This window comes from Ammodytes marinus (genome assembly GCF_949987685.1).
Source record: "Ammodytes marinus genome assembly, chromosome: 6".
Lineage (NCBI taxonomy): Eukaryota > Metazoa > Chordata > Actinopteri > Uranoscopiformes > Ammodytidae > Ammodytes > Ammodytes marinus.
The window spans coordinates 21,289,669-21,424,716 of NC_137235.1; the positions used below are offsets into that span (position 1 = coordinate 21,289,669).

General features: G+C 39.8%; 2 protein-coding genes across 4 annotated transcripts; both read left to right on the plus strand.

Annotated features, from left to right (window-relative positions):
* Positions 1 to 8,255: 8,255 nt before the first annotated feature.
* LOC307251923 (glycine receptor subunit beta-like) lies at positions 8,256 to 33,183 on the plus strand (the record flags this gene model as incomplete). The annotated part of the gene is made up of 10 exons (XM_080029382.1): positions 8,256 to 8,377; positions 18,706 to 18,812; positions 23,555 to 23,622; positions 23,857 to 24,083; positions 24,904 to 24,986; positions 25,384 to 25,521; positions 28,133 to 28,285; positions 29,304 to 29,452; positions 30,462 to 30,617; positions 32,890 to 33,183. The coding sequence occupies 10 exons, from the start codon at positions 8,256 to 8,258 to the stop codon at positions 33,181 to 33,183; spliced, it is 1,497 nt and encodes a 498-aa protein (XP_079885508.1).
* A 14,176-nt stretch (positions 33,184 to 47,359) lies between these two features.
* On the plus strand, positions 47,360 to 109,068 carry LOC307251559 (glutamate receptor 2-like; the record flags this gene model as incomplete). Of its 3 annotated transcripts, none has more annotated exons than XM_080028928.1 (19): positions 47,360 to 47,429; positions 63,523 to 63,663; positions 65,013 to 65,252; positions 65,968 to 66,089; positions 66,535 to 66,609; positions 68,092 to 68,145; positions 69,629 to 69,787; positions 73,012 to 73,179; positions 73,972 to 74,076; positions 74,156 to 74,263; positions 75,413 to 75,476; positions 75,990 to 76,132; positions 79,331 to 79,546; positions 81,143 to 81,297; positions 82,868 to 83,066; positions 85,269 to 85,516; positions 90,517 to 90,631; positions 95,160 to 95,294; positions 108,934 to 109,068. In XM_080028928.1, the coding sequence occupies 19 exons, from the start codon at positions 47,360 to 47,362 to the stop codon at positions 109,066 to 109,068; spliced, it is 2,652 nt and encodes an 883-aa protein (XP_079885054.1). The 3 variants fall into 3 exon arrangements, with proteins under 3 accessions (XP_079885054.1, XP_079885053.1, XP_079885055.1); XM_080028927.1 differs by lacking the exon at positions 108,934 to 109,068 and adding an exon at positions 100,090 to 100,260; XM_080028929.1 differs by lacking the exon at positions 90,517 to 90,631 and adding an exon at positions 91,491 to 91,605 and having other exon boundaries at positions 47,363 to 47,429.
* Positions 109,069 to 135,048: the final 25,980 nt, after the last annotated feature.

Genomic DNA, 135,048 nt, shown 5'->3' on the forward strand with positions numbered 1-135,048 from the left:
AGCAGATGTTAGCAACAGTTATTAACTTATATTTGTGTTTGACCTTGTTTAAGAAATGGAGTGTGTAGCAATAAATAAATGGATTATGCAAGCTGTTATTGTTATTGTTAAATTCCATCAGTTCCACCAGCCACTGTACTCCTCCTAACATATATCTCACATGACCACACATGTTTTCCGTTGCCTAGATACAGGGGGTGGCTCACATTACCCGATGCCTCAGATTCCCCCGTTCTCCCCTATATATATATATATATATATAGGGGAGAATATATATATATATATATATATATATATATATATATATATATATATATATATATATATATATATATATATATATATATATATATATTTGTTTACTGATCTGTGCTATATATGTAATATATGTACGATTTCAATAATTTCTTTTTTTTTTAAGATATTTTTTGGCATTTTTATGCTTTATTGATAGTGCAGAGAGACAGAGGTGAAATGGGGCAGAGAGGGGAGTGACATGCAGAGAACGACCGCGGACGGGAATCGAACATGGGTCTGCTGCTGGGCCCGGCCCGGGGGGGACGCCCTACCAACTGAGCTAAGGGCGCCCCACGATTTCAACAATTTAAAATGATTTTTATTATCAAGGCAGCGAGCAGTGGTGCCTCACCTAGGATTGCGCAATCCAGTTTGCATGCCTTTTGCTTTTTCACTGTTTGTCATCAGTGTAATGTTTGTAGACACTTTTATTATATGTCCACACTTTACTTAAAATAGTTAATGTATTTCATGTATGTGTGATCTGACATAAAACCGCGCTGAAAAAACATGAAATGAGGCAGCCAGTACCTCTGCCTCACTGAAGGGTTTACAGGATGCTTCCGAAACCTTCTTTTATGCGAGTCAAGTGCACTACATCAGTTTGTTTATTTACAAAAAAACTTTTCTGACTGCAAAAATGGTAGATTCAATAACCAAGCACAGAAGTTTCTCAAAACTGGACTTTCAATCAAAAAGCGAAGTGATAAATGATGGAAGACCAATGCCAGAGCTAAATGGTTTGCTTCAAACAACGGGACAGAAGATAACTTGCTCTTTTAAAACAGAGTGGTACAGCCAAAAAAGTCAATGGAATTTCATACCGCAGCAGCCGTCCTGTAATACAACAACACTCCCTTTGGCAGTGATGGAATATAAAGGCGGAGACACACCGGGCTAATAATCGGGTGGCGGACATCGTCGGATAGCCTGGAGGGGGCGGGGACACAAATCTGTTTAGTGTGTTTGGTGCCGTAGATGTCGTCGGCCTTCTTTTCAACCGATTCAACGTGTTCAATCGGCGTCGGCAAGTCTTTCAGCCGGAGCAGTCTGATTGGTGGAGGGCTAGCGAATCAGTGAAGCCCGGAAGTGAGGATGGTAAACAAACCAGATTTAGATGCTTTAATTATATGCCGAAAATATAAACAGTCCATATAATACTATTAACAATAAATGAATGCACAGTATGTACATTCCAGAGTACATATCTGGACAAATTAGTAAGGAAACATTGAATAGACAGATTTCTGAACAGAGTTTTGTTCCTGTGTGTTACATTACCGGTACTGCAGCCAGACTACTATTCACAACAGTGCAGTTAGTATTTTGGCCTTTAGATGTCTGTAAACCAGAACTCCTACCTAGTGCTGCTTTACATCTTGAAATCTTCTTGAAAGGGAGAGCACATACTGTAGTTAAATTAACTGATATCAAAAAAAGAAACCACGATGGGTCAGTGTGCTCTCTGATGCACTCGATGCCCAGAACCAAGGGATTAGTGTAAAGATAGAAAAAATAAAAAGTATCCTTGACCATGGCTGAAGTGCAAACACATGGTCACATGCACAAAACATCCATTTTGGGTAAGCCAAACCTGTTCCGAATCTCGGGACCAGTTTGTGATGGAGGCCAACCCCCCCTGATGAAGTACCCCACACGTCATGATGTCTACCCCCTCTGTTCAATTGACTGAGAATATAAAGTGGGGAGTACGTGTGTGTGTGACCCCGGTGCAGCAGCCAAGCTGAGCTGAGCACACTCCCCCCTGAAGATTTATGTCGGCCGACGTCACCTTGCATGCTGATTCTGCAGCAGCGGGGCATTATGCTGAATTACTTTCCATGCAGTGAAAGATCCAGTGAGTGCATTTCTAGAGCTGCCCGCTGCACCCTGTTATCAGTGTGAAACACATTTGTCCCCATGCTGAAGAGAGGCAATTGTGAACAATGAAATTGATGAGATAGGGATTGCCACAACAGGATGTGTGAGGTTTTCCAATAGGGTAAACCAGAACTCACTGAGGGTTGATTGATTGATTGATTGATTATTTTAATGACCACACAGCCAGGCTAGTGGAATTTGTTGTCAGTACAGCTTGGTACAGGTTCCAACTTACAAAACATATAACACAGATATACATACAGACATACACACTACACAGTACATAAGGGCCATGCTTAATCCTCAGCGTTCAGAGGATGGAGGAATGACAGAGCACAGAGCTGTCTCTGCATGATATAGCACTCACTGCCCTGACAGCAACAGAACCGTTGCAACCATTACTCAAGCAGTAGTGTTCTCTTGTGCAGTCACTGGCCCAAAAATGTGGAAAAAAGGTGCACACAGCTTGTTTGCACCTGCCTTTCCTATGTGGTTCCTGGGGAGAGGTTTACCTTGAACTGGCTACTTCTGGAGTTTCTTTTAGCATTGATGCGCCAGCTGGGCAGCTTTGATAGATATCTGAGGTGGCAGTAGAGGGGTGATGGCAGCACCACACTGGAAGCATAAGTGCTTGGAAGTTCAGGCAATTTGGTTTTGGCGCCCCAATTATTAGATCTGACTGTTCACATCAGACCTTCCGTTCTGCGCAGCGCTGGCTTGCGCACTGCAACGATGGTTTCAGTGTGTTAGAAAAACATACAAATTGTTATTTCATGAGTATGTTACGAACACATGGTAAAGACCAGCCCTTACGCAGCACACTGGTGCTGAGAAATTCATTTTGCAGCGTTGCGTGGCGCTTGTGTCCAGTGTAGCCCTGGCATAATTGGAACAACAGCGGAACGGCAGTGTCTCGGCCTTGACCATTGGTCCAAGCATTGATCGGAGGAGCGCTTAGGAAACGCTGCAGGTTGGGACCAGGCCATTTGTCTGCTGTTTTTGCTGATGCGTTCTGCCTGAGGTTGTCCACAAATTGATTTGAAGCCCTTAAAAACCATCTAAAAGTCAAACGGTTGTCTGGTTTCTGGTGGAGATTGGGGATGGAAAGTTCATTCTCTGTAGAAGAGATGAATGTGGCACTTTGAGTTTCACCGATTATTTATTTTCACAGCGCAGTTACTTCTAAGAGTCGTGTTGTAATGTCTTGAGGTTACCGTCAATGGGACTCCTAACTATTTACCAGAAGAACCAGCGGTCAGGACCACCTTTAATAGCATGTTGAATAAAATACACTAATACAAACTCGATGTAGCTGCTGAGTGTCTATCTGTGGTGTTCTAAGTCGCATTTGCAAACATCACAATGCTTTCCAACAATCTCTCTGCTGCAAAAGGGGAATTTCATTTAAAAGCTACCAGCCACTGGTTGGTGTCCAGTGTTTTCAGAAGATAATACATCTATATAATTATTCAAGACACAATTTGGTTTACACTGGTCATCATTCATTAATTGTTTCATCGCAGTGTTCATTACATGTACATGTGTTTGAATTTCTTAATAATGTTGTATGTGTTTGCAGTGTTTAGTAGTACTTGTGCAATGCCCGTAGGTAGCAGGTATTAACTGATGCATGCGTAAATGTAACCCGTCTATGAAAGTGGTACACAGAAAACGGATGTAGCCTACACATAGGCAGTGTCACACTGTCATTTGAAGTCCACGTGATCGTAAATTGAACCCTGCAGTACATACAGGTATTTCTCACCCCAAACGGCTCAGCCCCGCTCGGCTTTTCGGTGGCATCCCAAATCAACGTGCCCATTTCTTACGTATCACGCCATGTGTTAAGTAACAATAGCCTTTATTTATTAACCCATTGATGACGGCTGCTGCGCGATGCCACATTGCCTCTCCTGCCTAATGCTGCATCGTGCAGCATTGTTACTTTATCTAATTTTCATGGCATGCGCAACATAGAATGCACTGTCATTGGTTCAAATACACATGAGGTGGGTTTTGTTGATTTTTTAAGACCATGTGACCACCAAAAAGTTGTGTGGTTTGCCGAAAATCACATCAATCAAAAAAAAATCAAAAAATAAATAAAACAAAATAATAAAAAAAAAATAAGCCGGCTGTGTCTGCGATAGTGTATTACAGAACAGTTAGTGGCGTTTGGTGCGCAGAATCAAGGTCCACTATAGGCTACTGATAGCCTGGAAATCCAGACCCTGATATCTTGAACGATAGATCAATAGTAATTTCCAACTCAAGGGGCGGCTCCTACTCGTGCATTTCAAATGCCACTGCACGCAGTTGGATAGCACTACAACCAATCAGAGCGATGCACAAGGCGACGTAAGCCCCTTTCGTTTAGCGAACAGCTGTTAAACTGTTAAATTAAACGTTTGCCGTTGTCAGTCGTCAAAACAGAACATTCCACTTACTTGCTAATGAAAGATTTGAGTGCCGTCTTCCAAATCGTTAAGGGTCGAGGCCAAAGCAGTCTCAAACTCACACAACATATCCGCAGCCATCTTTGATGTTTACTATCACGGCTTCGACGTCGCATGCACGTCACTGTCGTCATCCGGTTACGTCCTCCCTAGAGTACCATATAAGGGGCTCTGGCACACCCGCCAGATTTCTGGCTTTCTTGATAAGCTTCAACGGAGCGTGTCCAGACCAACACGCGCAGCAAATTTAATTTGCCAGCGCCTAGTGGCAGGTCTGGGAATGCCAGGCTAGGCTACTGACGAAAATCACACTAAATATTTTATATTATTTATTCTTTTTTTTCTCCCCCATCTAATTTTGACGATTTTTAGAAAAATTTGTTGGTGTGTAAGCGCTAAGGGAGCATGTTTAAATAAAACCTGTGAACCTTAACTTTTAAATGTATTTTATTTCATGTTTCTATGTGCTACACAGGCTTAGATATTAAGGTTTTGGTAGACTTGACAATTCGTACTATTTTTTCAGAAAACCCTCAGGCATTAAGGACATGCATCCTAGATTGCCATAGTCATCAATGGGTTAATAATAACTGCTCCACCAGACAGATCACCGTTTATGGTTTGACTTTCGCTTCAGGTCTAGTTTAGGCCTGTGAGACTCAGCTGAGCTGAGGCGCTGAATGTGTATATAAAATGATAATATCCATAATTTGTTAACCTGATTGTCCGCACCGCAAAAATATGAAAAAAAATGCGGAGGGGAACTGCAGGTCCCGCGGGCATCCGCTATTATGAAGACCATACGGGCAAGAAAAGAATGAAATAGACAAACAGAGAGAGAGAGAGAGAGAGAGAGAGAGAGAGAGAGAGAGTAAAGATACCTTTTTGTATACGCTACCTTCAGTGACTTTACACCGCAGCGCTCTAATGTCAGTCGTCTGGGAAGAGAACATGGAGTCTGTCTCAGCTTAATATCATGACTTTAAATGCACTAATTGACTTGCTTTAACAAAATCATTAGTTTATAATACATATGAACAATTTTATAATATCATTTCCATGAGGCTGTTCAGTCAGAAAGTGAGGGATCATAAATAAACACGCTGGTGTGCTCCGAGTTTGCCACCGGCTATCATACTACAGAGGACAGTAGCCTACATCTCCATGTTTCATTATACATCAGCATCTCATACAAAAAATGCCCACAACATCTATTTCCTTTATAATAAACAAGCGAGTAAAAAAAAGAAAAAAGAAAAAAAAAACTTGAAGGTGCTTGCGGACAGCAGGGCGGCTGCTCAGTAGCTCACTGTAAAGAGCAAATCTATAAAATAAAGCTCTCTCTTCTCCCTCTCCCTCTCCCTCTCTCTCTCTCTCTCTCTCTCTCTCTCTCTCTCTCTCTCTCTCTCTGTCTGTTCACCTCACTGCACAGCTGGAGATCAGAGTGGTGGTCTGCCGACAGTGGGAAAAAAGCGTCAACCTTCTATTTGAAGCAGCGTAGATCCTTTGTGTGTTTTTGCTGCAGCTGCAGGTAGAAGGTAACTCGCTAAATGCTGTATGTGTGTGTTTTTTTGGCGCTCCTGACTAACATGAAAGTGACGATTCAACGAAGGCCGAGATCGTGACGCTAACTCGATCGATAACCGACTTACAATCGAGATCGTGACACCCTGAAACTCAATTGGGAAGGTTTAATATCCTGTAAACCATTTTATTCTGCTGCTATTTCAACAAATCTATAATTTGCGAATTATGTGTCCACCTTTCTACATACTTTTGTATTCAATACAGAGAGAAATCAAACAAAAACACAAATGAACTAATTTGATCCATTCCAAAAAATTCAGAGGTGCAAAGCCACAAGGGGCAATGACCTGTGTAGCCTTTGAGCTCGACCAAATTATGTTCATTACTCATTTTTGGAGCATGCACGCTTGCACCGAGACATTTGACAAAAAATAAGTACAGTAGTTAAATGGTTCTGCATGAAGCAGAGTAGGAGAGAAAACAGCTGGCCGTGTGCCAAGAGGCAGGCAGGAGAGTGCACAGTTAAAAATAATCACTCTGCACAGAGGGAGTCAGAGAAAAACAAGACATCGTTTAGATAGAAAAGAATAGTCATAATCAAAAGAATAATACATTATCATTCAAGTCGAACATTCTCAGATAGAAGTGTATAGTATTATTGTTCTAACTGCATTCATAGAACTGTTTGTCTCAGATGCATTAATCAGGTCATGTGATTTGCTTCTGCGGTTACACTAGTAATAATGGGACCACAACAGAAACAGATGGACATTTAGTATTCAGGAATTCACAGTAAAGACACAATCACGATATAATAAAGCACAATGATCATATATACTGTACAAGTCAGCCATAAACTAGGTTCCCACTCAGTCTTGTTCCTATGTCAAGGGTTCAACAATCTAGTTTTTGGTCTTTTATTATTAAATTGACCCCCCCCCCCCTCAAGGGAAATTCTCCTTTTTCACTACATTATTATTTTTTACACGCACACATTGACCCATAACACACAGGACTTGTAGACATGCAGTTGTGGAGACTGCCACATTTCATACATTCATTGGGAACAAAGTGTATGCTGTCATGAGTCAACAAAGCTGTTGTTTTTTCAATTTTCAGCACATATACAAATATTTCCTCCAGAGAAGCAAAACAATGTTCTGGTTTTCTGAGTGGATAAGTGTAGGGATGCATTTTGATGATTTAAAGCAATACTATTTTTAGTAGTGGCACTGCTGAAAGAACGGGAGGAGAATGAAAAGTAACTCTGAGGGGTAAACATTTCAAGCCAGCACCTTAAGCTTCAATTTAATGTAGGAATGACTATTGAAAGATGCTTAGGTGATGAGCAATTCTCACCGGAGTAAAAAGTGTGCCTACTTACCCCGTTCTCCCCTACTGTATACATGGTGACGTAGGGCAAGCAATTGTGCCTGGGTCCAGATCTTAAGGAGCAGTGTGAGTACAGGCCAGCGGGGGACAATCATACTTTGGTTCTGTACAAGGCAACTTTGCCTAAAGTGAGTGCGCCCTTAGTCACCCAACTTTGAAATATTTATGACACTTATTAGGCCTATTTGTTGTTCCTCTGATAACAATAATTCACACCATATGCCTACACATTTTTTTTTTTAACTTTTCTTTCTTTCATTCAAAATGTAGTATATATTTGTCGGGAACATACTGTATATCGCTAGAATGACCGAGGCTGAAGGAGGAGAGCCATTTGAAAAATAGAAAAAGTTTAGCAGCAAAGAGTAGCCTAAAGGCAGAACCTCTTACCTGAGAGAGTGCATTATCTTGCTTCTTCTGGGTATGTAAGAGTGAGCAGCACATGTGCACTGCGCGCATTGTATATGTGTTGCGAGAAAGTGTTGTCAACTCGTACTAAGAAGTATTAGTAAGATTGGGATAATGCCTCTCAAATTACAATGTATTATAGCCTAATTGTGTTAAAATTTTAAAAGCATTTTTTCTAAAGAAACATCTGTATCCAGAAACAGATATTGTAACTCTGGACAATACATACAAAGAACACAATGTCAACAGTTTTCATAGGAAGTACTTTCTACAATTCACTGTGTTTCAGGCACCATGGCTTCTACACTGAGACCGCTGACCTTGCTGCTGCTGGTGCTGTGTTTTTGGCAACAGACCTCAGCCGGAGTCAAAAATAACAAGAAAGGAAAGAAAGGAAAACAAGTTGTGTGCCCATCGTAAGTATATATACCTTATTCTTCATCTTCATTCTTTCACCATACACTGCCACTACTGCCATGCCACACATGTGCGAGGATAATACATGTGCTGTACCTTGATTTTTGGGTACAAAACAAGCAAATGTATATTTTTTTTGTCAAGGACAATTAGAAGTGCTCTACAAAGGGCATTGAAGCTTAACGACTATTAACCAAAAACCTGGTAAAAAGAAAATCCCCATATTTATCACATTTATAAACCAACAATAGTGCTCCATTTTCTACTGCTTCATTTTCGGTGACGGATGTTTTACTGACCATTTTTATTGGTTTATTTGACTGTTAAAAAACAACCTTTCAATCCAAATGATTTGTGGTGTATTGCCTGTCACTGCATCGTCCTTTGTTGGGGTCTGGCCAGGGAAAATTGTTCCTTTCATCTTTTCTCATACACTGGCCCTCATTTATCAATCTTGCGTAGACCAGAAAAATGGGTGTACGTACATTTCCACGCAAATCTCGGCATTTATCAATATGGACGTGAGCGTAGGGTACGCTCAAATCCCACGCCAGCTCTCAGCTCGTGTACGCAAATTTGAAAACAGCTTGGACTCGCAGTGCAGGCTGTGACGGGTAGCCGATGACTTTGTTGGACAATTATTAGAAGATAATACAAATGCAGTGCAAATAAGACCGAAATAAAGATAGGCCTATTAATCACTTAAAAATGAGCAGCTTATGGTGTGCAACTGAGTAGGAGAGCTGATTCAATAGTGCGCACACCGGCCAAAAATCTTCCATAGGAGGGCTGCATGGGACTGCGAAAGGGCAGTTGTCTCCGTCTTGGAGCAGCTGGGGGGACACTGAGGCACGGGGGCTGCATTCATTCAAAATGTTAGCCTAAGTATTAAATATGTAGTAGACATACACTGCTCTTTATGATACAAAAAAATACATGGCACAACATTCAGCTTAACATTTTATTTATTTGACGCACTTTGTAGATGTTAGTTCCTCTTTTAATGTGTCATTAATGCTAAAGCGAGCGATTTATTTCCACCGTTAACCGACACGTTGTTCCTATCTGCTGGTGGAGCAGGACGGTGGGCGCTCTCACAGCTGATCGTTGCCGGGTCGGCTTGTGCAGCTGACGGCCGGGCTGACCACTCGTGCCAAGCGCATGCTGTCATACAGTAAACCGCTAAATGTGTTATTTTTAGTTTTTAAAACCCTTTTGAATAGTGCTATCTAAAAGGGCCAATACATTCTAATCATTCAAATCTCTGCAGACGTGTATTTATTTTATGGGGACCATTATCGGACAGTTGGTGCGTCTTTTTCTCCTCCACCACTTATATTATGCCCGCAGCCCCGCACCCCCATTTGGTTGCATTTCAGAACAGCAACACGCTTTTTTTAGTGGCGATGTTGAGTCAACACCAACGCTGTTGACCGCAGCAGTTATTTCCTTCCTAACTGCTGCCTTCTGTCGTTCTTTGATGCTGCTTGTAGGCTAATGCTCCGAAATGAAACTCTTTTTTTTCTACTTTCGCTGTTATTCTGTCAATTTCTACTTCAGGGAAGTGCCGTATTGCGCATATCCATGTCGTAAAACCTCTGGGCGAGGCCTCTAAACTGAGAAAATATAGGGGCGTGATACGCTAGTTTTCATCCGCCGCATTTATCAATAATGGCCTGGCGTACGCTGAGATTGGCGAGATACGCCTGTTTGATAAATCCCACGCGATACCTGGCGTAGGGAGGTATTTGCGCCAGAATCTGCACCAGTTTCCACGCAAAATTGATAAATGAGGGCCAATATGAATCAGAATAGGAGGTTAACAGTTGCACCAACTGACCAAACATCAAACATGTCAATACAATTTGGCTTTGCCTATCAGCATTACTACGTAGTTTGGAGTGTTAGTGTGAATGCCATTGTGGTATTTGATTTTCGATGCATCCATGCAGTTAGGGTTCCCTGTGCTTCGAGGGGCCAAACGGGGCAAAGAAAGACTCTATCTTATGTACAACAACATTATATCACAGTGTGTTCTTATTTACTATGTTTGAGTATGTTTGAGCTGGCACAGCTTTGTTCACAGATGGCTGCAGTTATTGTGGAAAAGAGGAGACATGAAAGAAGACTGAGATAACGTGTTTTTTCAGCTTGTGTTATGTTTAGATTCACTGAAACAAAAATAATCGAGACATATCTCCTTTCCAGCAATGCCATTTTGGAGCTTTTAGATGAGTTAAATGCTGATGTGGAGACACTCACAAGAAAGTGTCACTTAATACCGAACGTGCTAAAACTTCCTGCAACTCTGCATTTCCTCAAGTGTGGGTCGTTCCGGCGCACTTTAGCTATTTCTGCTGCCGTCTCCCACAGTAGTTTGTAAGGTGTAGCCTACTGTCCCAAGACAATCATGGTTGAGTGTCTCTTGATCAGCATTGAATTGGTTTTACTTGTACCTGTCAGTCAGGACTTATTTGGTTACAGCTCATAACTATGCCTCATCAAATACATCTATGTTTTGTGGGGTTCCACAAGGTTCTGTCCTGGGCCCACTGCTTTTGAATTGTATTGGTTTCCACTCAGGCAGAAAGTCAGCAATTCAAAATATACAGTATCTATTTTCATGGTTATACAGATGAAATTCAATTATACTTTTCATTTAAACCTCAAATTATCTCAAAACTGTCTGTTTTATTGAACTTTGGGTCACGTTTTTATCAGCCCGTAAATTGCTTAGTTTGCTCCTGCTGAGGAACACTAAACTCAGGCCCTGGTCTGGACCGGGCTAAACGTAAAGAATACATCTCCATGGTAACTTACGTGCCTCTGGTTTTGTGCAACCAAATTATGGATGAAGCAAGCCAGGATAACAGGAATATCCTGACTTAAAGGGATTGTTCAGTATTTTTTAAATGGGGTTGTATGAGGTACTTATGCATAGTTAGTGTGTAACGTTATGGCGATGGTAGACAGCGAAGTAATTTTAAGGAGCTTCTGTTCAAGATTCAATAATTAAGATGGTTAATTTGTCATATGCACAATAATTACAGCAGCAGTCATTGGCAATGACATTCTTAAGTCCCAGGCTCCTCTCAACAATGCAATATAGAAGAAGAAAATGTATGTTGCAGACAGGGCGCGAAGAAAAACGCTTTTTCGCCATTTGCATAAATGCCTTAAAAAATAAATATCTGTTCAATTGTACACTATATTTAGAACATTTCACTGCTGATTTGCGGACTGATAGGCTTCACAATGTACAATTGAATGGATATATATTTCTTAGGCATTTATATTTGTGGCAAAATTTATTTTTTCTTCTGGCCCTGTCTGCAACAGTACAGTGCTGACTTCTGCTGCTACAGCGAAATCTCCCCTAAACTCCTTATAGTGACTGCAGTGATTCCCATCTCCATAAGGTAATATAATTATGCATCAGTAGGGGAGAACGGGGTAATTTGTCACATGGGTTGGATGTCACATTCGTTATATCTCGCCACCAGAGCGCGCTAGCTCTGAAATGTTGATATAAAAAAGGTCCAGAATTGGGATCAGAGGTCACATACATAGACTTCCTTGGAGGAAGACAGCTGCATTTCAGGTGAGAGGATGTTTTGTGTTTTTCATGTCAAATTCAAAATATTTAGCTTCTCAGTATCTTTCTTCTAGGCTTTTACGCAATGGGTTTATAACAAAACACTTGTTACCCTCAGAAAGTGTGAAGGGTAAACTATAGTTTAGATTGTGGTTACCAAGCTAATTAGTTGTCAGATGGTTGTTGGCCTTGATGCTAGCAAGAAATTCAAGTTGGGGTTGGTCGTCAAATTTTTTGGGGGGTTGGTTGTCACATGTTATCTCAAGGCTGCAGCCAGAAAAGGAACCCAATAACAAAATAAATTGTCAAGCTGTATCCTCACTGACACCCCAGAGAAGGAAAGAATAGAGCAGGAAAAGGCAGCTAGCAAGCAAAAGAAAAAAGGGCAACAAAATCAAAACAACCCAGTGCATCCCAAACTAGACCAGCTGCCAAGGCTACAGAACATTATGTAGGCCTATTTGTCAACTTGACAATGCAATTAAACATTCAAATTTGGTTCTGCCTCCTTGCCTTCTTTTTAAGATTTTTCCCATTAAGATAACATTGTGACAAACAACCCCATAGTGTGTGACAACCGACCCCTTGATGGGGTTGGTTGTCACAATGTGTCAGAGTGTCTTTGATGGTAAATTACTTCTTCATTACAATAAGTTGGAAAAAAAGAGAGACACACATTTCTAGCCAACACCTTAAGCTTCAATTTAATGTAGGAATGGCTATTGACAGATGTTTTGGTGATGAGCAATTCTCACTAGAGTAAAAAGTGTGCCTACTTACCCCGTTCTCCCCTACCTCATACAACCCCACTTGAAAAATACTGAGCTGTCCCTTTAATGCGTTTTGTGCAATAGCCCCCAGGTCTCTCTTGAGAATAAAACACAGTGTAAATAAAATAAAAATGTAATCGCCTTAGTATCCCTCCTCACTCTAAAATGTAAACATCTCTATCCTTGCCTACTCCCATTAAACCCCTCCTCTCCATGCCAAAAAGAGACAGAGTGTTGAAGCCGAAAACTGCTGTCAATAACAAAAAACTGTCAACGTAAAAATAGACAAACACATGCTAAAAATATACTTCATCTCCAATAAGCCTCCTTGTTGTAATGCCAATGTTCCTTTTTTCTTAGTTAAGGTTTCCCTGGATACATTTTATTTACATTTTTCATCTAAGTCAAAACCCTGGCTCTCTATTGTTTGATTGGTGCAGCAGGTCACTTATTTGGAGACAGGACAGAAACAGTGACCAATTAGTCATTTTAATCAGCCTATTGAAAATACTGAGCCATTAGTCAGTTTGATTAGGGCGGCATGTAACTTTGGTCGGATGTCGTTAAACCTGGCCTGACAGCCCATTCTCCCATCTCTAAATGAAAGGGACAAGATCTCATTAATAAGGTCAGGGCAGGCTTTTGATTTCCTGCCTCTTAAGGCCATTACATCAGCAGCTGAGTCAGTACAAATGACAATCTTCCCTGGTTGTGTGTCCTCTGTTCTTTCAATGCACAACGAATTGCTGATAATGAACTGTTCCAAACAGAATTTGAAACAAAAAGCTTAAAAAATGGTTTCTGTTTCTTGCATCAGGAAAAGGACTAGCGATAACCGACACGGAGTGTCTGTTCTACTTCCCTTATTTAGTCACAGTTTCCTTGCCCACTGATTTTTCTTTTTTTTGGTCTTACCAGCAGATTCCAATGTTCCATGAACAAAAACAAGCTAGGACACTTGATTTATGACCACATTTTACAATTCACACATAAACAATGTCATAAAAATAGATTGTAAAGCCCCTCCTAGAAGGAGGATGCAATGTGAATTTTGTGTTGACCAAGCATAATCAAGGCTATTGCCTGATCTGTACTGTTTAGGCATGAGAGCTGATTGGAAAGGTTTAAAGGAGACTGTCCACAGGGGATAATCCTTTGATGCTTTATCCCCTCCTGCCATAATTGAAACAACAAAAAATGACTTTGCCAATTGGATCGTTAACAATCGTGGATCGTCCATCTGAGTTGGGTGTATGGAAAATAGCCATCAAATTATGAAATTAAATTCTTCTTAATCTCTCTTTTATTCATTATTTACTCATCATTTACATACAGCTATGCATATGGTTTAACCCCATGAACTGAGAATACTCTCTATGAATTGTTTCTGCGTCATTTAACCATTTAATCTCTCTGGTAGGAGCTGCTTCATACCACTAGATTTGTTATGTCTGAATGTATTGTTTTTACTGTTGCATGTAGGGAAATCATTAGGAGTTGCAAACCTATACTCGCAGTATAATTTATAATCATTAATTTTTTATTTGCTCTGTGCTGTCTTTCGGATTAAATGCTGTAGGTACGCGGGCGCTTTAAGAGTCTTATTTTTCTTCTCTTGCTCATCTGATGATTACACCCTCTGCACGCAATGGTTCAGGCCACCTTTTATGACTAATGTCAGTGTTTGGGCAGAAAACAGAATCCTCTTCTGTGCCCGAGCAGTGACCTATCGCAAGATTTACAAATTTTCTGACAGTCTCCCCTCAAAGGCATTTACTGTGTTGAAAGTAAAACATTCAAATGCAGTTGCAGAATGAAACAAGAGGGCTTTCAAAGCCTATCTGCACATCTTACCAATCTTCTCATGTTTGTGGAATTGTCATCAGACTGTCGGTTTTGAAACGTTAAAAACAGTGCGGCAATGGGTAGTTAACAGGGATCAATTTATTCATTCTCATCTACAAGGAGGTGCTTTGCCAAAGTATAATTGAAATATGATATTCCTCTCCTCTACAGTCCCAGGGTCTTTTACAGAGTCAGTGCTGACAGCAAACAATGATATGGTTAACTGGGTCATAGGCATTCACTTTATTAATGAGACTGTAGTTTGAGGGGTTTTTAAAGATATTCACAACGATTGATATTTGTTTAGCATAAGAACAGGAAGATCATTGAATTTTGGATGTGATCAGGGGTTGGTTGGTCTAGGGGGAGGGGCTTAACATAGGCCTCGGAAGGGGGTCAGCCGCAGGTGGCCCAGTCAGGTTACTGGAAAAACTTCTATTTGCATCTCTCATTATATTTTTGGTCTTTTTGTTTTTCTGTGGACGTCAAGGTTTTCTTTTCATCTTTGTTTTAGTAAATAAAAGCATTATAAAGTCATCTTGTTACATATTTCTGGTAAGTAAGCCAGTAGAAACAATTCCATTTCGATATGAAAAAAATAAATTGTGTTGCTCTATGAAGTGTATTCACCCATGAGTTAAACAGTTGTGGGACTGGAAGTTCTGGAACACTCCTAAATTGCACAAATCCATCAACTAAATTTAAATATTTAATAATCATGCCGATCCAGTCTCCCTGCAGTAATTGGGCCTCTAGGCTACGGCCTGTGAGTTATTCTGCCTCAGCTGGGGCTTCTGGGGGACTCGAGGACTGGGATATTTCTGCCCCAAATCCATCTTCCAAATGGTAAACCGTAATATGAACATTAATATTAATCTGTTGCCTAAAATTAAATTAGTTGTCTTACTGTTCCAGCATCGTTTTCTTGCCTTTCTTTTCATCAAATATTTTTATTCCTTTTTTTTTTTTTTTTTTAGGTTAGTACTAAGGAAATTCAAGTGTGTGAGAAATATACAGTATTTCAGTTGATTTTACAACATTTTAACACTATCCCTTTGCCAGTCAGTTTATTTCCCATCCCCCATTGGCAAATGACTCATTCTTGGTTTTTATGATTGCAACTGTACTGTTCTCCATTTTCTCATTAGAAATAAATGTGCTTTAATGAGGCGAAAAAATACGTCATCGATTACCAAGTATGGTGAACATTTTAACAGGTTAATCCATTTTAGCTGTCTATAAAGGCCAAGTCACTCATATTAATTTCACTTGCATACACAAGAACGGAAGCATGTTTTTACACTGAAAGTCTTTTTTCTTCTCATTCACAATCATAATGATTAATGAGTGATTCTCTGTTTTTGGCTATAAATGCGTACAAAAGGGGAATGGAGACGGTTAAACATCATTGATATTTTCAAATCATTTAAAATAGATAGTCCCGAGCTGTAAGAAGGCAAAGAGGCCATCTTTAAAAACAAAACACTGTCATTTGTGAGAACCAGACTTGCGGGCATTGGCGTGCTTTCTAAGACTCTCTAAGGGGCAGGGCTGAAAATGAAAAAGGGCACGTCCTCTATGGGCCCCTCAGGGGTCAAGAGGCTACAGTGCATGATGAATTATGACTTGAATTTTATTTTTATTTTTATACACACACACACACACACACACACACACACACACACACACACACACACACACACACACACACACACACACACAAAGGTAACTTGAGCTGCTCAAATGCCACACTGAAAAAGTTTTTGTTTTTCTGGTTTATATTTTCATATTTAAAGGTCACATATTATGCTAAATGCACTTTTTAAATGTGTTCTAACATATCCATGGGTCCACGGTGTGCCTAGAGACTGCCAAAATATAAAAAAAATAACAATCTCTCCTTTTCTCACTCTCCCCCTTTCTGAAACCCCCACCCCTCCCCCCCAATATACTCCGTTCAGAATTCTTGCAGTTTATGACGTCATAAACTGCACAGCCACATCCCCATATTTTCTTTATATGTCCATGCTTCCCCCCCACATTAGCAGTAGTCTATGATAACCCCACCCCCCCATTTCTTATTGGTCCACGGCCCCGAGATCCGATGGAAAATGTTCCGAGTGACAGCCATGTTGCTTTCCCCGCTAAGCGACAAGATACCCATAGTAGCCTACAGCCTGAATGTTACATACACCAACACAGAATGCTTTTGCTCATACTCCACTAATTTATCTTAACCACAGCAGTCTATGCCTCGTTTTTAATAACACAACGGATAGGAAGCTACTTGTGGGTTTTTTCAAACAGTGAAACTGAAAGAAATGTTTTTATTGGTATTTTTGCCTGACTGGTGTATAGCTATTTAGCTTTGGGACAAGCATTCAGCTTTTGCTCATAAAAACATAATTCTATTACCCACACCAGTCTGGAAATGCCTCATTTTTAACAGGACAAAGGATTGGAACTTAATAGTGTGGAAGTCAACTTTGAAGATATTTTTTTCACTGATTTGTGTGGTATTTTTAGCCGGTAGCTTCCGAGCTAGCTTCGAGACAAACATTCAGCTTTTGCTCATAAAAACATAATTCTATTACCCACACCAGTCTGGAAATGCCTCGTTTTTAACAGGACAAAGGAGATTTTAGTGGTATTTTTAGTTTATTTTATCGTCTGAGTCTTATTTTTAGCGTTAGCGCCCATGTAGCTTCGGTTGTAGCACCAAGTTTTGCTCATAACACGCTGTTTATATTCCCCACAGCAGTCTGAAAATGACTCGTTTTTAACATGACAAAGGATGGGAAGATATTCCTGTAGAAATCAAACTTTGAAGCTACTGTTTTCACTGGTTTTAATCATGTCAGGTCATGTCAAACTGTTCACAAAGTATGGCTTAGCTCCGGCCGGGTAAACAATGTGTTCGCAGTCACGCAGTGTCTCTCTAGTATCGCGAGAGCACGGCAGAGACGGTGGGAGAGCCCCATGGACATATAAAGAAAGCCCGGCAGAGAGGTGGGAGGGGCCAGCCAGATCGCACAAATATAGGTCATCCTGAGACCAGAGGACAATCAGGGTATAGAGGCTTGCTACAATAAATGATCTGAATGGGTTTTTCAGCAAACATCTAAAAAAATAAGTATTAGGAACTACTTAGACCATATAAAATTGACAGCAAAGTGCATAATATGTGAGCTTTAAGGATTTATCTTCTGTTTATAAGGAGAGTCACTAAGGCTGGGTATAGACACAAACAGGGACTAATATGAGAATATGTGGATGTCAGTGGCATGTCACATTTATTTTGAAAGCAAAATTTTTTAAAGTAAATGTCATGTCAATGGGGGATGGGAAAACACTGACTGGCATGTGTTGAAGATCCTCTTGTGCATGTGTGTGTGTTTTGGGCCTCTCTCTCTTTCTCTCTCTCTCTCTTTCTCTCTCTCTGTGCATAAAAACAAGAGTGTAAATGATAAATACCATCAACTAAGGATTGTTGTTCTTACTTAGAACTTTTTTATTCAATGTCTGGAATGTGAAATATCTGTGAGACATCTCGTTTTGAGTGTTGAAATTGCTGATGTGACTTCTAGAGTCCAAGGTAATACATTCAAGTCTCTCCTCTTGTTAGAGTATAGGCGTCAGAAAATGGACATAAGGTTAATATAAAACTCTGAAAAGCTGTGTTTCAATTCTTAATTATTTATTCAAACAGTTGTCAATGCTGACAAAATGCTGTTTTACCGAATATGGCCAAATGGAGACCTCTCCATAGTTGCATTTTTTCATTTTCATTTTTCAAAGTTCTGTTAAGGTTTTTATAATGTGAAAATGTCATCATCCCCCATCAATCGCTAAACCTGCTGTTTTATATTTCATTTATAAATATTAATTAAAATGCAACTTTTCACCCTTTGTTATACGTTTTATTGATAAAATAATTCAAATAATACGTTTGGTATACAAAATAAGCCCTTGTTATAGAAAGAGCTGTACTGTGTAAGTACAGCTTCATTTAGTATGACACATACTAAATTAAAACAGGCATTGTGAAAAACTTCCTTTGATTCCAGTGTTTTAAAATGTTGATATTATTTTATTTTCCTCCATTTCTATCCAACAGCCAGTTGACCCCAGAAGAATTGGCCCAAGTTCCACCTAACTCCACCTCCAATATCTTGAACCGTCTGATGGTCAGCTATGACCAAAGAATAAGGCCTAACTTTCAAGGTAATTAAACACTCTATTCAGGTAAGTGACAACAAACATTACATTTTTTCAAAAGATGAAAAACAAAAACATTCCCTTTAAATTTGCAGCATATATTTCTCATTATTTTATTACTTTTGGTTCAAATTAGCAGAATTTCACATTATAATTAGTATTTTCTGAAAAGGTCAGGTTTGTCTGACTCCACCTATTGCTGACCAACTTGCAAAATTACACTTTGCCTGAATCAAAACAATACTAATAAAGCTAAAACGGTACTGTAACCTCTGTTTTCTTACTGTTTAAGTTCAGCCTACTTTCTAACTGTTGACTTTCATAAATTAATATTAATAATACACATTTGTGTAACATCTTTCATACAAAAAATTCTGATCAAAATGCTTTACAAAAGGAAATTCCATATACCGACTGTATATTGCTTTGGACAAAATGACCTTCTAATTGAATAACTGTAAATATAAAATGTTCAACATATGCATGTCTCTAGACATCGGTTGTTGCAATTCCTTTCAACAACCATCACTGTTTCCCTGCATCTCTGACCCACACCAAGGGGTTGTCCGGGGGGCTTGGGCTGTACAACACAGACCTGAAACCCACATCAGAAATATTGTAAATCACAACAAGGCTTATCAACTAATCTTTCTTAACCCAGGTTTTAAGTTTGACACATTATTTGACTCAAAATGAACCCAACACGTGTTACTTACTTAAGTCAAGAGGAACAGGTTATAAGCTTTGAAGAATACAAATAGACATTACAGCAATAAAAGCAAAAGCAGCTAAAAGCAACGCTGCATATCAATATACTGTATCTGTTTTTCTTAAGGTACTTCTAGTGTGTAGCCTACCTCACGTGAAAACCACACATTGTAACACAGTCCAATAATGATGGATATGTGGGAATCAGTTTAGGTGAATTGGCCAATTCAAGCTGAAATTCATTTTAGTGATTGAACATTTTCTGTGATAAATACCAATACACTAATCAATTTCTAAGCCTTAGGCATTACACCTCCTTACAAAGGTGAAGTGTAGTGCAGCAATGTGCTTTCACCTGACATAAACCATTCCCAACTAGTTCATCTGAACAAACATGTACATGTTCACATCTCTCTCCCTTGACGTATGGTTTGTTTAGGTCTTAGGGTAGCTTTCTCTTAACACACTGCACCCTGCACCGCACACATTACTGATGTTACTGACTTACATGCATCACATTAACTTGAGTTACTTAACTTTTGTTAAATAAACTATTATTTATAAGCTAAACGTCATGTGTGGTCTCTTTGTCATTCCCTTGAGCCGGGATGTGACAAATGGACTGACAGCAACTACAACGTGCAAATAGCGCAGCCAACAGTTTTCTGTTTTCTGAATCAATAACTGAATGAATGCAGGTCCCCTTGGCAACAAACTGCAACATTTCACAATTTGCACTGCAGTAATTTTCAGACATGGTTCTGTTGACTAACTTAGGCTACACAGCATAATTGATCAAATATAACTATTTTTCCCAAGGTTAATAATCGCTCTTAGAGAATAGTATCAGGCCCACAAGACTTCCAAAGCAGTGGATTGGTTAGAGTGGTGCTTTTTAGACAATTTCAATCCCAAACTCTGAACACAACCTCATGGGAGCAGGTTAGGGGTGCAGCGTAAGTTACCATGGCTATCTAGCAAGTTTAAAACAGAGCCACATTTTTAACACTTGCAAACTCTGTAATTAGGCTCAAAGTACCTGGCTAACCCAATTCTTCATAGTACAGGCCTCTGGTAACCACTGAATGCTTACATCAGACCTCAGGCTAATGTCAGAGGGAAAGGCTTTATTAAACATGAGATCATATCTTCCAACAAAAACTATATTAAAACATCAAACAAATAAAAACATTTAAATCACATACGTACATTTCAAACAAACAGGCCGCTGTCAATGTAAAGTGACCGATCCACTACAATTTAGATTTAATAATGGACTTGGTATTATAATGTTCCCATTGGTTAAATTATCCATTATGACTCCTGTCAGAGCTACTGTACCTGTTGATTGTACAAAAGAAGAAAAAGGAAAGAAATCAAATGTTATTCAACCGTAGAGTTTTTGTTGGAGGGAAGAGTAAAAGAAGGGGAAGATGGGATGGAGGGAGGGAGGTGGACAGAAGATAAAGGGCACAAGAGGAGACAGAAAGAACACGAGGAGAGTGTTTGGTTGATTTACTCTGGAAAGCTTCAAGCCACAACCAGATGTCATCCCCACTTTCTCTCTCTCTCTCTCTCTCTCAGCTGCACGTGGCCATTGCCATAGCGATGGCTTGATTTACTTGTCTGCAATTGTTTTGCACTCTTAAGGGGAGAAGCTAAAAAGCGAATAGACAAAAAGCCAAATCGGATATATTTTCTTTGGTAAAAGACATCAATGTGTTTACAGAAAACAAAATGAGGCCTTCAAAGGGAATAACACAGTCCCTACAGTCGAACATGCTGGAGGTTCAAATATGTTTTGTGGTTGCTTTGCTGCCTCTGGCACAGGACTCCTTGACTGTGTGAATGAAATCATGAAATCGGGGGACTATCAAGGAATTTTGGAGCGCAGGTCATGGGTCCAGCAAGACAATGACCCAAAGCATACATAAAGAAGCACTCAGAAATTGTTTTAGAGAAAGTGATGGAGAGTTCAGAAGTGGCCAGCAATGAGTCCAGAACTGAATCCCATAGAACACCTGTGAGAAGATCTGAAAACAGCTGTTCGGAGAAGGCACCCTTCAAACCTGAGCGACCTGAAGCAGATGGCAAAGGAATAATGGTCCAAAATTCTAGTGGAGAGGTGTAGAACACATATTGATGGATACGGGAAGCCATTGTTTTCGGTAATTTTTTCTAAAGGTTGTGCAACCAATTATTAAGTTCAGGGTGCCAACACTTTTGTCCAGCACATTTTCTGAGTTTTGTGTAAAATTGTATCCGATTTGGCATTTTTGTATTTTCTTTTTTGGTGTTTTTCAGTTGTAAACAAATGTAATGCCAAAACAGTTGTTATTGCAATCATTTTCTGGGTGAGACAGTGCATTATCTGACAGAATTCCAGGGGTGCCAACACTTTTGTCCATGATTGTATGTTCAGATTACACTATTTTAGAAACTGTAGTGCAATGTAGGAATCACTGGAGTTTGGAATTAAGTTTATCTGCTCTGTGCGACCCCCCTCTTGACGAACAAAGTAACCTAACCACTGGTGAAACAGACTTTTTCAACCTTTTCAACATTGATGGACACTTAGGACCATATACTTTGAAGACATGGAAGAAGTGCCAACCATTTTGTTGTTGGCATAACTCAGCTCCCCCTTCCCACTCTAATTGAGTGTGATATGATACCTGATGATCGAGCAGAAATCCCGTCACCAGAAGTTGCTTATTACCACCCACATCTGAAGACAGTAGTGAGCAAAATTCAAGAAATCGATCCTGAAGCTGAAATTCTCCTCCTCCTTGGCAGAGACATTCTCCATGTCCACAAGGTCAGGGAACAGCATAATGGGCTCCACAATGACCATATGCTCAACGCCTTGACCTTGGGTGGGTCATTGTAGGAGAAGTGTGTCTTGGAGGGGCACATAAGCCAACCAGTATCTGCCAAATTAAGCAGGAACATTCAGGAAGAGCAGAATGTTCAGACAGAGGCCTACTGTGGACTCAGCTGAGATGCTTCTCAGTGCAGAGCCATTTGGCTGCCTGTAAAGCTAGCGTTAGTAGGCTAACGTGCTAGCGTTAGGGGATTACTGTCTACTTCAAAATACAGGTCATCTCACGTTTCACGTTACAATGGAGATAATGGCCACAGCTGGCTGTGACCTGTGACCATAGACCTATTGCCCGTGACTCGGCTTGGGCACACCAGGGCACACATGCACATTGGCACTATGCACCTTTGTCCGACATGCCTGCTATTATACTAGTAATAGTGGTTTGTGTCAGCTCCTTTTTTGAGAGGCCAATAATGAAAAGACCTGGGTCTCGATTAACCTTTCATGGAAAGATGCCACTCAAATTGTACCCCAAAATATTTAATCAATTTACATTGTAAAAAGTAACAGTAATAAGGTCCAATCTCGCTTTGACACGTATTACTTGATGTTAAGGAGTTGTATGGAGCCGGTGTAGTATTTTATACTGTGTCAGCCAGGTTTTTTTGCTGACTCATCAAGCCTATGTTAGGCAAAGAAGATAGCTGACTCTGCCTCTCTGGTCAACAACTGATTAAAATCTAACTTTGGTTAATGCTCTAGTTTCTTTTACAGGCTTAAAGAAGGTGTACTATGCTGTTTTATTGTGTCGTCTAGTCTCTGAGTTGCTCTTTAATGGATTTTTTTTCCTAATTTGTGGTGTATAATATAATACTTCCCCTAAGATACGTTTAGCTGCTAGCACCTGGGCTCCTATTAGCCAAAGCATATGATTAATATCTTTTCCATACTCATCAAACTATTCAGTTCCCAGGACACCCCACTTAAATGTGTACTTACAGTACATTAAATATATCACTAGATCTGCCTTAAAAAATCCATCTGTCTGATGCAGAAAACCCTGGTACACACCTTTGTCTCATCCAGACTTGATTATTGCAACACTGTGTTTCCCGGCCATTCATTTGTCACTTGTCTATAAATGACAACATGGAACATGATAAGTATAGTGCCAAATTGAATCAACTGTTGTCTGTTGTTTGTCTGTGTGTTTCAGGTATTCCAGTTAAGTCCAAAGTGAATATCTTCATCAACAGCTTTGGGTCCATCCAGGAGACTACAATGGTGACCCACGATTACACTTATTTTTCTTTTTAGTTTCCAATTCTGAATGATCTTTTATGTAGCACAACTACTGCTAGATACCACTAAGGTATGCAACATAATGTTTTTCACCCTTTCACATTGGTCAATATCATGGTAATGTCAGTAGCAGAGTGGGGAGTTTTTAAGAGTAGCAAAATAATTATCAGGAGCATGCAAATGTGGCAATTATTTACACTATGTCTCCCTGTACAGGACTACAGAGTGAACATCTTCCTTCGTCAGAGATGGAACGATCCTCGTCTACAACTTCCTACTGACTTCAAGAGTGACTCCCTGACCGTAGACCCCAACATGTTCCAGTGTCTGTGGAAACCCGACCTGTTCTTTGCCAATGAGAAAAATGCTAACTTCCACGATGTCACACAGGACAACATTCTGCTCTTCATCTTCAGAAACGGAGATATCTTGATCAGTATGAGGTACACAACTAAAATACAGAAATAGATATTGCACACAACTATTGGTGTATCACCGTACAATTCAACACATACATTCTCTTATCATCATTAAGTAAAATTTGAAACTAATTCATGACCAAATAATTGCAAAAATAAATCTAACTTCCTAACCTCCCGGCCGAATACTGTCTTAACCACTTATTTGACCAGTCACCTGAAATCTGCCATTTTTTGGTATAAATCTATGTGCTGCTGGTTTTCTATGGGTGTTAATGTTGATGAGTTTAAGGAGATTGATTTCAAGCTCATGAGCAATTAATTTATTTTAATTAATAGTATTATTAATAGGCTGATATACACAATAGGCGATTTATCATAGTTTATTGGGAGAAGCCAAGCAATTCCATGTAAAATCAGACATTCAGCACGACCATACAGCCTGAATAGAATGATCCTTGTTTCACAACCACATTTTGCAACTATTCAATCAACTGTGAGATTGGCAGTCGAATCAGGCTTCTTCTATCGAATTGTCGAATGGTAGATTATTCAGGGTCAGCCCTACTGTTTTTTACAAAACAAATGCTCCTTTATGTGTATATGCGACACGATAGGTAATACAATTGCGATTTAAATGAATGTAAATGTAAAATCTTTCAGTGTCTCTGACGGCCTAGACGGCCCTGGTAATTCCATCCTGGAAAACAATATAGAGAAGGTTTCAGAGTAGAAAGTACATTTATAATTCAAAAAGGTTTTTCCTTTAATGGTTCCATTTCTGTAGTTTCTCTCAACGATCCTGTGTGTGTGTGTGTGTGTGTGTGCGCGTGCGCGTGTGTAGGCTGTCGGTGACGCTGTCTTGTCCCTTGGATCTTCAACTTTTCCCAATGGACACACAGCGGTGTAAGATGCAGCTGGAGAGCTGTGAGTACACACATAATTACATGCACTGACACAGCTGCTAACAAGACTGATTAAAGTCCACTGTTATTATGTACATGTCACTACATTTATATATTTAGAGTTGAGCAAAAACTGAAATCTGGCTTATGTAAACAGTCAAGTAGGTTCTGATATTGTCTCTCTTTAACCTCTGTTCATGGTCTCCACTAACTCCTGAGAAAAAAACATATGGCTCTTTAGCTACTAAATGTTTGACTACTTCCACCAGTTACTATCACTTTGTCAGTCTGCTCTGTGGGGAGAGGTTTGGATCTGAGTGTTCCTCTGTAAACAGCTGCCTGCTGCTGTTGGAAACAAAGTGGATGAGAGCAGTGATATCATAAATGATTCATACAGATTTTAATTTTTTATGTTTTAGTCGGCTATACCACCAGTGATCTGGTATTCATGTGGCAGTCTGATCCAGTTCAGATGGATGAGATTGCTCTCCCTCAGTTCGACATCAAACAAGAGGACATCATATATGGAAACTGCACAAAGTACTACCAAGGAACAGGTGAGTGATAATAATAATTGTATAATCTTAACTACATCATTAACAAGGCCACTACTAGCAAATTACCAAGTTACAACTACCACCAGAGCAATCAGTAAATTCGATTCTATTTCTCTTTGGGTTACATAATATTTCACAAAAGATTCCCTGTCATTTGTTAATATAGTAATTTTCCAGTTATAAAAACATCCTCATAGTAAAAGAAATGCAAAAAATTATGTTGTGTTTAATGTAAAACATTTCACATCGATAAAGAGTCAGGCCAGCTCATAGAAAAAGGTTCACATGTGTACTTAACTTGCCCCCGGTGCAGGGTAAGTTGTGCCTTTGGAGAGAATACCTTGGGGTAAATTTTGCCATTAATATATATCTCAAAAACTGTAATGTTTACAAGAATGATTTTTAAGCCCCTCTACAGCCGGGGTGTGAGCTAAAGATTGGCCTCAGGTTTACAGGATGAATGAATGGGTGGTCTCGCAGTTTTATTATCTGTTTTAATAATACTCACCAAGCAGAGTTATTTTTGTTGCACTTCGTAATCAATTCTTTTAAAATGTTGTGTTCTACTTGATTTGCATTTTAACTCAGTGCATATCATTTCCTCATTGTAAATCACTCTGAGCTGCATTTTTAATCTATAACAGGAGCTATTCACATAGTTGTATCATATTACTACTACAACTACAACTTCCTATAATAATAATCAATGTAATAATAAAAATGCCAATTCCATGACAGACAAGGCTGGTAAAAGTACTCTGCATAGGATTAGTCTTATCAAAATGCAGAGACAAAGAGGAAAGAAACAAATGTGTTCTAATCTGTTTAATACTACTCACAAAGCAGAGTTCTTCGAATGTAGAAAGATAGATAAATAAAGTTAAACTATTCAAGATAGCACTTTTTAGACTTAAAGTTGCCTTTGAGATCTTCAATCAAGGAGAGATGGGTCTTGGATTAAACTTGACTTCCTCTTCCTGGTATATTTTCACTTCCCCCCAAAAAAACTGCCACTTCTTGTCGTCTTTTGGTTTTGTGGTTTTGTAAAACTCACTCCCTTTACTTTATCTTGTCATAAAGGTCAGGTTCCAACACGTAAAGAACACAATCACTAGTTCACATGTTGGGAGATGTACATCTTTCAACCCAAGATAAACCTTTTAAAAAATATGAAATATCAGACTACATTTCTCAAAACAACTTAAATCAAAAAGCCTTTTTTTCTTCAGTTGACAAACATAACTAAACAAAACTTTCCGCTGGTCCTTGTATTTCCATTCATCTAACAGTCAACCTTATTTCATTTATAACACATTTAAATCCACATTTAACAAATCTAACAATGTGTAAATACTGTACCTAATAAAGATCTACCTCAGTCTGCTGTTGAAGTTGGTATAGTAGTTTATTTTTTATTCATTTTTAAACAGAGCATGATAGTTACATTTTCTTGGTGCTGTTATTTGATATGGTACCTGGCACATTACTGCCACCACATGTTAAATAGGGAAACCGTTTGAAACCCAGGGATGTAACTGTAAATCCTTTAATTTGAAAGACATCACTATCAGCAGGAATATCTTGTCCAATTCAAGGTACAAACAAAAGTCAGATCTGCTCATCAATGTATATCATCACAACAGGTTAAAAATGACAGTGGGTACTTTCAAGTGAGACAATATAGTTTTTTATTATTCTTAAAGATACTGTAGGTTTGGCTTGGTGACCTCATGTTATTCACAGCTCAACTCTGACCAACTAAACCTTACTTCTACAGCCTGAGTAAAAGTGTAATCAACTAGAATAACTGAAAACGCCTACAAGTATGATTAATCTTTCAGATTGACAGGAGAGATGATCAGAGGGGCAGAGGTTTTTCCTTTGGTATTAAGACCGGGACTGAAGTATGGGTAGAGTTTCTCCGTGAAGGAACTGTGTGTAAAGGAGTAGAGAAGATCTGCAGTATCTGCATCATAAAAGGAGACCAGACCCTCCTCATTATCCACAAACACTCCAATCATCTCAGGAGGCGACTTCAGAGAGAAAGGAACAGGCGGACTTTCATTAGCTTTGTATTCATCCCCATCCCTCAACCACATTGTCCTGAAACCTATTTCAGGGACCAGTGTGATGTCTCCCTTTCTTTCAATCGACTCTTTGGCTACTCCTAAGACCCACTTAGTCTTTCCTTTAACCTGAACCTCATAGTAAAATTTTATCTTAAAGAAACCCTGCTTTCCTAAGATGCTCGACCTTGTATTAAATCTCTTAGGGTTGCCCAGCAGTCTCTTCCTCCCATCACAACAATGAACCTGTTTCCCATCATCAGACAGGATGAGTTTAGGATGTGCTGTATCAGGATCCATATATAAGTCACATCGACTGCAAACTGCTGGGCCACCATTAACTTTTTCCCCAAGTTGGTCCCTGTAACCAACTTCCTGTCGCAGAAAATGAATAAACGAGCCGTTTTTCGTTTCAGTTTTGTTTAGATGCGTTTGTCCCTTTTCGACCCTGATAAAGAAAAACACCTCATATTTAAATTTTCCTTTTTGTATTTGGTAATCCATACTTGTCCATTCAATAATACTCCTCCTCTGTTCTTTTCTAGGATACTACACCTGCGTTGAAGTCATTTTTACATTGCGTCGGCAGGTTGGGTTCTACCTGATGGGAGTTTATGCTCCAACGCTGTTGCTTGTTGTTCTTTCCTGGTTATCATTCTGGATCAATCCTGATGCTTCAGCTGCCAGGGTGCCATTGGGTGAGTTCCACAAATTTACATTTTACAAACGCTAACTGCACATCATTGCACCAATGTGTATGAATTGAGGGCACCTTTGAACAGAATGTCCATAAACTGTGTGCATCAACACACTTAGGCAGCCATACCAGGCCCTATCTGGGATTTTTTTTATTGTTGTAGGAAGTTTAATTTTTCCCTCTTCTGGCGCTGTTGCATTGTAAGTGGAAACACATTTAAAGATTTATCTGGTATAAGGAAAATCCCCTCGACAACCTAAAATGGGCTCTTTTATCTGACACTATTCATTTCAGAACCTTTTTGTTACGTAAAGTGTTACCAGGTCTGCCTTAGTGTGATGACTTACATGTAAAAGTGACTCAGGCTCCTTAATGAGACACCAGACCAACACTTTAAACAGCCATCCTATTTACTTAACGAGGTTCATGTCTGAAAGAGGCTTTAGCCAAGTCCATTATCACGCAAAGGCTTTTCAGAGCGAACCGCGTCCTGCCATGTCTGGATGGATGAAGGAGTCCTTAATCTAATAGGCCAGCCAGTCACTCTGAAGACCCTGTGGTCCCTCATCTCGGTCAATGTTAAAATATAGGACAGCACAGTCACTGCACATCTTCCACTGCACGCTGAAAAGAGCTTCTTATCCCGGACACCTCATGTTAGCACTTGCTTTTTAATTTTTCTTATGAACACTTTCTAAGCACATGTTGTGTAGCAGTAAATGCAATAATAGTTGTTTGCTTTGGAAGAATGCAATTGCAAGGTATGATGCCAATCGAGCTCAATATGAACGCAAATACTGTATGTCAAATGGTTCTGGCAAATGAATGTAATGTAATCGGACATGTTATGGACAGAAATGGTTAATACAACCAAAAACAGATTATAATGTTTAACTCACAAACACTCTACAATAGAATGTATTATAACTATGTAGGCTAGATTCAAATTGTATATATAGTGGAAACATATCTGGAAATAATCATTCACATAATATGTGGTATAATGTGTGTGTTTCTAGGTATTTTATCAGTGCTCTCTCTGTCCAGTGAGAGTATGACCTTGGCAGCAGACCTACCAAAGGTTTCCTACGTGAAGGCCATTGATATCTGGCTTATTGCGTGTCTACTTTTTGGCTTTTCATCACTTATTGAATATGCTGTGGTACAGGTGAGTACACACACACACACACACACACACACACACACACACACACACACACACACACACACACACACACACACACACACACACACACACACACACACACACACACACACACACACAAACTTATCATTGATTCAGGTCATATTTAACTTAACATTAGGAGGGCTAGACAGGTTGGAGTAATTACATGTCTTTCAAACAAATACTTTGTTGATGAGAGGTACTTGATTGTATGAGTGTGTTTGTATGAAATGGAAACATGAACAGGTGTGAATGGTGTCACTTGAATGGGCAAGACAGATTTTAGGTGAAGAGTTAGGTTTGGTGGGAAACGTTAGGGTAAGGTGATTACAATGTGATCGCAGGCAGCAACAGGACGGTTGGGTAAAGGGTAAAGTTCAAGTAAGTATTCACTATGATAAGTGAACTGCGAGGAGCGAAACAATCTTAGGTAAATCCCGATTTGGTAACACTTTACAATAAGGTACACAAAAGTGAGTAGTTACTGAGGAATGGATGAGGAACGAATGGTAAGTTAATGAGTATGTACTGAGCGAGTGTGATTCAAGTACTATTGATTAGTTACTGTAAACAGACTGGGAGATACTGTATTAATGAAGCATTAGGTAATGGAAGGTTAATGAGTAGGTACTGAGAAACTGATTCTAGCACTGTTTAGTTACTGGTTAACAGACTGGGAAATACTGTATCAATTAATAAGCAATTAATTATAAGCATTAGGTAATGATACGTTAATGAGTAGTTGTTTTGGCATGATTTCTAATGGTAACAGTAATGACCTGAATCTCCTATACTGATTCGGGGTGAGAAAATATGATGATGAAGTTCAACAGCTTTTTCTTTCCTAAAATAAAGTACCTTGCGTGCAGCAAATTGCGTACATGACATCCACAAAATGCATTCTCTTTCTCGCTGTCTCAACCCCATCCTCTCTTTCTCTCTCTCCCCCCACTCCCTCCCTCTCTCTCTCTCTTCCTCTCTCTCTCTGTAGGTGATGTTGAACAGTCCCAAACGGATTGAGGAGGAGAAAGCCAAAATGGCAGAGAAAGAAAAAGCTTTGCTAGAGAAAGAAGGACAGGCTGCAAATAAAAACAACAACACAGTGAATGGGACAGGTGGAACGCCCATACATGTCAACACTCTGCAGGTAGATACAATGTGATCAAATTGACTACCATTTTTGTCGCTTACATTATTTATAAGGCTGTCAAACGATTACAAATTTTAATCAGATTAATCATTGTCTTTTGAAATATGCCCGAAAAAGTATAATTTTCTTTGTAGTATATTGTTGTAGGAACGGAAAGATGAATGACAGAAGGTGGATATAAACATTTAACATTAGTTTTTTTAATCATGGCAAATCCAAAGGATGGTGTACTGTTAATACTGAAAAATAAAATAAAATCTAACTAAAATATACCACACCATGATTCAATTTGATATAGCCTGGTCCAACCAGACCATCGTATTTCATTTAATTTGTACAGAAGGTCTGGAACTGCTGTAATTGGCAAAAGTTCACTCACTTGGAGGCGGGTGTCTGTTGAAGTTTAAAACTATTGGATCTGCTCAGTGCCACTCTGGATTAGCCAACCAATCGCATATCGTTTGGTCGTGACGTATGTCATGAGCCGGCTTCTGACGGTGCGTTCCAGTTGTACAGGGAACTCGGAAATTTCCGACTTCACAACATATTGTAGTCTATGGATCTACCTGGCAACGGTAACTTGCTAGAGCCTAACGTTTAGTTATGTGGATGAGAAAGGTTGTAGGCGTCCATACTTTCGCGAGCAGATGGAATTGGAACACAGACAGGTCGGAATTCGGAACTACCAAGTCGGAAATTTTCGAGTTCCGAGTATAAAGGAACGCAGCATTCAACTGAAACTGGAGCGCGACTTCGACATCATCGTTTTGAGCCACTCGCTCTGTTCGCTGATTAGACAGCCAAAAGTCTGGCTATAGAAGGAACCCATGAATACACTTCAGCCCAAGACTGACTACTGAAGTGAAATGAAAATTGAGCGGAAGTAGGTAGGCGGGCGGAGCCAGGCTATCTTTGCTATTCTCTGTGCAAATATATATAATGGCATTTATTTGGTGTTCTACACCAGAATCAATGGAAAAATCAGGGTGTTTTCATATGGGTGCATGACATTAAATTCAATCATTTCTGGTCAAGTTTTGCATTCCTGCATACAACTTGATTGTAGTCCGCGGTGTGTGTGTGTGTGTGTGTGTGTGTGTATTTGCGCGTGTCTGTGTGTGTGTACAGTTTGCGAGTGGGCCCACGTTCTGGGGGACACACGTGGCCACTAGCAGGTCAAAACAAAAACACGCTGCTACGTTCCGCCGGCATCGCCATTGTGCCCAGTAGGCTACAGATCCTAGGTCAGCCATAAAGTGACGACTAGTGCAGAGCGGGTCGGATTTATTGGGCGGGTCATTCTGTGCATGCGTTAATTGCGTTCAAAAAATGTATGCATTAATTCCAGAAATTAATCACACTGCATTAATGTGTTTATTTTGACAGCCCTAATTATTTTAATCAGCATGGATGCATCATTGAAGATCTGATTGATGTTCTTGTCGAAGCATGTCTCCTGAAGTTTGTGGTTGTGGGACACGGCCCTTATATAAACATAAGGCATTGGCTGAAAATAATTACAGCACAAATTCTCCTGTACACTAGAACGTAAAAGAAAATCAAATTTTCAGGTTCTTTCACCTTGAAGTAATCTCATCACTGCTGATGACCTTTTTTCAGCTTTAGTGTTCAACCTTCCAGAGAAAGAGCACAGGGCTATTTCCCATGGGAGAGCGAGGTAATGCGTCGTGAGGTCATGCAGTATTGCCTCATCATTCTAGGTTTAAACACGCTGGTTTAAAAGGTTTCCTAACTGAGATGGTTTTCACTTCCTGGCTCCTAAAGACATGCAGGTTAATGGGTGACTCTAAATTACATGGTCTCTACATGTCAGTACTGGGATTGATTGGCAACCTGAATCTTCTTTTACACCATGAGTGACAATATCAAAATACTTTAAAGGTTCCAGGGGAGGGGGATTAGACAATTTTTTTTTTTTTTTTTTACATTACGCAGAGGTCTACAAAATATATTTTCTCTACTTATTCTTAGTAATTCTATCATCATAACTCAAAACAAAATCATTTTGAGGAATATGTTTGTAAACCAAACTGTGGGCCCTGCTGCTGTAAACAACAACAACAGTGAAACAGTATCTTTTAAATGTAGCTTTCTTACTTCAGGACAGTGTTTCAGGGATCCAATTTTCCTGTGAGGAAGAATATTTATTCAGTTATTTAGAATACACCTTAAAAGATGTTTCACTTCTCTGACACAGCTGAAGTTACATGGTGCACCTTTTAATCTATTGGTCTCTGTCTCTTAGCAGGTGGTGGAAACTCGCGGTAAGAAAGTTTGCACCTCCAAGTCTGACCTTCGCTCCAATGATTTCAGCATCGTGGGATCATTACCTCGAGACTTTGAACTTTCCAACTTTGACTGTTATGGTAAACCAGTGGAAGTATTAGGGGGCTCCAAGTCCCAGAGCAAAGACAAGAAGAAACCCCCACCACCCAAACCTGTCATCCCCGCCGCCGCCAAACGCGTTGACCTCTATGCAAGAGCCCTCTTCCCCTTCTCCTTCCTCTTCTTCAATGTGGTCTACTGGTCTGTCTATCTGTGAGAGAGGGAGAGGGTGGAAATCAAGTGGTTTGTTATATTAGGGATGCACGATATTGTTTGCCCGTTATCGGTATCGGAAGATATTGTCTTTTAAATGAAATATCGGATTTCGGAAAAAAATTGCTGATACAACTAACAGATAATTATACTGCTGCTGCTTCATCAAATACGTCAATCTTGAGCAGAGCGAGGGAGGGGCTCAAAATGTTTTACATAATGTAAATTTAAGTATTTTTATTATTTTACATAAAATAAAATAAAAATTACAATAAAAAATATCAAATTAGATAATTTTAAGCTCTGTATTTTATGTCTGCATTTTGCCATTGGGCCAACACGATAAGAGTATGCAAAATAATAATATGTTAATTCCTCGACAGAAGAGACTTGATATCTGCGGAAAAAAGAGATTATATATATCGGTATCAATATCCGTTATCGGCCGAATGAGTTTAACGATATCGGTGAATCGGATATCGGCAAAAAAATTATCGTGCACCCCTACTTTGAATGCTGTCATTGGTAACAGTACTGATCCTGACTTCTCCGGGGCCTTAAGCACAACTCTGCCAACTGGCCCTCTCTGCCTGACCTTTGAGCCATGTTAACTATATATGTCATGCCACACAGTCACACCTCACACCCCAGTGCTTCCACTACAATCCTCTCTCCTTTAACAGTTTATACCACGTCTGTCGGTTGAAGAACAAAGTAGAGCCATAGAAAACAGAATGAGCTATAATTTATTAAATGGGATATTTTCTATAGAATATTGAGATATGTGAATATTAATATTATTATTATTAAATAAGAAATTGTACAAAAATATAAGAAAATATATCACTGGTGGTATAATGGCCTAATAATTAATCCAGTCCTTACAATATATAATTTGCTTTGGCTATACAATGTAAAGGTACGCCTCTAGGCTATGGCTGCTGCTAAATGTCTCCAAATAAAATAAATCCTAAACAGCTATGTAAACAACTTTGGTTATACATTTTCAATGTAAAATACTATATATACTATGGCTTGACTGAATACATGATGGTTATTCACTGAGAGATTGCCCAGTATGCCCAGCTTAATGAATTGTTTGCATAATAGATGACCTTAAATGTCTAACTTTTAGAAAGTTATATTTATATTGCTACAACGGCATATCCTCATCATTAAGAATCCCCATTCATAATGGTCCACATCATCATCATATGCATTTTAATTTTATACATTATAAAGGAATGTAGTGGTTTGTTTTAGAAATGTTTCAGTTACAGTAAGCCTAAAAAATGTTTTGCCCAGAAAATATTTACATGAAAACATGAAAAATATAGTCTGGAAAGGCCACTTCAAACAAGAAACTGATCAGATGTTATGCAATAGCTACTACTGTATGAAATATAATTTTTTTAATTTTCCTTTTTACATTTTATATTGACATTTTCCCAGTTACACTTTTATTTTATAATACTCTACCCCTTTTCTCCACAATCCTTTTCATTCTTTCCCTTTAACCAAATACATGTCCCTAGACTCTTTAGACTTGAAACTGCTACTGAATTGAACAAGCTAGCTCCTGCTAAACAGCAAAAATTCCAAAATAACTAACTAGTAAATACTATTTTATAGGCTAAATGTCATCACATCATTAAGGCTTGTTGCAAAGTGAGAAATTAAAGGTTAAAGTCAAGCCATAGTAATAATCATTGTATTGAGTGTTGTATTGTGGCTTTCATTTCATCTCCCAGATGCTACAGAGTGTGAACTACATTTTTCAGCTTAGAGGGTGGACTCAGTTGCAGAGGACACATCTTGCTTTGTTACTGTCTGAGAGCCTGTCTTCACTTATTTACATGTGCTGTGTATGTGGATATGAAATCTGGATCATCTAACCACAGGCCTTTGTATTGACATCTGGAAATAATTCTTTATTCTGATAAAAGTGTTCTCGATCCTTAAACAAGTGCTGTGGGAAAGCAGAGCTGGTGGGTGTGTCAGCAAACATGGTGCATCCTGGTTGATGGGTAGAACCTTTTGAGTCTTTGGGGGATTTTCTTTCTTTAAGGTCACATATTATGCTAATTGTTTAGGCCACCCTTTATAGGTCTCACAGTACCATTGCTAAATCTCCTTTTTTTCAGCCTCTGCCTGAAATGCTTTGTCTGAGAACCTGTCACTTTAAGCTACGCCTTCCAAAAAGCCCAGTCTGCTCTGATTGGCCTTGAAACTGCCAGTTAGATTCAGGGGTGTCTGGGGGCATGGCGTCATCACAGGTGGAGCTAGTGCATGCCCTGCATTCCAAATTGCATGTTTTCTGCTATTTAGTATGGTACAAAAAGATGTAGGATGTCCCAATTCTTGTGGTCAATTTAATATGCTAAAAAATACCCAGATGTCTACTAGGCCGAGATTTTCAGTGTTGAAAACAGCATTCTATTTCGGCGATTCTGACCCACAATCCAGTGCGCACCAGAAGTGATGTCACATCGACGGAGCTTCCATATGAAAACAACCGGGGATGCGAAGGCTATAGAAGCAAGAGGCAAGATCAAGGCGCAATGTTATGATGAAATACAAGTACATACAAGTAAAAGTATGTCCCAACTGCATCCTGACTGGGTTCTTTTTATGGTCAGATGTAGTATGTAGATTAGAAAAAAGATAGTATGCGATTTGGAACTCAGGGTTAGTTAAGTTGGTAAAAAGGGGACGTGGCATCTCACCTTATGGCGACATAAGGAGAGAGAAATCTGACTGGGGTTTTTCAACACAGGTTATCAGAAATATAGAGGTGGAGAAACAGAGAGAGGATTGTTTTGGTCATACTTTGGGATTGTGTTGACACACAGCCATATTAATGTTGAAAAACTCTGAAAAGTTCATATTGCATGATAGGTGACCTTTAAGAATATTACCAAACTGTTTTATATAATATTACCAACTGATCACAATGGAAGCCAGACCACCACAACCAGAGGTCTGTCTGATTGGATTCAGACTACACAGCACATGTCTGCATAGGTGAAAACAGGGTCTTAAACTCCACTAGTTTGTGCCGAGTCTTATCCAATTATAAATGCAAAAGTGTTGTCAGAGGCAATGGTCCAGATGCAATGAAACATGCAAATCTGGATAAAGATGCGTGCTCTCAGGCAGTTTCTCCTCAAAAGTTGTTGCACACACGAAAAGCATAAAGCCTGAAACACACATCCTGCATCTACCTCTGGAGCGCGTCTGTTACTGCTGCCTCTCTCTCGCTGCTTTCGCCCACACATGGAACGTCTCAGCTGCTGCTGCTGCTTCTAAAAGCCCTGTATTTCTACATAGAGTTTTCATAGATATTTCACATTAATATGAAGTTGTTTCATGTCATTTTATAACGCATATATTTAATATTTTGTTTCGACAGTAATCCGTGTGCCTCATTGCCTTTAAAAAAAGTGTATTCCCTCCAAATTTTCGCTTGTGGGAATTTTTATTTTGAAAGAGGCAAACCGCGAAATCGTAAAACAACAGTGAATGCTGCTTGTATGACTCAAAAGAGTATTTCTCTATCAGTTAAAGCAGAGAGACCCGAGAGAGATGCGCATCTATCTGAAAAAATAGGCTCCGCCTCCTGAGGTAAAGTGGAGCGTCGCAGCAGACGCGCCTCCGACGGGCGTCGGAGGTTGAATGTCTGGCCGCTGTAGTTTGTTAACACCGTTGCCGGTAAAATAAGTCAGACACAAATGCGCAGTAGACATTGGATGTGTGTCCCAGGGGTAAGAATGAGTTGTGCAGAGACAGGAGTTCAGATCCTTTCTACTTTGCCTCCACACATTCTATCCATACAGAAGTATCAGCATTACCTAGTGAAGTGAAACCAGGTAATGCTGCACTTCACTGAAGCTATTGTGCTCAATGGTCTTCTCTGGAGCGCCAAGAACATAGAAATAAATGATTATGAGCATTCTTACTATGGTGATGAATAGGATTTAAATGTATGTTGTACTGTCATACTTTGCAGGTAGTCACAGTCCAGTGGTTTTGGTCACACCACAGTTTGATTGACAGCCTTTATGCCTAAATGAACCAAACCTAATGGCTTCTTAGTCGGCCCATTTGTCTGCATATTATTATGAACAAAACATGGCACGCATCAAGTTTTAGTAGCTAGTCCATATACGTCAATCCTCTTGCAACAATTCTTGAACATGTTCTTGAGTTAATGCATGAGTAGCTGTCCAAGGATCATTCAAGTTTTACACATGTGTGTTGATGTTTTTTTAATGCTCAGATTCATGCTAATACATACCTCTTGCCATATTGTGTATCAGAGCTCACTCCATAACTGCTATTATTATGCAATAAGCTGTATTACAATGTGTTAAGATACAGCTAAGCTTGGCAGCCAGCTGCTCTGATATGTATGCTATGCCCTTTCTTGAAATATAGTGCTATGTTATGAAAAGACAGCCTTAGGACAGGCAAAGTAATTTGAAATGATTGATTTTCAAAAAGTAAAATAAAAATGTATTTTCCTCTGGAACAGTTGTGTGATATATTAATTTGTAATCATAAATTCAGTCCCAATAGAGGACAAAAAATTACTGAATCTTTATTTATTATATTATTGCAGGATTAATGCATTCAGACATATTGTGAAATTTTTGGAACTATATGAAGAAAAAAAATACAACCTGGTTTAATCTTTGTGGCTTATTTTGAAAAAGCTTTTGATAACTGTGTAAGTTATCTATGGACTTGAAGGGGTTTTTCAATACACATTGCAATCACATTTCCATGGAACTTGCATTTTCATTTATGTAAAGAAGTATTAAACACAACAAATGGAAATAAAATTTGAAAAATAGTATAATACTAAAATACATCAGCGATGAGATCCTCAGCCCACCGAACTGCAACCCCTCCCCACCACGACTACGCCTTGATATCCTGTCCATGAATATCACAAACAGGATTGGTGATAAAGGGCAGCCCTGGCGGAGGCCAACCCCCACAGGAAACGAGTCCGACTTACTAACGAGAACCTGGACATAGCTCTCGCCTGAGAAGGGACCCCCTCACCCCATACTCCCGCAGCACCCCCCACAGTATCTCCCGAGGAACCCGGTCATACGCCTTTTCCAAATCCACACAACACATGTAGACCGGATGAGCATACTCTCAAGCCCCCTCTAGGATCCTTGCAAGAGTGAAAAGCTGTTCCGTTTTTCCACAGCCAAGACGGAAACCGCATTGTTACTCTTTGTTACGGGCCGACCATCCCAGGCTTGTTAATCGGCCCATAAGCATTGAATAAACAAGACAAAGAAACCAGTTAACGCTTAAACCATAAACCATAATATAATGTTTATTAAATTAATCCCTAAAACTTACGTCCTTGGAGGGCTGTGAAAGTAAAAGCGCATAACACTCTTCAATCCGAGGTTCGACTATCGGCCGGACCCTTCTTTCCAGCACCTTAGATTAGACTTTGCTAGGGAGGCTGGGGAAGTGTAGTACCCCGCTAGTTTGCCGATACTCCCAGTTCCCCCTTTTTGAAGATAGGAACCACGACCCCGTTCTGCCACTCCTTCGGCACTGTACCCGACTTCCACGCAATGTTGAAGAGACTTGTCATCCAAGACAGTCCCTCCACACCCATTGCTTTTAGCCTTTCTGGATGGATCTCATCAACCCCCGGGACTTTGCCACCGTGGAGTTGTTTGACTATCTCAGTGACTTCCACCAGGGAAATTGACGATGATCCCCCATCAGCCTTAAGCTCTGCTTTCAACATAGAGGGCATGTTAGTCGGATTCAGGGGTTCCTTAAAGTGCTCCTTCCACCGGCCGATTACCTCCTCAGTTGAGGTCAACAGCGTCCCATCCTAACTGTTCACAGCTTGGATGGATCCCCCTCCTGAGGTACCTAAAGTCCTTCTCCATGGTTTCTCTGAACTTCTCCCACACCGACTGCTTTGCCTCTGACACGGCAGAGGCTGCAGTCCATCGGGCCTGTTGGTCCCTTGCAAGAGCCTCTGGAGTCCCCGGGATAACATATCCCGGAAGCACTCCTTCTTCAGTTGGACGGCTTCCTTGACCACCGAGGTCCAGCATGGTGTTCGAGGGTTACCGCCCCTTGAGGCACCTACGACCTTGAGACCACAGCTCCCTACCGCGGCTTTAGCAATGGAAGTTTTGAACATTGACCACTGGGGTTCAATGCCCCCAGCCTCTACAGGGATGCCAGAAAAGCTCAGCCGGAAGTGTGAGTTGAAGATCTCTCGAACAGGGGCCTCCTCCAGACATCCCAGTTCAGCTGCACTACCCGTTTGGGCTTACCAGGTCTGTCCAGAGTCTTCCCCCACCCTCTGACCCAACTCACAACCAGATGGTGATCAGTTTACAGCTCTGCCCCTCTCTTTACCCGAGTGTCCAAAACATGCCTCAGATCAGATGATACAATCACAAAATAGATCATCGACCTTTGGCCTAGGGTGCTCTGGTACCATGTACACTTATGAGCATCCTAATGTTCGAACATGGCGTTCGTTATAGACAAAACATGACCAGCACAGAAGTCTAACAACAAACGACCACTTGTGTTCAGATCGATGAGGCCGTTCCTCCCAATCACGCCTCTCCAGGTGTCTCCATCATTGTCCACGTGCGCGTTAAAGTCTCCCAGCAGAACTATGGAGTCCCCTACTGGAGCCCCATGCAGGACACCGTTCAGGGTCTCCAAGAAGGCTGAATACTCTGAAATGCTGTTAGGTGCATACGCATAGACAACAGTCAGAGTCTTCCCCCCCCCACAACCCGGAGGCGTAGGGAGGCGACCCTCTTGTCCACCGGGGTAAACTCCATCGTAGTAGCGCTCAGCCGGGGGCTCATGAGAACCCCCACACCGGCCCGGCGCCTCACACCTTGGCAACTCCAGAGAAAAATAGAGTCCAGCCAGATCTACAGCCAAATCTACTATGGAATGGTTCAAATCAAAGCATAGCCATGTGTTAGAATGGCCCAGTCAAAGTCCAGACCTCAATACAATTGAGAATATCTGGAAAGACTTGAAAATTGCTGTTGACAGACGCTCTCCATCCAATCTGATGCTGAATCTGAAGCTTGAGCTATTTTGCAAAGAAGAATGGGCAAAAATATCAGTCTCTAGATGGGCAAAGCTGGCGGAGACATGCCCCAATAGACTTGCAGCTGTTATTGCAGCGATAGGTGGTTCTACAACGTATTGACTCAGGGGGGCTGAATAGTTTTTTATTTCTAAAAAAAATTAAAACCATATTTCATTTTCATTCCACTTCACAATGATGCACCACTTTGTGTTGGTCTATCACATGAAATCCCAGTAAAATAAATGTACGTGTGTGTTTTTAATGTGACAAAATGTGTAAAATTCCAAGGGGTATGAATACTTTTGCAAGGCACTGTATAATAAAATAGTTTTCGATTTCATATGGAATAATAAACAGGAAAAAATGTAACTGAAATATTTATACAATGGTTTAGACCAAGGAGGGGTTCAGTTAATTAATCTTAATGCATTAAACCAGTCCTTAAAAAGCATCATAGTTACAGAACATATACTGGAATCCTGAGTGGAGTTCCTCACAACTAATTAATGATATCCACTCAATATTTAATTTTAAAATATTCCCATTTGTTCAGATTTCCGAAACACACTTTCAATGTTTCAAAAGATCTTTACTAATTTATTACCTTTTTTCTTATGAACTATTTTGTGAAATATTCGGGGTAATTTATTCAAAATGTTGAGATAATCAATTGGTAGCTGCAATACCTGTAGCATGGAAGAAAATGGTGAAAATGGAGGAAAACGATTTGTGTGTAGACCTTCCACAAAAAAACTGTCTTTGGTTGAAAAGGAAAAAGATAAATGTATATATACAGTCAAGCCCAAAATTATTCATACCCCTGGCAAATTTTGACTTAAAGTTACTTTTATTCAACCAGCAAGTTTCTTCTTGATTGGATATGACACAGGCTTCTCCCAGAAGCTTCTTTGCACTGATGGTCTTGTTTGCTGTTAAAGGTAATTTGTGATCATCAGAGGGAAAATGAGACTGTTTTAAAGATATTTAAAAGTTCCTCGTAGCCGCTTTAAAAACAGGATGTCCGATAGTTTTTTTGTTATTTTATTAGGCAAGATATTTATTTCTCTCCTGTCTGTATGTTTCAATGTAGATGTAATAATAAAAAAAGCACTAGTGAAAATAATTATTTGAAAGCAGCAATGTGGTTCTCCTGCCTCAACACAGAAGTAGTTGTAGAAAAATATTCTTGACACGATTTGAAAGGATATGAAAAGACACAATTCTCCATTGGCAATTTGTTAATATCTAACAAATTGTGCATAAATGAGCATCTCTGTAAAAACCAAAAATCTGAATGTTGGATAAAGCCAGAGTTAAAATCTTTATTTAATTTTTACAATATATTAGTGACAGATGTTGTTCTATTACCACAGATATAGAACAGATTTTGGTTACTGCCTTTTTATATTTTTAAAACCAGAAAATACTATGTACAGGTCTAAAAAATGTATGTTCACCATGTATTAAGAGGAAAATGTATCATAAATCAATAAGTAACAACATATGAACAAATCATTATTTAATAAACTTCAGAATAGTGCTAAGAATGATTATGGAACGTTTAGTTGATGTAAGTGCTTTAGGCGTTGAGAATTCTGGTTCAGAGTATTGTAAAAAAAGATGGTAAAGATTGTTGTATAGCAGAAGTCGCTCACAGACAAGGTTTAGTCAAATAAACACCTAAATGTACATTTTGGACCTTTGATTTGAACTAGTACGAAATAAGACATGTTATGGAAACAAAATAGACACAAATCTCAAAATTGACCATTGCTTGAAAAAACATAATTTTTTGCCTGTAGTGTCTAGCTTTAAGAACAGGCCAAAATGTTTTGTACACAAGCTCTTATTGGACTAAATTTTTCTTCCAGTTCAGTATTATGTTCATCAAGAGAATCAGTTGCCTTCCTCCTGAAAGCTGGTTGCAGCTCTGTAGTATTGTCAGATCTCTGCTGCCTCCTGCAGGACTGCTCTGATATGGATGATAACTCCTTTTGATTGGATTTCCTGAGCTTGATCCATATATATTCCACAATACATCGATCAAGCACAGGAAATGTCGCATGGGAAAGTCACTGCAAAGTAAAGCAATTCATTTAGTTATTAAAGGCAAATACTGTGACTGTGAGGATGTTGGTTGATGCCCAAATCTCCACCAAGCATTTAGTTTTTATTTCCTGCTGCCTGGACATTGTTTCTGCCTTTGTCTGCTTCCTTCTTCTTCTGGTCATCCGAGCTTAGACACGCCCCTTGATGATGTCACAGTCCTCATGAAAAAACAACTATTTTTTGGTTCAAGCAGAACCTAATTATTTTAGGTGTGAACCCGCAGGCCGGTTCAAAACTAAGTTGTGGGGCCTTGCTGGTGTGAAAGCCCTATGAGTATATCAACTTCTGTGTGGAGACCACCACCACCCAACATGATAGTGAGATGCTTCAGAAGTCCTGGATCAGCACAGACCTGAAGGCTCTGCTGAAGGAAAAGACAAGAGCCTTTAGGGAAAGTGGATTAATGAAGAGCAGGGAAGAGCAAGAAAGCATAGGGGAGAACGGGGTAACCGTTTAACATTTCTTGTCTGATATCGAAAATGCATTTGTTTTAATAAAATGAAAACATATATAAACATATAAAAGATTATATGCATGGGAGTCCTACCAACATTACACTCTGTCAGGCAGACCTTTACAAAAGGAGAAGCAGAAGCAAAAGGATGACAGCCCAGGAGGCTTTGGAAGTCATCATTTATCATGCTAGTGAAATAGGATGTATCTTGAGCTAAATTCTGATTCTAATGAATCTGATTTTGAACCAGATTTAATACAGAAAATCATTCTGGAAATGCTTAATCTAGAAGGGAGGCGTGTTTTAATGGGAGAAGTGGAATGAGCTGGACAAAACACATTTAGATGCGTATTTGGGGCTCCTCGTCCTGGCTGGGGTCTATAAGTCGAATGATGAATCGACAGCCAGTCTATGGGATGCAGAGACAGGCAGGGCTATATTTCAAGCCACAATGTCTCTTGAAACTTTTCACATTTTCTCCAGAGTAATCAGATTTGATAGTCGAGAGACATGGGCTGGTATATGGGAGAGAGACAAGCTGGCAGCTGTTAGGACAGTGTGGGACAAGTGGGTAGAGCAACTTCCACTACTCTATAACCCAGGCACATTATGCATTATTATTCTTCTCTGGGGCTCCTCCAACCGGCTTTTCAGTGTAAACCTGCATGTTCAATGCATAGCTGGTGTTTGCATCACATGCTGCCCGGATTTGTATCCCATATTTAGCTGGTTTGAAAGGCATGTATTGTCTTAATGGGCAGCGACCTCTGAATGCCACCAGCCTTTCATCCACTGTGATATTAGGGCCTGGGTTATAGAGTAATGTTGGTCTTTCAAAAGTAATAAAGTGGTGAAACATTAAAAAAAAAGTTTGAACATGTATTTCTTTGAATGAAAAACGAGTGAATTATCATAATTGAACCATTCCTTGTTAGAGGTAAGGAACACCATTGCACTAAATATTGATAGCATATTTAGTAATAGAGTTAGTAATGACATGTGCACACTGCTTGTTAGGATTTTTTTGGTTCCGGACATCTTTTGGAGATTTAAACATGCACCGGGTCAAATTGACCCGGGAACACCATTGCTGTTCCTGACAAATGAACATAACAGGAGGGTTAATACTATTTAGTATAGCTTACATTTCTGTGGAACATATGCTGATGAAGGTGGGAAGCTTCACAGAAGTTCTCACATAAACTGTGTAAGTTACGTATCTATGGACTTAGAGGGGTTTTTCAATTACACATTGCAATCACATTTCCATAGAACTTGGATTTTCATTTATGTAAAGAAGTGTTAAACATAACAAATAAAAATAAAATTTGAAAAATAGCACAATACTAAAATACATCAATGCAAAAAAAGGGGAAATAATGTATAACCTAACACTGTAAGACAAAAAAAGCTGGAGAGTGCTACTCTTAAAGACTCCTCACCGGATGTTCTGTGGCTCCTATCTGTCTGGGCACATATTTCTCCATCAACATCACCTGATATTTAGCCATATGATGCAACGGAGGGAAAGTCTTTCTAGTCTGCTGTAACCATAACCAATCCCCTGAAATATTCTGCTGTCAGAACACAACAAGCAGCATCCATTTTAGAAAGCAGAGACGTTTAGTTTTGGAACCGATAATTAGACACCTTCCACTTCTATGCAGAGAAATAATTCCACAATTGGATTCATGAATGGACATGATGGTGTGGTGGACAGAAATTTACAGTTTGTGGAAGAGTGTGTAGAAGGTTGACCAAGGAACGACGCATGCATGCATAAGAAAATAGTAGAAAAAGTGTGCGTTAATATAACGTGCAGTATCCATTTGTATAGTGGAAGCTTACATTTACAGCCTATACCAAATGACAGAAGTTGGCAATCCATGCCTTACTAAAACTCTCTCAATCTAAGGGATGAGATACAATAACATCTCAAGTTTCTGGGTCTTGTATATTGGCCAATATGGGCAATATTCATACTCACAACAAATATCAGATCAGCACATAGTGATATTACCCCGGCGTCGGCCTGGCACATCCATAAGCTTCTGTGGTCTAGATCATTCTGTCCCCATCTCCTGCCAGCCTCATTTCCTGACAGGAGGGTGTTTAGCTTCCTTCATACATCCATTATTCTCTATAATATCACAAATCAGCTTTACAGTTGAATCATACAGAAAAGTAAAACTGTTCTGTGTTCTTCTCTGCAACTTCAATAAACATATACAGGCCATTACTGTAACTATATAAAAAAGGAAAATCCTTAGACTACAATATAGTAGGTGTAGTGCACACCACTGCTTTACCTACTGCTATTAGAGCTCCTTGACTCTGTCACAGTTTGTTTCAAAAGGAACCTTGAAGGTGGAGCACTCTGGATCTCTGTCAGTCTAATAGCATTATTTGCTCACACTATATGTTGCAGAGCTGATGCACTTGTTTAGATGTAAAAAGTGTTCTTCTGCCACCACAACAAGGTAATCATCTACTCCCATGGATTGAATATCACAACCACAGAGCATTACTCTACTGTATATGTACTCTACTCTAATGCCCTGTCCTGTTCTTTAGAGTGTATCTTATTTATTTCTCACAGAATGAGTTTCAGACATGCACAGACTTCTCTACTTCTAACTTGTATTGGCTTTATGTGATTGCACTGTATCTTTTAACTTTAAAAAAATAGACTCTATTGCTAAATACTCAAAGATGAATCATTCACGTATTGACTGAGTACTTACGTGCTTTCACTGTGTAATGTTTGGTTAATTGAAGACACATGTACTATAGGGGCGCCGCTGTACTATATGGCTGACCCTGCACAAGCACCCCCTCTGGAGTGTGGTGTGAGATGGGATATGCAAAAAGAGAAAAGTTATTTTAGCCTTGTGTTAATTGACCAATAAAGCTATACTTAACCTAGCAGGGTTTACAACGTACAGTAGGCTGCACATCTGACACAGCCAGACCACACTACAGTTTAAAGGTAGGCTGTGTATGGTGACAGTCTCTGCCGCTGTAAGGCAAAGGTTAATTACATGGTCCACTGTACTGGCCAATTTCATCTGGGCCAGCTCTGTGTCTCCAGTCTCTATTCTGCTGACTTCACCTCACTATCCACTTATCCATATCCTGCTCCTCTCGATCAATCAATCAATCAACCAATCAATCAATCAATCAACCAATCAATCAATCAATCAATCAATCAATCAATCAATCAATCAATCAATCAATCAATCAATATTTTTTATTCTTCATTTTACATTCATTGAGATTAAAATCTCTTTTTTAAGAATGACCTGGCCAAGAAAGCAGCACTACGATAAATAAGCACAATCAACGCAGTCACATACAATTCTCACACACCACATTCAGCATCCAATTAATATACAATACAAGATCAGGGACTGGAATATGAAAGTTAGAAACGATTACAGTTACATATAAATAAATAAACTGGGACAGAAACAATTATTAAACCTGGACGTTTTCAAGAAATCAAACCCATATGAACAATTGCATTGCCCTCTCTACTAGCAGACAGTGTCCCCTGTTCATTTCTCACCAGGTTCATGTTCAGAAATGAGAATGACTTCGTAGTGTCGAAAGGGTTGAAACTACCTGGGAGCCAGGGGGGTCCTCTTAGTAATGAGCTCCCCTCAAAACCTGATTAGTGAAATGAGTGTCTCCAAAATATTGACAATATGCTATTTTGGACATGCAATTCAATTTGTTCTGCATCTTCATCATCATGGATCATGTGTACAAATTGGCTATTATTTGTAAATGTATTCAAATTCAAATTTCACTTGACAATTTAGCAGCTAAACCTTAAATAAATCATATCACTGTAATACTATTTATGATTAATAGGCTATATGCCTATACTGGCAGATACAGTAGGCTATAACTCTTGTGTGCATGAGTTACACAATGAAATAATTCCATCATAATTTGGAACTATTCAACCTACTCAGTTTACAGATTAAAGATGTGGTAAATTGGTAGGCCTATAGGCCCTATTATGCATATTATCGTCAATGACTCGTTTGCACAGATGAAATTAGTTCGCAATTAGTTTAAAAGAACAAGAAATGTTGTTTTAAAAATATTAATTATCATTTGAGAATTGTGCCCTAGCCAAAAATTAGGAAAACTGTCAACGCTACGTGCAGGCAGCTGTCTGTCGGCTGCTCTCGGCTCTCCTTCGTGCCTCATCGGTATTCCTAGGCGATCCTCGATGCGCGCCCCTGGCCTTGAAGCAGCAGCGGCGGTGTGGCACGCGCATCTTCCGGAGAGCGAGCGAGAGCAAGCGAGAAAGGAGAAGACATCTGCAGAGCCGGAGCCTGAGCTGAGCACACCTGGACATGACGCCATGAGCTTTGGACGGTGTGTGAATGTGATGGAGGTGATGTCCTGCTAGAGACTCGCTACCGTAGGGGCTGCGTTGGCTGCTTTGGCCGTTTGGCGTCGCGTGAGGAGCCTGTAAACCCGACCATGAAGCTGCTGCTGCTGATGGTGCTCTTATGGCGCGAGACGCTGTGCGGGGCTCCGAGCGTCCAGATCGGTAAGATTGTTCATTTCTGACATCGTGCCACCGTTGTCATCTGTAAGCCTATACCTATACCGTTCATCAATGTGTCGAAATGATGATGTTTGCCGTCTCCCATCGCTCGTCTCTCCGCATCCCTCCCACTCATATGGGCCCCCTCTCTCATCTCGGTAAGAGCGGCCTCCTCCTCCTCACAGTAGTTTACCGCGGGTGCTGCAGTGTTCTAATTGTGTCAACGTTTTCATCTTTTATATGTATGTGCTTATATAAACGTGCATCACACTAGCAGTGCAGTGTAGCTATGGCATGTGTGCACAAGTGTTCGTCTTCAAGGTGTTACCTGGCATATAGTTAATATAAAGGCAGGTAAATCCGAGATAATTCCAATCCATCACTTCAAACGTACAGCCTAATTCCTGAGATCCATTTGATTGTACAGCGAAAATGCAGGCACATATATAACGACCCACGAAAGGATTTTCAGCCAGATGCTATTACAGTAAAAATAAAATATGAATTGGCTAAAATCAGAATAAACAATTAAGATGTCTTTCTTTCTGAGGCTAATAATAACACATTAAGTCACTTACCAAAACGGTTCCATTGTGGAGCTTTTTCAACTATTTTACATTACTGAGGTTGACAAATGTAATTTTAAGGATTTGTTTTATTGGCAAACATTTGGGCGGTAGTGTGTGTGTGTGTGTGTGTGTGTGTGTGTGTGTGTGTGTGTGTGTGTGTGTGCGTGTGTGTGTGTTTAATACATATGCAGTCTATTATATTCATCTATTTCATGAAGCTCCATTGTTGCTAACTGATCTTAGAACACTGTCTCAACATGATTAAAGTCGGTTTATCAGCTGTGAAAAGAAGGAAGAAGGCTATTTGGTCCAGAACTAAAGTACTGGACATATTGCATTTTGAATAGAACAAGGCGCTAGATGAAAAGTAAACGGATCATCAAGACGTTCTGAAACATTGTGTGGGTACCATCATTATCTGTGCCACCAAATGTGCCAATCCAATCATTGAGATATTACACTGGAAACATTTAAATATGTTGTGCAAATCCATTACGTTGAGTAAGTAGTAAGCGAAAACTTTGACCTCTTTGTGTCAATAGAGGCCATGCCCATCTCAGTGAGCTTCAACTATCCAGGCCAATGTCTGTACAGCATTTCATGGCAATCACTCTAGTAGCCTGCTTGTATTTAAGTCTGGACCAAAGGGTGGAACAACCTAAATACAGGTATCCCACCACCAGCATGGCTGCCATACTGTTGCTCACATCAATCCAATCTCCAATCACTGGGTCTATCTGAAGCCATCTATTCATTGTGTTGCATTATTTATTTATTTATTTCTCTCTTCTTCTTAACAGTTTGCTCCACTGGTAAATAAAAAACAAGTCATTTACAGAACAGAATGAGGAACAAACACACAATATTTATTGAATAGAATATCTCAGGATAAGCTGAGGATAAGCGAATGTTAACGTTAACATACATAGGAAATTGTATAAAATATAAAATATAAAAAGGAAATATATATAAAACCGAGCTTTGGCTCTGAGTCCAGTCCATTGTGATAAAGTGAGCCTTTACTCTGCAATCTAAACTGCAGCTAAATGTCGGAAAATAGTCAAACAAACAATGTGAATGACATCAATAGTCTAAATGCTTTCCGTTTAGCATTTCTTGTCCAGTAAGTAAACGTTGATAGAGAGTATTTAGATCATATTCAGACAAAAGCGATGTTATCTTTACAGAGCTGCAGGTTATAAACCCTGTGTCATGCTGCTGTTTGTAAAACCTAATAATTGGATGTATTTCACTCTCACCAAAGCCAGCCACAAAGTCACACACACAGACACGCACATAAATGCACAGCAAGTATCAATTCTACTTCACTGTTATTTACTCATAGCAAAAATGTACCTGATTGCATTTCCTTTTGTGTTTTAACATAAAGCTTTGAACATTTTCATCTGCTTTACTATGAGCATGGCTGTGCAAGCATGGCCCCTTGGTCATTTTCACAACCCCACTAGCACAGAGAGCATATAGGACAGCACAGTGCTCTTTTCAGACAACTTGTATACTTTCCAGACTGATGAAGCCAAAAAAGATTTAGGATGTCCCGATTCTTTTGGTCAGATTGTTGGTTTAACAGTGTGGCCTTAAGCACATCTTTTTTACACTTGTTTCTCTCTTTGGTGTTTCTATTCTAAATTGGAGCAACTGAGACAAAGTGAATTTCCCCCGGGATCAATAAAGTATTTCCGATTTAGTATGCTTAAAAATACCTGGATGTCTTCTACATCCAGGTATGAGATTTTTAGTGTATAAATCAGCATGCTATTTGTAGTAAGCAAATTCTGACCCGCGATCAAGTGTGCACCGGAAGTGACATCACATCGACAGAGCTTCTGTATGAAAACAACCAGGGGTGCGACGGATATATAAACAGGAGGCAAGATCAAGGTGGCATGTTATGATGATTAATATATAGAAGAATGTCCCAAATGAATGCCTACTGCATGCTAACTAGATTCTTTTTATGGTCAGATGTAGTATGTATAGAAAAAAGAAAAAGTACAGATTTTGAACGCAGGGATTGTCTCTCTCATGTGTTCTGTGTCGACTGATCTGATTGGCTGATTGGCCTTTACAGACACCACTGATCAAACTATATAAAACGGACAGCGGCAAATCTGGTGTGTGTGTATGGCCTGGATGAGTCACACCATTGCACTTGATGACACAATGTGTCAGGCATAATATAGCATCAAATGTGTATTAATTCACCAGTGAAACTAGTCCCAAACAAATGCACTATCCTGTTTGAGGAACACTTTTTAATAACTACAGTGGCCAGCTCATGACCTGCTGGACATAGGCCTGAATGCCCCAACAGGGCAGAGAGGGGCAATGGAAGCAGAGGGCAGTGAAGGACTTGTTCTTAACTCTGTATGTGAGGGCATCAACAACTCATCTGATCATACACTCCTTTACCTTCTTAGCTAGCTGGATTCCTTTCCAATTCCAGTTCTTAATCTAGCAAAGCCACAAAAAATTAGCCACATTGGCAAACATCAGAAAACGAAAAAATATGTGATGTGTTGTTGAGTTGTTCCTTAATAAACGGATACGAGGAGACATTTAATAGCAAAATTATTGCATTTATTTGAGTAAAAAATGTAGTTTCAGTTTGATTATTTCTGCTTTAAACTGTATTTAATTAGTTTGCAGTGTACTGTAAGTCAAACAAAAGCTATACTTAAACTCAATAAGGAACAGTGGAAGGTGGACATGTAGAATAAACCAGAGCTCAGAGAAGATTAGGTTATGTAAGGTTTGATTTAAAGAGGGGGCGGAACACTCGGTCTGCACAGTAAAGAACTAACTGCTGCTAACTGAGGTGGGCTGATATAAGGGTCTTCATGAAGGACAGCTGGGGCCTATTGCACAAAACCAAGATAAGGGATTAAGCCGGGATATGTCAGTTATCCTGTACTACTTGAACCATGATTCAGTTGCACAAAAGCAGAGGGACATAAGTTACCATGGCGATTTATCCTGTTGCCTTATTGGTTCAGTCAACTGTCACTCCCATTGGAAATCTAGGTTATTCCATGGTCAGTGTATTGCTTAATTTTGGTTTTTAGTAGGCTTCCACATAAAGGATGTAGTAATTTAGGTAAATAGTCCTACTTTTTTTATTCAACCTGAACCATTGATAATTAAATTAATTATAATTAATTATGGATCTGAGATGATGCTAAATAACTTGCTGCTCGAAGACCGCAGTGCATTAATGTGGTGACGTAGGGACGAGCGAGGGGACTGCTAACTGCAGTAACTGACAGGAAGTTAGCTAAAAGAACCATTCCGCTTACAGCTCCTTTAACAGAATAACATACACCAGGCTTGACAAAGCTGCCCCTTTTCATCCTGGATTGGTGTTTGTGCAACTGACTAATCCGAACTGCTCAGACTAGACTAGGTCAAGGCTGGCTTTATCAATCATCCTGGATATCTGAATTCCACTTTCATGCAATAGGCCTCTGGTCTTGGTGTTTAGGATACACACATGTATGTGAATATTCTGTTGAGAATCTGATTTGTTTTGGCTGTCTGAAGATTAAATCAGACCGTGAGATTCTTGTCTACAGAAGATACAGCAGCTAAAACAGAAAACATTGTATCCATCAGAAGTTATGGAAGTTGAATGTTTTAAAATTGAATTTGTGGAAATCCGTATTAGGATTTGATCCTTGCTGTTATCCTCATTTTGTTGACAATATAAATATCGCTTCAGTCATTGGAGTTCAATTACACATGAGTACGCACCAGACAATAGTCGTATATCATAATAGCTCTGCAAAGACAGGTTAGTCAGAATTACAGAAAAGTCCAATATCAAATCAACAGTATTTCAGATCAATATTTAATATATCTCCCTTTGGAGAGGCTTCCTTGTACAGCCTTTGCCAGCTGTCTCTGTGCCAATGTTCCTCATGAAGCGGTTGTGTCTTGCCTTTGTAAAGTGCACTGAAACCAGGTTTTTAATGAGCCCACATCTGATACGGTCTGTCAGGGATGTTGATATATTTTAATGAGTCCCCGGCCCGGGACCAAAGGTGGTTATTTGATCATGCTTCATTTTATATGGTTATATTTATGTATGTAACAAAAAAAAAGCACATCAAAGCAAGATTGATATAATCATCGATTATGATAATGAATTCTTACCCAGTTCAGTGTGCCTGTATCTGGCTCACTCAGTTTTGATGTGATGACCCCAGCCCTTCTCTTCCTCCACGCCCAATCACCTGCAACTACATGTACTGTGTTTAGAGTGACAGTCAGAAGAAGACACGCTGTCTTTTTTTGTATTTTAACAGCAGTGAAAAGGTAAAAGAAGTGTTCAGAATGAGTATAGGGTAAACAACATGACACCTTTTCATCATGCTATATTTTTCCACTTGCTGGAATGTGATTGATGTGAATGAGACTGACTTCACAGCCCAATTTTATAAGGCTATCATGTGTGGGCTTAATAAAGGCCATTATTGGAATCTGATCTTTTCAATTCTGACTGATTGTCATAAATGGTCCTAAATCAAATGCAGGACCGATTTCTTGCAATGGGACCTTATTCTTAACAGTAATGTCACAATCCATTAGATTATTTCAAGTCACTGTGGAGCAGTGCTTTTCAATTTCTATGTGGCCAGGGCACACCACAGAGCCACAATCTCAAGGCACACATGTATTCAAAATAATTCACAACATTGTGTACAGTTTAATGCAATAGGCCGCCTAATTGTTTCACATCCCAAGGCTACACCTGGATTTGTCTCATGGCACAGCAGCATTTGGGAACCACTGCTCTAGGGCGACATTCACAGTCACACACAGGTGTAGGTAAAATGGTCTGGGGGGTTAGACAGGTGTAGTTAAAATGTTGCTCTTGACATCCTGAAATCTGTTACTGTGAAGCATCCACACACTCCTCCGTACAGACCTAGCAACCATTTCTCCACAATAAGCCATCATAAAAAATGTAGTTCTATTTCTCCTCTTCCTTGTCCTAGTTATCACCTACTCACTAATTCATCAGCTTCAACCGCACCTCAACTTATAAAATGTAGACGCTGACTTCAGTGGTTTCAATGTTTTACATCTGTACCACAGCGTGATGCTTGTGACAGTGACGACTTTGTTAGTGTTGTTTGGCGCATGTAGGTCAGTTCAGGACAGGGAGCAGTTTAAAGTCTGATTTTAGTTACATTAAAAAAAAAGTGTGAACAGCCAAACAACAACCACAGCAGCAACAAAACACATCTGATCAATAATGAATAATAAATAGCCTACACATTGAGCACTAATGCTTGCAATATTAATGCAGGCTTAGAATATTCCACAATCTAAGTGAGCAGGATCAAGGAGTTGTTTAACATTTCCAGACAAAAAATAAAATAGGAGTTCATGTGAAATTTGTCTGTCTATTAATTTTCGGCTCATAATTAGAAAAGGTACTGTATCTTAAACACTGTATGACTACTGACATTAATTTACATGAAGAATGCTTGTGCAAAAAAAGAAAGAAAAAGATACATTAGTGTGTGTGAGTTAGTTACCAATAAAGACAATAGTACAAATAATAATGAAAGGACCAATACATATGTTTTTTCGCCATGATACGACACAAGGAAAATTAATATATATATTTTTACATAAACAAAAGAAAATATAAAATGTAATAATTATGATAACGAAATATCCTGATGTGGCAGATTTCCCTGAAAGAATACAGCTCTGTTGAGCTGTTATCCAAATAACAATTTTTATTAGTGAACTTGGGGAAGAAATCTTCCCAGACTGATTCAAATTTTGAGCACTGTGTGAAAGTTCAGCTGTGTCTAATTTCCTCCACACTGTTGGCAGTTATGTATTCATACAGAATATCTGCCTGTTTCTATGGCAACTCCATCCGTCTCGCTCTTTCTCTCTCTCTCTCTCTCTGTACTGATAATGATACAGAGGGAGAGAGAGGGAGAGAGAGAGAAAATACAACAGCTTTACCCAAACATGTTCATAACATTTTCTTCTGCTACAGCTTAGTCAGCTGGTTCAGTGGTTACTTCAAATTTAGCACCTCCTAAAATGGATCCCCTTAACAAACATATTGCATGTGCCTTAACACTCATTGGTGCCATTTTACTGGCAAAAGACTGGGTGAGATCCTCAAGTGAACAAGAACAAATTGAATGTATTTAGTGTCAAAAGAGGAAGTGCTGATCCTATGTAAATCCTCATAGAAAACTCATAATTTGTAGAAATAATTCTTGTTCAGAATTAGGTCTGCATATGTACACTGCCCGGCCTAAAAAAAGTCACCACCTGGATTTTACTAGGAGCACTCCATCGGTCAAAGACTGCAGTGAATAATATGTTTCAGTTGGCAACAAGTTATATCACCCTAACTGATGCAGTGGATAGCTTCTCATTTCTTAAACAACCATGTCAGAAGACATACGCTGTGGTTTTGGAAAAGCTGTAACTCTGTTTCAGAGGGGTGAAACTATTGGCCAGCATAACACAAAGAAAACTCATCAGGAGAAGATGAAACTAGTAAAATCATGTTAAGAACTGTCCAACGCATTATTAAAACCTGGATAGATAGTGGTGAACCGCCATCTTCTAAGGAAGAAATGTGGTCGGAAAAAAGTCTTGAAGGATCTTTATGGGAGATCACTTAAAATGAATTAAATGATTTGGTCGCATAGTATAGTATAGTAGATTTTATTTGGACATGGACATGACAATGTCATTGTACGAACCAGATGCATTGTTTACAGTGTGTTAGCATAAATGCTAGTTTACAACACCTGTCCACAGGAGGCTTTTTAAAAACAACAAAATAAACAAAACAAAACAGAAACAAGATCAAATACTGATAAACTGATAATTAAAAGAGTAAAAATGCAGAATACAATAGAGTACAGAGCAGCAATATAATGAGTCAAATATATATAGGCTACGTAGAGTAAAACAAAGGCAGCATGATCAAACAATAAACCAGTTGTAAATTATTTGTGTGAGCACTGTTGATTTGATTTGAGCCGTTGTTTAAGTTCTCTGTTAAAAGTGTTGCTATTAGTCTCTAGTTTTAGACCAGTGCATCAAAATTGAAAACATAGACAGTAGAACTCCCGGCTATGTTTAATAGTGAAAGTAAGCATTTCCATACACACAATGCAAAGAGAACATAAGGGATATGGACTGTGCAGATGTGTAGCCTTAAGAAAACCACTTATCAGTGGGGCTTATCAGGGTAAAATGTTTAATTTGCCAGGGAGCATACAGATTGGACTCTGGAGCAATGGAAAAAGGTTGTGTGGTCTGATGAGACCAGATTGACCCTGTTCCAGAGTGATGGGTGCATCAGGGTAAGAAGAGAGGTGGATGAAGTGAGGCTCCCATCATGCCTAGTGCCTATTGTACAAGCCTGTGTGACAGTGTACAGTATTATCTGGGGTTGCTTCAGTTGGTCAGGTCTAGTTTCTAAGCAACCTAATGTGCCAAATAAAGCTTATCAAATTGTGTCACAGCGAGTATGTGTCGTAATCAAAGCTAAAGATGGTCCAACAAGATATTTGAGTGTGTGACTTTTTTTTGGAAGGGCAGTGCACATACATCATACATCTCCATCTCTAACTACTCTTGTTATAAGGTGAAGCAGCAGTGAACCATGCCTGGTGTGACTCCTGAGAAGTTCTGGGTCGAGCTCCGCTGCTAACGCTTGTCCCATTTGCACAAATTTTGGCCCAGTTTGCCTGTAGTATTCACAGGTGTGCCTGGTTTTAAGGATGAAAAAGGTTGCTTGTGTTTCTTTATTTTGCTGTTGCGACAGAAAAAAGCCTAAAATTACCTTAGTACCATTATAGTTAGTATTGTTGATGTCTGCGTTAGTTTAAAGCTTTTGACATGTATCTCAAAAATCAAAATGCCACAACAGAAAATGACTGTTGTGGCATTTATTTACAGCTGCTGAGTTATGAAAGTTGGGCACCAGTTTAGTTTCAACTTGTAGGCCTACCTGACGTTCTTCAAGATTCAAGATTCAAGATTCAAGATTTTTATTTAGTGTCCCAAAAGGGCAAATTTGTTCACAGCAGAAGAGGCGAAAACACAAGACAGTACAAACAGTGACGAATACAAACATCACAACCTATGCTTAGGCCTGGGCACGAAAGTGCAAAGTGCAAGAATCAAGGAAAAAGGAAGACCAACATAACAAAGTCGAATTGCCCATGCAGACACAGGTCTTACCATCATAACAAAAATAAATTAAAATCATAAATTAAAAACATAAAAACATATAAAAAACATAAAAAACATAAAACACACACTTCACACTGGACAAGTGATTGTGATTTCATGCAGCTAAGCCAAGTTTTTATGGTTACTATAAATGTAGCTAGTGTTATTCAACGCTATCAGGAAATAATTGGGCACCATCCCTGTAAACAGGGACAATTGATAGCTCATATTCTAATTGATTCTCATACAATACAACAACTATAAATTTGGGAATCTGATTATTAATCAAATTAATAAATCAATACTTGTTACATTTACAGGAAACCTTGTCTCAAGCTTATCCATTTGCTGACACTATGCTAAGCTAATTGCCCAGTTGTGATGGTACCAGTGATAGCCTCCTTTGATGAGCTGCATCCTGTTAATGAGCCTTGCTGAAAGAGTTCTGACTACGTTGCCTCAAAGTGGTTCCGCCGTGCAGTGTCTGTTTCTGTAGTCGGTTCTCTTTGAAGAGTTAGCAGCCTGGCGCTAACTTGCTTAGTTGCTTCTGTTTCTTGCAAGCTCAGCTGGCCGAACATGTGTCTCAGCTGCAGGCGCTTAATAAACGTGTTTACTCTATTTGCTGGGTTAATAAGCTAATCAGAGGTCAGAGCAGGCTCCTGTGGCACTGCGGTTGAGAAGAGTTTTAGTGTGTGAGAATGGCGGTTAGCAGAGATGAAGAGAGAAGAGATACAAGTGGTTTAAAATCAGATGGGAATAGATGATGTAGTCCAGATGATGTCAGGAATCACAGGAAGTTATTGGATGTGCGAGCCGGTGTGACAGTCACTACGCTACGGCACATACCGTAGGTCCCGATGAACAAACCAGTTTTGAATGATTGCTACATTGCCTAATCTAATTTGCACCCTGGGATGACATACTGTTTGTCTTTCGTTCACTCTCACCGTGACTAAAAGTAGCCTATGCTATATCTTCAGGGGGTAGATTATTTATACTTTGTGACTGTTCGATATTGGTAAAGAATGATCTGGCATGCCAGATGTTTCTTCTGGTGGACCATTATGGCAAGTTGCCGACCCCTGTAATAGACAGTTGGGCTTATTGAAAGTTACCTGCACTTACCCTTGACTCCACTGTTTAGAAGAGTGCACGCCGTTAACAGTTAACAGGCCTGTGCCATCATGCATCCTCTCGTCTGGCCTCCTTTCTCTGCTGCTGATGTGAAGAGACTGAAGCTGTTGCTTTGCTGGTGGCAACACAGCGTGGTGCAGGCCCCTGCAGATTGTGTGTGTGAGCTCCGAGTGTACACAAGGGCCTGTATGCTGTACGTTTAATCCGTTTGTTGTATTCTCTGAAACGCCACAGGGTGCTCAAACGAAACCTTGTGTTAGAAGTAAGGAGTCAGGTGTTAACAGAAGAACACGATAGACCAAACAAACATGTCTTCATGCTCTGCTTCACAACCCCACTACACTGAGGAAGAATTGTTTTTCATTGAAAACTCATTCCTCATTTTCCTTTATTTAACCCCGAAAGATCAATTGAGGGGTGACCCTCTTTTACAATGACGTTGAGTATTACAAATATACAATATACAACACAAATACACAACCGTTTACAAGGAGAGAAAAAAACCAATTTAAAACATTCCAAAATTGGAGAAGAAGAACATTGCTTAACCAAAACAGTTACAGTTTATGTGGGGCAGATTGAAAATAATATGTCTAAACTTGTTAAAAGATATGAATGTATTTATTTTAATTTTAAGTTGTAAATTGTTCCAGGAGTCAGGGGCAGTAAAGCTAAAAGCTGTTTTACCAAGCTCACACCTGGCGTAAGGAACATATAACATGAGCAAGTCAGTGGAGCGGGTCTGATGAGGCCCATCTGAAATTTGCATCATGGTAGGCAAATAATGGGGGAGCTTCCCGGTCAGGGCTTTATAAATAAAAACATGCATGTATCTATACACTCCTGAGCCAAAGACACCTTAATCAAAACACCCATTCATAACTGTTCTGTCCCTGCAGTTAAAAGTAATCTTGTAAAGACAGCATATAGATATTTCTCACCATTTACCTGGAATAATATACAGAGACGTCTCAAACCGGATACACTAATACAAATGGGTCATTTAAAAAATCTGGTTAGAGACCTAATTTCTTTGAATTGGGACTGTTTCACATGGCTGTATTTTGTTGTACATTTATAAATTTGTTTGAATTTTCATATTGCTATAATATTGTCTATATCTTGATCTCAATGTGATTTTCCTGATTAAACAAAGTACAGTATACAGTATATATATACAGTGTGTTTTCCTGGGGTTACAAGGCCTTAAATTCCTCCTCAAGGTGCTCTTTGTGTACATTTGTTTGCCTTACTGAGTTTGCCCCTAGTTTCATAGTTGCAGCTCATTTGTGCCGTTGTTTTGTATTCAAAAGCCTTTTTCCTTAGATTCATTGTTTGTTTAATGTCTTTTGTTATTGGGATACACTTTGACTGTTTTTGTGGGTATGCTAGATTGCACGCATACGTTGATGTAGTCTGTAGTCACCGTACATGTTGCATCCAAAGTGTCTCCTACAAGTTGTTCTTTGCTGTCCAATGTCGGAATACCTTGTCCACAGGTTTGCTGCTTTTCAACTTAGTTTTAGAGGTTGGAACGAGGTGCACTACATTATGGTCAGAGTTAGATATTGGTTGTTTGTTCCTAGATTGATATGAACCAGTGATATTTATATAACATTTGTCCAGAGTGTTCTCTTTCCTTGTTTTACATTTTACAATCTGCTGAAAACCTGGCAACGTTTTCTCCAGATTGCCTTTATGTAAATCTCCCAGGATGATGGCAGGAGCCTCAGGAAATGGCGATTGTAGGTGAATATGCAATTCAGTCTAGCACATTATTTGTTTGATTGTGTATTGGCGACATCAGCGCTCATTGATATACACACAAACCCCGCCCCTTCTGCTTTTACCTGAAAGCCACTGATGTCAAAATGTGAGTCCGGAGCAGCGATGTGTAGCCACGTTTAAGTGAAGCATAACAGAGCGGCCTCAGGGAATTAAAGCGGGTACCTGGTGTAAAGTTTATCTAGTCCATGATGCTGTTGTTGATGGAGCACAGATTGGCCAGGATTATAGCAGGTAAAGCTGGTCGAGTTTCCGTTGCAGAAGTCTCCTGATTCCACCCCGTCTCCCTCGCTTCCTCTTCCTGCATATTGGTAGCCTCCGTTCTCTGCTGGCTGCATGCAGCCCAGTTAGTGTTTTCCCCTTTGTCCCCCTCTGCCTTTTTATTTCCTCTGGGATACTTTCTGATACTATCCAGACAGGCGGCCTTGTTCTGGTGCAGTCTCTCCACTTGCCTCTTCACTTTGACAGCATTGTGGGGGCCTGTTGGGTGAAGGGAGGCACAGTGTGAGTCCATGGATGTTCAGTCATGAGTCATGGAGTTGATGTCATCTCCACGGGGCTCTCTGCAGCCCTGGAGATCTTCCCCTGCTCCCTGTGACAACAAGGACTGTGCTGCTGAACAATGGGTGTGTGGGTGGGGGTGAGAAGTATCAGATTGTCATCTGGTCTTCCAAGACGGGTGGAGGGCAGTGGAGTTGTTTGCATACCTCACATTCCCATACAGTAAGTCATACTTTATTTTTTCTCTGATGATGCAATTAACGAATTGTTGAAAAGTTGGCAGTGAGGCAGGAGAGAATTGCTATGGGAGCATTTGTGTGTTGTGTTTGAAATCTGAGGGTGACTGAGCTGATGATGTCCAACGCCATGTCTGGAGTAATGAACTTCCATGTGAACTCCTTCGGGGCAAATGATACAGATGAACGCTCACTGCCAACAGTGACACTGTCCTTGTTAGGATTCCAGGATCTCTCCTTCATAGTTATGTGTCCATGGTTTCACCATCGTCGATTGACAAGCACTGCTATTCCGCCCTCATTCATTCTTGGCACTCTGCCTGCAGTCTCTGTTCGCCTACACAGTATTAATGCGTAGTCAGGAATATGCTCCTGCGGCCATGTACTGTATCTGTGAAACACCGCGTTAAACTGCATTCCCAAAAAACCTCCCCCTGGGTCCTGCTCAGCCCTCCAAGCTCATCCATCTTGTTCCCAAGGGACTTGACTTGTCCCATGAAGATCGAGGGGAGAAACGGTTTATATTTCCTCCCCCTTCCTCTCCGTTTGGAAGCAGCTCTGCATCTTCTTTTTAAATCCTCTGTGTTTTTGGGTCTTCTTCCGGGCAGTAGTCGAGATGTGGAGAGTGACTTTTATACCCATTACCATAGTTACCATTTATTATCTATTTTATCGCTATTTATTTTAGCTTAATATCTTTATTGCTGTCCTTCACCGACCACTGTTTGCCTATTGATTGTGTTTTTGACATGTAACAGTTTGGAAGTTGTTGGGGTGATTGTGGTTGTGATGAATTGCAAATTAATTGCCCTTCTTGGGATCAATTAAATTGTCTAATCTAATCGAATTATAGTTAACTAGGATAACAAGCCCCAAAAAGGATAATCAGGAATACCAGCCAACCTCCACATAAAGTGCCAGTAGTGCAATCAGAGCTGAACATTTATCCCACGTTATGCAAAAATTATCAATAATATAACATAAATAAAATCACTCAAATATGGGAGCCACTGAGACATGCAGCCACCATCGCAGCGCCAACACTCCAAACATTTATCTGTCAACACTAACTGAACCAAATACTTGTTCCAACATGATCCTGAGTCTTACCAATTAAATTAATGTTATTTGTTTTAGATATTTGGGAAAGGAATGTTTCTCATAGTCCACTGGGGGTGCAAAAAACTCCACTTGCCCCAATATTGTTTCTAAAGTCACAAAATCTATAAATACCTTCGCAGTGAGCCATGAAATGAGTAGGAGTCCATGTGATGTCCTCACTTTTTTTAATGGCTGATTATTAAGAGTGGCCTTGTTTTTGATGACAGAAGCTCAGTGAGCATGTTAGGCCTCGTCAGTCCGAGAAGCTAATAATCCTGCTTCACTAAAAGCAGCCATTCTGGTCGTATATATGGCCTCAGCCTCTCTGCCCAGGGCCAAAGTGTGTGTGTGTGTGTGACCTCATTCTGCCAGCTCCACCACAAGTGGTGCAGCTGAGTTGAGGTAGAATTTTCTTCCTCTGCGAGGCACATGTGATCAGGATTGAAAAAAACACATGTGCTTGTATGCTGTCTCTGAGCAGAATCTGAGAATATTCACAAGAAATAACGCAATGTTTGTGATTCCTAGATTAAGATAAAGATAATGATTGAAAGTTGATAGGGCAAAATAAATAAAGATCTATCCAATAGTGTTGATCAGTGGCTGACCTACTATGGGTGACTGATCTGTGTAACATTGATGCAGCTCCACACAGTCTTGAGAGGCTGAGTCTGCTGCGTGGACACAGTGGGACTGTGGATGCAGGCAGTGCTAGTGCAGAGTGAACACTGGAGGCCTCTGCTCAAAGGTACAGATAATTACTCTTTGGCCAGTTTCTTAGCTACACCTTTTCAACTGCTTGTTAATGCAAATATCAGCCAATCCCTCTATGTTCTCTTGGAACACACAACTCCTTGGTTATTAGAATTCAACTTTCAACTGCAAATAATTTTAACCCACAGTGCTCCTTAATAGCCTCATTCTACCATACTTTGTCCCTTAGGATTGATATGATTATAAGAGTAATATGAAAGGTTTTTTTAAATACTTTATTTTATACTAATACTTTTTTCACAACTGAAAAAGTGAACACAAAAACAAAAGACAAAAAAAAATAAAAACTAACATGGCGTACTCTTCTTTACAGGTTTCTAAGGACATTGTTTAAACTATAGGCAAATGTTAAGCAGAAAATAAAAAGTCAACAAGGTGTCATTTATTCCAAACCTTAAGAATCTTTTTTTTTTGCGATCACCATCCCATATTGGATCAACAAAGCTTTCGTATGACTTAAAGTCTCTAGTTGTTGTGACAAGCCTAGAATGACCGTTTCTGGGTTGTGATGGAGGATGTGGCCGTAGACATCTGGATAACAACAATACACCCTTGACCATGAATTGTGGAGTCTGGAACAGAACCAAAACATATAATGAAAAGGGGTGACGAGGAGATAGATGTAATTTGACACGTGAATAGTGGAGCCGTTGTACAACCTTATATTGAATTAATTGGTGACTTGAGTTGATCGAGCAAGAGTGTATGCTGCGAAGACACTTAGCCCAAGCATCCTCTGAAATTTCTACTCCTATTTCGCTCTCCCAGGACTCCCTCAGATGCTGTGTGGACGGGACAGTGTGATCTGCAAACACATTTACAAACTTAGACACTAGTTTTTTTGGTATCAGGTTTAGTTATCAGTAAGGACCGATGTTCAACATGGGGATTATAAATTGCAAAATTTTAAATGTTACCTCTGACATAGTTCCTTAATTGCAGATACCTGAAAAAATGGGGTCCAACTCAGAATGTAAAACAGAAACACATAACAGTATGCGGTCTTATACCTTATCTGTGTTTTTATCCATAATAACGTAAAAGAGGCGCTATTCAGTCCAGTCTATTAAGCCGTAGCTCCGGCTGCAGTGGTTTGGATGTGCGTGCTGATGTAGCTGGATGCCTTCTGTGAAAAGTCGAATATTTTAGTGACAACTCTGTGTGTGAAGATCAGCCAGGAAGGAAACAGAAAGCCGTGGCGGATGACCTGAAATGTATTTTTTTATTATAATTTTCTTTTTCAACTTCAGTTTTGGTCATACAAACTAATATTCATCTTTATTTGAAGGATTCTAACCCTTTTAATGCCTGCTGGTTTATATGATGTCACTGTTTTTAAATTGACCCCACCCTGCTCACACTCCCCTATTATAGTGAAATGGTGCTATTACTGATTCGGGGACGGAGAGGCAAACTAATACGGAACTTGGGCTTTCTTGATTGAAGGTTTACAGTACAGTGATGACAGTTCACGTAATGGAAAGACAAGTTTAATAAAATTGGTGTCATCTTGTTTCTTATAAATATATTTTCTTGAATAACATTGTTGAGAGGAGCCTGGGATTTAAGAATTTCGTTTTTCCAATGTAATTGTTGCGCATATGACAAAAAACCTCTTGAATGTTGAATCTTGATACAATTCTTTTTTGTGTCGGTCCACTCTCTCTCTCTCTCTCTCTCTCTCTCTCTCTCTCTCTCTCTCTCTCTCTCTCTCTCTCTCTCTCTCTCTCTCTCTCTGTGTCTCAGGTGGCTTATTCCCCAGAGGTGCAGACCAGGAGTACAGTGCATTCAGAGTGGGCATGGTTCAGTTTGGAATGGCAGATTTCAGACTGACTCCACACATCGATAACCTTGAGGTGGCCAACAGCTTTGCCGTCACCAACTGCTGTAAGTATCGGTTTAACATTTTGATTCTCATTATTCTGAATATAGTTTGATCAGTCATACAGGGGCTGTTATTGTAACCTTTGCCTTTTTGAGACATGTGATAGATGCTAAACTGCATTTTACATTCAAAGTTCACTTATGGTACCACAGTGGTATTCACCTGCAGATGCTTTTTGTGAGAATTCTTGTAATGCAGAGTAAAACCGCACACTAATACACAGAAAACTAATTCCTGTTTGGACCACCCCATAATGACCTTTAAAGTCTGTCACAGAAATAAAGCACGTACAATATCAGCATGGATCAATAGACAAGAAAGCGGTTCAAGTCCTATTTATTTCTATTGCCATTTTAGATGAAATGTCAAAAATCGAATGACACTGGACATTGGACCTGAGGACTAATCGAACACAAGAATCTGCCGAATGCAACTGAATGATATTTTTTAACTGCACATTTATATTCACTTTGTATTTGAAGATAATCTGTGCAGCTACTGTACATCCTTAATCCGTATAAAGAATGTTTTGTTCATGGTCTTATAGCAGGATATGAGCTCAAAGCATGACTTTATTTTCTGAGCAGACAAGATAAGTAATTGCATATAATGCAAAGGAATACCATATTAAACCCAGAGATAAAAGATGACTTTTTATATCTAGAGTAATGAAGAAGGTCACTAAAATAGGACAACTAAATTTAGCTGTAGACACACAGACACAATGGACTGCTCTGTTTCAATCCTATGGGTAAAAAAGAACACCTCTTAGCATTGCAGCAACGTTAGCTCCCTTTGCATACATCACATATCTATATGATACATTTTAAAGTAGCAGAAGAAGCAGCTAGCCCTGTTTTCTAACATCAGATTTTGGTGAGATTAAGGCTGGCTTCTGTAAAAAAAAAATGTGGGCTGTAAAAAAGTTGAAATCAGGCAGCAAGTTAAAACCTGGCGTCACTGTATTGTGCTTGAGTCCATTTCAAAACAGTTCAGTTAACATCACACAATTTGATCCTATCAACTATAAAACCTTAGACGAAACTGCTGAAGATGTGCTGACCTGAAGGCTCATTAGCATCTGCACCGTGCCCAAGCACACTCCTCTCAACTCTGCAAGGGCCGGGGAAGTGTACCGTGCTCGAGCACAGAACAGAGCACTCACACTGGTCAAACGTACTAGACTCTAGTGGGCAAACGTACTTGGGCATGGTACAGAATACAGATGGCCTAGTGCGAGTGCTCCCAAAGTGTGTGTGAATGATAGTCTTATCCCTAAAACCCACCAAAACCACCTTGCGAGTCCTTCAAAATTTACGCGTATAAATGTTTGTATTTGTCTCTCTTCTAGTTTGTTCCCAGTTCTCTCGAGGCGTCTACGCCATCTTTGGTTTCTACGACAAGAAGTCAGTGAACACCATCACCTCTTTCTGTGAGACTCTCCACGTCTCCTTCATCACTCCATCCTTCCCGGCAGAGGGGATGAATCAGTTTGTGCTGCAGATGAGACCGGACATCAAAGGCCCGCTGGTCTCACTAGTGGAGTACTACAGATGGGAGAGGTTTGCCTATCTGTACGACAGTGATCGAGGTAATGACAGTCTCATTGTTGATTACATAGAGCATGTGGGTTTAGTGTTGCTGCTGCTCGACTTCTAACACAACTGCAGTTAACCGGATTTAGTTATTTTGGGGCCTATGGCAAACCCAGGCATGGAGCCCTTCACATCCCTCATTCTTGCCCATTCTTAGTCTGTGTGTGAAAACTATGAAGACAGTTTGGTCTCACTCACCCTGCCTTCCAAGATTTACATTTAGAAATGTTGTTGCAATGCTTCTTCTACCTGAACAGTTAGGAGTCACCAGTAACATGAAGTTTGCCGAGTGTCTTCGACATACAGTATGTGATGCTGAGAGATTTTTTTAACATTTATTCTTTACTCAGTCACCAAAATAAAATACAGACCAAGAACATTTATTTTGGTTTCCAAATATAGTTTGGGTTTAAGTATATAGTCCTCTATGTATAGAGGTCTCAGTCAGCTCTTATATATTATTTCCATTGTCTGTTTATCCATCTGTATTGTGTATATACTGTATAGTTTCACATTTGTTCTTGCTTCTAATTGAACTCCTCAGCTTGATGGTGTTTTGTGCCACCAACGGAGCCTTCAGGGCAGCGCTGCCTGGAAGGCCCTATCCTTACCTATAATAACCCTGACCCTAACCTTAACCAGCGCTGCCTTGAAGGCTCTCTTGGGGGCACAAAACACCAAACACCAACTCCTCATGTCTTGTGTGTGTAGGTCTGTCTACTCTCCAGGTCATACTGGACACTGCAGCAGAGAAGAAATGGGTCGTCACGGCAATAAATGTTGGAAACCTCAAAGATGAGAGGAAGGACGAGGCGTACCGCTCCCTGTTCCAGGTAATGTGTCTATACACACTGTTAGTACTCACACCATAATACAGCACACTGTTACTACTCACACAATGATGTGAACGGGAATGTTTAGATGCTACAGTGGGCCCCCTTTGTTTACATTCTGTTTGTTTACATACCAGTTTACAAAGCCTAGGCTGTGTATTAACACAATACACAAATTCTGAACTGGACAATACAAATAAAAAAAGGGGAAAATAGTTTTTTATATCTTACACATATGCTCCAGTATTGGTAACTTGGTAACTTTCATTTAAGCATAACACAAAATAAATTTCTCAAGCATTTTTTAAGGGACATGTACGAGATCAAACTGAATTTATTATTGTAATGGTTAGTACTTTGTGTATTATACACTCTGATGTGTGTATGTTCACATGACCTGCGTTTGGTGTTGAATACGGCTAAATCTGAATGTTGTATTTTCTAGGACCTGGAGATCCGTAAGGAAAGACGCATCATCCTGGACTGTGAACAAGACAAAGTCAAAGACATCATGGAACAGGTTGATTCTCATTTTGTCACTATTATAAATCCTAATATAAGTCAAACTAGAGGAGACAATTTCTGAATAAATCAAAGTATGAATGCTGGATGTTGAAAAGCTGACACTAAACTGGATTGCTGTGTTGAAGGAGTATGAAGAGTTTGAAAAAGGGGAATGGATCAAAGGGTCTTTTTAGCTGAAAGTATGAATGAGTAAATATGTGTGTGTGTGTGTATGTGTGTGTGTTTATGTGCGTGCGTGTGTATGTGTGTATGTGTGTATGTGCGTGTGTGTCTGCTTTGACACATTTATATGATCGCGAGTGAGAAGCTGCTTCTCCCATAAGATGTTAAAGTTGAATTAATGTGAGAAAGTCTCAAGTGTCTTGATCTGTGTGTAGTCTGAATGAGTAGGGAGAGGTGGAAGAAATCAGTTAAGGGTCTGCACAGGCTTATTGTTAAATGATGAAACAGGTTGCTTTCATAGCAGCCAAAAACTTAACATTACTGTTCCCTTCCTGCTCAGCCTACACACTGTAACACTTGTCTGAAACACAGTGGAGATGTTAGCAATCCAAGCGCTAACCCCCTTTCACTTCTCCAGCAGATGGACACACATAGACAAGACTTTTCTCGGTCTTGAGAAGCTGAGCATTTATGAACTGACACTCTATAGATAATACTGTACATTAACTGACTGACAACTTACTACTAACCTTTCCCTTTATTATTTGACCTTGTCTGTTTGCGTCTTTATCTCAACATTTGTTTTTATTCAATACTCTGCACCAAAAATCTCAACTTCTAAAGCACTTACTGTACATCAACTAAACCTTCCATAACCATTGTAAGCAGTTTTCTGAAGGTTATTAAGTTCATGTGTTGTTAAATTTTTTAATGAGAGGCACATTTACACAAAATGTATTAGATATTGACACATTTGCATATTTATTTAAACATTTCGGAAAAATTTTAGTACAAAAAAAAATCGTTTTAATGTCAGTAATCAACTGTCAAATTTTCATGATGATATTTTACCCTATTCACCTGCAGTGTCTTAACCTTAGAGCTCTAACGCTAAATATTGTAACACCATCGCTAACGTCGGCTGTTTTTCACCAGATTTAATATAGCCAATAAAAAATACTTCTCATCAAAATATATTAAAGTACAACAATACATGGCAAATTTAGGTAGTTTCATTTTATTTCCCCATATACAACGTCTCATAAAACGAAAAAAAAAGGTATCATGGGGGCGGGGGTGGGGGGTGAAAATCACCCGAGCATATTCTCGCCTTAAAGGAGTTACAATACGTAGTAGCTGTCCTCAGAATAATGAAAAATTATATTCCTTATTTTTTTAGAACAAGGCTATTATATAGTCTAATTCCGGTGATGACTATGACATCAGTGTTGTGCCCAACTCCATTTTGATGAGAGTTTAAACAAGTTTTTTTTCTTGTTTATTATTGACGCAATGTTTACTCTCGTCCCATCAGGTGATCACTATAGGCAGGCATGTGAAGGGATACCACTATATCATCGCTAACCTGGTAAGTCACTGTCTGTCTTTACTCTATATACCTAGACATGTGTGACACCTTACCTTGGTGTCATTACCTTACTGGCTGGCAGTGGAAACAGTCACATCCAAACAAACTAAGATTGTACAAACATGATGTATGCTGGCAGGAAGAGCTGTAACAAAAGCTCCAAAGCAACATAGATGATGTGGTAATGGGTGATTGCTGGCTAGAGTATACAGTGTGGCAGTAGTCCCTGAGTAGGTCACAGTGCAAAAAAGTCCATTCCTAGTGGAATGTGAGCAGGTGGGTCAACTTTATCAAAAATAATTGGGGCCACATGCTTTAAAAATAGAAAAAAAAGGAAAGAGGATCCAATCTGTTGCTGTCTTCATGTGCTCCTCGGAAATATCGTAACTTCCCACTTGTGCAGTCCGAATTATACACGCATTCAAGTGATCCGCCATGCAGAAAACAAACTGCCAAACATGGAGGCTAGACTTAAGGTTGTTTTTTTCGTGGCTGATATTTAATAACCAGCTTAATTTCATGGTGTTGCCATTGAGTATCGCTGATTCCCCAAGTCTGGAAAACCTTGCAGGAGCTCTACGCATGGACGAAAGTTGGCATGGGAATACGCACACTTCTCCGCATAGAATATTTCTATAAATACCAACTTTTGTGGTGTAAAATGCTAACGCACATTTCACCCGGGTTGACACAAGGTTTTTGTGCCCTGCAGCCTTTATAAATGAGTCCCCAGGTGATTGTTGTCTTAGTTAGTATACACAATGCAACCCACATGGGATTTTTTAAAATTTTCAAACTATTTGTTGTTTGTTTTTGTATGTTATATATTTATATAATACATTTGCAATTACTTATACATAATTGATTGCTTCTTCAAAGAAAATAAAGACACAATTTGTGTTACTGTCAATTGTTGACACTGCTTTTTAACCATTTTTGCTACCGTAAAATGTAATTTCCCACTCGTAGCCTAATTACTGCTTTGGAGGGTCGTTCATGTGCTTATAACTTGTAAACACGGAGGAAGATGTGGAGACAGCTTTAAAGCACATGCTCTCTCTTGCTTAATGTGACTCAGCATACAGTTCATGGACATGGTCGAGCTTTAGTAGGTAGGTATGCTGATGTTAGCATAGCAAGCAAATAAGTAGTGCAACATGGAAAATAAGTCTGCATTTTTCTCATGATTTTCTATTGACAGGCAGGCTCTGTTAGTTATTCTATTGTTGATCTATCCTCTGTTTGACCAAATTGGTCCCGATTGCTGTATTGTGTTATTAATATTCTCCTAAAATGATGGTAGTTATAGAAATCAAAGTTGTTGGAGGTGTTAACCATATCTATATTTCAATGTGACATGATCAAAAACATGTGAACAATTGCCTGCACATTCAGAGACTCCTTCAGATCAGAATATAATAGAACAAACATTTTCCCAACATAAATCCAAAGTGTTCAGCTACATGCTTCTTTGTTGTTCCAGGGCTTTGTGGATGGAGACCTGTCTAAAATCCAGTACGGAGGGGCCAACGTGTCTGGCTTTCAGATCGTAGATTTTGACGATCCAGTGGTGGCAAAGTTTGACCAACGTTGGGAGGCGCTGGAAGAGAAGGAGTATCCTGGAGCCGATGCACGGATAAGAGTAAGATTTGAACCTCAAGGGGCTAGTTGACTGTATATTAGTTTACATGAATTATAGTTCATTTCTCCAGCAATGAAATATTATTATTGATCTTTTTGTAATTTATAGAATTATTTTTTAATTTCTGACAAAACAATCACAAACATACTGTATATGCATACAAGACTACAGACGCATAGGACATTAAAAGACAATACAAAGTACAACGGGGGGGGGGGGGGGAGGAGAGCAATTGAGTAAATTCAATGATATGTCCAGCTTCTCAAGCACAGACTTAAAGATCCAGGGTCCCTCCTCTCCACGGTCAAGTTCATGGAGGGTTGATGCTGCCCGTTTCATTGACAGTAGTAATCCATGAAGTCCTTTAACCAATTTTGAATGTTTACACTCAATAGAGAAACACTCTTAGCGTGCACATTTAAATGTTTTCATGTACAATACACATTACGTAGTGTTCTTGGGGTTAGTAATTTCATATCCTGATAACAATACATTTGTTGATTTAGCATATTTTTCATATAACATATATAACATATAGAAAACCGATTTGTATTTAGTAGGAAGTATTTGTACAACTAAGCCTAAATTAAACTGGTTGTTGGGAATGTTTTAGGAGTCGTTCCTCCACAGCTTATTTCAGACTGTTAGGACTTACACTATAATACACCTGTGTGCGCTCAGGTGGTTGCCGTGGAGCTGCTACAGCCGAGGCTCCAGTCGCCCTTTGTAGCGAAAATGAAAGACTGGCGGCTGCCACTAACGTTCATGAGGCTTTTGGTGTGAGCGCAGGGTCACAAGTAGGCCTATTGCAAATTGAAAGCTTTCTTTTCTGAACTTTCACTGAGTAGTCAAACACATACAACATGCTACCAGTGATGGGAGCACAGCGGGGCTATTAAGCGCTACATTTGTGTTACTGCTTCAAATAAAAAAGTCAACTTAAATGCTTTTAATGTGAAGCTAAGCTGTAGGAAATGTTCAGTTTGACTTAACAGTAACTTAACTGCGAGCTACATGTAGAGTTTGTGTCGTGAAGAGTGTGATTTGCAACACAATGAAATAAACGATATTGTATAAAATGAAACGATTGACGTTTCTGTTTAGTCAGAGGATATAAATCGTCATAACAGTCCTAGTCCAAATTGTCCTCTCCCATGTACTTCTTGGGGTTGATGGTAAGGAGCACATCTACAATAACACTTGTGGGATCAGGATCAAGGGTGATGTAATGACTGCTCAAGTACATAATCTTTTGTTGTGATTCACCTTATGACTTTGTGTAACATGGTTCACGGTTAATGTATGACCTGAATACTCTTGTGGGCCCTATGAGGACATGACAATGCCCAGCACTAGCAGCACTCCCAACGTTTGACATTTTCCTGGCCTTGATATTTTCAAGTTATATAGGGGAGAACGGGGTAATTTGTCACACGGGTTGGTTGTCACAATCGTTATATCTCGGAACCAGAAGGCGCTGTCTGTGAAATTTTGGTATGTAAATATCCAGAATTGGGATCAGTTGTCACCTACATAGTCTTCCTTGGAGTTAGACTGCTGAATTTGAGGTGAGAGGACTGTTTGTGTTTTTCATGTCAAATTGAAAATATTTAGCTCCTCAGTATTTTTCTTCTAGGCTTTTACACAATGGGTTCATAACAAAACAGTTGTTACCCATAAAAAGTGTGAAGGGTAAACTATAGTTTAGATTGTGGTTAGCAAGCTAATTAGTTGTCAGATGGTTGTTGTCCTTGATGCTAGCAAGAAATTCAAGTTGGGATTGGTCGTCACATTTTTTGGGGGGTTGGTTGTCACATGTTATCCAAAGGCTACAGCCAGAAAAGGAACCCAATAATGAAATAAATTGTTAAGCTGTATCCTCACTGACACCCCAGAGAAGGAAAGAATAGAGCAGGAAGAGGCAGCTAGCATGCAAAAGAAAAAAGGGCAACAAAATCAAAACAACCCAGTGCATCCCAAACTAGACCAGTTGCCAAGGCTACAGTACGTTATGTAGGCCTATTTGTCAACTTGACATTGCAATTAAATGTTCAAATTTAGTTCTACTTTCTTTCCTTCTTTTTATGAGTATTCCCATTAAGATAACATTGTGACAAACAACCCCATAGTGTGTGACAACCGACCCCTTGATGGGGTTGGCTGTCACAATGTGTAAGGGTGTCTTTGATGATTAATTTCTTCTTTATTACAATAAGATAGAAAAAGTGAGGGGTACACATTTCAAGCCAACACCTTAAGCTTCAATTTAATGTAGGAATGACTTTTGAAAGATGTTTGGTGATGAGCAATTCTCACTAGAGTAAAAAGTGTGCCTACTTACCCCGTTCTCCCCTACTATAGATATTTTTGGTGGAAACTGGGCCTCAGACATTTTGCACCGAGAATAAATGTCTCAGGACAACATCTATTTCTGGCTCTTACATTTTTCATAATTTCTTCTTAAATGCTCTCCAGCCAGCTGCGTCCCACAGCAGCTGTTTACTGTAAGCAAAAGCTTCTTCTTCTTCAGGTTCATTTAATCCCTGTGGCCATCAAAAGGAGGCAGGCCACATGTGTTAATATATCTGCTATTTTAGAAGTGCACTGCTGCTACGCACGGCCATCCATTTTGTGTCTGCTTTGGTTACATAATGTACAAATGACACCAGGCTGCTACAATGTAACCACACACACACACCTTCACACATCAGAGGGCTCACCTACAACATGGTGTTAAGTATGGGAGGCATTGGATTAATGCTGGTTCATTAAACAGCCTCTTTTTCAAGTAGGACAATACATGTTTTATTCTTGGAATATATTAGAAAAAGATTTTGCTGTGTCAAATTTTAAAATATGATAACCATAACAATTAACAAGTTGAAATACAGTAGGTGAGGCAGTTTATACGATCACATCAGTCTGAAAAAATTTCAATCTAGAAGATTGTTCTTATTAAGTGTTAAGAAAAACACAACCTGAGCCCTGGGCTGCAGATTTGTGTTGCTATGTGTTCATGCTGTGATTGTGTAGCATGCGGACAACATTCAGATTTCCTGAAAGAATATTTTGTCATCATCCACCATGATTTTATGACACTTTATAATTAATGTTGTTTTGTGTCAGGTGTATTTTGATAACGATGTGTCAAACTTGTTGAAAAAAAAATCTAAATAAAGAAGAAATGTATGTAATACTTATGCCAGTGTTGCTGTGTTTTTCAGTACACCTCGGCTCTCACCTATGACGCTGTCCATGTGATGACTGAGGCCTTCCGTTTCCTTCACAAGCAAAGAGTAGACATGAGTCGTCGTGGCAACAGTGGGGACTGTCTGGCCAATCCAGCGGTGCCCTGGGCACAGGGGGTGGAGATTGAACGAGCCCTTAAACAGGTAACCATGGGGATTAGATCCTTACTAAGAGAGAGAGAGAGAGACTGAGCAACTCCTGTTAAAGTAGTTAGTGGTTAGTCTTTGTGTGAGGGGGAACATACGTAGGTAATGAAGCATTGACTGCATTGCAACTCTCCCTCTGTTCCAATCCCCGTATTTCCCTACTATGTAGTATGGTATTTATGGTATTTAGTAAGATTTAGGGTGTCCCAATTATTGTGGTCAGATTTAGCATGCTTAAAAATACCCGGATGCACTACTACATCCGGTTGAGATTTTTAGTGTTGCAATCAGCATGGTATTTGGGTGAGCCAGGTTGTAAGGCGGCTTTATAAACACAGCCCCACTTTAGCGTAGTGTTGGCAGATCATAGCACTATCCATCATCAGGCCCTGTAAGCAGATGTTATAGTGCAGCAGGTCACAAGGTACCAATGATTCTGATATTATTCCTACTCCACCTCTCCACTAGATCTTGGCATTTGTCTTGTTGTAACTCATTTTGGGTGGCTCTATCTTTTACTTGGTGCTGCAGCCATTTAAGGTAGCCTTAATGTCGGACTCCAAATTTGCCAGCTAGTTTTCCAGAATGACACATTATGTCAAAATTGCACTAAAGTGATTACTCATTAGACAAAATCAGGTCATAAAGGAAAATGTTTAAATATATATGTTACATAACGTTAAATTGTCACAACTTAATGATGTAGGAATGTTTCTTTGCCAATATTTTTTAACTTGAACTTGTGAGCCTAAATAAGACGTGTGTGTGTGTTTGTGTGTCTGTGTGTAGGTGCGTGTGGATGGTTTAACAGGGAACATTCAGTTTGACCAGTATGGTAAGAGAATCAACTATTCAGTGACAGTCATGGAGCTGAAGACCAATGGACCTATAAAGGTAAGTAAAAAAAATCAATTTGCCATCATCAGCATATATCTTTATGTTAGATAGCTGACCTCCCTCTGTGTGCTCTCAGATCGGCTACTGGAATGAGGTGGATAAGATGGTTGTGACAAAGACAGACATCTACCCTAACGACACAGGGGGAATGGAAAACAAGACAGTCATCGTTACAACAATACTGGTAATGACAAAAACAACGCAGTGGATTTGTCACCATGTGAAAGTGCTGGCCAAGTCAATAAAAGAATACACAGCAATGTAACAATTCAGTGAAAAATAAGCTGTTGGTGGTTGTCAGTATCAGAATTAGCGTTATTGGTTAAGGATGTGTACACATACATATGACTCACTTACAGGAAAATAGAAATAGACACACAAATGATGAATAAAGACAACTAAAGTTAAACATAGAACTAATGTATATTAAAAGACAGGTAGGTAAAAGTAATGTTTATATATGATATTTATGTACAAAATCGACAACACACAATGTCTGTATATAAGTAGTGTTCTGTAGGTATATTAAAAAAACAAATAAACAAATTACAAAAACATAAATTGTGTAGGCTTACAAACAGAGCTCCAAAAACAAAAACAGCTAGTAATGTAAAACATACTGTATGGAAAGATAATGGCTTTGTTCCTTTAAATTTATTTTACATGAATGGAATATAATAGCAAAACAATTTCTGATCTGAGGAAAAGAACATTGTGTTACTGTTTTACAGTGCTCGTGACATTCAATGTTGTGAGCCATTTTGACATTGTGCAAAGTCAAGATGGAATATTAAATAAAAGGCTCTCGTTCCCTAAGCAATTGACATTTTAAACAGGAAATTGTGCTTTTATTTTGACGCCTATTTGAACTGTTGTATTTAGTTTTATTTTAAATTGCCCTTCCCTCTTAAAATATTGAATTACAAATTGTATAACATTTTCATTTATTTTTCACTACTATAAAATTGTGGAAAGATTGCCATGGTTAGAAAATAGTTAATTTTTAATTTCTGTCTTCAGTGTAATCATGTTGTGTTCCACAAAGCTGTAGTGAAGAAAAATTCCCACTTTGGTGGACAAAAATGTTATATTGTTTTATGCATTGTAAAGTACAAATTAAATGCAAGTACAGAAATGGATATTAATGACACAATGTGATTCATATATTAGAAGGCTGGGTTTTCTCTACCATTTAGAGTGATTTCATAGTCAGCTTCGAAATATGGAAAGCACATCACGATTCACAGTAAAGCCTGTTAACATCTGTGTGTGTGTGTGTGTGTGTGTGTGTGTGTGTGTGTGTGTGTGTGTGTGTGTGTGTGTGTGTGTGTAGGAAGCCCCCTACGTGATGATGAAGAAGAATTCTGAGCTGTTTCAAGACAACGACCGTTATGAAGGTATGCCTGTATACTGTATGTGTCTTTTTATTTACATTTGTTTAGTCTTTTATTTTCAGAGCTACAGAAAAGCTGCTCTACAGTCTAACCCAAGTTTCTCACTGCCACCAACTATTGTACAACCACCAAACCACTTCCAAAACCAATACTTATACAGTTTTTGCATACAAGTGCCGGCAGTGGCGAAGTGGGTAGGGCGGTCGTCCACTGGATTGCAGGGTCGGAGGTTCGTTCCCCCGCCTACCCACCACATGTCGAAGTGTCCCTGGGCAAGACACTGAACCCCACGTTGCTCTCGATGGTTCAGAGAGCACCTTGCATGGCAGCTACTGCCATCGGTGTATGAGTGTGTGTGAATGGGTGAATGTGGTAAGAAATGTAAAGCGCTTTGAGGCTGAGAAAATTGACTAAAAAGCCCTATATAAGACAAGTCCATTTACAATATGCAGAACATGTTATATCTTTTTTGTCATTAATTTCTCCTTCATTTTTTATTTTCTTAAATGATGCTAGGTTACTGTGTTGACCTGGCTGCAGAGATTGCAAAGCATTGTGGGATACGCTACCAGCTAAAGATTGTTAGTGATGGAAAATACGGAGCAAGAGATGCAGAAACCAAGATCTGGAATGGTATGGTTGGAGAGCTGGTGTATGGGGTAAGATTTAAAACACACACACACACACACACTAGGGCTGGGCAATTAATTGAATTTCGATTTTGGTGGCTTCCCTCGGTCATGAAAACAAGATAATCGTAATAAAACGGTTATTGTGCGGCACGCCGGGTCATGTGTAGTAAATGCAGCGCACCCTTCTGTCTCCACCTGCGCTCCGCCCCGCCCCCGCCCGAACACTGTCGCTTTCAGCGATTCCAGTGCAATTGTTTATTCAGCATAAAGTTAAAACGCTCGTCCAGGATGTTACACCGAAACACAAAAGCCTTGCGCGATTGAAGCAGCGTTTCACTCGGTGAAACATGGTGTGAGTGAGACACTGTGATGGCGGTGGGTAACGGTGTCATTCACTGTGAGAACTTGCCGGTGTGAGCCGCCGCGCAGAAAAGCTCTGTGGCTTTACGGGTAAAATGATAGTCGGGGATTCCTGCACGTTAACGCTGTCGAGGGGAAAGGCTTCCGCTTTCTGATTGCATTTGTCGAGCCTGAATATATTGTGCCATGTCGGCAAACTATCTGCGCGACAAGAGCAAATATACAGTGAGACGCACCCCCTCCAATAGTTTCAGTCTACAGACGAAAAGTTACAACCAGCACCTAAGCATGGATTTCGTTTAAATAAAGCGTCTAATTTTTATGATCAGCGCTCTGATGCAAATTCTGAAGTCTGAACAATGTTCAGACTTCAGAATTTGCATCAGAGCGCTGACACCGTAATGTTCAGTGAACATTACGGTGTCAGCTGTGGTGTAGTTTTTTTTAACAGCAACTCAACGTGCACTGCAAAAAAAAAAAAGGCAATAAGTCGATCTTTTTGTAGATTCATAGCCTACCTCCTCTTATAAGTCGAAGTACAAATCAATGAATGGTTCACAATCACATCCCTAGTAAAATATTAATTTTACTCTTAGATTCGAAGGTTTTACTGATTATTTATTTTGTGTGGCTTTTTAGTTGTAGGCTATGTTTGAGGAGCATAATTGGGAGTTTTGTTTATGTAATGTTGAAAGAATTGGATGAATTTTCATTTTGGTGCATCCCTACAATGAATAATCATCTTTAATAACCGTGATTACAATATCAATCAAAATAATCGTGATTATCATTTTTGCCATAACCGAGCAGCCCTAACACACACACGCACACACACACACACACACACACACACACACACACACACACACACACACACACACACACACACACACACACACACACACACACACACACACACACACACACACACACACACACACACACACACACACACACACACACACACACACTCTATTCTTTTGGCAATTTGACATAAAAAACAGAGTAATCGACCAGTAATAGGAAAGTTCTGTAGGTAGACATCCATCTCATGGAAGAGGGCGCTAGTGAGCAGGCCATGGAGTAGGTTGTGTTTTTTTACTCATCTCCTCCACCATTTAAATACAAATCGCAAATTTTTAAGCCTTTTGACTGTGGCAAATTACGCATAAAGCTCTTTAAGATGGGGAGGACCAAGAAAAAAACTTCAAAGACGCTGGAGGTGACTTTTGTTAAACGAGCTAGCTAGCAGCTCACCAGGCTTGGCTAGTGCCAGTGATGACCTCTCGTCAACACCGATGGAGGTTGACTCCCCGTCTTCTATCATACAGGCCAATAGACGATTGGAAAACTCTATGACCACAAGGTTTGACAACCTAGAGTTGTCCCGCGCTGAGGTGAAAACTAGTTTGGCCACAAACTCTTCGCATAACCAGCTTGGAGGAGACTCTAGTCCAGCACGAGACGCGCCTCACCGAGCTGGAAAAAAGTTGCAACGTGCTGTCTACTCAGAACAAACTCTTGAAAGCAAAAGTGTGTGACCTCGAAGGGCGATCAAAATATCAAAATATCAAAATTGTGGGTCTGCCCGAGAAGATTGAGAAGGGCTCGCCTACGACGTTTGTGTCAGACCTGTTGCCTAAACTCCTGGGAGCTGACAACTTTCCCCACGGGATCAAAGTGGACCGGGTTCACCGAATTGGGCGGCTGAGCAACAACAAGCCACGCATCATGATCGCAAAATTACACCACGACCCGGTAAAGGAAAAGAAAAGGCAATAGCCTGCAGCAAGAGTCATCGTGGACTTCAGGAGAAAAAGAGGAAGCACGCACAACCTTATTCACATCAATGGGATGGCTGTTGAATGTGTCTCCAGCTTCTGCTTCCTGGGGACCCACATCACCTGGTCCACTAACACCTCCAGTCTGGTTAAGTCCTGAGGACACTGAAGAGACACCACCTGTCCTCAGCTGTACTGATGAACTTCTACCGCTATGTGATCACAGTCTGGTACGGAAACTGACTGTAAGGCGCTACAGCGGGTGGTAAAAACCGCCCAGCGCATCCCAAGGTGTCCACTTCACCCCATTGAGGACGTCCAAAGAAAACGCTGTCTACGGCGAGCTCACAGCATCCTTAAAGACTCCTCCCACCTTTCCCAAAGACTGTTTGCCCTTCTGCCCTCCAGTAGGCGTTTCAGAAGCCTCCGGACCAGAACCAGCAGACTGAAGAATAGCTTTTTCCCCAGAGCTGTCTCTCTACTGAACTCTTCCCCCCGCTGACCCCCTTCCCCTGCTCATCACCTCACACCCATCATCCCCCCACCACTCCTCATGGTCATGCACACTCATCTATGATCCACCTGTATTATTGTATATACAGTAGTATGTTCATATCACCTCAATAAGTTATGGACCTGTACAATATGTCCATATTCTGTATATATCTGTAATCTAGTATAGCATGCTCACTGCACCTTGATCTGTATAATGTAATCCTAAAAATATACTTATATTTATAGCATTTATTTATATTTATAGCATCCCATTTATCCAGCCATCCATATACACCCAATAATTCTAATGTTTTGTCTACATCTGTACATTTTGTAATTGTACATAGCACAGATTCCTGCACTTTCTGTTTATTGCACTTCTGGTGAGATGCCAAACCTCTTTTCGTTACTTAATACGTGTATATGTGTAATGACAATAAAGTTGAATCTCATCTCATCTCATGTAAAAAGCCTCTGATATAATTTGAAATGCTTGTTTTTGTAGGCTATTGTTAACGCATTACCCATTCATTTAAATGAATAAATAACATTGTCAAAAACTCTCACTCTGTCTTTTTCTCTCCATCAGAAAGCAGACATAGCAGTGGCTCCCCTCACCATCACTCTGGTCCGTGAAGAGGTGATAGACTTCTCCAAACCCTTCATGTCTCTCGGCATCTCCATCATGATCAAAAAGCCTCAGAAATCCAAACCAGGAGTCTTCTCCTTCCTGGACCCGCTGGCCTATGAAATCTGGATGTGCATTGTCTTTGCCTATATTGGAGTCAGTGTTGTACTCTTTCTGGTAAGTCTGTGTTTTGAAATCTAAGGTATAATAAGTTCACCGTGGCTGTCACTAAGGACCACCAATGTTGGGATGTTATAGGTAGGGAAGAGAGCTTTGTGATATAGCACACATTAAAAAGAATTTAGCTAATTAAAAAGTTGAGTTGTGATGTTCTTCTGTATTCAAACCGTTCAAAGCAATTCAGATAATCTTTTATGCATTTTTAAATATTTGTTGCTCTTCTAAATTAGAATGTATGTGTTTCTTAATCCTTCCTAACCTTACACATAACATTACCACCAACAAAGAAATGTATAATAAATATGATATCGGACAGCATTGGTATCCGGTCGATATCAAAACCGTATCGGACTGAAAAATAGTGGATTGGTGCATCTCTCTGGCTTGCTTGAATATTCAGTTTGAAATGTGCAGACATATTTGAAGCCTAGATACAGTTCAGATCCTGGTAATTCACTTAAGACAGCTGTGTTGATTACTGATGGGCATGTTTTCTCCGTGAAGTGGAATTGTTCAAATCAAGTGAAGATGTTGCTGAACTGCTTTGACAGGCTTTGCTATTATATCAAGTAAACAAGTACAGATTGTGATTGCCATTTTGATCTGTTCATAGACAGTCTGATCCAAGTGGTCCATTACAGTTGCTTTTTAATTCAATTTAACACATGACACAGGAAAGGAGGCGTTTTGCATGAAACACAGGTTGCGTTTACAATGTGAAAGTTCTATGAGGGGGATTTTCAGCTCAGTGCAACACATTTAAGTTTTGGCAGTTCTTTCATTTAAGGGAAGACAGTAAACAGCCACAGTAAAATCTCTGTCACCTTTGGTTTTTAGCCTGGACCTAAGGACATCTGGCAGCATCTGTTGAGCTTACCACATTGCTCTGACTGGAGCATAAATGTGCAGCAGCTCAGACATATATTGAGGTGCCAGCCCATGCAATGATTTAAAAACTAATTATACAATCTTGAACTGGATCCTAAAACACACAGGAAGCCAGTGGCGAGAGGCAAGAACAGGGGTGATGTGGTCATATTGCCTCTTCCCAGAGAGGAGACGAGCAGCCACATTTTGTACCAGCTGCAGGCGACGGAGCAAACATTGGTCCACACCAAAACAAAGGGAATTGCAATAATCTAAACAAGACATTATAAACATGTGTATGACTCTCTCAAAGTCATTTGTAGGGAGATAGGGCTTCCCTTTTGCCAGGAGTCGCGCCTGAAAAAAGGTTTTCTTGACGACTGAACTATTTGTTTGTCAAATTTAAAACCATTGTCAAAATTAACTCCAAGGTTTCGAACAAAAGGGCGGCTGTAGGAGGCTAGGTTCCCAAGTACACTGTTGATGCCATCCAGGAGTTCAGATATACCAAATGCAATGATCTCAGTTGTCTTATTGTTTAGTTTTAGGAAATGAAGTTCCTTCCAGCAATCTCACGCACTTGGATAATTGTTCCGAGTCAGACTGAAGAGATTTGACAACTTCTGTCAATACAAAATCCTGCATGAACAGTATACATTCTCCTGTAATGAGGAAATGTGTTTTATTTTAGGTAGTGTGAAAAAACTTATTCATATCACTTTGCAGGTATCCCGATTCAGCCCCTACGAGTGGACACTTGAGGAGCCAGAGGATGGAACTTTGCCGCTGACTACTGAATCCATAAATGAGTTTGGGATCTTTAACTCCCTTTGGTTCTCTTTGGGTGCTTTCATGCGGCAGGGTTGTGACATCTCACCAAGGTTGGTACACTCATTTCTGTTTTTCTTCTAGTTAAGAATGACTGAATTTCTGATCTTTTTTATCAAACATGATTTTGTTGCAACCACACACATACGCTTTTGACAAAACACCTGTGCTTCTCTGCACGTTTTAAACATTAAAAAGCTATTTCTGCTTCATCTGCTTTGAAACCAGAGAAAGAGGTGGATTTTGCTCGTGAGCAACTTCTGTGCTGCCGTTAGCTGCAATCCAGTGGCTTAGAAAAGTATTCAGACTCCTAGAACTTTTCCACATTTTGTCAGGTTACAACCACACATGTACATTTATTTTATTGGGGTTTTATGTGATAGACCAACACACAGTTGTGCAGCCGGATCTACTATGGAATTGTTTAGACCAAAGCATATGCATGTGTTAACTGCATATGCTTTGGTCTAAACGTTGACTAGAATGGCCCAGTCAAAGTTTATACCTAAATCCAATTGAGAATCTCTGGAAAGACTTGAAAATGGCTGTTCAGAGACACGCTCCATCCAATCTGACTGAGTTTGAGCTATTTTTCAAAGAAGAATGGGCAAACATGTCAGTTTCTAGTCTCTCTTAATAACAGTGCCACCTCGTGGAAAATTTAATAAGTGAAAAATAGAAAACCTTGTGGAGTGGTGACGCACGTTCTGTACTATACTATCTATGGTTCTGTACCATTTTTGCTCTTCTAAGTGTAACGGTGCAGGCTGAATTGAAGCTAGAAAAAACAGGTGGAAGAATAAGCAGAAGTATAGTGGATATGAATTATTAATTATTACTTCATAATTCATTGCAGCGACAGCACCTTTTAAACACATTTAAAAATTGCTTTACAAAACAATTAAAAACACAAGTAGAACACAGTACACACAAATAAAGTAAGAATGAAATAAAGACATAAAAGTACTGAAAAGCAAGTGGGTTTTTAAGAGCGATTTAAAAACTGCAACATAATTGGCAGCCCTGATCATAGGTGGTTGCTTGATAATGGTCACTCGCTACAAGTGGTTCCAGTCCAGGCACAGCAATATTTTATGTTTTTTTGGTACAAAGCCCTTGACTCTGATACAGACACAAGAAGCATACTACTACTGCTATAATGCTGCAATACCAAAAGAGGAAGTGTGTTCCCAGGATGCAATGCCACAATGGTCCATAGAGGGCCAAAGTAATACCACAACTTCTAGATTTTGTGCAGGGAGTAAGAATCAAAGTCAGATTGATGTTTTGTTTTTTTAAACCCAAATTACTAAAGATTCAGCCGTTATAATCTTGTCCTGACCTGGGAGTGTAGATTGAAAAAACTAAACAATGTAATGGTGTTAAATTAAGAAGAGAGATGGACCAAATGAGAAATGATTTGAAGTTACCAATAGGTCTAGTGAGGACTTTGTCTGTCTAGGGCAAAATCACATATGATAACTGACCAAAAAAAGCTTTGAATCATTCTAATGAAATGTTCACTCCTCCCATCTAGCTCATGTGTTACTCACAAACAAACAAAGACATGAGTTATGAGACTGTTATAATGGCATACCTTGGTGTGTGTGTGTCTGTGCACAGGTCTCTCTCCGGTCGTATTGTGGGTGGTGTGTGGTGGTTTTTCACTCTGATCATCATCTCCTCGTACACTGCTAACCTGGCTGCCTTCCTGACGGTGGAGCGGATGGTTTCTCCCATTGAGAGTGCTGAGGACCTGGCCAAACAGACAGAGATCGCATACGGGACCCTGGACTCTGGATCCACCAAGGAGTTCTTCAGGGTAAGGACTTCAGGCTCACTCAAGTACAAATTACCTTACCAGCTGTTTGTACTAGACCTCAACAGTTTGCTCTATTTGCTGACTTTTCCTGCGTTTCCAAATCTCACTCATTCTTTTGTCTATTCTACATACCACAGCCCATCATAAAAAAACAATTAATAGTAAGCATGCAGTAGACAAGGCACACAATTGGGACACACTTTTACTAATTTATTTCATCATAACATTGAGCCTACCCTTGAACTTGCTTATATATCCGTCCCATCCCCGTTTGTTTCCATATGGAGGCTCCGTCAATGTGACGCCACTTCCGGTGCGCACTGGATTGTGGGTCAGAATCGCCCAAATAGCATGCTGATTTCAACGCTAAAATTTATTAGGCACCCGGATATTTGTAAGCTTGCTTAATCCGACCACAATAATTGGAACATCCTAAATCTTTTTTTTACCATACTAAATAGCAGAAAGTAGGGGGATTGGAACGCAGGGCTAGTTGTCTGCTGTAGTCTATCTCTTTGAGTTGGAAAGTGTCTCGCCCATTAAGTAACATTGTCTCCTAGTGGTGACTCCAAATCTTTCACCATTTAGACGGCACCAACATAAGTAAGACTTATGGAAATAAGACATTCCACTAATTGCAGAAATGGTAAGAGGCAGTCAAAGTTGCCCTTGGGACTTTTTAACCACTATAGCTTCCCCTAGGAACTATTTTCTTAGCTCTGTTGATTTAATCTATTAGCTACTGCTGTAAATTTTGTTTGCATTTCTTTTCTCACTGGGATTGATGTATTTTAATTATCTGTAACATGAGTGCCATCTTGCCCCGACGGACTTGAGCCGTGAATCCCAAATGAAAATGCCATCATGTTGAGGTCAAGTTCACGTTTTTATTTGTCATATGCATAAAACAATTACAGTTTAATTGCGTGCTCTTCCAAATGAAAGGTTGAGGAGAAAAAAGAAAAAGAAAATGAGAATAGAAGACCTAAAACATAAAATAGGAGGAAGCAAAGCCAGAAGATAGATGCTGCTGGTGTTGGCAGAACATATGCAGCAGCTTCTACAATGTACTGAGAGAGAATGGAGGAGATAAAGCAGCTCATGCAATGTTATAAATATACATGCACACAACACTGTTTGTATTCCCACAGTGCAATATTGTTGGCGAAATGTGAGGAGTGAGTCATAGTTTCACCATAGAAAATGAATAGGGATGCGCAACAAAATGGTCAAAATCTCTTGACTGGATATTTAATCAATCAAATGAATACATGCATTACATACACATAGACACAGCCGGTCAATGGGTCAAAGTGCTAGCTACATTGTCTTTTCGTGGGCAGATTCCATGAGGGAGACAATTGGTCCAAACGTTGTTGAAGAAAAGGAAAAAAATGTCATTAAAGCTGGGGTGGAGGATTTGGGGAAAAAATGGCAGTTAGGATAGAGATTTGAATCCAAATACCTCAACCGATCCACTTGTTCTCTTTGGTCCCTCCCCTATGGTCCCTCCCTGACACCTTCTACACCAACAAAGTCATGCCAAAGTGAATGGACAGTCCCAACAGCCAATAAGAACAGAGAATCGGAGCCTCGCTCATGTTAACTTTGACCAATCAGAAATCCTATACCCCAGCTTTAATGAGTGTGCGGTACTTTTTCTAACTTTCCAAAGGGTCTTCCACCTTTCTGCCAAAATGCCAGGCAACCCATCTTGCTCTGGTGATAGCTGTACCCCAGTTAATAACCATTAAAATATATGTATTTTTAGTGTATGTAAAAATAAATAATTTTGTGATGATTTGGTCTTGATGGACCACAGCCTCTTTCTGAGAGGACTGTTTCAAAGAGTGTTTGCCCGGGATGGGAAGACTTGGCCATACATCCTTGATGGATTGGTTTTCCTTGGCTTGTATAAATGAAGCAATCTGCTGTTTTCACCATGTCTAGTGTAGAAATAAGCCACTGCTTTGTGCTTCAGTTGTTTTGCAATGCAACAGAAGAGAACAAAGCAGCTACACGTACATGCACATGGCTTACTAGATAGGTTAGGTAATATATTTCAAAATGTTTACACATTGTCACACTTATCAGCAGTTGGGGGTAACACTTAGAGACACACTTTGTACTTTAAGGTAGCCAAGTGGAACAAACTAAATTGTAGTATCTAATCTGTGTCTGTCTGTCTGTCTCTTTTTTTAGCGTTCTAAAATCGCCCTGTTTGACAAAATGTGGCAGTACATGAAATCGGCAGAGCCTTCACCGTTCGTCAAGAAAACCTCGGAGGGCGTGCTGCGCGTGAGAAAGTCCAAAGGGAAGTACGCCTACCTGCTGGAGTCCACCATGAACGAGTACATCGAGCAGAGGAAGCCCTGTGACACCATGAAAGTGGGCGGGAACCTGGACTCCAAGGGCTACGGCATCGCCACGCCCAAAGGATCCCCATTAAGGTGGGTGGATCAGTATAACAATGCTAGCCAAAACCCGCACTGCCATGTACCATTCACAGTACTAACCTACTGCCTAGCATACTGTCCCCATACTTTGCCCCCATTTTACACAGCTAATTTTTCAACATACAAAACTTGTTGAAAAGGGTAGTTTTTAACAGCTGACTTAACAGTGTTGAGTGGAATCAGAATTTCCCATCACTGAATTCTGTGAAGCCTTAACAGTACTGGATGGGAACACACTGGCTGACCACCTGCTGTGTTAGTCAGGTGGTCTGTTGCCAGTGTGTCGGCTGTGGCTGCAGCCCTGCTCAGGAAAACAACATGGGGAGCAATGTAGTCTAGTCCCAAGCTTTTAGTGCCAATTGGGTTTTGCAGTATGCGAGTGTGATGAATGGGGCATGGTGGCTTACTCGTTGTTATAATAATCCACCTACCCTGATGACATCATCTGAGTGGTTTGTATTCTGACCATGGTTACCACCTCTGACCAATGGCTAGTGGTGGTTGCTGTGACGACTGGGGGAGGGAGGGCTGTTACAAGTTGAGATTTCAGGTCTTAAAGAAATAATTCATCACAAAAAGTCTAAGGATGTATTTGGTTAGTAGTATGTTTAGTCTCTTTTTTGTCTCCGTGTAATTTCTATTAAAATAGATTATGAGACAATTATAACTGTGAACTGCTTCAGCCATCCGCTGCTATATAAATTACCATAAAAAAAACTGAGTTCATATTCTCTTTGGTGAGAAGAATTTGGATGCAGGTTTTCCGACAATTATGATGAACTCGCTCTTTAAGACCTGGATCGGCGGATTGTTGATATGAGTTTATGACCCACACTGTTTGTGTGTGTGTGTGTGTGTGTGAGATGTGTGTGTGTGTGTCCCTATGTTTGTGTGTTCATTTTCCAATATAAATGTAATGTGTGTCCTTCAGAAATAACTAGTTTATTATCTATACTATAGTTACATATTATATACAGATACAATTTTAGTCACATCCCTCAGAACTTCTTTTTTTATTCTAATTTGAAACCCCTGCAATTTTCTCTTTGGTTACTGATTCCTTTCAGCTTTTTATGTAGCAAGTTTTTAAGGGCACGAAAAGATTGGGTTTACGTACAATTCCTTGGAATGTTATTGTTCATTAGAATGTCCACGGATATATTATATTTCTTGAAAATAAGAAAAATATAGCATGAACCTTCCCTCGCACTAGCACTTCTATATTCTACACTCATTATTAATGTGAACCCAGTCAAATATTCTAAAAGCTTCATGTTATTACTTTGACATCACACATTGTTGTCCAATAGGCTGGAGTACAAAGACAATGGAAAATGTGTCAGACTTCACCACACTTCACATTTTAAATCTGAATGTCAATAATGATCCATATACCTGTGTGTGTGTGTGTGTGTGTGTGTGTGTGTGTGTGTGTGTGTGTGTGTGTGTGTGTGTGTGTGCGTGTGTGTGTGTGTGTGTGTGTGTGTGTGTGTGTGTGTCTGTGTGTGTGTGTGTTGATAAGCAGCTTTGTTTCTCACTTCTGTGTCTTTACAGCACACTACAGATGGCTGTATGCTTTTGCCCCTTCCTCTCCCAGTCTCTCTGTGTTGCTGTCTTTGTTAATCCACTTCTAAATTTAACTTTTCTCTGCACATTTTGCTTAATGACGATCACAGTTATTTGTATTCCTAAAAGCAGTGGTTAAAGCTACATTAAGCGATTTTTGGTCGTGAAAGGGCAGTATTAATTAGTCCTTTATACTCCAGTACTCTATATCAATTGCGATCTAAGACAAATTCCCGCCACAGATGGACAACATCTGTTGCCATAATTTCTTTGATTTTACATTTACTTTACATGTATTATATTTAATATATTTGACATTTATTTGTGACACCCCCTTTGTAAAAGAAAATATAATATAGTGGTAGTTGATAGGGATTTGTCTTCAAAAAACTAAAATGTATGGCATGTTACATCATGTATGATTTACAAATAGTTGGATTAAACGATTCATTATAACATTTGAATCAGTTTTATACATTATAAGGAAAACAAGATTACCTATTTTTCAAAATAAAAGTGTGAAGTTATTAAAAAAGTTAAAGTTAAACCATTCTTATCAAATTAAACCTCAAACTACATAAAAAAACCATCTAATCAGCTCATTTGAACTTAAACCGTTAAGGGATGGGGGCAGTGGTTGTGGGTATCAGTGAAAATCACAAGGATTTAAAATATTAAGAAAATGTTTAAGTTGAAAGAGCTACAAAGTTGGTTGTTACCTCTCAGTGAGATCTACAGTGTTAACCCCTTTCAGATTACTTTAATTATTTTATTACCAAATATATCGCTTAATGGAGCTTTAAATCTAACAATTTGGAAGATCTACTGTATGACTGCTGTTGTTTAAGCATGGTAGAACCAGAGACATCATTTTCAATTTCTACGACTTTCAGTCTTGTTTATTCTGAGAATTATTCACTGAGTCCCTGCTAACATGTCTCTGCTCCTAGCATGATCTCACTGTTGTCACAATGTGTTGTTTCACTTGCTGCCTCTATTGCAGTCACAGGGACAATCTCAATGGCGGGTTCAGTTCCGAAAAGAAAAAATTAAAGCGGTCACACCCATTTGGCATATCAGAATCATCGTGTTCAAATTATAATACAAAAATACAGCGATGATTCCTCAATCAATGACAATGGAGTTGCTGATATAAAACACTATTTGCATCCCATGAAACCAAAGTGAACTGAGCCCAGGCCTGGTTAAGAGTCACATGTTTACATGACATAATATACAGAAGATTTAAGGACACATTAAAAACATTAGCCTTTATTTATCACTACATAACACACAAGGTTTGTTCTTGACATGGCTGCTTGATATACAAAATACCACACACAATTAGCAGCAATTGTGCTGCCTTTTTGTCCTGTCATTATATCATGCCTATTTCCTAAAAGCTGCTGGATTGTCTCTTCTTCTCAAGAGTCAATGTAGGCCTGTAGGTTTAACAATAGGAAATTTGGTACAAAATGTAGGCCTATTCAAACAAACCACAGGGCTGGTAGCACAGAGATATATATGACTTGTCTTCAAATGTAGGTCAGTTTTTTTAATAGTTCTGATGTAAATTAGTAAGACAGTTTCACAAAATCGTTGTGAAATTGAAGCCCAAAGTCATTATAGTCTTTTAAGAAATTATTTTTTTGTTAAGATTATCTACAGCAAATTGATTATATTAAATAAACCACTTTTTTATTACATTGTTGGGTGATAAAACCACTCCCGGAACCACTAACTTAAGGAAGGAAAGGGCCCTCAAGCTCTTTTCCACCAGATGAACACTCCAGTATAGCAGACCCTGGAGAGGGCTGGCCTGTATGTGGACTGGCTCAGGACATTCAAAGCGGAGCAACTTTCCTGAATCCTGCTGTCCTACTAATCACATGCAGAGCCCACACAGGGCCGTATATGTTAAGCCTTATGAGGAGGATGGTGGTCGCTGAAAAGCTGAGCGATAGAGAAAAAGAAATCCTCGGCTATTAAGCATGCCATGTGGTTTTCATACATTACAATCAGATCATTTGTAAAACACTAATTGTAGCCGGTTGGAGTTCCAGAAAGATGCCCTAAGACTTTGTAAAAGTAGTATCACTAACTAACACACTTCAAAACAGATTTAACACTGTTAATTAGCTTGTTCTTATTTTAGTGGCTTCATCATTCGAAATATATCTGTTATTATTCTCTTAGGTGACTATTCTGTCGTGTGGCCATATCATGCATATAAGTTAAACACCTTATTAGGCATATTATATTTAATAACTGATCAAGAAATAAACCATGGACAATAGGGTGAAAACAAAGAAGAGTCACTCGTTAGTCGGACATTAGTTAGTTTGCATGTGAGGGAATTGAAGCGCCATACTTGTACATGAACCTGTCCCTTTGCTCTGCTTAAAAGGACAGTTCCAGTGATCGAAACATGCAAGTCATTTACCTTGTGTGTGGCCTAATGCTTACCAGCAGTCAGAATCAGTGTGCAGTGGATTTAGTGAGTGAATGTCTCCCAGGTCTTAAAGCCATGGTGTTCATGTAGATGAGTCCCTGAATAACAGCCCTGAAGCTGGTTTAGAGGAGGATGAACACTGGTGCAGACACATAGTTTGAATGTCATGGGATGGGTGAGTTGTGACTATATGTATATGTGTGGTTGGGCTTTGATGGCATGTTATGGAATCTTAATTCAAAGATGAAATGAGCTTATTTGAATCTGGATCCTTTAAAATCCTTTATCCAATCCAATTTGAAATTTAAGGAAAGTGTTGCAATGACTATTCAGACTCCCTGTGGTAGACATCCATAAAGCCAGATTTAAAATCTTTATTTCATTTTTACAAAAAAAAAAAGTAGAATTTTTAAGCATGTTTTAAGAAACAAAATGTATCGTAAATCATACAATTAACACCAAAATGAACATATCCTTCAGTAATAACCTTCAGAATAGTGCTGCGAATGGTTATGGAAAGTTGAGTTGATGTACTGTAAGTTTATTTGAAAAGTTGAGATCTTTAAGGTCTAGAATCGCTCAATTGACAAACGTTAACTCACTTGTGTATTTCAGGTGCTTGTGTCACAGGAAGCTAAAAAAAGAAAGGGAGGATAGAGGGAAAGGATTCTACACAATATTTGTAATTCATCATTCCAAGAATCAGCCATCAGAGCCCAACCTATTCTCTATGGTTCTATAAAGATGTATTAAGTAATTTTGTCTTGGACATATTACTCAACATTCCTATTTCCATGATTATACAGCAGAGCTTAACTGATAAGACATTTTAAAGCTTATCTAATACTAAGGATGGAGCTATGTTTATTCTGTTTATGCCAATGCTTTAGGAGTTATTAATGCTTACATGCATATACCAGCAGGAGGACGGCCATTAAAAAGAAGTAAACTGCTAACAGCCACTGTGTTCATGTAGAAATGCGGTGAACCTGGCGGTGTTAAAGTTGAACGAGCAGGGGCTGCTGGACAAACTGAAAAACAAGTGGTGGTATGACAAGGGAGAATGCGGCAGCGGAGGAGGGGAGAGCAAGGTTAATACACACACACACACACACACACACACACACACACACAGAAAAAAAACTCAACACACAAACACGAAGCTAACACTGGGTTATCAGGTGTAAAAATACATCGCACGAAGCAGCATTGAAATAACGCCACATGTAAACACAAAAGTTAGCAATGATAGCAATACCTAGTTAATCCTTTTTACAAAATTATAAGTAAAACCAATACTCATAGATGTTACATGAATGATGCTATGTTTAGCTGTTTGCTGACAAGCACCACCTTACAGGTAGCGTTGTATTCCGTGCTGCTTCTTCCACCAATGTGTTGCACCCTGTTTGGTTGAGGTCAGGGTTAGGGCATACTGCAGGCGCAAAGCCAGGGTCAGGTGACCTCACACCAGATAGAAGCAACAGTGCAGGGGAAGGGCTGTTGATAAAGAGTTTGTGCACTGTGGCCAAACTGTGTTTATCTATGGCTCTGGCCTGGAGGAAAAAGCAGGAAGGCTTTTCATTGCAGCGCCTCTCATTCTCTGTCGCACAGGCCAAACACAGGATCCCTGAAAAAATACAGCAATTTATTTCAACAGCTTTGTCCAATTTATCACAGTGATACCACACTTATTTGACTGAATAGTCCTCTTGGCTTAGAATCACTACTTTAAAATGTGTTTCGGTATAGCCTTTAAATGAAATTGCCACATTAGAGGTAATGTGGCAAAACATGACAAAGCCAATTCATGACTGATGACTTTCCTTAAAATAGCAAACATTATTGGGCCCCTGTGTTGGTTGCTAGACCAGAGTTTGAGAACTGCTGCCACACTAATAACATAAGATAACATTGATAATGATGTTATTTATGTTATTCCCATTGAAGAGTGCCAGTAAACCTTGCCGTATTGAAACTGAATGAGCAAGGGACCCTAGACAAGATGAAAAACAAGTGGTGGTACGATAAAGGAGAGTGTGGCTTCACGGACTCTACCAAAAAGGTTAGTTAATTAAACACACTGTCTGTTCACATTATTTAACGCGCACAATGACGTAAAGACGTTTCTATATGTATGGGGAGGGCGGAGATAATATTGGCTACATGTCTATTTGTTTAGAACTCAGGTTAGAGCATGGAGGTTCAACTGTGAAACTGTATATTTAAAGGGATAGTTCAGTATTATTGAAGTGTGATTGTATGATGTACTTAGGCATAGTTAGTGTGTCACCTTATGGAGATGGCGATCAGCGCAGTTACTATAAGGAGTTTGGGGGAGACACAGAAGTCAGCCTTGTACTGTTGCAAAGGAGAAGAAAAACGTTTTTTTTCCACACTTATATAAATGCTAACCGAAAACCTAAACCATTCAAATGTATGCTATACTAAGATTTTCTCCACAGCTTTAGTTTGCCGCAAGCCAGCAGTTATTTTTTGCATCACTCTACCAATCAGCTTCTTGACTAGCAGCTACTGTGGATTATTCAGGAGACACAAGAAAACTAAAATTAACGGCTGTCTGGCAGCAAACTAAAGATGTGGAAAAAATCATAGCTTAGCGTACAATTGACGGGATATTATGTTTTAGGTTAGCATTTATATGTGGAGAAAAAAAAACGTTTTTCTCTTCTGCCTCCCTCTGCAACAGTACAAGGCTGATGTGCGACATCTTTCCCAAACTCCTTATAGTGAATGTACTGATCGCTATCTCCATAAGGTAACAAACATACTATGTCTAAGTACCCCATACAACCACACTTCAGTAATACTGAACTATCCCTTTAATACTGATGAGAAGAAAATCAAGTGGTGTCTTGAAAACAGAGTGAACCTCCTGAAGATAAACTGAGAACTATTGGTGGTTGGGAGATGTGTTTTTGTGTGTGTGTTTTTTTGTGCTGTTTTTTTGTTTTTAGGCTGTTAAGAATTCAGTTAGACTGTCTGTTTTCAAGTATGTATATGAAACCCTTCTAGACAAAATAAGTTTTTAAATTATCTGTAAAGTAGAGATGTAAATTAATGTACAATTACACTAATCACACACACATTACTTGTATACACAGATAACCTGATGCTTTGTTACATGGTATAATTAAGGTTTAACCATCTTTCTTATAGGTTAAGAACCATTATACGGTTTGTTCAGACAAGAACATTGCCTCCCTCCCCATTTGTGAAGGTCTAATGATTGGGGTCTGTGTTCTGCCCATAGATAGCTGACGTATACCTCCGAGGCGAAGTGAGGGCTAACGGGCGGCTAGCTGTCATTCAAGAGACCGCGCCCTATTTTTAAATATATTTTAACCACCAATAGAATAAAAACTAGCCTGCTAGAAAACAATTCACCCCCCTCAGTGTTTTCATGGAGATATGAGCTAAACATACAGACTAGAATGATTTTTTAAACCAGACCTTAAATAGGTTTAATAATGCTGTGAAAACGGCGTGTTTAACATGGGAGTCAACAAAAAATTGCTCTGTTCTGCAACCTTAGTGGCCACCCGGTGCTACTGCAATTGTTGTCACTTCCGCATTGGATGCTGGTAGAACTCACTGTGGTTGGGGCTTGGTTCTGCCAAAGGTAGCTCACGGAGCCTTTAGGTGGGGCTGGCCAGAGGGTGGGGACGTGTTGCTCTCATCTTTGAACTGCCTGCAGCAGCCATTGCTTAAATGCATAGATGAAATGAGGAGCAAATGTGCTGTCAATGTCTGATGGACATTTGAAAATGACAGAACTGTATGGTTGCCCTGAAGGTCAAAAATACAACAGCATTTAAATATGCACAACAACATTAAACTAAAAAAACAATGACATTTCGCAAAGCACAACGACATTTCACAAAACACTTTTAACATTACAACATACACAACAACAGAATCCACTGCAGTCAAGCCAACTGCCACTCAGTTTGGCTGTACAAATACACTAGTCAGAACTATTTCAAATATAAGGGCAACATTTTGGTGGTTGTTGTGTTTTGTACAACGTTGTTGTGTTTTCTATTAAGTCGCTGGGTTTCTGTAATGTCGTTGTGTTTTCTGTAATGTCGTTGGGTTTTGTGAAATGTCTTTTTTTCTAACTTCAGGGCCACCGTAGAATTTACACCAAATCCCCACACAATAATGCATAGGCCTACAAAAGAACACGAGAGCACCCCATGAGCTATGTCACAGGAGATACCCGCTGCTCAAGCTCTGATCAATTAAATCACTTGCATTATTGACAAGATACAGTCAGCCACACTGAGAAGGGCAGAGATGGACACGCACACACACGCACTAACACACACACACACACAAACACACACATGTATGACAGGACATTAGATATGGATTTGATTATTATTTATTTATATATTTCTTATATAATTAACTGCACCATTTATAATGCCTGCGAGACCTCCTAGGATGACACAGGCTCTGTCACAGACCGGGAGTTATTGAACCTCATGGTTGGAATGTGATTTGTGTGTATTAGCAGTCTTTCAGGTGGAGCAAGGGAGAGCCACTGTTAAGCAGATAGTGTGAGCACAGATGTGGAAAACCATATATATTGTGCTGGCTAAAGGTGGGCTGGAGGCCAACACACTCATGTATGAAAGAAAGAGGAAAAGCACTAGCCTTATAGTTACTATTTTAATGGACTTATATGTTGATGTTAACGTAGGCTGCAGGCTATGACTCCTGAGCACAGTGATGCATGAAAAGCCAACCAGCCCCTTGAGCACTAAAGCGCTGATGTACTTGCTTTTAACTATGCTTTAGCATGTGCACAATGGCTACTTTTTGTATCCTCCAGAGACTAGCAGCAAGCTAGCAAACTAAGATGTAAGCAATGCAGGTTCGCAATATATTAAAAGAATCAGCTTTGCATGTTTTATTAAGAGGGAAATGCATTATGTTCATCCATGAACCACTGTTCACTGTTGAGAAACGGTGAATGCAAACACAAAATGTGTTAGTCCGAGGCCATGCTTCAAAGGAACTATGTTGTATGACATATTGTCTGACCCTTTCATAAGTCCTAATGTCATAAGCCTGATCTGAATGAAGAACACTGGATGGCAGGTGCAACAAACACACTTCTGACCACACCCAAACTCAACATTTTGCTCACCTTAAGCTTGTCTTCAGAATACAGTGGTTTGGATAATCCGGTGAAACTGTTGGCTTGTTTAAATCCTGTCTGATTGTTGCACCTTAGGACCTATAGTATGTTTAGTGATGTAGCTACATCCCCATATTTCAGCAATGACTTGAGATATCATCAGACCACATAGGAGTGAGGAACGAGTACAGAGCTGTTTGTAGAAAAACCTTGAAGGTTGCACTGGGTGGTATTGACCTTTCCATGACGACAACACACATACTTGCTAACAGTTGATACAAAGATACACAACGATTTTCACACAAACTGATAAAGGGTTTTCAAGTCATGTTTACTCTTTAAACTGCTGTCGTAGTGAGTCAAGTAAAATGTTAACATACAAACACAACATTAACAGCTTTCTGTGGGTGGCTGCTGTCTTTCCCTCCCCATGTGTGTGTCTGTACTAGGAGAAGACCAGTGCTCTGTCTCTTAGTAACGTAGCAGGAGTCTTCTACATCCTGGTTGGAGGTCTGGGTCTGGCCATGATGGTCGCGTTGGTAGAATTCTGCTACAAGAGCCGTGCTGAAGCCAAAAAAATGAAGGTGCGTACTATCTCACTAATTTCACTTTCTATTGATGTTGATCTGAATCTACATGTATGATGATGAGTAAGATTTGAGTAAGTGGGGGATTGCTCCACCGCATTTTTGGGGAGCTTTTAAAATAGCGGAACCTTTAAACTTTCTCCTACTAGTAGGGGAGCCAATGTATCCAATACAATGTATCTGTCAATTTTGATTGTTCATTTTTGGAGTTTCTTGTGGTTCCTAGGAAGTCAAATAAAGATGTCTCCATTTTTTCTCGGTTGGATTCCGTGAAGAATCATAGGTCAATTTCAGCTAGCCTATGTGTTTTAGCCACAAATCCACTGAAAATACGACTGGAATTCCGCTAGGAGTGTGGCTATATCTTTGCCAAAAAGCACAGATATTTTACAAAGTATTAGTACTAGAAAGTCCCACATGCATTTTAGGCGTTTGATGCATTTTGAAGTAGACCTATTGTAATAAATGGCTGAACATGCACCAAAAGTGTTTTGAAGTGTTGCTCACTGCCTTGACGTCAGGCTACTACTCTGAGATTCTAATCCAATCTGACCATAGAAGTTGATTAATTTCAAACCAGGAAATGAGACGCTGGCTACCCGCAACCCAAGGGTTCCTGAACATTTGCAAAGTCCTACCCCCAAACAGGATCTTTTTTCTGGGGTAATCATGGGTTTAGACCATAGATAGTATAATAAGACTCGTTCCTGACGTGGTAACCACAGGAACTAGGCTAGTGGGCCTAATAGTGGGTCTAATAGGTCTAATGTTGATGCTTGAGTGTGTCAGTGTCATCTATGCGCAAGAGCTCTTTGAAGTCTGAACATAGCGACATCGCAGCAGGTTATGTTTAACATAGGATTTATTTAATATCACAATTCAAATCATTGTAAGTCTACTTATATGGAGCACAGAGCAAAGGTTTGGTGAGAAACTTAAAAACGGGGATGCGGGGTGTCGGACATGAGAAGAGACGCAGATCCAACCTAGTCGTATATTACGGCTTTAATTCATTTATCAAACTACTTTTAACTGCGCTGCGCCAGGGAGACATCCACTAGATCAACATGTCTAAATGCATTATTATTTTTATATAAAATCTTATAATAGTAAGTTAATTAATGGTGACTTCAGAGGCGATCCAATCGTCATGGGAAAAAAACAATCGTTATTCATCCCTTCAATCGCTGATTAACGATCCGATCGCCTATTGGAACAATCCTACTCCATCTCATCCGGCACGGTTCCCACCAGCTTTAAAATGGCCTCTGTTACACCTGTCCTAAAAAAGCCTGGGCACGACCTAGCCTGGTCCTACCAGACCACCATACTTCATTTCATTTGTACAAAAGTTCTGGAATTGCTCAATTGACAAACGTATACTCACTTGAAGGCAGGTGTCTGTTGAAGTTTAAAACTATTGGATCTGCCCAGTGCCACTCTGGATCTGCCAAGCAATCGCATAACTTTTGGTCATCGTGACGTATGTAATGCGCCGGTTTGTGACTACAACTGAAACTGGCGCACAACCTCAACGTCATTGTTCTCAGCCACTTCCTCTGTTCGCTGATTGGTCAGACAAAAATTAATCCTGTGAAAGCCCGCAAAGACACCGCAGCCCCAGACTATACTGAAGGGAAATGAAAATTGAGCAGAAGTAGGTAGGCGGGCGATGCCAGGCTAGTCACGACCACTGACAACACCAACCACTACCGCCCCATCTCCAACCTTCCGTATCTGAGCCAAATCCTTCGAAATGAGCAGTTGCCGCCCAACTCCAACAACACACGTCCAATCATGAGTTTCAAGAACCCCTACAATCTGGATTCAGAACCCACCACAGCACAGAGACCGGCCTCATCAAAATCACCAATGACCTCCTCATCGCTGCCAACGCAGGCTGTATCAGCATCCTGATCCGGCACAGTCTCCTGGTTTCAGTCCTACCTCACCTTCAGGAAACAGTTGATTGCCATCTGTGACTCCTGGTGCCCCCCCCCCCAGCACAGTTGACCAAGGTGTGCCCCAAGGCTATGTGCTAGGGCCCCTCCTCTTCATCTTCTACATGCTGCCCCTTGGTCGGATCATACGCCAGCACGGCCTAAGCTGATGACTCAGTACCAAACCCTCCACCTCAAGAACATCTCCAGACTCCACCCATCACTATCTGTGTCCGTGGCAGAAACACTCATTGACACCATCATCACCTCCCGTCTGGACTATTGCAACGGAGTCCTGTCCGGGGTTCAAAGCTTCAAAGCTGCCAGTGTTCTCACCCGCACCAGGCCCTGGCATCACATCACCCCCACCCTCATCCATCTCCATGAAATGTATTATTATTAGGGCTGTCAAAATTAACGCGTTAACGCAGGGTGATTAATTTCTGGAATTAACGCGTACATTTTTTTATCGCAATTAACGCCTGGGCGGAATGATCCGTTTGGTTTATAGTAATATTTAATTTGAATTAGCTATGTGTGGTCTCAGCTTTCCCAAAATGTGCCATGAGTATGGCCTTTAAGGTATTGTTGTAAAAGACCAAGTGTCAAGTAAAATACATCCTTGTGTTGGGTTTTACAGCTATTACCCATTTTTATCTGTAGTGGCATCTGTAGGCAAATAGTTCTGTTTAGATTCCACACACTATGAATGGCACAATGGTGTCTTTTATTATTGGTATTCTTGAAGTTAATCTAATAGGCCTATTTATTGCTTTATGTCTGCGAGCCTGAGTGAGAAGCCTTTATTTTGGAGTAGGCTAGTTGCACGTCAGCCGAGCCTATTCTGTAGTGATGCACGGTGTCTGTTTTTTAAATGTTTTGCCTCACACACGGTCAAGAAAGCCAAGACGCTTCGCCAGACGTCATATATGTAATTTACTGCACCCAAAAAATTACCAATTGTAACTCAATAGCATCAAAACTGTCAGGATTGAGTGGCGCTGTCCAAGGTGCAGATCTGGCCACTGTAGCCGTTTCCAGCGTGTCTGTTTCTCCCCAACACACAGCAGAGGAAGATCTGCTATAACCAATGTATCTCAGAGTTCACTTGCTGTGCAGTGCAGATCCTTTCATATGGCCTTTCATCCCTCTAACTCCTGGGATTGCCACTGTCACTCCGTCATTCGTTTCTATCTTCCTCAGGACAGTCTTTCACCCTGTGCTTATGGCTCACGTTATGGCAACCCTCTGGTCGATTCTTGGAAAAAGCTTGTCTTGTCCCTCTGCCCCATTTCATTCATTTTGCATTGTAGCCTCTCTGGACCTAGCCTGCTGCTGCTGCACTAAATGCAGAACAATTGGTCCAGTCATACGGATTATCTTATTAAGGCGAGATTCCCTGATAGTTTTAATATGTCCCTGACAGTCAACTAGTCCAAATGACATTTATAACTAGACCCTCCAAGTTTAAGTCTTATTGTCAGCCTGGTATTTCTTTTAAACTAGTACCTCCTAGTTTTACTCATAACCCAATTATTGTATCTAACATCATTATTACATTTGTCAGCCCTTGCAGGTTTTCACTCTATGCATTCACTGATACCATCTAATATTGTCTCCTCACCTTGATGCTCATGATGTCATGTTAAGGTATCTGTGATGCCTTCATGTCTGATTCAAGCGCCACTTCTCATCAATCAATCTCAGGATGATTAATTTCCTCCTTTTGGGAGAAGTTTAGGCTCCAGGCCCCTGTTCCCCATCTCATTTGGCATTTAACAGCAAGCCATCCTGAAGGACACAGTCGTAACACTTCTCAATGTCCACAAAAACATGGATGGACCTACTCTCACAACCCATGTACTAACCTTGTCTGGTAAATCACTGTTCCAGTGTTTGATGACCAGAACAGAAACCCGATGCTTCTCCTGTATCTGAGGCAAGAACCCTCCTTGCCATGATATAGTCTTCCCCAAGGGGGCTGAGCAACCTTTAGAGGAGCACACCCTCTACAGCCACCACTGTCTGCCAGTCTGCATGCAAAATTAAAAATACATGTGCCAACCAAGATAGTCTAAAAACTCACAACATTCCATGTCCACATCCTCTCCCTGGATTAAATGCAGAGTTACTAGGTTTGCTATTAGCCTAGTTTACCTTGTAGATGTCACGATACACAATGTCAAAGAAGTATAACTTCACAGCATGCAAAATAGATTACTGATCTTTTTTTTTAAATACTTTGTTTTCGAGTTTTACACAAACAAACAACTGAAAAAGCGAAAACACAAACAAGACAGACAAAATAAACAACTAACATGGCGTACTCTACTTAAAAAGACATTGTTTAAAATAAAGGTAAATGTTAAGCAAAAAAATAAAGAGTCAAAAAGGTGTCATGAAAGTCACTTCAGCGCTGCTATATGGTAGAGGAAAGGCTGCCATATCTTCTTACATTTTTCTGCTTTCCCTTGAGATCTCATAACGGATTTTTTCCATAGACTGCTAGAGAACTTGATGAGCCACATATCAAAGCAGGGGGCTATCTCCTTATCCCAAACCTTAATAATATTTTTTTTAGCTATAACCATCCCATACTGGATTGACATGATTACTGATCTTTGATCTGAAGTATTCTGGCACCAGGTGAACTTATAAAAAGCCACAGCTAAACAATTGGGTCATGTGTGCTGCCTATTGGGTGATAGGTACAGGTACACCAGGCTGCAAATAACTGGCTTCTGGGATGTGCAAGCCACAGGTTGATAATTTCTCTCTCTCTCTCTGTCTCTCTCTCTAATGCACGGCCCAAATCGTATAGTAATAACAATGACTTTATTTTTGTTATAAAGGTGGCAGCCAACACCTTGTCGTCCCCCCAGCACACAGGAAACTACACACACACTATGTCTTCTCCTCAACACGCCCCAAACTTCAACCTGCTGTCCCCCAGCCACCAGCCCAACTACGCCACCTATAAAGAGGGCTACAACGTTTATGGCATTGAGAGCGTCAAGATCTAACACGGGTAGGAAGAGTGATGATTGATGGCTGAAACGTTCCTTCCCTCACAGTCATAGACAATGTTTAGACAATTATAGCTTAATTGGAATTCATTCATATCATAAAAACAACAGTTGCACTCACACCATAGCAGCTTTAATGGTCATATGCATTGCATTGAGCTTCACTGATGAAATTATTTAACTTATATTAAAAAGAGAAAGATGAGAGCAACAGAGTGATTATAACCAGCCATCCACTTTGATATACTCTTTTTTATTTCAGTTATTAAAAAAGGTAGAACTTGAAGCTCTTCATTTTCATTTCAGCAAATATGTTGTCTACCACTGCAATAACCTCCCTTTAAAAGATAAGTAGCAGTGAAGGAGCAGCAGTGATGACAAGTTTTAGTTTGGCTTTCCGATGTATTAATGATGGTATAACATTTACAAATTAATATTATCAACCGTTCTGAAAGAAATCTATACAAGAAAAAGTGTAATAACATTACATTACACATGATGCGTTTGAAAAGTATGATTTCATTAATATCCATTTACATGGAATCTGTGAATACACAAATGTTGCCATTTAGGTTGACTGTCATTGCTAAATGGTATTATTTACTACATATAAATCATGATGTGAATGCAGCAGTTGTTCTTGCTAAACAATAGTAACATGGTGACCATGAAACATTCTAGATAAACAATTCATATCTACTCAAAACTGTATATGACTGTGATACTCCTTTCCTTTGTGCACTGTATACCCAACAGCTTGTTCACCTTCTTTACCCCTTTATCCCTTTTTCTCATATATTTCCTTCTCTTTTCTCGCTTCCTTGTTTTCTCACACACTCTCTCCCTTTTTGTCTATTCACCCCCCTCCTTTTTTGCTCCCTTGTTTCTGGTGTCTCCTGCTCCTTTCTAGCCAATCATCCTCTTGAATTGACTGATTCATTCGGCAACTCATTCCCACTGTCATAATGTCAGCTTTTCATTTGGCAGCCCCAACACAACTGTTCTCTTTTAGTCTATAAGGCACATACAGTATGGGATATAAAGTGCATGGCCTGACTGAAGACACCTATATAAGTTATCATTTTTAGTCAATTTACACAAGGCACATTTAAATTTGTCTTTCCACACATACCCTCTCAAGCTAACACACTTTTGGAGGGGGTCCTAGCGCAGGGTCAGCCATAGCACAACCTTTGGGTTATGTTCCTTGCTCAAGTAGACAAAGGAGATATGGTGGGCACCGTAGATGTAATAGCAGCCACCACTATTTTTACAGATAAAACCCTGCTGTCCGGTGCCGGGGATCCAACCAGCAACCTCATGATTACCTCTTCCCTGTAGGCCTTTCTACCACCCCTATATTCCAAGTGTCCTAGGTCTTCCTCTCAGAGTCACCAAACCCAGCTTGGCCTGAGTCAGGTTTGTTGGGCTCACTGAAAGGATTGCGGCATTCAGCCAGGATAACATAAACTCTTTCTCCCTGTAATGTTGGTTAGCTGTGAAACAGGCATTGGATTGGACCTCTCTTTTGCTGACTCAGAAGCTGTAGCAGTGTTTTCCATTGACAACCCGGCTTCACATGATCAGGATCACTATTGATTCACCCTCCAACAGTTTAACAAGTCCCTCTTTTAACACACCAATGCACTTTTATGGCACCAGGTTTTAGGTCCTAGTTTGAGTAAGTTAAAAAGATTTCAGGCTATTGCTCAGGGCCAGATCCACTAATGCCTTGTTTCCACTGAGCACTCGGCTCAGTGCAGCGAGCGGGTTAGCTCGGTTTCGCGAGATCTGGTGAGCGTTTCGCCGCCCACCCTATCCTTTAAGTAGGCAGGCTTTATGACCCTATCCTTTAAGTAGGCAGGGTTTATGACCCTATCCTTTAAGTAGGCGGGGTTTATAATAATAATAATACATTTTATTTATATAGCGCTTTTCTCATACTCAAAGTGCTTTACATAGGAGACACAACAATAAACAAACAAAAAGATGGTGAACCCTATCCTTTAAGTAGGCAGGGTTTATGACCCTATCCTTCAGGTAGGCGGGGTTTATGACCCTATCCTTTAAGCCCCTATCTCACTGGGCTGCGACTGTTTGCGACAAGTTGGAGACTGCTTTCGCGAGGGAGTCTCTAAACTGTCTCCAAACGTTCGCGGAGGTCTCAATTTCCTCGCATGAGTCGCAGAGCCGCGCAGTCCTGTCGCATGAATTTTGAACATGTTCAAAAAAAGTTTGCGACAAATCTAGTTTCAAAATAGCCTCAGAGTGGTCGCATGTGTCTCAAACGCGTTGCAAACCCTTCTCAATTTAGTTTCCGCGAGTCAGAAAGTGCGAGCAATGTCAGACAACTTTGCGAGGGGTTGGCGACATATGAAACTAAATTGTGACTGATTTGAGACAAAAATGAGACTGACATTCCGTTCGTGCAACGCTCGCGAGACATAAATGCGACTTCCTGTCAAGTGTTGGGCAGGACATTCGCAAACGTGTCGTGAGGAACCAACTCAGTGAGACTGCAAGTGAAAATTGTCTCTAATTCGCATATGTTGTCGCAATTTTGTGTCTCCAACTTGTCACACACTGTCGCAGCAGTGGTGTAGTGGTGCCTGGAGAAGTGGGTATACTCTAAGTTGTACTGCGCGCGCATCCGCTTTCGCCGGTCCTATATTTCCCATAATTGCGCTGCCTCACACAGCCACTCGTGAGTAGTGGTCCAACACAGGCCTAATGCATGAATAGCCTATAAGATATAGAGAGCGTAGCTGGCAGAACGGCTATATGTTTAGCCTCCGTGTCCGCTCCATTTACAGCCATTAGTGCGAGTGGGGGGGGGGGGGGGGGGCGTTCACTGTCCTGACAGCTGACTGCCGCTACGGTCTGCCGGACCATCACTGTTTGCACAGTAGGCTAAATAGGGAGACGTAGGTGGGGACCCTGGACCTTCTAGGGGGGTCCGGGGGAATGCTCCCCCGGAAGAAAAAAATGCAACCTTTTAAAGTAAAATTCATCAATCTGGTGCACTTTGAGAAGAAAACTGCATGCAACCAGGCCCAGGGGCCCAAGGGCTCAGGGGGGCCCTAAGCCAGAGATACTGATAGTAACTTTACATGTCGCATTGTCAAAGAGCTCAGTCACAAATGTCAATAACAGCCTAGGGTCCAAAAAGGAATAGGAAATAAATCATCATGGCCCCTAGCAGGTGAAAAATAGAAAAGCAAGTGCAAAACAAAAGCATTATTAGCTATGTCTTATGGGCTTCATAAGGGGCCTCTAAGGCCCCCACACACATACAGGAATAAGCTTTATACGTGTAAATTCTATACTGTTCATAAAAAGTAGCTTTCCACCCTGTATCTGTTGCAATGGGCCCCTCCATCATATAACATGGATCTGCAGACCAATCTACTGAAATGTTTTTACAGTTGCAGAGTAAAGAGTGCTGCCTGTTTAAGAAAAATAATGTTCCTTCTGCAGCTCAAGATTTGATTTAAATCTAAATTTTCCTCTGAAAGTGCATCAGATTGATGCATTTTACTTTAAATCTCATAATCCGTCTATGAACCAACTGGTTTCCACAATCTTTTTTATTTTTGCGGGGAGCATGCACAAGCATTATTCATAGAAAAAAAAATGTGGGGGCCCCCCACAGGGTCTTGAAACGGGCCCCGAGATCGTTAAGACCGCCCCTGCACGCTTGCCGCCTTCTCTCTGCCCGCTCGCCTCTCTATTGAGAATGCATTAGTGGGCGAAACAAACGCCTCGGCCCGTGTGAAAAGGCCTGAACTACTGAACGAAGGAAATCAAATGAGGTTCTGGCATTTTCCCCCAAAAACGGGACAAATTGTGTCCCGGGAGAGATTTTTCTTTTCCCGGGACAGCTGGTGAAAAAAAGAGAACAATTTCGGGGAAAACGGGACGGGTGGCAACAAGTCCCGCAGTCGCGGCCGTTAGAAGTGGGTATACGCAATGTCGCCTGAAAAATAAGTGGGTATACGCCGTATACCTGCGTATACCCCCCACTACACCACTGTGTCGCAGCCCAGTGAGATTGGGGCTTGGTGGGGTACAGGATGAACGGCGGTAGCCGCTGCCAGAATATGGGTCAGAGCATCAAGCCGTGGAATGACTGCGGTCAAGCCAGCGGTCTCTTGTTACCAGCAGCTCCTATATTTAAAGCCCCCCGTACTTTTTTCCCGAAACACAAGACTGTCTTTACTCTTGCCGAGGTGACTACATGCAGCGGTTTAACGCGGAAATTATTCTTTCGACCAATCAACGGATTGCAGTGGGTAACTCTACCCTTTCGGCGCCCTTTCAGATGGCTTGTTACCCCAACCCCGGAGGAGTACCCAAAGTAGGAGCTGCTCAGCTTGCTTATTTTGGAACCTTACCCAACTTTTGACAATGGAAATGCAAATAAAAGTGGGCTGAGCAGCACCGAACCGAGCCGCAATGCTGCTATACCTGTGCGAATGAGAGAAAAATAAAGTGTCCAATTCAGAGAGCAATCTGCCAAGGTTGAGATGCACACAAACTGCACTGTCAAGCAGAGAAATTCCTGGGTGCATCTCTCCCTACAAAATTGCCCCATTCCTATGAAAATAATCCTTATTGCATATACCACCTAATTCACAAAATTGCTACAGGCAGTTATAGTGGTGCTATTTAGCACAGTTGAAACCTTTGTATTAAAGATAAGTATTGTGATTTGAATCTCTTTTGTCCATATCAGTAAATATCTCCTCAACATCAACTACCTGTCAGTACTGTGTGTGTGCTGAAACAATATCTGGTATGTTCACACCGCCCAGGCACTGTAAACAGGTTTGTAAACAATGGGAGTCAGACCCAGACCATCAACCCGCCTCCAGCCAATCCGGTTTAGGAAGTGTTTGTGACATTAGTAACAACAATGATATTGGACAGGTAGTTAGTTAGGACTGCTGTTGCCAAGGAAAGGTCATTTTGGGGGTGGAGCCTCTGAAGCTGCAGTAAGGGAGGAGAAAGTTGTTTTGGTGCTCAGATCAAATATCCACAAGCTTTCTCTGGAATGGCTGACTACACCTTTAACCAGGCGCAATTTCTCTCTCCTTTTCTCTATCGCCTCTGTCTCTTTCTCTCTCTTCAAAGTTTGTAAGCTTTATAGGATATTGAATTGATATTGAGTGATATTATGGCGCAATCTACAGTAAGAGGTGAATCAAGGGGGTTGAGAGATTACATTGGATTTTTAAATGAACCAGTTCTAATGGATAACGTTTTAGCAATTTGTGCTACTGGTTTGTGTGATCAGACTAGCCTTTGTCTCCCACACTCGTCAATGAGCCTTGGGTACCAATGACCCTGATGAAGGTTCACCGGTTGTCATTCCTTAGACCTAATTTGGTAGCTCCTCACAACTGCATACCAAGAACACGCCAAGAGATCATCTGTTTTGGGAATGTTCTAACCCAGTGGTCTAGCCGTCACAATTTGGCCTTTGTCGAAGTTGTTCAGATCAGTTACGTTTGCCCATTTTTACTGCTTCCAACACGTCAACTTGAAGAATCATGTAATAATCATAACATGTTATATCAAAATGTACCTATTCAGTTCAAGAAAAGGTTATTAAATCATAATATGGTGTAGGAGCAGGGCCGGCGGTTGCCAGGGGCAAGGGTGGGCTTAGGCCACCCAAATGTGTGCCCTGCAAACCCAATCAAAAGTGAAGAAAATTAGATTTTCAGTACATTTTTTACTATACCAGGACCATTCCTAGCTTTTGATTGGATGGGCAGGGTGACAGCCCGCCTCCAAATTCACCCATCACCTGCTTTTCCGTGGTCACTTGTCAATCACGTCCACAGAGTGCAGTCTCTCCTTTGCAAAGGCAGTTAGAACACTACAAAGTGACTTTTTTCCCACGTTTACCTGTTTTTTCTGTTAGTAAATGCTGTGCGCAAAAGCTCATTCACTTCCTACTTTATCCAAACTGACTTACACAACTTCTTGTGTAGCGTATCGCTTACTTAAGCTTGTAAACAAGCCTAGTGCTGCTTCCGCCTCTTATGATGCTGCTGCTGGCACCTTGGAGGGTCAATGCTCCTGAACGTTACTGTCCACAAGCTCTTTCCCTCAGCAAGCGCTCTCCCAGAGCCTTCTCTTCTATCAACTCAGACTGCCTACTGTAAAGCCCTCTCTTCTATCGGCTCAGGCTGCCTAGTGTTAATATGGGTTTTCAGGTTGATGCAAGGTGCAATTTAAAAAATAAATATATAAAAAAAAGGGTGATGTTTATAAAAACATTTTTTTCATGAAATGTTTTGAAACAAAACATGCAAGAATTAAATCTCCCACACAGCAACAATCAAAGTCGATTGCATATTATGTCAGGTCAAGTTCTTTTTATTTAACATGAATTAGATTTTTTTGCCTTGCAATTTTACTAGCCTAATTTTGTCTGGAAAATTCCTTAATATCAGTATTTCTGCCAGCAATAGTGGATTTTCAATTCAGAGATACTGTGACATTTCATCAAGTTCTGAGGTGTCTTTGTGAAGGTGTTGTGCAAATTACTGTAAATTTTATATATTTATTATTTTCTAAGAAAATTTTGAAAATATTTAGCTTTTCAAAGAAGGTGGCATATGGTTGTTATACTGATGCCAAAAAGCAGGTGCAGAGATCTTGCAAGGACAAAAAAATTCCATCTTCGGTGTCTCTGCCCACCTATTATTTCTATAAACCCACCCTAATCTAACTGGCTGGAACCGGCCCCATATAGGAGCATCAGTCACCATAGAAGTTTATTCTTTCCAAGGAGATAATACAAACCAGAATTCATACTCAATGTTGTTGTTTCTTCCCTCATGATTTGATCTGCTGCGACTTTTCATACTGCAAGCAAAACTCAATACATTGCTTTTACTCACATTCTCCATTGATTTGTTACATAATGCTATAGTTTGTCTTTCTGCACTCAGTGGCTACAGGAAATATGGATCTTAAAATAACGTATTCTTCCTCCCTGTGTGTGTGTGTGTGTGTGTGTGTGTGTGTGTACATATGTATGTCTGTGTGTATGTTTTGAACTTATATTTATTTATTTATATTGTATGGCTAAATGGTTTATATTAAGGCTACATTTATGTTTTGAATAACACAATATACTTTATGTGTGTGCATACATTTCATGGTGTAGTGGTTAGTGGGTTCCCCCTGAGGCTCAGTCCTCCCTGCAGCGACCCGGTTCGAGTCTAACCTGCGGTCGTTTTCTGCATCTCCTCTGTTCCCCATTTCATCTCTGTCTCTCTGCACTGTCAAAAAAAGCCTTAAAAATAGAAAATTAAAAAAAAAATAAGATATTGCACATTGTCTGGTAAATCAATGGAGACATTTTTAAATTTGTATGGATAAAATAACCAGAAAGAATTTTTTTGTTTGTCTTATCCACTGAATTTAATACCTGAACAATCAATGTACATTGATACATATTTCCTCTTAAACAATTCTACATATTCATTTGCAACATCCCTCACAATCGACCTTTGACCCATGACTAATACCACATTCAGATCGCAGACGTGCCTCAAGCTTTTCATCCAGGTCTACTCAGTCTCCATTCTGTAATGTATTTCCGTACACTAATAAACAACATACTACATTGAATATTTACTAATAATTACTCATAATTTATGGTTTTATACAAATGCTAAGATGCTGAAAAATAAAATGTAATTTTTTTTCTCTTATCCATAATGTGTAATGTCATCCTTTTAAAACGTAATTCATGAAATTGCTATTGAAAAAAAAAATAGCGTTAAGGTACCAGTGTCAAAGTCAAGGTATCAGTATCAGTATATTTATCAATACTTTTTTCCCCGAATGATAACCAGCCCTAATGCAAGCTCCCTCTTTCTTGATTGCTTATTCATACATGCTTTCTATTTCTCTCTCTCTCTCTCTATTTAATTTCCTTCACCCTTTTAAAGCCAAAGGCCGGAAGTATTATTCTAATTAACATTCTTTTTTTAGGTTGTACACAGTACGTTCGTCTGTCCGTACGTCCAGGCCATTCCTGTGAGTGCAATATTTCTCTTTGAGGGATTTTTGTCAAATTTGGCACACTTTGATTAGAGGATGTACTGATTACATTTTGGACACAGTCACCTTGACTTTAGACCAATGACATCCACAATCTAATAAATTCATCCTTGAACTAGCGTGGACATTTGTGCACAATTGCAAGAAAATCCCTCTAAGCATTATGGAGATATTGCATTCACAATAAACATTGTCACAGTGACATAAGATCAGTAATTCACTAGGATTAATGGTAGCTCGTGCAAAAAGTAATGTAGGAACAATACATGAATTAATGTATCAGCAAAGATATTTCAATGAATAATCTTTGAGTTATAACTGAGGATCATGTCCTCTTCATGGGTAAGTTTGCATTTAAAGTGACTGACCAGTCAAAGCAGTACACATGCCTTTAGTTAAATACCAAGTGTTGAAATCATGATGAACTAAGCATTCATTTTTCATGACTTCATGTTTGTGTCCCTTTTAATAAAGTGGTGACCTTTGGCTTTGAATTATCAAAGTTTTTAAGTATTGAATTGAATCTGCTTTCGGTTTTGGTGTTCTTGATTAAAACATGAGTAACATGTTTTTTTCCTTGTACAGATGAAATTCACAGATGCTATGCGCTCCAAAGCTCGTCTATCCATCACAGGCTCGACCGGTGAAAATGGTCGTGTCCCGGTGGCTTACCTCCGTCCAGGATTACCCATGAGCCTCAGCATGACTGATCTCTCCTGACCACGCCCACAGCCAGTGCCTTACATTCAATGGACACGCACCCTTCCCTTCTCCTCTGAAAACGGAAATGCTTGTCATCTCCTTCGGTGACCAATTACCACTCACCGTTGGCGATCTGCCCTGATTTCCAACATGGAGTTTTGCCAATCATATCTATCTGAGGACCCCTTTCATCTCGCTCTTGAACAACTAGATCTTTAACATCTAGCCTAGAAAAGACTGGAGAGATGTTGTCCTCCCAACACTCGGCTGTCAGGCTTCAGCAAAGACCTGCCCACCTACAAACTGAATCACTTGATCATCAGCGAGAAAGATGGCTGGTCATTTACATTTAATTTATGAAAAACAATCAAGCACAGTGGACAGTTTTCTAAACAAACATGTTTCTTAGATTTTTGCCATGGAAGCTCCTCTTGTATAGTAAATAAGGACAATGGTGATGGTGACTTAACGCAATAACAACATTATTCAGGGATGTGATCAAGAATTGTGGGTATAAAAAGCTGAATCTTGCTTAAAATTAGTGGAAGTGCCAAACAAACAAACAGACATCCTGAAAAATCGCATCCATGAAATAATAAATAATTGTAACTGTGATAGCAGATAATGATAATAATGTTATTGTTCCTAATTATTTTCCTTATTTCTGCCTGAAAAGCCCTATTTAATAGTGACTTCTACCAGAACCAGGAGACGCATGGACTGACAAAGACAAACAAACACACAAAAAAACACACGCCAACTACACACAGGGATGGACAACAACAAGAAAAAAATGATGATGTTTTAATCTGAATTTGGTCAACGTAATCTAAAAACACCCTACAAAAACGGAGGACACTGAGAATGACTGGGTTGAACAACACATGTCACTAGGGACTAACACATTTTATAGAAACCATAGAGCCACCTTAATAGTTTGAAAGACACAATGAACACATACAAAGTCTACACCTCGGGACTTGCATGAAATGTACCGCACCACTCATAGAGTCAAATATCATCTGACACAGACACAAATATATTACTTGAATTATTAAGTTAGCATTTGGTCCTTGGTAGTACAACTGTGTTTACAAGTTATACAGTATTATATTAATAAGATGTGTAGTGTCCCAACTAAAGCTGTAAATGACTTGTACTCTTTAGTTTTTGTGCTTGTTAATGGGTAATAGGATATACATTTGAAATTATTGTTTTTCCCGTGGGAAGAGCTGTTATAACTATTCTACCGAATGATAGTCGGATGGTGTATGGCTAATGGGACCTTATTGATCATTTCAATTGATTTAAACAACTTTTTGTTCTTCAACAGTTAACTGTACAGAAATCCAGGCCTTAGAGTCCAAGTTAGCTTTAGTAGACCTGACGACATTGTGGAAATCTCCAATTCTCAAAAGCCAGAGGAGCAGAGAGAGGATCAATTAATAGCTGAATACAATTATCTGAATCATTTTCTAAGCCTTTTTTGTATGTATATCTCAAGATGATATGGAAGAAACACAAGATGAGATAACATGACATCACTATGACATCCTCAGAGTTATATTTTCAGAGTTGATGAAACTCCTCCAGAGCCACAGAAGACATTGTACTGTTTTCACATGCTCAGGGGGAGTGCCCTTTATATATACAGTATGTTCATACCAATATAGAACTTCAAATGCAAATGATAAATACTGCCCACCCTTGTCTATAGGTCAGCCCACTAATACAGCAACATGGACACAAATACACATCCCTTATCACCTATACAGTACATTCGTGTACACTGACATACATTATGACTCGTCAAACACACTTCTACCCTAACATTTGCACGTGCGAAATGCACATACTAGTGTCATATGAGTTCGAAAGCCAACTAGATGATGTGCCAAACAGACTGAGAACAAATCAGTGCTCACCACACGAAGCCAATGGCAGCTGCTGATAGTGAAACCTGAGCCAATAGGAGCTGTCACTCCTGTGAGATGAACAAACTGTGAACAAAAAACCCTTCCTTTGAATAAATATACTGCACTGATGATGCCAACAAAGACAAGGAGGATGAAGACGAGGAGGACACATAGAGGACTAAGAGAACGTTTGCATGTCACTGAGTTTTTTTCTTTCAGAAGAACTCATCAGCCTAAAGCTTTGTGCCTGGCTGCATTTTAGTGTTTAATAATGATAGTAATAAGAATAATATTAACAATATTAATTGCAGTATTAACGTGATTCTTGTTATGTATAGTGTATGCTTTTAAGGACTATTTTCTTTCACCTGGAAGCTGTTATTAGTGCTGCTAGTTAGAAGCTAGCTCTTTAGCTAAAAAGCTTCTTCCACAACATGATAATTGTCAGAGCGATATGATAAAAGCCAGGTTAAGTGATGTTGAAAATATCAAGGTATCTGCTTCCATTTCTCCTCATAGACTCATCATTTTTGCAATGACCACAGTTGGTAATTATCATGCGATTTTGATGGTGTTATATTCACGTGATAATGTGTTACCATGGAATGTCTCTCAAACATGTCAACAACTGAGAGCAATGTGAACACGGTCACTCTTCACTTTTGACTTCATCTCTGGTATAACTGCATTTTCTATTAAACTCATCAATTTTGACCAAAATCTTGTAAGTTGCTTTTCACACAATGTTATTCATGTCATGTTACTGCATATATATTAAAACTTTATATATTGATTTTTCTCTGTGGTCTGAACATTGTCACATTACACATGCATGCCCTAAAATGGTATTTTTTTTTTACTAAACACACACATAGAAAAACAACAAACTGACATCATGACTGTTCAGATGAAAAATGATTTAATTTGTTATTTGTTCAGATGACTAAAAAAAACGTTGTTTCTGATGTTTTTGACAACGACCCCCAGTGATCATATGAAATGAATAGTCTGAAAAATAAAGGCTGAGCTTGACGTTGTTTTTAGCGTTGAAGTGCCCCATATATACCAATACATTATTCATAGATTTTTAGATGTATAGAGACAGAACACTGAGGCGGTCAACAAACAATAACATTATCCACCTCTTCTACCCGGCCCTATACATTGAAGGGCATGGTACAATCAAGATAAAGAAAACAACATATACACATACACACACATGAAACAAAACGAGGCAAGATATGACCCCATCATGGGTAGCCATATAACAGGAAATGAGAGACACTTCTCTTCCTCTCAGTGTCTGAATTGCTGAGCTCATCCAATCTAGCCCCCATTTGTCACAACCATACATTTCCTCCTCCACAAATATTCTATTTTTCAGTATCACTAAGTAGAGGCATTGTTACTACTAAGGATTTGTACACTCACAATGTATTCTCTTCATTTGCTCAGCTGATGGATAGATCCACACTGCAGCCATCCCATTTTTTCAGATACCTGCAAATATATTACTGATATTACATCTACACAGCATCTGAGGGAGTCCTGGGAGAGTGAATTAGGAGTAGAAACTTCAGCAGATGCTTGGGCTAAGATCTCGATCAACCCATAGGCACCAATTAATTCTGTACAAGGTTGTAAATCGGCTCCATTATTATAACATGTCAAATGACATACATTCTATCCCTCCTCCTCAATTTTCTAGTTTATCAGTCATAGCATATAGTTCAATTTGTAAAGCAGGTTCAATTGTTTGAGTGTGTGTGGGTGTTGTAGCCCCGCCCTTCACAAAACATAGAAGAAGAGAGAGCAAAGCAACTAAGTAGATACAACCTGTACATAAATGAGATAAATAGTGTTTAGTTGGTTTAAGAAAATAACTCCTGTTCTATATGTAAAGAGACTGTATATAGATGACTTTGACTGTTATTTCGCACAACATTTTTTTAATTCCTGGGGCTGCCCCCTCCCCCCGAGACAATGATAGGGGAAACACTGAAAACAGTAGATAGATAGATAGACAGACAGACAGACAGACAGACAGACCGACAGATAGATAGATAGACAGATAGACAGACAGACAGATAGATAGATAGATAGATAGATAGATAGATAGATAGATAGACAGACAGACAGACAGACAGACAGACAGACAGACAGACAGACAGACAGACAGACAGACAGACAGACAGACAGACAGACAGATAGATAGATAGATAGATAGATAGATAGATAGATAGATAGATAGATAGATAGATAGATAGATAGATAGATAGATAGATAGATAGATAGATAGATAGATAGATAGATAGATAGATAGATAGATAGATAGATAGATAGAAAGTATTCACGGATGAATTGTATTAGGCCTGTACAATTGTAATGAATACCAGGGAATACATTTTGACCAAGTACTTCATGTACGTTGTTTCTGAGCTGTGGGAAAATTCAGGTTTACTCTTGAAATAACTTTGCGATTGTTTGTGAGAATTGCCCACAGGTGTGTTTCACCTGAGGGCTGCGCTACGAAGATGAACAGGTAAGTAAACCATCTGAACCAACCCTATTATATCACATGTTGCAACAGGCTTTAATTAACTATAATGACGTTAACTCGGCTTTGAAATGCTGTCGGCCATCAGTGAGGGGAAAAACATATTCACATGGTTGATAAAGGGATGCGTTGTGACCATATATGGTTAATTGGAGGCGTTTCTGAATGCAAATGTGCCTGAGCTTGACCGAGCATGGTACAGGTGGGATTTATCAAGATTGATTGCTTATGGGGGCCCAAGCCTTGCAGCAGACCCGGTTTCGAATCTCACCCGGGGTCATTTCTCTGCCTATTTGCCCCATTTCACTATCCTGGCATTCCCAGACCTGCCACTAGGCGCTGGCAAATAAAATTTGCTGCGCCTGCTGGTCTGGACACGCTCCGTTGAAGCTTTATCTTTTCAATTGGTTCTATCTAATATGGGCGCGCCAGAGCCCTTTATATGGTACTCGGGGGAGGACGTAACCGGATGACGACAGTGACGTGCATGCGACGTCGAAGCCGTGATAGTAAACATCAAAGATGGCTGCGGATATGTTGTGTGAGTTTGAGACTGCTTTGGCGTCGACCCTTAACGATTTGGAAGACGGAACTCAAATCTTTCATTAGCAAGTAAGTGGAATGTTCTGTTTTGCCGACCGACAACGGCAAACGTTTAATTTAACAGTTTAACAGCTGTCCGCTAAACGAACGGGGCTTACGTCACCTTGTGCATCGCTCTGATTGGTTGTAGTGCTATCCAACTGCGTGCAGTGGCATTTGAAATGCACGAGTAGGAGCCGCCCCTTGAGTTGGAAATTACTATTGATCGTGGCAAGACCCTCTATCGTTCAAGATTTCCAGGCTACCATTTCACCTCTGTCTCTCCAAAAATCTGTCTTAAAAAAAAGGTTGATTAAGGGGAGAACAAAACCACAAAGGGCTTGAGGCCAGGCAGGATCGTAACAGCTTGTCTGTCCAGGGCTACTCCCTCACCTCTACCTCTTTTTCTCCACTGTATAAATGCCACACAGTTTTACACATGACACCATTTGACTGGCAGAATACCTGAATTGGAAGATGGCCACTTAGGACAAGCTTCTGGGGAAGGTACTGGAGGGAGATCGTGCGGGGAACATCGATGCTTTGCTGAAAGAAATGGTCGCGGATCTAAGAACCTTGAAAAGCCAAGGTAAATTGATTTTTCTTACACAAATATGATGGGAGCATTTTAGAGTTCTCCAGTACTTTATATATGGAGAAAATTGGTATGAGATTTCAGGGAAAGCAGATAAGTTTAAACAGATATTGGCAGCCTTTCCTTGACTATATTACTGAAGGGACCTTCTTGACACCTCGTTCACTTTTTATTTTCTGCTTAACATTTGCCTATAGTTTAAAACAATGTCCTTAGAAACCTGTAAAGAAGAGTACGCCATTTGTTCTCTCAACAAAACAAAAAAAATCCCCAAATAAAGTATTGAAGAAAAATATGATGGAGAAAATAATTTTGCAGTAATGTCTGGAACATTTTGTAGAAAATTGACGATAAAGTGACTTTGATTTTGACTTTGACTTAAAGCTTACTTCTCCGCAGAGGAAATATGTAGGACTATTGTGCTGTCTGCATAATGGGCTGTCACATTTTATGGCATGTCACCTTAAAAAAAAAGGTACCACTCAAAATTAAACGGTGAAGATTTTTCACTCTAAAAATGTTTTCATGATTTAAAAACCTCTCTCCCTCTCTCTTCCTCTCTCTCTCACATCTTCTCTCCCTCTATCTATCTCCCCCCTCTCTCTCTACAGGTAAACAGGTGGCTTTCTCAGCATCTCTGGTGACTGATGGCGAAAAGATCATCGGACCCTTAAAGGAACCCACTACTACTCTGATATTCAAGAATGTCCTCACAAACCTTGGAAATGTACCAACAAACAGGTATTTGGAATTTTTACTAATACATTTGACTCTTAAGCCTCATCCTACTGACATATTTAACATACATAGACCACCGAATGGGGTTCCTAGAGACCATAAGCTAAAAATACTGGAAGAAACCACCACCAAAGAAAAATAATATTTGTCTTTTATAAACATTATTAGTTTAAAAAAAAAATGCCATCTGAGAGGAAAAATTATATGGTTTCATAATTTTAGGAGAGTTAAAGGTGAAGTAAGCGATTTATTTATGTTAATATAAGTGTGTCTATCATTGTCTTGGGGGGAGGTTCAACGGAATGTGCAGGTTGCTTTGCTCTCTCCTCTGCACCATTTTGTGAAGGGTAACCACGAGCACCCCACGATACTTTGTTTTATGAGGAATAATCCACATTGATGGTCTGTTTGACTATGCTACATACTTTTTTTTTACATTTTAACCCAAAAATGAATGTCCAACAGGTATTTTCACTGCACCAGTGAAAGGGGCCTACCACTTCCAGTGGCACGTTGGTTTACAAGGAAGTGATCATCCTACAGGTGTTTTGTTGATCAAGAACTCCGAGTACACTTACATCGCATGGGACCAGCCGCAGAACGCTACATACACATCTGTCTCCCAGAGCGTAACACTGATCCTGGAGGCTGGAGACACTGTGTTTCTACGTCTGTGGAGAGACACCAAAGTGTTTGATAATCACAATCACCACACCACCTTCAGCGGTCACCTGCTCTGCACCATGTAAGACAAAAGCAGTTCCTCTATGAAATCCATCCATGCTTTTTGTTTCCTTCAACACGCACTTAACCATAATCACTGCAGCACTGTACAGTTAACTGAGCTGAATGATAGAGAGCAATGCAACATGTATGCAAACTTACAGTAAATGTAAGAAATGTGATTTATGTTCTCGTCATTAAACATCATTGCAGTATTATATCTGGATGTCTTTATTATATTTGCAGGAGAACTTATTTATGTTCACCTTTTAAATATCAACACATTTTAAGCAGAAAAGGAAAGAGGGGCCGACCAGTAACCATGAGGTCTCTGCTTGGATCCATGTGGTAACCGTTAAAAGCTCCAATCTAAGGGCAATGGCTATTGTGGACAAATAATATACATTGTATTGTTGTTGTTGAATACGTACATAGTACACCTTTTAAAGGAGTTACAAGGAACTTTTAAATTTTTCCGAAACAATCTCTGATGATCATAAATGCCATGTAACAGCAAATGAGGCCATCAGTGCAAAGAATGCTATTTTTATATAGTTTTTAATGCCTTTGTCATGGGTACGCTCACCCAGTAACAACAGCTGGCGTAGTAGAAACACTACCCCTTTTTTCCAAAGGGGGTGCTAAAATTAACACAAAATGTTCCTCAGAGCCACTTTATCTAAAGCCAGGTAACTAAAAGAGATCTTAGGTATGTTGAAATTGTTTCGTAGTACAGGCCTCTGGTCCTTCATGGATGAATGAGTGTAATACTTCAGAGAACCAGCAGGTGGCAGCATGACTTCATATTTAACATGTTCGATTTGGATTATTATTTGATCAATATTTGTCTTATCTAAACTCAGGTAAGTACCTCTAACATATTAATTGTATGCATGATCTTGAGGCATATATAATGTTGAATACAATGAATGATGGCTAGTTTCAGAGGGATTAATAACTGAGGTGATGCTGTAACCTCAAGAGTCCAGCTATTGGCAATTCAGAGAAAATGTAGGCTACTTATACTGGATGCTTCAACAGGAGTTGACTGTTGTAGTATCACTTTAGCACAGCTAGGTGTCAGTGTTGTTCAATAAAATAAAATGTAAATCTAATACACTGCCCGGCCCCCAAAAAAAGTCACCACCTGGATTTTACTAGGCAAATGGGCAAGAGCCCTAGCCTGGCATTCCCAGACCTGCCACTAGGCGCTGGCAAATTAAATTTGCTGCGCGTGTTGGTCTGGAGACGCTCCGTTGAAGCTTATCAAGACTACCAGAAATCTGGTATAACGTTTCAATTGGTTCTATCTAATATGGGCGCGCCAGAGCCCTTTATATGGTGCTCTGGGGAGGACGTAACCGGATGACGACAGTGACGTGCATGCGACGTCGAAGCTGTGATAGTAAACATCAAAGATGGCTGCGGATATGTTGTGTGAGTTTGAGACTGCTTTGGCCTCGACCCTTAACGAATTGGAAGACGGGACTCATAGCTTTCACTAGCAAGTAAGTGGAATGTTCTGTTTTGCCGACCGACAACGGCAAACGTTTAATTGAACAGTTTAACAGCTGTTCGCTAAACGAACGGGGCTTACGTCACTTGTGCATCGCTCTGATTGGTTGTAGTGCTATCCAACTGCGTGCAGTGGCATTTGAAATGCACGAGTAGGAGCCGCCCCTAGAGTTGGAAATTACTATTGATCGTCGCCAGACCCTCTATCGTTCAAGATATCAGGGTCAGGATTTCCAGGCTACAAGAGCCCTCCATCGTGCACAAACTGCAGTGATTAATATGTTTAAGTTGGCAACAAGTTACTTAAGCCTAACTGATGCAGTGAATAGTTTCTTATTTCTTAAACAATCATGCTGAGAAGAGAGGTGGATGAAGTGATGCTCCCATCATGCCTAGGGTGCCTATATGTACACGCCTGTGTGGCAGTGTACAGTAGGATCTGGGGTTGCTTCAGTTGGTCAGGTCTAGGTTCAGCAACCTTATGTGCCAATAAAGCTAAATCAAAATGTGCTACGGCGAATATGTGCCTTAATCAAAGCTAGAGATGGTCCAACGAGATATTTGAGTGTGTGACTCTTTTTTGGGCTGGGCAGTGTACATCCCCCACTATCTCTGTATGTCCATGTCCACCTTTTGGAGTGTATTTTTGTGAGTGCGACCAATGTTTTGCAGATTATCTGAATAAGATAGAAATTAATACTACTGATCTTGATGTTATAGTAAGAACCATCAGGTGATAAAAGGACCCCTTGGATCTTAGAATTCAATAGAGTTAACAGCAGTAGTACTTTTGATTTTGCCTTTTTATACCACATTCAAAACGGTTGAACATGCCAATATCCCCTTTCCCCCCTTTTTTCAGTAGAATATCACCATTGTATTCGTTCACTTTGGCATGTCAAAAAACACACAAAGCACATACAATCTGATTATACTATGTATTTTTTATTATTATAGAAAACACAAACATGTTCACTAAATCATTTCAAAGGTTGACAATGTAAACACTAGCTGAGAATGTGTGTGTGTGTGTGTGCGTGCGTGCGTGCGTGCGTGCGTGTGTGTGTGTGTGTGTGTGTGTGTGTGTGTGGTAGCCTGGCAGACATTTTGAATGTCAGGATTGATAGGCTTGACTGTGAACATCTTGTAGTTTTTCTTCTTTTCATTTTAATTTTGTTACATCCTTGTCTCGATCAATAGGGTGGTTCCATAAACTTGTTTTGATAGAACATTTGAATGTGAAGAAGTTGGCAGTAAAATGGCTACTGTAAATCACCAGAAAAAAACTTCTTTTATGTCGCCACTCGCCTATATGATGTTCAGTTTCCATTCTGGTACAGCATGAAAGAGGAAGGGGAGGAGTTATCAGCCCTATCTCAACTTTTCCATCTGTTGAGCCAGACTATGGTTAGGTAAAGTTAATCCTAACCCTAAACCTAACCGAGTCGTTTCAAAAGTCATAAGGCCAACGGTGGCTAGTGATAGCTAGTAAACCACTAAGTATGGAAAGATGTGGATAAAGTAAGCTAACTGTTTAAACAACTCTGTGTTCAGCTGAATTAAACGTATTTGTAAAGTGTTTAGCGAGGGCATAAGTCTGCAATTGTATTAAAGGAATTCTCGGTCATTGTAATCCAGAACACTTCTTGTCAATATCAGCTAATATCTTATCATCATCATCAGCAACCTGTGCGTAGTGTGTGCACACTGAAAAAAGTCTCGAGAACTCTCAAACGTGCATTCATCTGGCTCATCAAATGTGCACTTTCTTCCACAGTTTCCGAACCAATTTACTGAAGTCTTTCCCATGGACCCAATGTAGATGCTACTTTAGTACCTGTTCCTATGGAAACACTAACCAGTTTAGCAGACTTTGTGACCATCTTTTAAAGTCATTTAGATATTTTCCTCTTTCCATTTTTGATACACGATCAGAATCAATTGGGCCTGCCCAACACTTGATTCATGCCACAGATCATGAGTGGAGGTCAACCCTCACCAGTTGTTTTTTGCTCACCTGGATTCACCTTCATATAGACAATGACCCAGGTAGAACACATTGTGAAACTAACCCTTAATGTGACAAGTAAGGGTTAATGCCCGACGAGGTGTCCATGTATCAGGAATTAATGGACACTGTGGAGGTGAGAACTGTCCGACGCGCAGCGTTGCCTTCACAAAGACAAAATATACTGTAGCTCTGTGGCATTTGAGAGAGGTGTGTGCTTCGCATCTTTGAACCTTGCCACCCAGAAGTTATTTGGGGAAGTATAACATTATTTGAGAATGTTGTATTTCATGTTTAGTTTTTTTGTCTTTTACAATCATCATTGTCACAACTCAGCTGGACACATTTTGACCTTTGTGGCCTTGACTTCAATCAAGAGATACAGTATGTGAGTTAACAGTTCATTAATCTAATTTAGTTGAGAGCTGATTATGCATGTACTGTAATTAAGGATGCCAAGTTAAACTTTGTTTTCTTTTGCAGGTAGAAAACACTTCTTTTGAGAATATGTATTTTTCTTTATTACGCTTTATTGTTGGCTGAGCTCAAGTGAAATGTCAAACAGGGTAAAAGGATTTTTGTGGCTGATATATTTCTTTTTCCAACATGGCAACTTTCCCACTCTTCCTCTCTTCCTCAGTTCTGTCCTACATTCATTGTTTCCCTTGCTGCATTATATCCTACCTTTCTTTTCTTTTTCCTTTCCTTTTTATATCCCTTCTCTCTGTCCTACCTTTCGTGCATTCTTCAATCTGCCCTTACTCCCCTTTATCTTTCTCCTTTTCCTTGCTTCCATTCCAACCCATCTTTTTTTTTGGATGAACATATTTTGTTTAACGGTAAAGCGCAATAGTTGTGTGCCACCACTAACCACAACTATATTTACCTCTGCTGGTTTCAACGGACATGCAGTGATAACATTTTCTTAAAGGTGAATTGGGGAACAATTCGATATCGTCATGAAACTTTCCCTGTTCTTTACATTAAAATCCTTTTTGTTTCAGAAATGCACAAATAATGTGTAGATAATGTCTGTTAAAGATGGTTGTATAGGATAGATATACAGACGCAGACAGACAATGTCAAGTCACACAGCTAAATGTACATTTTGTAACTTTGATTTATATTAGTATGAAAGAAGACATGTCATGGAAGCAAAAAAAACCTAAAATCTCAAAATTGACCTGAGAAAAACAATGTTTTTGCCTGCTGTGTCTTGCCTTATAGTAATAGACATGTTTAAAAAAATGACAAGAGAATGGGATGGATACAGGTGACTCTCCAATAAAAGAATCAAGAAGCTGGTTTTAGTCAGAAGCAAATAACCAAACTGCCCAGGAGTATTTCTAACATAGTGTCGGAGTGAATCCACCTTCTTTGATCAGATTTCTCATTATTGCACCGCATCAATTCATCAATTGAAAGTTTCAGTAGCATTTAACATTACAAAAACATCTCAGCATTGGCCTGCACCCTGTAGCAGCTCAACTGTAATTGCTTATGGACGTTTTTCTGGTGTCCCCCATGTTAATCCCCATCCACACACTCACTCCCCAACTGTGTGTGTGCCAGTCAGCCCATTAGTTCTCATCATGTCACACACAGCCCTTATGGTGTCAGAAACACACACACCCACCCACACACACCCACACACACTCACAACCGGACATACTCAAAACATATACCCATGGCTTTATTATTGTCCGTGTGTGTGTGTGTGTGACAGTGTTATGGCTAAGCACGTGTGTGTGTGTGTGTGTGTGTGTGTGTGTGTGTGTGTGTGTGTGTCCAGGCTTTTATGTGTGTTCCCAGACCTGTTGATCAAAAACATGCAGCACCAGTGGACTGGTGGTCTGCCCGGACCAGGGTGGTCCTCACGATTTACTGCAAGCTGCAAGCTGCATGTGAGTGTGTGTGTGTGTGTGTGTGTGTGTGTGTGTGTGCGTGTGTGTGTGTGCTTGGGATTGTATGTTGTATAATTGGTATCTCTTCACAACAGTCTCATTTCCAGATCATGTGTGCTGGATGGCTGTCAAAGAACCGTGGGTGTTGCAGAATGGCCACGCCCTCTTTCAATTCACGTCAAAGAATGAGCCAATCACCATGAAGCTGTGTTCCCAAGCATTTTGCTGTTAAGTTAGTAGATTGATGATAAAATGGATACACCTGACTTTAATGTATTTGTATTCTATATAAGTTATAATGTTTATTTTTTGCATATTTATTTTACAAGGTTTATTAGATAATATATCCAAATGGACGAGAAATGGCTGTAGGACCCATCAGTTAAAAGTTAAAATACAATAAATAAATAAAAAACAGACAATGACAAAGACATCAAAGCAGCTCATGCAATAAAGACAATACAGGAGACAAAGGTAAAGAATAGTCACAGAGGCCACATTAAAAGCACATAGATAATGACATAACAGAGGGAGGCAGGCAGCAGCAGCAATGAGCATGTCACATCTAACACACATCACATCTGACAGACATTTATGTGTGCAGTTGAAGTTGTCGGACATCCATGTTTTAAGGTGTATTGTAAACATATGTATATCTTCGATGGCGGGCAGTTCATTTCAGTTTTGTATTATCGCTCTAAGAGAAAATGATTGTTGACCAAATGTGCTTTTTCTAAATGGAACTAGAAGGTCACCTCGTGTGGTGCTTCTGGAGATCTGACTGCTATCGTTTCGTTGGGTTGTGAATGAGTTCAAAGCAGGGGGAGCGGTGGTATGCAGAGTTTTGTAGACCAGGCAGATGTCTTTGTATTTCATTACGTCTTCCAAGCTCAGCAGTTTATGGTTGTTTAATATAATACAATGATGTGAACTGTTCTGGCTTCTGGTCCAACACTTTAAAGGGTTTTCTTGTAGAGAGTTGTTAATGGCTTTTAAACTTCTGTTTCAAATCATGTATCATGAATAATGTCCATGAATGCCAGTGGCGGCTGGTGAATTTTCTTTTAGGTGGGGCTGAAATTTTATAAACCAAAACCATGTAGGGGGGTCTGGGGGGATCCTCCCCCAGAAGATTTTTTTGGTGATTTTCACATACAAATTAAGCATTCTGGTGCATTCTGACAAAATAATAAAGACAAAATAGAAAATTTCCTTACAAAGACAAATGGGGCAGGGGAACTAGGTTTTAACTTAATTTATTTGCCTTGTAGAATTCAGCAAGATTAAAAGTGCAAATAACAATTGAGAATTATACACAAGTTAACATTCTCTCTCTCTCTCTGGCGTTAATCGGTATCACACCCAGAAGTAGAAGCCTTCAAAGACTGAATAAGAGATAATAAAAGTTGAAATTTAAATCATCAGCAAGTGCTGGGAAACAAGTGATTATGATCACTGATAAAATTAATACATAAACACAAATTGTGACCATATGTCTTGTGTGCGTCACACCACCATAGGTTTGCAGAGAACTATATATATATATACAATATGCACACTAAAGGCAGGATGCAAACTTAGGCAATAGGTGAGGTTCTAGTGTGTTATGAACGTGACAATCGCATAAACAACGTGATAATGGTAAGTCTAGCAGTAATCATATCATACATGCTCAAAGTTTAAAAAAGCACTGCATAATATTTTGAGTTGCACTACTCATAGACTGTAGAAGAGGGAGGGGGGGGGGGGGGAAGCTGCTACTACAACTGCTAATAGGGATGCTAACGGAACATGAGCAGAGAGGTGTGTGTCTCATGCTCTGACCGCAGCTGAGAGGGACTGGTGCGCAAGGACCGGGCCGCCGCCTATCAGTGCTCTGTGACGGTGAGGGGCCGGGGAGTCTCTCGCTGCTCGTTGAGAACAGTGAAAAGTGATACTTGCCTTGGCGAAAAAGTCCCAAATAACACCAGAACAAAGCTAGATTTGTCGCTTGTCGCTGTTTTGAAAAAAAAGTCGCCAGGGGGGTAGAAAAGTCACTAAATATAGCGACAAAATCACTAAGTTGGCAACACTGCACGCGACTCCGCGAGCAACCGGTAGTAGATCCGAATGTTGTTGATTTTGTTGCCAGGTAACCAGTTACAGGGCGCCAATGCCTAGCGCCCCAAACCCTCCGTTAAAACTGAATGGTAATATAAATTGATAGGGCCACTCTGAGTGAACGACGGTTTGGGGCGCCGTGAACTGGCGCCCGTAGAAGTCAAATTAGTCAGTTTCGAGCTTGAATTTCGCCATGAAATGTAAATACAGTGCCATAATATAAATTCAGTGTGCATTCTTAAGTAAAATTAAATAGTTTAGTTGCCTCAAATTAATAAAAAAATAATAATTTTATTTTTTATTTTTTTTGGGGTCGGAGGAGGGGGGCGGCGCCCCAGCGCCCTCTATGGGCCAGCCGCGCCTGATGAATGCACTACTTTGGGTACAGGAAGAAGGAGCACACGTAACACGTAATGTTAATCAGACAGCAGCAGAAATCACAAACACAACACTAGAAGGACTAGCCTTCTGCACAGTAGCAACTCTGTTTTCATTTACACTACTGAGATTGGGACCTTTTTTGATTATTATCATTTAATTAAAAAACTAGTTTAATGTGATTGAAATGGAGCATTTAAAGGTGCACTTTGTAACTTTGGGTGTGTCAGATAAATTTAACATTTCTGAGGTTTATTCTCATAACAAAATATACAAACTTTCCTCACAGGAAAACTGGATCCCTGGAACACTGTTTGAAGTTAGAAAGCTTCCTGAAAAGTTACTGTTTCACTGTTGTTTTTTACAGCAGTTACAAACATATTTATTTTTGGTTCCTCAGAATAATTTTGCTTTGATTTATGACCAGAGAATGATTCAATACTAAGAATTACATGTAGAAAGAATAGGTTTGTAAACGTACCCCAGGCTCTGAAAATGTAAAACAAATCCCCCTCTTCTGAAACGGCATTGTGCACCTTTAAGCTGTGTTTCCCCCCTCGGACAAACTTGACTGTGAGGGATGCAGAGAGAGAGAGAGGGCCACCCAGAGGTGTGAGACCTGCCGCATTGGAACTAATGACCAATAAATTGCCATTGCGTCTGACCTGCTAACACTGCAGTAAATCAAAGGAAGCGAGACAGAGGAGAGAACGGTGAGTTTCAGGTGCTAATGAGTTCACGTACTGGCCGGGTTTTCAAAGATAATTCAATTAAGATAAACATTGACACAGAATCTCCCTTTGAAATAATGTAAAACTGAGACAAGTGATTTTTTTATCTAACTCCAAGGTAAGGCTCAGGTACATGCTGTCTGCAGAAAACTCTGAATCCACTGATATCAAAGAGAAAATCCTTCTCTAAAACAAAACACAATCAACGTTTCATTTATTAACATACACTCACTGGCGACTTTATGAGCTCACCGGTACAATCTGACAACAGCTTTGGCATGCTGCTTCTTTCAGAAATATAATACTCCAGTGGTTTATTGCTGCTGAGAGACCAACCAATGACACAAACACAAACACAAACACACACACACACACACGCACGCACGCACACACACACACACACACACAATGCAATTTAGTGAGGTGACTACTGGGAAGTCTGGGATGTCAGAAATCCCTATTAGCACATAAACACACAATCATTCAGTCAACACATTCCAACAGAACCTGGTCTATCTTTTTAATTATGTGTTTTTTTTTTTAATACAATGCTGTAGGTCATTAGATGAGACCGGGCAGATCTGTGTGGGATCAGTCATTCACTGATGCATGTGTTAAGAAGGATAATGGACATGACACCAGATGTCTTATTATGTTTTGCATGAAGGCACCTTAAAAATGATAGTCATCACAAGTTGAGGCAGGGAGTTCTAAAGCAGGACGATTGGCAGGTGACTATGACTACAACAGAGGAGCTGTGCCAGGTGAAATCAGGCTGCACTACAGCTCAGCACAGGACTAGAATGTAGGGGATCTTCACATTAAGTTATGTACAAACACATTTTGGGTATGTTATAAATCAGTCTTCAGCTCTCCTCATTGGCTCTCCTTAAGTTCATCAGCAAAAATATGACTAAGGCTTGTTTTGCTTGGCAAGAGAAAAGGCCAATCAAGCCAAAATTAAATGAACTCAAAGTTTAAATCCATAAACAAGGTCCCAAGACCTCTTTCAGCAGCGGAGTCAGAATGAGACATGTGTACGTGATTAGAATAAAGATAAACTTGGCTTTTAGATTGAATTGTTTTGTTAAAAAAAAAATCAAATTTTGTAATATTTTCTCAGCTGAATACAATACACCATTATGCACAACATTTCAAATGGCCACTGAGAGAAAGGTAAAAAAAACTAAAAAAACAAAAAACAGCTAAATTACAGATCCCTTGCTTTTTTCTATATCTGTGATTAACAAGCTGAAATGAAAGGTTATTTTCTATTTTTGTAACGCATACAGACAGAGGCTTTTTCTTGTAAAGTACATGTATGGATCCACATTAACGGTGTGCCAAAGCTTTGCACTAATAATTCAAAACCTGCAAAATGTGTCATTCTTATTTTCAACTTTAAATATTGGCATATCTCAATGTCTAAGGTGAATCACAACAACATACATCCTAATTAAATCTGTAAGATAAAAAATAAAACCCATTTTAGGCAATAGGACAATTAGAGAGCAATACAGAATAACATCATAGAACTGTCTGCCCCTGCATGGAAACTGTAAACTTCAACAGTATTGTGTTCAAGTTAGTCTCACTGGTATTTTATTCTATCGTTCCAATTTTTCAATTTTCCAAATGCCTTTGTCAATCATTATGTTCTTCATGACTCAATTTGATTGTTTTCTGATTCTCTTATATTTTCTGCTTTTTAAAAATACAAATGTTTTGATTCCACCTATGCAGTTTTCATAAACATAACTATTTATTGAGTTTATCTTTCTATCACATACCACCAGGGATAGGTCGTGAGCTCTCTGTCATTTTGAAGTTGACAGACAGCAGAGTAACTCTAAAACTCTGATATTCCCCTAAAACACTTCCATTCCATATCTCACAGGCATACCTATTTACATAAACAATAATGTTTACAGAAGACAAATAATGTATTATTTTTATTTGATGGTGGTCTCTTCCAGTATGTTTTGCTTGGAGTCTCTAGTGACCCCGTCAGTACTCCATGTCTATAAAATACATCGGTAGGATGCCAGGCTCCTTAACACGTGATGCTGCTAATTAGACTGCAATGGTGTAGGCTTAGACATAGGGTTCACAAACTGTACATTGCATGATTAGGCAACAATGTAATTGCACACTTCGTGAAAAGAAATACAACTAATTTTGTATATCACTGTTGCATATCATTAATTCAAATTTCAAGTGTTGCTTAAATATGACACTGTATAACACTGTAAAACTGAGCGGGCTGGTTAAATAATAAGTTACTTGATATATAGTTTGTCGTCAAGATGTTTGAAATATTATTATTATTATTATTATTATTATTATTATTATTATTATTATTATTATTATTATTATTATTATTAATAATATTATTATTATTATTATTATTTTCCTGTGAACACTTTTATACAGTAATTTGGTTAATAAGATAAAAATAAATAGATTTTGCATGACAGGAATCAAGCATATATATATATACAGTATATATATATATATATATATATATATATATATATATATATATATATATATATATATATATATATTGATATGTATTACTGGAGATGCCTGGTATATAATTTGCTATCTAAATAATAATGGTGTCTTGTACCATGTGGTATGAAAGGGAAAGACTGATGGCTAAAAGTTCAACTTGACATCATCATATAACTAACTAATTAATTAGAGTATAATACATTGAAATAGCTAACAAGACAAAAGGCCGCAAAATATCAGAGCACGCGAAAATGTGTGTGTGTGTACTAGAGTTGCACACTATTCAACTTCAGACAACTTTTTGTTATAGTCTTCAGAATGCAAACTCATTAATAATAATAATGCTGACTAACGACAGGAGACTTTGAGAGTTGAGTTCACTATAAGGTAATTTTTGTATGACTTTCACTCATTTCAATAATGTGAAAGGTTAGCTTGTATTGTTAGCTATGTGTTGATCATGCATAGAGCGAAGATACATCTACTATTGTCTCATTTATGGTATAAAAAAGCTAAGCACTTAAAACTGAAAAAAATTCAAACAAATATGCATAGATACTAGATTAAATACTTGTTTGTGTCCTGCAACAAACCGTTATTATCATTATTAATTATCAGAATAAATGACAACTGCTGAGGATGTTTGGTTATTTGTTTGCTGGTTAGCAGAAATAAGGAAAAGAAAAGTTAGACCTTGGCAGCTTGGTTCATCAAGCCAAATCATTTAAATGCATTAAACCTATAGTTAAACTTTAACCCATCAAAGTTACTGAGGCTAAGACTTTGTGACCATTACACAAAACAGTTAGTTTTATGATATAATGTCAGAAAGAGTGATTTTGTTATAGATGGCTTAAATGGCAAGTTGAGTCTTCATGACATACAACCAGTGCTTTCAGTATGTAACACTTTGCCCCTTCAATTGTTACAAAATTAAAATATTATAAGTAAATCATTCTCAATTGAGAACTGCCCTGTCATTTGGTCCAATGCTGCACAGAAAAGAGCAGCCAGATTAATTCTACATTTTTCTTTCAATGATAATGTGTATGTGATGCATAAAAGGTTATCATGGCTATCTGTCGTGGATAAAATAATACACGCATAATGTTATTTAGAACACAACACACTTCATTTCTGTCTTGGTCATATCACACGTCAAGTGAACACTGGTCATCTGATGGTGCCAAGTCCACCAACAAATGTCATGATGAGAACTGTTCTCTATAGGGCTTCTTCTGCTTGGAATAAGCTCCCCATCAGCATAACGCACCAAAAGCAGACTTTCTTTAAAAATGTACTTAAAAACAAATGGTTGTATTTCATTTAGAAAAGTAAGCGTGCTTTTAGATTACTATCGGTTAATTTAATTTTTTTGTTTTTCAGATTATTTTAGGGCATTTATTTTCACTTTATTAGACAGGGTTGAAATGGGGCAGAGAGAGGAATGCAGAGAAGTGACCACGGGTCAGATTCAAACCCGGGTCTGCTGTGAGGCCTGAGCCTCTAGGGGGCGCTCAAACCACTACACCACGAGCGCCCAACTATTGATAGTTTGATGTGTTTTTATTTATTAACTGTTATTTTATTTGGCTGATTTTGTCATTTATTGCTGTTTGTTTTGTTTTTGTTTTATTGAGATTGTGTGATTTTATTATCGTTTGTTTTAATTGCTGTTGCTTTATCTGTGGACCCGAGGAAGACTGAGGACCACGTTGTGGAAGCTAATGGGGATACAGTGGTGGCGGGAGTGGCGAAGTGGGCAGGGAGGTCACCTCTGGAGTGCAGGGTCGGAGGTTCGATCCCCTGCCTACCCGCCACATGTCGAAGTGTCCTTGGGCAAGACATTGAACCCCGAATTGCTCCTGATAGTTAGCTTGCACCCTGCGTGGTAGCTGATGCTATCGGTGTATGAATGTGTGTGTGATTGGGTGAATGTGTACGAAACAATGTAAAGCGTTCATTTACAAATAAAGAATAGAGAACCTAATTAAGAATTTAAAGAAATTCTGAAAAACAAGAATAACATTTCACCACAACTTTTTATATCTTGTGTTGGCAGCGTGAGGCAAGTTGTGTCCCGAGCCACGGGCTGAAAACATGCTGTGCTGTTGATTGGTCTACACAGGCTTTATTGAAAGAAGGTTCCATGTGGTAAAAAGCTATAAACTCTGCAGATCAACATTAGTTCCTGCTCTTTTCATTTTCTCTTTTCTGTTTTATTCATTTTTTTAACCATCTATAAAAAGGGAACAATGGGCTGGCTGTCTCTGGTTGGGCTGCTAATGAATCCAATACTTCCCCCTTATGGCAAAGTACTGATTAGAAGAAGACAAAACACATTTTGTCATAGTCTGTTTTGATGGAAAAGCCCTATCTGTCTGTATGTGGTGTGTGTGTGTGTGTGTGTGTGTGTGTGTGTGCATACATGCATGCATGGTGTGTATGTATGTATCCACTGTGTGCACTGTGTTGCGTCATAGCAACAGAGTGGTTGTGGGGTGAACAGAGTGACCCAGGGGTTTGTTTGAAAGGTTGCCAAGGGCCCACCCTCTTCTTGCTTTCCTCTTCTCTTTTCCTCTCTTCATCTTTTTCCATTCTGCCCTGAACATATTGCTTTTCAAATTCAAACCACCATCATACACTTGCTCTAATTGCTGTATGTGCTACCCATTCACAATATTACTCACAAATTCATCGTTTTTGTTCACTCTTGTGGATCATAATACACTATTGTGACCACTGAACAGTTAGTGACCTATTTAAATGTCAAAAGTAGCGTGCAAAGCATAGCCTATAGTGTAGTTACTACCGTAATCTATGAATGATCTTCGATAATTCCACTCTCTGTAGCCACTGATGCAAAAGTTAGGGGTCAGTGGCTGTTTACGCATCTTCCTTAACTTTGTTTTTTAATGAAAAATGAAAAAGTCCAGGTGACTTGTTAATGCGGCCCCCTAGTGGAGGGAGAACACAGTGGTACAACATAGTGGGAGCCCAAGAAAGAGGAGGAGGAGGAGTGAAGCAGAAAGGGAGGGGTCTACATGGAGTAATGGCTGCCAGATGTTTTGGTAATATCCACGGGAAAAAAAATTCTATTCCAGCCCTAGTCATCTGTCATGATCGCCAGTCCACTGCACTTAAGAGGCAGGCAAGATAGACAGACAGGAGTCGCGGAGAGGGATAAGTGTGTTAGTGTGTGTGTGTGTGTGTGTGTGTGTGTGATGGTGGTGTGGTCGGGGGGGAGGTATGCTATTATAAAGATAGATATTGATGTGTGCTGTTGAGTAATATCTTACTGTGTTTTGAATGCAGAAACGTTATTTTGTCTGAGTGTTTTGAGGAACACCATGAAACATGTATGTTTCATAGTGGTTTTGGTAAGATGTATGAAACCAACAATACAACATTCCACATTTATATATGTAACCCCTTTTGGTATTCTTTATGATTAAATGTTGATTAAACGTTGTTGTATGTTCTATAGTACAAAACGATTCAAATATCTTAGACGCATGGAAATATTTTTCCACTCGTCAAAGAACTGAATTTACGAATACATGCAAACATGAAATCATTTGAAGGTTTCTTGGTTAGATGAATGGCATTTGCTTTTCATGAAAGGTCTAGGATCATTTAGATGACGTAATGGCTCCCCATCAAAATGAGTAATGATTCAGTTTCTTTTTAATGATCCAATTGGTTTTACAGTAAAGAATGAACATTTGAATTGCCACCATTATCTTTGTACTGATTGGAAGCTACAGGCAGTCTGACTTGATCCACAAACAACACAATATCCCTTCATCACAGGTTTTCAACATGCACTGCTGCTGTTGGAACAATGGTCCATCTTAGTTGTGTATTTAGCTATGGTTCTACTGAACTACTTCACACTCCATGTACTGTACCTGCATTGTGTGGTATTGAGGATGTGCTCACTATTACTTCTTTTGGACTTGTACATCATCACCCTCACAGAATTGTAGAGGTTCACCTGAGGAACTTCAGAAGAACTCGGCTCTTCTGACCAGAGAATCAACCTGAGCACGGAAGAAGTTGACCTGATGTTTTAAAGGTGCAGTGTTTAACTTTGGGTGTGTCAGAGAAGTGAAACATGTTCTAAGGTATATTCTCATAACAAACTTTCCTCACAGGAGAATCTGATCCCTGGAACACTGTTTGAAGTTAGAAAGCTTCCTGAAAAGTTACTGTTTCACTGTTGCTGTTCACAGCAGCAGGGCCCACAGTTTCGTTTACACGCATATTTTAGTCTTACATTTGGTTCCAGGTTCCTCAAAATAACTTTAAATTTGATTTATGATGAAATAATTATTCAACACTAAGAATTACATGTAGAGTAAATATGTTTTGTAAACTAACTGCAGGCTCTGTGAATGAACCGTGGGAAAAGAATAGTAGGGAATTATATGTAGCCCCCTTAGGACAACAGAGCTCCAGATCTGGAGATGAGAAAACATGGCACGTAGTGGACATAATGGGAGCAAGAAGCAGACAACCCAAAACCACACATGCATCACATTTCAGGTGCTTGAAATATGAAATGTTCACTTTCCATTCTTTAATCTTCTACTGCTTGAGGATAATCCCTCATGGCCCTGCTTTCAGTGAAGGGATCCAAGGACCAAGACGACTATAGGCTTTGTAGGACAAGGCCTAAACTGCACCCAGCATCATATCATCATTTCTCTAACTGTAATACAGCCTTTCAAAATAATAGGCTTAAATAGGGTTCCTGGGCAAAGATATCTAATGTTGAATTACCCAACACACCCCAACATCACTGTGGCCAGGCAAGGGTAACTGCTTCAACACTTATGGAAGTGGCATAATGCACAATATAGATGAGAAAACTAGTGAAGAAATAAACCATTTGGATTTACACACATACATCTTGGATGCGCTTTTTACACCCTTTGCCTGACTTTTGATTGCATTTAGTCAATTCTTGGTTTTGCAGCCTAATGTATCTTTTTAACAATAGAGATAATAGGCCCTTTCCATTGCAGTTTCACTCTCTTTAACTGACTAGTCTAAAGCATGTTGTTGTGTTCACTCATTATGTGATTTGTTTTACAGCATTCCTTAATCATTAGATGAGTGCACAGCATGACTATGTTAATCATTGTATGTGTGTGTGCATTACATCAACGCATTGGTTTAATAAGGTTGGTAAACAAAAACAAAAGTCAAACAGCTGTTGTATTTAATGTTGTCCAGCTTGGGCTCTGCTTGTGAAAAAAAAGTGAATAGTTTTTTTGCTAATAGTAATAGCACAGGTGGTATGTAAGTATGTGTCTGACAGTACATGAGCGACAGGCCTTTAGTTTGTTGTAGCACATAAACATTACATGGACAGTGATGTACTTTAGATGTATCGTCATTACCCTTCATAGCTCTCTTGAGGGATGCAGCTTCCTTAGGGGGAGAGTGTGTGTGCGCATGTGTGTGTGTGTGTGTGTGTGTGTGTGCATGGGTATGTGTATGTGTCTGCGCGTGCGTATGTATGTGTGTGTACTTGCGTGCATGTATGTGTGTGTATGTATGCATGTATGTGTGTGTGTGTGTGTGTGTGTGTGTGTGTGTGTGTGTGTGCGTGTGCGCGTGTTTGTGTGTGTGTGTGTGTGTGTGTGTTTGTGTATGTATGTATGAGTGTGAATCTGTGTGTACGCATGTGTGTGAATGTGTGTGTGTTAGGGGGCTGTCCCGGTCGTTGTGGGGTCATTTCTCTGTCTGACGCCAGCTCTCTCACTAATGATCCTCTGTGCTTGTCTTCACCCTTCAGGCCAGACTCAGGACATTATTTCGCGCGTTAGTCTCTGTCCGGACCAGAAAAAGCCTGTCAAGCTCTCTTTCTCCTCCCCTGTCTCCACCCACCAACAACATACCTCAGATAAGGCCTTATCAATGGAGGACTAGATTGACAGCCCCATCAGATACTGTAGCAAATTGGAGACCCAGTGAGCTTGTCAATTACTGTTGTACGGGCTCAGTTGAGTGTGTGTGTGTGTGTACTTGTACAACCATTTTTGGAAAGTGAGGACATTTTGTCCGGTTCTCACTTTAGGACAGGCCTTTAAAGAGATGTTTGAGGGTTAACACTAAGTTTGAAGGTTTAGGTACTAATTTAGATTTAGATCATATAAAACACAACACAATTTTGTTTACAGCACCACTCCAACTAGCAGCATTTAAAAGTAGAATAGGTCATTATAAATAGTAATCATAGTCAGTCATAAAAACATTTAACCAAAAATATATATGTATGTACAGTATATTATATTAGTTAAGAGGTACTGTGTTAAAATAAAAACAAAACAGAGCAGCATGTATTGCACTTGTCCATCGAGTGAATGAATGAATTGTGATTTGAGGAGTGAGTCCACAGCTTATGGAAAGAAGCTGTTTTTCAGTCTGTTGGTTCTGGTTGGGATGACTCTCAGCCAGCCTGATGGGAGAGTGGCCAACAAGGCGTATCCAGGGTGTGAGGGATGGTTGTGGACAGGGCCACTGCTACGCTTTTGGGTGCCCTAAGCAGAAATTGTCAGTGATGCCCCCCCCCCCCCCCCCCCCCAAAAAAAAACACCCAGAATTATAATTTTTTTTTTTTTTGGGTGCCCCCCCCAGGGACTTGGTGCCCTACGCAGTCTGCGTACTCTGCGTATAGGGAGCGGCGGCCCTGGTTGTGGATGTTGGATGCCCGCTTGTGGAGGCATTAGGCTTATGTTAGGGTTAGTGGAAGGGTTGGGGTTAGGCATTTAGTTTTGACGGTTAGGGATAGGGTAAGGGGCTAGGGAATGCATTATGTCAATTCATTTATATTTATTAATGGCTTTGTCCATTTTATTTCAAATACTTATCAGCCACAAATCCACAAAAAATATAATTTAGAGTATTTAGACTACAGAATGTCAGAATGAAGAAACATCTGAAATCATCGAACAATTTGCCTCAAAACAACTATCATTCATAAATCATGCCTAAATTTACAGCTTGCGTTTGTCAGTAACTATGCTCATTTACATTTGGGGGGACATTTCTATTTAAAAATACAAAATGAACACTAGTTATCCACAGTTAGTTCACAAGTTATTAGAATAATTTTAAAAAGATGACATTAAGTCTTGAGGTTGGATGATACTTGGTAGTGATCCATTATTGTTTCATTATGTGCACATTAACATTGTTGATTCCTGAGCATTTCTTTATGGTATTATTCACCACAATAAATCCTACCAACACCAGGTAGGCCTACCACAAGTTGGACCAATCACACACCATGTGGCAGTTGTATGAAGGGGTGCATGAGCCACAGAGGGATGCCCAGTTATCCACAGCAAAGGCATCACAAGAGGCTGCCACAAATACATGATCGGCCTTTGCAAGGTTGACTGATTGACTGACAGGAATCTGAGCCTACCGTCTTTAACAGCACAAACAGCCCGTTACAGCAGTCTGATTAGATAGGCTTTAAAGGTTCACTACGCAGTTTCAGGGGAGGCAGATTTTTTTTCTACATGTTGTTACTAGTATTGAATAATTCTATCATCATAAATCACAACAAATTATTTTGGAAACAAATGTAAAACTAGATTATGTTTTTAACAAAACGGTGGGCCCTGCTTCTGTAAACAAGAACAGTGAAACAGTAACTTTTTTGGGAAGCTTTCTAACTTCCAGCGATGCAGGGATCCAGATTTTGTGTGAGGAAAG